General features: G+C 36.8%; 1 protein-coding gene across 8 annotated transcripts; it reads right to left on the minus strand.

The window, feature by feature from the left end:
- Nucleotides 1–34,092: 34,092 nt before the first annotated feature.
- Nucleotides 34,093–103,011, minus strand: LOC106887375 (U1 small nuclear ribonucleoprotein C-like). 8 transcript variants are annotated; one of them, XM_014940841.1, is made up of 5 exons: nt 102,431–102,987; nt 86,951–87,138; nt 75,812–75,859; nt 42,583–42,649; nt 40,373–40,404 (listed from the first exon to the last, which is right to left on the minus strand). In XM_014940841.1, the coding sequence occupies exons 2-5, from the start codon at nt 87,119–87,121 to the stop codon at nt 40,388–40,390; spliced, it is 303 nt and encodes a 100-aa protein (XP_014796327.1). In that variant the 5' UTR covers nt 87,122–87,138; nt 102,431–102,987; the 3' UTR covers nt 40,373–40,387. The 8 variants fall into 8 exon arrangements, with proteins under 8 accessions (XP_014796320.1, XP_014796323.1, XP_014796322.1 ...); XM_014940837.1 differs by lacking the exons at nt 42,583–42,649; nt 75,812–75,859 and adding an exon at nt 86,066–86,141 and having other exon boundaries at nt 39,761–40,404; nt 102,431–103,011; XM_014940836.1 differs by lacking the exon at nt 42,583–42,649 and having other exon boundaries at nt 40,299–40,404; nt 102,431–103,011.
- Nucleotides 103,012–144,179: the final 41,168 nt, after the last annotated feature.

The raw sequence follows: 144,179 nt of genomic DNA on the forward strand, positions 1-144,179 counted from the left end.
GTCCAAGGTTCATGCCATTAGCTTGGCTTTTTAGAGCTACATGTCAAAGATCTTAATAGACATTTCACAAGTTTTCAAATATTATTTAGTCTTTTTTTTCTTTTTTTTTTTTTATATCAAGAAACTTGTTCTCCATTTTTCCACACAGAATTCGTCCCAGATTTTTTTGGTATTGCCAAATTTATTTTCTTATTTTTAGTAGATGTATATTTAATTATTACTCACTGATATTTTTGTTCGATAGAAATTATCAAACATCTCTTCAGGAGACCCGTAAGCATTTCTTCTATATATATACACACATGATAACAACTTGATTTTGCTGAAAATTGTATTCGGCTTTGTAAAAACATAAAATATGCAAGATATGAACAATTAGAAGCTTTCTTCTCAAGTGGGAGAGCTTTTGAGAAAGGGTTGAATAATGCCTTTCATTTTCCCCATATTCTCTGCCATTCATTCCACCCCACACACGCACTTCAGATGACACCTTATCTATAAATAATGGGTTTCTGTTGTGATCTCTCCTAATACTGTCCTCACAGATGCAAAACTGTGCCAAGATTTAAATAATTCTCACTTCCTGGAAGTGATTAACATAAGTCAACTGATTTACTTCCATCTGTCAGGTGGCAAAAGATTAACCAACAGTGCTAAAGCATGTAATTTGTGGTGGTTCACTGTCATGAGAGACAAACAAGTCTCCTAATTGGAAATTGACAGCTCTGGCACTCATTTGAGCTAAGCTTTTGCTTGCATTAGCTCTTGAGTCACTTTGCTCAATCTATAGCTAGTCATTAAAACACCATGAAAGTTCTCTCTGCAGGTACGTAAAGCCAGATCCTTGCCTGTGGCAGACTTAATTAAGATAACAGCTGGATATTCAATCTTCACATAAAAAGAGGAAAATGCAAGTGATGTTAATGCTTCTCAAAGCACCATGAAAGGAAAGGATTGCATGAGCAGGGAATGATCTTGTCATGATGGTATTATCATATAAATAGTAAAAAAGAAAATTTACATTTTAGAGAAGTAAAAAAAGACTCATTTGTGTCAGACAACTCAAACAATGACTTAACTATAACGACATATGTAGACCGATCACACTATATGGGCAAATGGCTTCATTTCAAAGCTAAACATCTGCAGGCTTGAAATGTTAGGATATGGTTCTGAATTTAAATGAGCTAAAGATTTTTGTAATATAATTTCATTCTAGGAAATATTTATTTATGGAGATTCTTTTCTGCAAACAGAATTGCAAACAACAAACTTGCGACAGATCCACTGTGTATGTAGGATGTATATCCTACAATTTTTTACCATAATATGTTTAGAAGACTATGTGGATATGTAATCAGGACACGTTTCTTGAAGTGGAAATGGAAGAAGGAGAAAGGTATAGACATTTTTTGTTTATTTTGTATTTACTCGTTTTTGTACAATGACTGGGTATCATTGTTTTTCTGTTCAAGTGGCCTTTAAACAATACTGTTTGTGGTGTCCACACCATGGACCACACTCTTGCAACCATGTCTCAAAAACCTTTCCATTAAATGATCGAGCTCTGTTTCTGAAGTGGTGGTATGGTTCACAGCATCATAGAATCATTGAATACCAGGCTGGAAGAGACCCCAGGGACCTAGCCAACCTTTCTTGGCAAAAGCACAGTGAAGACAAGAAGGCCCAGCACCCTGTCCAACTGAATCTTAAAAGCGTCCAGTGATGGGGTATCCACAACTTCCCTGGGGAGATTATTCCAACATCTGATTGTTCTCATTATGAAAAATTTTCCTCTTGTGTCTCCAATCAGAATCTCCTCAGGAGTAGCTTGCACCCATTATCCCTTGTTTTTTCTGTGTGACTCCTTTTAAAAGGGAGTCTCTGTCTTCTTTGTAGCCACCCTTTAAATACTGGAACATGGTAATAAGGTCTCCCCTAAGCCTTCTTTTCTCAAGGCTGAACAAAGTGGTTCTCCCAGTCTTTCCTCATACTGCAGGCTTCCCAGTCCTTGGATCATCTTTGTGCCCCTTCTATGGAACCTTCCCAGCCTGTCCATATCTTTTATGTATAGTGGGGACAAAAACTGAACACAGTATTCCAGGTGTGGTCTGACAAGCACTGAGTAGAGTGGGATAATGACTTCTTTATCTCTGCTGTCAATGCCCTTGTTATGTTGCTTATTTTTACTTGCTATTCGAAGACTTTGGAATAATTCTATGTTTCCACTGGCTGGAAGCTTCTTTTTCATTGTTGGCTGAAACAGAAGAGCGGAATAGAGAACAGAAAGTTTTGTATTTATGCTTCAATTACATCGCTCATTTTCAGTTGTACCTGGAATATTATATTTAATTTTAGTAATCTTGTTATCAGTATTCTTTCTCTAATTGTGGAGAGTCAGAAAAAGGCAAAAGATTTTTGTCATGCAGTTATGAAAAGATAAATCGCTTCACTTATTTGGCTACTTTAACATAGCAACAAATGTGAAAAAGAAACTACTGAATTCGGGACAGCAGTGAGTTGTCTGTTTGGGGATGATTCATGCTGAAGCAGCATTGTGTAGTTGGATCACTGGTAGATTCCCATAAGGATTCATCTTTCAGGGCTAATAGTCACAGTAGGCTAAAGCATAATGACACACTTAAAAAACCAAATCTTTAAAAAGCAATAAAGGCGAGTTCTTTGTGTTACAATAGCTGAGTCTCTGATGTAACCTCAGTGAAGTTAATAAAGCTGCAGTAAAGATAAAGCTGTCCTAATCTCTGTCAGTCTTAAATATAAATTTTTCAAATCCATGTCATCAGCTTTTCTCCAGTCTTTACTTTGGTTTTACATGTTGTAATCTTTTATTGCATCCCACTCAGTGCCATAAAGGGACTTCTTTTCATCCTTATTAGGCTTACTTATTCAGAATCTCACAGCAGCTCTTCTGCTTGCATGAAAACAGTGGGAAAGATGTGAAAAAATATACAGGTGGAAGTATGGGACTGAGGTAAAGGAAGTTTGTGAAAGTGTGTGAGGCACCAAAATACTAACAGAAAATTCAGTTTTCAGGTGCACAGCTTGGAAGAAACAATATTATGACTTCCTCAGAAAGCCATTAACTCAGCGAGAACGCTATAGAATAGCGAGGACACAATTTCTCAGTTTTGAATTGCACAGCTTAATGTTTTACTTTCTCCTTTCTTATTTCTGGTGCTAATGTATAATCAAAACTGCAAGGAATTAAAATGTGAAATCTATGACCATTTAATACTCTTCAGCCTTTTTTTCCTGAAATGCATTTCAGTTGAGGTCTAATATTTGGCTAGTTAATATTTCAAATAGTTCAAGGTTCCTTTTTATCCGTTTCAAAACCTTTTAAAAATATATATTTTCATGATGATTTAAAAAAAATATTTCACTGAGATACTAGATTTCTAGTGACAAACTTCTGAGACATCTGAATGGGCTGTCAGATATGACAAACAGCTTGCAGCATTCTGGAATAACTGAAGGCCAGGTAGGTTATTCTGAAGCAGTGCAAGACACCTGTATTCAGGCAGCTGAATTTTACACAATCTTTTATTTATTTTTTTTTCTTTTTAAAGAAAAAGAAGATATTTCTTCTTGAAAATATAGTTCTTTTAAGTCCAATGTGAATATGTTAAATTACAATAGGGTGTTTAAAAACGCACTTAGGTATTACTTTTCAGGCAACTGAATCCCACCAGTGTTACCTCAAAAGAGAATGTCATCTGTTCAGCAGGTGCTGAAAATGCTCTTAAATTAATTGGGGTGATAGCTTTTTTTTTTGAGTGGCATATTTTGTTGTTATAAAAGTGCATTTTTTTTAATAAAATTTTATACCAGTTGCCATAACAGTTTGCTTCTGTTTGTGAGGCTCTTATCTCAAACTGCACGGTATCTGAAGCCACAGAAGAAGGAACAAGAAAGTTTATGTAAGACAGTGCTGGAACTTGGATGTTGGCTCTTGCCTTGAAACATGAATGACATCCAATGTATTTTTATAGTGAATTTTATTACGAGTGGAAATTACCTTTAATTTTCATGAGCAACAGGCACTTCAGAGGAACAATAAATCCACAAAATGGTTTAGTCTTGCATGGGCTATAAAGACTGTCATTACCAAAACAGTTGTAGAAAAATCTTATGCATGACCTTGGGGAAGGAAGACAAACTACTTCAGAAGAAATGCACCTTTTTCCTCTTCTGATTTTAGAAAGAGTGTCTAACATATTTGATATACCTTTAACTGAACTTCATTCACTTAATTGGTAACAACTTTAGAATGTATTAAGTATCTGGAACTCTTGGGTCAAATTCCTTAAATGGTATTTCCAAATAGATTTGATTCCAAATATTTAGTACTATGTGGAATGGCAGATGGTTGGTGGAAAATATTGTTGAGATATTTATTTTTGAAGAACGTCCAGAAATTTCCTCTTATTTTTTAAATTATTTTTCCCTTAAGAACAATTTCAGGTTATGTTTTTTTACTTTTCGGTCTTTTCAGTATGTGCTGCATTTACACACGCACATTTGGAAAAATAAATTATGGAAAAAGAAGCCCTATTTGTGTGTGTGCATGTAATAATTTCTTTACCTGCAGCGTACTCAAGAAGCCTTGAGAGTCTGTAGTACCAGTCTTGTAGATCCCTTCTTAATGTATCAGTTTTTTCATTAAACAGAATAACATGAATATAACATGAGACAATCTTGTTTCTCATTATGTTAGTTGGGATTGTTAAAGTTTCAACGTTATAGCTAGCTTCATCCATGTTAAATGAAGGCTAGAAACCATTCAGCTACCCAACTCTTTAGCGATTCAACCACCTCACTTATTAAGTGTGTTTTCTTCTGATCTTTTTAAAGATTTCTAAATTATAGGTTCATTTGCATTGCTTCTCATGAGTAGTTTTTTTTTTCTTTTTTTGCTGTCCAGGGTCAGTTGCATGTATTTTGTATTTATAAAGACAGTGATCAAAATAAATCAATGAATGACTCTGGTAAGAAAAAGCACAGTGGGGAAAAAGCTTTCATTAGTATAAGATAATAATATTTTCTATGCTCAATATTGCTGCTTGTGTGTAATGAAGACGTGGTGAAAATGTTGCTTTATTAGTGTTTTTAGAAAAAACGGAAACGTCAAAAATAAGTGAATAGCAATTAGTTAATTGATGATGGGTGAAGTTAAAAGCATTGAAAGATCTATTTTACCATTCAATGAAAAATCAGGTACCGTTGGCATTTTGACATTGTCTGTTCTCTGAGCACAATAACACTGAAAAAGGAAAAAGAAAGTGTGATGGAGATTATTTTGGTTTGGTCTAGTAGAAATGAAAAAGAAAACTAATACCAATAGATGGAAGTAAGGAAAAAAAAACCAAAACAAACAAAAAAAACCTTTAAGTTGCTTGGAACCTGATGGCCTGACATTCTTACACTACAACATTATGTTTGACACCTGAAATGATTGCCAGACACCAAAAATTACTGCCAAACAGTAGTCCATCTGCTGTATGTGACCAGGGAATTCTGCTGAGCAGGTTCTTGGGAATATGCATTTGCAATTTGCTTGTTCTTAAAAGGCTGATGAAGATGTGTTTTGTTACAGGTTCTCAGGGTTATTACCTTACATTAGGATTTTCAGGGAAATGAAAAGACTCTATTGACTTTTTATAGAGCCCTTTTTTTTCATGGTTTGAGGTAAAACAGAACCAATTTGCTGTTCAGTATTTTTACTTTTCAGTTAAGCTTCTTCTAACTCTCTGAAATTAATGGCATATTTTTAAGACAGTAGTCCACTTCCAGAGTGATAGGACTTGATGTTTATAATTTATGCCAAGGAATGGTATGCATAGAGGCTCTTGCTTATACTTATTAACCTACTTAACAACCAAGGTCAGTGAACTTTGTTATATGCCCTGTTGTAGGGGTGGGAGCAGAAAGATGTAGAGGGGTCACACCTGTGAAGGGGAGCAGACAGGACAGGTGACCCAAAACTGACCAATAGGATATTCCATCCCATGCTTAGTATAACAGCTGAGGGATGAAAGGGTCAGCCTTTTTTCTCCAGTGGCTGACATCTGAGTAGGACTCTGTTCATCTGCCTTTGATCCTGCTCTGTACATTCTGGAATCCAGATCTGGAATCCAGTTCCTGTCCTCCACTTAGTCCAATCTGGGATTTTCCCAGTGGCTGCCAATCATGTGATCATCATCCTGGGGGCTCGAAAACATTTTCTATATATTGTATGTATGCCATTATTTTTTATATTAATATTATTTTATTAATAGTATTTCATCAAAGTAGTTGAATTTCTTTTAAACTTATAATCGTTTTCTCTTGTTCTTCTCTCACTTGGGAAAGAAGTTAGAAAGCATCTGTCATTCGTTTTAGCGGCCAGCCCAGCCCAAACCACAACAAAATCTTTAATTAATATTCTGACACTGTGATATATGTCACATTCTTCTGTTGTGTTGAGTGCTACAGATTTCTTTGGTTCCAGGTCTGGCCTGTTTATTATTAATGATGTGTTATGTGGAGTTTAGTGTACAAAGATATTACCAATCAGGGCAGAGAAGGAAAAATTATTAAATGCAATGTGACTGATATGAAACTTCAGAAGAAACTCCAGAAATGTGAGCTGGGTTTCATAATACAGAATACATCACAACTTGATAAAAACTGAGAATAGATTTACTATTGGTAATTAAAAGAACAGTAATTTTCAACAAAATATGCAGTAATTAATTTTGTCCATGGAAGCAATTTTGTTCTGGGTGCTTTATGGGTTTACATGTTGTAGTATTATGTCTTTGCCTTCCTTCCTTGCAGCCTCTGGGCTGGAACTACGTTTCGTTGTTCTGTACCTGTATTTTTTTTGGTGAGAACAGTAACTACCTTTTTCTTGAACTTCAGGTGACAAGGTCAATGTCTGTTGTCCCACTCTGCATTGCTGATTGATTCATCATTCAAATAATTTGCTTTGCGCATGACAGCTGACCAACTTTTCAGGAAGCATCCAGGAATCTTCATGTAGCTGTGAGTTAATCAGATACTATGAAGTAAAGTAACTTTCTGGTATTTCTAGACTTAATCTCAGTGAAACAGTAGAATTACTTTCTTGAATTTTAATATACTAGAAGTTGATGGTGTGAGGATCCTGGGTAACCTTAAACCTGGGTTTAAGGTTACCTTTACTTATTTCCAGGTAACTTCCAGCAATCTCAAATGAAGTTGCTTATATGCATAAAGACGATTTTATTTCTACTGTGGCTTAATTTCTTTAATGACATGGGTTTTTTTAAGTAGTCCACACAGCTACCAAGTGATTAGTTGACTGGGATGGGTAGTAAACCTGGACTACTGGAGATATTTTATTTTTATTTTAAAAGTAAATTATAACAATTAAGCTAAAGTGAACAAGTGTAACCCTAACTTACTCTGATTAAAAGAGATGAGTGAGTAATATTGTGCATATTAGAGTAATATGTATGCATTATTAATATTGCATATATAATAAACTTACATATAATATACTAATGGTATATGGACCACACTAACAACATTCATATGATGAGAGTTCAAAACTATGAAATACAACTCAAAAGTAAAATAATGGTTTTAAAACAAACCCAAATAGTCCTTAATTTAAAATACTTCTTGGATCGAAAGACAAGTGAAATCAGAATATTTTTTACATGCTTTACCCAGTGCTCTTATGAACAGTTATTTGGTTATAATAGTGATTGATTACTGATTATTCTAATATTTGATTAAAAATGGTGAATCATAAAGCAGAAGATAAGTAGAAGATACAAAATTAGGGCAGCTTACGGTTTGGGTTTTTTTCATGAAAACTACCATAGTTATTATCCCTCCTTCCAAGTTTCCTATACTTGTCTCTAAAATTCTTTAAAGACTTGATCGGTTTGGGAGTATTCTTACTGTCTTTATCAGATGCTGAACTTGTGCTTGGTTCTCAATGTGTATCTTTGCCCTTGAACGATTTTTGGATGTGAGAGAGGAGGAAAAAGCGTTTTCAATGCAACTTGCTAACACAACACTTCCAAGCAACAGTTCCTGGAGGATCACAGAAAGGCTAGATCCAGAGATTAGCTGCATTTCCTCACCTCATGCATTAAGAGCAGCAGAAGTGAGTCAGCAAGAAAGCATACTGTCACAGAGTATGTTCAGCTTGGGGAAAGGAGAATCAATCATTGATTTGATTAATATATTGAGATTGTGAAAATGTGTTAATTGGTATTAAATATATGGGGGTTTTTCAGTGGTATGATATCTGGAGGTCTAGCAACAGTATAATTTTTCACTGGGGGACAACTACTGGACCGATAATTCATTTGATTGTGCTCCAGTTTACCTTATTTTCCTTTTCCTTTCTCCCTAACCTTTTTTCACCTTCTGATCATGAAGAGCAATTTGAATGAGCTGCTTTTTTAAAAAAATATATTATTATTTTAATAGTGTGAATCCTTGTAACATCACTGGCTGATCAAAGGCATTTTGGAGCTTGCTTCTGGCCAGCATCTCTTGCTGAGATATGCAGAATATATGGGGACTATTTGTTTCTAATTACATAAAGGATTCCTCCCTACAAGTCTTGACAGTCATTGCTGGCATTTCTTACTGTGTTTCAAATGTCAATTTGTTCAAATGTTAATTTGTGCCTCTAAATGCGCTGTACCGCTTGTTTTCTAGTCAAATGTTAATTTGTGCCTCTAAATGCGCTCCAACTCTGCATTTGCTTCTATGACATTGTGATTTTTCCGTTGTTCATATTATTACCCTAGGAGAGGTAATATGTATGGTTGAATGGAGGCATGATATTTAAATGATTTCAAGAGTATAACAGGACTCTTCCATCCTTATTACTATATTGGATGACTTGGAAAACAATCTCTTTGGAGACCTTTCCGTGTCCCTTATTTTCTGCTTCCCATCTGGAAAGTATTAAATGTAGACTGGGATTCTAATTCTACACACTTAGATATGGTGTGGTCTCCCTGGAAGGAATTTGTTCATAGTGACTGAAAATTAACAGTCTGAATTTAAAATTGAACCTAGTTGTCTAGGGTTCATTAAAAAAAAAAGATTTTATCTGTTTAAAACATAATAAGTGTTAGCAGTTAAGAAAATTTTACTTTATAAGCACTGAATCATGATTATTATCAGAACTGTTCTCAGACTTTTGAATGCTGACCTGTTTTCAAGAGGGCAAGATATGGTACACCTTCAGTCATTATCCCTGCCTTCTTAATACAAAAACATGCTGTATGATTTCACTTACACATGCCAGCAGTTGAGAAATTTTGCTTTAGAGTTTTTTGATATATTAATATCAATTTCAAGAATTTCAAGAATATAATGGTATGTTTTTATGCTCATTTGTAGTATTTTGTTGCTTATTCTGGATATGCTGGTTATAAGGGAAGAAAATAAGTTAAAATCTTGGTCTGAGAAACAAGGAGTGAGGGGCAGGACAATGTAAAGCGGGGGATGGCTTGTGTGTAATGGTCAAACAGAATTAGATAGCTTATCAGAACTGAGTAATGTATTCTAATGCTTATTTGCTTTTTACAGAAATCTCAGTTGGAACAGGCTTTACAGTAATATTATTGGTACTGCACAGTACACTGCAGAAGGGAAATATCGACAATCTACAGCTTTGAGCATTTGCCATAATACAATGGAGATAGATAATTTTTGTGGGCTTTGTTTTCATTTTTAATTATTATTCACTCTTCTTACCACTTACTTTAAAAGACTTCTTGTTGTCGTTTTTTCCTCTTTTTGCTGTAATTGCTTTAGAATTTTGACCTACAGCAACAGTCTCAGTAGAGTGGCAAAACAGTCAGCTGGGAATGGTTACCCTGATTTGATCTGCAGCTACTGCTCTGACTTAATCTTCTGTTGTGTATAGGCTGCAGTATTAATAATATAGTACTGGTATGTTCTGCTGTGTCACAATTAACAATAGGAAATTAATCTCCCACCTATCATTAATGTATTGTTAAGAGGAAAATACTTTCAGTTATCCATGAATATTGTGAAGTTTCACTCAAATCTGCATCAACTTGCATCAAATATTCATCAGTTTACAGGAGTGGACTCCCAAAATAATTATCTTGCCACAGGGTAAGCTATGTGCGGAGACAGAGATATATTTGATAATTTTTCTAAAGATAAGTTGCAAGAGTGTTCTCCTAATGGATGGCAAATATATGTGGGATACCAGTTTGATAAACACACTGCAAATAATATCTAGCAGCTGTCTACACTTTAATAAATGGTCTTTTTTTATTTTTTCTACATTTTAAAGGGTTTTTGTAATCCCCCGTAAACAAGAATATTGTTTATATAATGCAAGCAGGTTTTGTTAGATTATAAAAGCAAAAAATGAAAAATTGTTTCGTGGGTTTATTTTTTATGTTTTATATTGGTATGTAGGAATATTCAATGTCATTTTGAACTGTTTTTCTTGTCTCTTGTCAGTTTAACTCAGACCTTTAATCTTATTGAAATGTCTGCTTTGTGCTGCCTCCATTTCTGATCTGTAATAAAATTAATAGAAATGTCCCTATGTTGCTCTTGAGTAAGGAAGAACATCAACATTTTTGAAAACTATAAGCAAATAATTTTTTCTCCATGGAAGAGGCAAGGATTGATGACATTACTATGTGTACTTAGAACAATTTCTATATTATGGAAGAAAAATATTATTATTCTCTGATTAACTTTCATTTTCTACTTAGGATGCTAACATCACTGCATCCCTTGTGTGTTATTTCTCTTTGCACTGTTCAATCTAGGTCATACTTTCTCTACCTTTCTGCATGGCACAGTAAAAATTAGACAAGATTAGAATTAGTGATAGGCTAAAATACCTAGAAATAATGTTAATAGTTATTGAGCTTAAAGCCATGAATATCCCATAAGGCTTTACATTTGGACTCTGATGTCAGGCTCAGTTCTACAGCACATTAACTCATTTGCAACCCTTAATATTTTAATGTACTTTAATGCAATGTTTCTTTCCTGTGCTTAATAAAATTATATTAGATAATGTTTACATATAAGAATGACTGTGAGCTGTTGGGATTTCTTTTTCACTTGTTCCTAATCCCAAGCAACTAAAAGAATGGAAAATAAGATAAATTTCTGTACAGCTTATTTAAAAGGCCACAGTTTTGAAAAAAACTCAAGTAATATTTCATTAAAGTTTCCATTTGTTCACAGTTATATCAGAATGGAGAACCTTCATAAAGCACCTTTGACTGTCTACCTTATATGGAAATAAAACTAACAAGCAAATTCTGCTACAGGAAAACATCCCTTTGCAAGGTTCTAACATCAAAGACAAAAGGGTGAGTCAACAAAGAAATCCAATTATTGCATTGAACAATTACTAAATTTAGGGCAGAATTCCACAGCAGTACTTATGTGCTCAATTCCCAATGATTTCAGTGAATGTGTAGGGGGAGGAAAGCACTGAGCATCGTATCTTTTATAATAGCTGTCTCCATAGAGAGAATTGTGAGCTTTTTATTTTAAACATCTAGTTCCAGTACCCATCAGGAAAGGCAGAATGAAGGGGTTTTCTTAGCTTGAAGAGGAGACAGCGAGAGGATATTATAAAATGTATTTAAAACTGATTAAGAAAAAAAAGAGAATAATTGTGCCCACGGTTGATTGGAAAACAAATAATAGGCTTAAACTGCCATGAGAAAGCTTTAAGTTAGGCACAAGGAATACAACAGCTTCCTTACAGTCAAGGCATTGATCAAGTAAGGTTTTTGAGATTAAGTCATGATGCTTCTGATCATCAGTGTGATAACAGGTATAGTTGATGCTGCCTTAAAACAGGTTTGTGATCTAGATTACTTCTGAAGTTTTTTGTAGCCCTGGTGGTTTAGCTATTATTGAAAAGTCAAAACAAAAACCATCACCACAAAGAACGTAATTAACCAGGATGATAGCAAATGTTGCCTCTCAACATCACAAGGAGGTTTAGGCTGGAAGGGACTTCTGGAGATCATTTAGCATAATCTTCTGTTGAAAGCAGGACCTTAGATTAGGATATCCAGGGACTTGTCAAGCCAAGTCTTGAATATTTTCAGCAGGGAAGATTACATCACTCCTATAGGTTACACATCACAATGTTTAATTGTTCTTATGGTGAAGATTTTATTTTTTTATATGCAAACAGAGTCTGTCTCCCCTGAGTCAACCTGTACACATTGCCTCTTGTCCTGTCAGTGAATGTTCTTGTGGGAAGGGAATCTTCGTCTTCTCTATAACTACTTTTCACATTTTGGAAGTGGAGTGATGAGATTTCTGTTGATGTCAATGTTTGCACTTCTAGTGAAGAGAGAAAAACAACCAAAGTTATGACATGTATCTGACTTTTCCCTGAGATTTCTTGCCTTATTCTCAAAGCAAAAACAAACATACAAAGAAACCCAGAACTCCAAACAAACAAAGAAACCCAGAAAACCAAAACCACTTTGGAGGACAGGGGGCATGCATACAAGTGTGCCTGTTTCTATCTTCCCCAAAGGAGACTTATCTGCAAAACTGGGAGATGTTTTCAAGTTTTTCAATATGGTCAGAGTCTTGACTTTACGCTTCTGATTCTCTCCCCCATCCCACTGAGGGGGTAGTGAGCGAGGGGCTGTGTGGTCCTAGTTGCCAGCTGGGGCTTAGCCATGACAGATGCTATTATTAATAATGAGAGAGAGGTATTATAGCCTACGGTCAGGACTCCAAGCCAGCTTTCACAGAAGTGTGGCAGAGAGTAAGCTTCTAAGAGATTCAACTACTTTTAATAATTAAATAACAGTTTTAAATGTGGACAATATTATGCTTTGATATTCTGTTTTTTTTAATGTTCTATATTTGCTTATATGAAAACAAGAAAACAAGGGAGCAGAGAGAGAAGTCCTTATCCATGATTACTATTCACAGATCAAATGGAATACAGTAAAGCTATCCTAAATTACCTTTAAGATTTCTTAAAGCATGATTGTAATACAATAGTGTAGTCATAATTTCAATTGAATATCCTGCATTTTATGCCAATATCAGAGGGACTTGTAAAAACATTTTGGGGGTAGTATTCACTTATGTCATGGTTTTTGTAAGAATTGAAAAAACATAACAGACAATTTTTTACCAGATAATTTAAAATGCCTAAAACTAGTTGCTTGCTCCTGATATTTTTTTGCTCTAATATACCACTTCAGCACTTGAGAACTGAATTTCTCTCAGCTCTAATGTTACCATATGGTGTTGATATATAAACTGATTCTACAAAATGAATGTTTAAGAATAATTCCTAGCCTTCAATATTGAGAAATCAGTGAGCACAAGTGACTTGAAATCTGTTTTCATAAACTGTTGCAATTGTTTTCAACTTCTTGAAGGCTTTTTTAAACTATAATTAGGCAGGAGGAACTAGCTAAAATCTGTTCCGTAGCTGGAAAGCCAAACTTCCCTCATTTCACTTTAACTGTAGCTGAACTGCCACAACCCTTGACATTTCAAATGCATTGAATATTTTATCATTCCATTCCTATGGATATGCTTTGTTTAGACATAATCCAAAGCAGCAGATCCAGAAATAGAAGAGGTTTGTATTATTTTAAAGTTGACTTGCTGTGTCACACCTCATTTGTCATGCCATTCTGTGTCTTGTAAACAACCAAATACAATGATATGCTCCATAAAATATAGTTATACCTCCAAAATTCCACACAGGTTGTTTCCATTTCTAATGGAAATACATGTACATTGTCCTTTTTATATTCAGCTGTTGGATCTTTGCTTATCATTTCTGGAAAAAGGTAAGTGGTGAATGGTAATTAATATTTGTGACACGCATTCCATCTCTTGCAGAAATATATTGTAACTTGTCAGTTTAAACTCTTGAATTTTATTGCTTAGTTGGTTGATTTGTTTATTTGGGGGGTTTTGGTGACCAAATTGTAAGTCACTTTAAAACTACCATGATTTTCAGAATGTGGGTACTCAGCATTTCTAAAAGACAAGCTACTTGTATTACAAATACTTTACTCAAATTTGCTACTTACTTATGGTAATCTGGGGTGCTTGTACATGATACACAACTTTGACAGGATGCATCACATCATGAAACACACTGGTGAGTTGAAAACAAATTTTTGTCTTTGCAAACAAGTCATCTACAGCACAAATCCTTCTTTTCATGGAGTCTACTTTCAGTTGCATCAGAAATCAGTATAATAATGTGGTTTCAGAAATGCTGTCAGCTGCTTAGTCTTTGTGCTGACAGTATGGAGAATTGGAACCTATGAAGGAAGGAACTTACTGCTTTGAATAAAAAAAAAAAAAGTATTTTCTTAGGTACCAGAGCAGACTAAACAAGAAAAGAGTCTGAACCCAATTCGAAGTTCATTGATGCCGATGAATTTCTTCCCTGTACTCAAATACTATAGATTACATTATTGTCTGACATTCAAACCATAATTACATAAATATGCACCATGTATTTGCTGTCATTTTTATAGATATTTCATTCACTTAGAAAACAAACAAACCTACAGTGTTCTGTTTGCTTTAGCATGCAAGTGATTTCAGTGCTTAAGAAGTGTATTTACATTCATTATTGCCTCTAAAGATGCCATTTGTGTGAAAACTCGGTGAGAGGTATGATAAAGCCAACAAGTTCTCAGAAGATAAGAAAATATAATTCCTAAATCTTTTTCATGAGCTACTTTAAAATAAACAAACAAACAAACAAAAAAAACTGAGAAGTAAGGGAGGTGATGATACTAGGTTGCAGATTCCTGGAGGCAAAGTAATATATGGACTGAGCAAAGCCATGGGTAAGATAATTCCAATCAGACAGTTATAATGAGATAAACTGGATGGATATGATCAAAATCAGTTTTAGCTTTAGGAAATTCAAAAGAAAAAAGCACAAAATTAGGAAGGTGTTAGAAGTATATAATTTAAAGCCCTTACGAAAAAGAGAAGAGCTAGAAATAGGAGTAGCAACTGTTGGACAGTTAAGGAAAAGCAATGTTTCCTGTAGCTTTATTCCAGCAATCTATTTGACTCCTCCTGCAGCTTTTTCTATTTTTTTGTTTAAAACTGCATTTTTGTTTAAAAGACAGTTACAAAAAATCTAGAAAGTATAGTTCTCAATCACTCCAGGTTGCTGTTCAGTGTGTATTTTCATTTGACTGTTTGTTTTCTGAGCTGTGCATATGATAATTTGGCTCTGTGATGAAAAATTGATGGGTTTGGTTGGGCGGGTGGAAAAGGAGGGAGGAGCAGAGATACAGGATTCTCTTTCCGTGACACAAACAGAAAATGTAGATAAATTAATACCATTTTTGTGATGTTTGAGGATTTTTTAGTCATAAGGGATGTTTTCTATGGGTAAGAGACATTGTAATTCTCACTATGCATTTCTTGAGGTGACCAACAGGTTGAAGATCGTACCTAGCATCTCTGACTATACTGTATTCATAGCAAATTATATACTTGTAAAAGGGGTTTCCTTGTAACTGCAACTTGCTAGATTTTAGACGACTTCCCTTATTTCAAAACCTAACCTTGAAGTTGAGACAAAGGCATGTAATATGAAAGTTCAGAAGAAATCTTCTTGTTCATAACACTCATGTTTGGTCCCTAGCATTTCTGACTATGGAGCAGCACTACAACAGTCCAGATAAAAACAGTTTCAGAAAACCTTCAAACAAACAAATCTAAAGCAATGTAGATAAACTAATTTCTGCACAACCATATCCCAGTATCATTACTTTATCTAACCGCACCATCTCTCCCTTGGGTATTAGGGCCATCTGAAGGCAGTGAGGTGCCTGCACTTGTTCCTCCTCTTAGCCAGTTGCAGGAGCTCAGGTGCTAGAACTAGGCTGTGTGCAGGAGGCAGCTTTTTAATGAATGCCATGGATGACTTAAACATCTGCTCTCTGTGTTTCCTGAGGAGAAGGGAATGTACTTTAAGGAGAGAAAACTTCTCTGTCTGGATTTGATTTATAAGCCACCAGTTGTGCCCCACTGAACACTGTGGACTTCCTAAAAGAAGTAGAGACTATGTAGTGATTATTTCTTTCTCTGATCTTTAAGGGAACAAACATGAATTCTTCAGCTCTGCACTATGAGTTTGCAGTTTTGCTCTTTTCCCATATTACTTTGGCACTTTTATTGGCTATTTATAGGGAAGGGGTTTTGATACCTTTTTTTTTTTGTGGCTTTGGGAAGTATATGCAACTTGAGAAAACTTTGCTGTGTTTTTTGGTTTTAGGGTTGTTGGGGTTTTTTTCATGACTTTTTTGCAAGATGTTGTCTAGGCAAATCTCCAACTTCCCAGAAATTGTCCTGGTAGATCTCCTAACAGAGTCTTAAGGTCAGTAATAAAATGTTTTGGCAGCATTTTTATTGCATTTCTGATCAAAAAGTTATACTGTAGGTCCCTACTAACAACTTTGGCAATGGATCATTTCCTTGAACATTCTATTTATAATTTCAAAAACTGCAGCATGAGTTCAATCCTCTGCTTCTGTTGTTCGAAAGCCTTTGGGATTAACATTGTGAATAAAAAGTAAAAATTATCTTTTTTCCTTTTTCCCTGGTTTAACCTCAGATAAAGAAGAGATTTGTATAACAGCAGTATATGAAGGCGGATTTATAGAGTGAACTTCATTAAACTTTATTCCAAATGACATGTGTGCAATATTGTCACATAAGCGTAAGACCATCAAAAGATGTTCCAAAAATCAGTTTTAACAGTGTCACAAAAAAGACAGAATGATAAAATTTAACAGGAATCTCATACTACAAACACTTTGGCAGATACAACTTTTTACAGGTTCAGGATGTCAGTTGGGAACTGGTACTACACTGTGTGTACTAAATCTAAGCTTAGAATAATGATTCAAAATGAGCAAACCACTCACCTAAAAGGCGAGGTCACTCAGTAACTGGGGAGAAGTTACCTTGGGTGATGTCTCAACCCAAAGGGAGAGCTTCCAATCACAGACTTTCTTCTCTGAGGAGAACCACTCAAGAGGGGTCTTCAGCAGGAACCTTGTTTTATAGCCCAGTCGGATCTGAACTGTGGTCATCTGTTGGTTGTGGTCACATAGTTTTCATTAGTCTTGGGGGGTCTCATAGGTAGACTCTTTGGCTGAGCTGGTCTCTAGGGCCTGGGTGTCTGGGGTATGTGGCTGGGGATTGTTTGTGTGTGTGACTGGCTTCCCACCAAATGAGCCACAACACCATCAGACCCACAGGGGGAAGCAGGGGTGTGCTTCTGCCACAAATATTAAAAAAATAAATAAATATATGAGTAAAATACTCTGAATGAAATAATTATCTAGCTGTATCTAAAGAGTTATTATAAATGCAGGATTATTCTGCATATCTTAATGGTCATATTATCCTTCTGGGCAAAAAAAAAACCCACAAAAATTTATATTATGTTTGATAAAATAGAATCACTTTATCATTATGACTGACTTTATACCAGTGTATGTAAAATTAGCTGGGCAAAATTCAAAACCTAAGCATGGATATCATTACAAGTTAAATCTACAACTAACTTTGCTAAATGATCACTGGTACCTGCTCATATTAATTGCTACCTTTAGGTTTTGGGTTAGTTTGCGTGAGAATAGAAGTGGGCCTTCAAAGTATTGAACTACAGTGATTACAACTTCATCTCAAGAGGCAGTTACAAAAGACATGTACTCTTAGGGTAGGCAAGCAGTCTTAAGTTGTTGATCAGGAGAAGCAAGTGTCAGTGACCCATCCCAACACTAATGTGTACACCTCTGTTTGGCTCTACACTGAGCAGCATCTGCTAACACAAGCTTAGGTCTGCAAGTTGAAAATTGTAAAGTTTTTGACGAATTCAACTTAGCTTTCAAAATGATGGAAGAAGATTATATCCCAGCTAACTACAAAATTAGTATAAGGCTCCTTTTATTGCTTTTAAAAATGTCCCTCATTCTTGGTCTGTCACAGTAGACTAGCCTATCTCATCAAAAATTTCTCTGATGTTTACAAAAACCTGTAAAATGACTTACACGGCTAGAAAAAAGCAGCCAAAACTTCTCTTGCTGGTCATTATTAATCTACTATTTCTATATAAGTTACTGTCATTTCATGTGCTGACATTGTCTCTTGCCTTCTGTTTAAGTGCTAAATTGTGTGGGACGTGGGCCTTCCTTTTGGTCTCGGTACATATAGAGTCTGGTATAATGGAGTCTTTGACTGAAACTTGTTATCAGTAATGGAAATGTATCTTATAGGTGTATGGGAAGAATAGTTGCAATAGAGCATTTATGTATAGGATAACCTTCTCAAATATTTTCAGAACTAGAGATAAGCTATTTATGTCATTAAACAGAGATTAAAGTTGTCACATATGTGCCTCTGACTAGGAAAATCACTCTGATTCAATCCTAGCTCAGAGGTTAAACATAATATATATGAAAATTACAGAACTTAACTTTTCTTATTTTTATGAAAGCGTAAGAAAAATGGTACATTAAGACTCACTTCCACTTCAGTCTCAAAAGTTTACAGAGTATATGGACACATGGGTGAGAACTAGAGTGCATAAAATGCTCTCTGTGGACTTACAAATCTGTGCCATGTTTCATGGGGGGAAAAAAAAGTTATAATTCATATGTGCAAAGACAATTGATGATAAATCAAGTTTTTGTTAAGTTTTTCCTTAATTATGGGCAGAGAAGCTCCTGTATATTAAAAAACCTGTTTCAACTCTTGTTTACATGTATCATGCAACTGAATTTGGTGGACTTAAATTATGATTTATAATAGTAAAATACCATAATATTTAGAGAGTGTTAGTGCCCAAATCCTGCAGCCTTTATTGCATGAATATAGCATGATTCTTCCATGTGTATTAAATATTTCCATTAACAGAAGAAAAAATACTGCTTATGCTGTTACAATGAAATTAAAATTACCTGTTTAGCTGTACACAAAGCCAACTAAGTGAAACACTTAGCATTAAATGCTTCAGTTCTGTTGTTAACAATCTTATATGTTACATTTGCTAAAATGTGGCCATATGTGTGTCATTACTATACAAGTTAAAGAGCTATCTCATCTGAGTCTTGTAAAAGATAGCATTACTTAAGAACTAAGTATAACAGTATTAAATGAACAGGGTATCAATTTATAAGTGCAACCAGAAAAAAAGAGAATAATTTTTGCAGACTGCTTTGTTATAACACCTGACATCTACCATTTGTAACAAAGGATAAAAGGACTATTGGGAAGAAAACATGAATATAACAATAACTCAGTGTTAAAGGTTACGTGGAGATTTGTGGCAGTTTATGCAGGAAAAAAAATAATACCCAAAGGAAAAACAAACCTTGTTTTAGAAAAATACAGCTGGCATTTTTACAGATCTGTTTCTAACTCCTTGTGCAAAAACCTGACAATTGTGTGAGAAACACTTATAGCAAAATCATACTGAAACCTTCACTATCAGTGTGAAACATCTGAAGAGGAATAGCAACATATATTAGGGGAGAAAAAAAGTAATTTCAGCAGAATTTTAGGAAGATGGAATTGAAAGCCTTTAGAGAGCATAACAATGCTTAAATGAAATAACCTTTATGATGTAAATTACTTGATGTGAATGCACTTTTTGTCAGTTGGGATTTTTTTTAAGGTATAGAAATGTTATTTCAGCATGGGTTATCTGAGAAGAACAAATTTCCTGCTATAGTTTAGGTTTTTTACTTTGCAGTAGGTAACCTGATTGGGGACATACAAGAGAATGTAAGGCCGAGATTTTTGAGATAAGTCTGAGAGTACATTGTCATTGAAAATACCATTGGTGGAATGTTCAATGCATCTTTCTAAAAATGACAAAGTTGCACAAATGCAGTTTGTTTAAAAATCTTTTTTCACCAGGTCCAGATTTGTCCTTATGTAATTCCCTGTCTGTCCATACTCTGAACATATATTTTGCAGCATGAAAAAACCCTGCATTCTTACCATCCATTCAAAAATGGTTAACTAAAATAATTTGCCATATTTATGAAAGTTATTATCTTGCAATTAAAAAAAAGTTATTCCCCTGCTGAAAGGGCCACTAACTGTGTCCATACATTATATGTGCTTATTTATCATTTTGTAACACAGTTACCAACTTGGGGACATGGAAAAACTGTCTGTTGTTCTGTGATATTATTTTTCTAGAGGCTTTATGGGCTCTGATAATGCTATTTGTATTTTTTCTTCCTTTATTCTAAGCAATGTACTTTTGGGAACATGATCTATGTTTTGTAATAGAGAGATCACAAGGAGTGTTCAGTGCTTGAAAATTTCCTTTTGTCCAGAATCAAGCCAAACAGTTAAAATATTCACAAAATAGAAACAGTAATAAAAGATCCAATTAAGATATGTGAAAAGGCCAGCGCCATAAAGTTCATCTTTTACAAAGTTCCTGCACATTTTATTGATGAGAAAATATCTAATAATCCTATTTAAAAAAAAAAAAAATCATTAACATTCACTCTTTTATTCACATAAACGTTTGACCTGAAATTGAAGTCAAAATCCAGTGGAGTTAAAAAGATAAAAGAAGGTAGATCTTGAAGCACTGAAAAATCACAGTTTCCACCGAAGATTTTATTTTTTATAGCACTGTCTGTTCTGGTGAAAATTTGAACATTTTGATCATCTTTTAGTCATTGCTAGTTGCAGGTTTATTCAGTAAATGAGCAGTGCAAACAGATGTCACTGGCAGACATGGTGGTTTGCGCAGCAGTTTGTGGGCTCTGGGTGCATGTTGGTGCTGCTGGTGTGTACTGGTGCAGCTGCTGGTGCATGACTCCTAGAGGCTTTTGCTTCTGTTAGGAAAGTTGCAGTTTCTAATAATGTCTGTCAGCTATTGCTGATAAAAGACTACTTAAACCTTCTGTCTCCAGCTGACTTCTGAAGAAGCAATGATAGGCCCCATTCAGCTGGTGCTAGGGAGAAACCTCTACTGCCTCCCAGCCCAGAGGCCAGCTCCCAGGAGCAGATGACAGATGCGTTAGTTTATGCAGGAGTGTGTGTGGAAGAAGGTCAGAAACTGCTGCGTTCAACGTACAGGTGGTGATGGACCACTGCAGAGTGCTGTCCTCAGGACTTGCTGGAGCAGCACACCTGAGGTCTGGGCCTAGAGTGGATCTGGAGAGAGGCTGCAGCTCCCAGGGTCTGTGCAGGTGGAGGGAGCGCCCATGCAGGTGGAGGGGGTGTCCTTGCCTGTAGGAGATGTGTGCAGGCTGAAAGGCTATCACTAGGTTAAGGATCTGCAGGAGGAGGTGAACTCATTGAGCAGCTTCAGGGAATGTGAAAAGGAGATTGATGGAGTCTTCACAGAGACCCTGCAGAGACTGAACCCCCAACTACAATAGGAGGGTCAGCTACAGACTCTGATCAGTTAGGGGCCAATGGAGTCTGTCTGGCACAGCAGGATGCAATGTGCAGGTAGCAGCTCAGTAGGGAAAACAGGCAGGGAAGAAGAGGGGAGAGCTGCCCTCTGTGTGAAGGAGCAGCTCAGATGCATAGAGCTCTTTTGATGGTCTGATGAGCACTTGTGGGTCAGGATCTAAGAAGAGGCCACAGAGGGCAACAGCGTGAGGGAGATTGTTACAGACTGCTGGGTCAGGATGGGGAAGTGTGATAAACCTTCTTTAAATGATTCAAGGAAGTCTTGAGATCACAGATCTCAAGTGTTCATGGAGGACTCAGGCCTCCCTGATAACTGCTAGAGCAGCAGCTTGATGGGATATGAGCAGCCAGGGAGATGTCTGGAGGATGACTTCTTGATACAGCCCAACCAGAGGTGACACACAGCTGGATCTACTGTTCACTGTGAAAGAGACATGACTCAGTTACTGGAGGATTACCAAGGGATTGCAACATCTGACGTGAGGAGAGGCTGAGGGAGCTGCCATGGTTCAGCACAGAGAAGAGAAGGTAAGGGGGATGTGGGAAAGTAATGGAAGGTTGGCATGGAGGACTCTAAACACACTCAAGTGACTCGCGTGTGGGGTGCTGGAAACACATATCACACTGTGTTGTTTAGTTTTGTGTGCTCAACATCTGCACTTAGATAACGTAGGCCTAGGACGGACTCAGGAGCACATTATTGAACATGCTTGAGATTCTTGACCTGCTGTTAAAGAGATCAAAGCACAGCGGAAAACTCTGCCTGCCGGAATCCTTGAAATACAGGCCCAAACAGCAAATGGAAGCTCTCTCGCTCTCTCACTCTCTCACTCCCTTGCTCAAAAGGACTCTCTTGCTAATAAGGACTTTCTCTTGCTTCACAGTGCCTGCATCCCCTGCTTGCGTACCTCTGCCTGGGTGCTGCTTCAGAGATTCCCCAATCCATGAGGTATTGAGACTAAATTTGTTCTTTGCCTTTAATCTGTGGTTTTGTGGTTGTTCCTGTGTCATGCCTGCATGGGCTCACACGTGTATAAACACGTAATGGGAAGAGTAAAGAAAACAGAGCCACACTCCTTGCAGTGGTGCCCAGTGACAGGAAAAGAGTCAATAGCCACAAATTGAAATACAGGAAATTATATTTAAACATAAGAAAAAGGTATGGTGAGGATGGTCAAACATTGCAATGGGTTTCCTAGAGAAGTTGTGGTATTTGAATATGCATCCTTGCAGATGTTCAAAACACAACTGGACATTGTCCTGGGCAAACTTCTCTAGCTGGCCGTGCTTTGAGCAGAGGGGTTGGATTAGATGATCTCCAGAGGTGTCTTCCAACCACAGTGATTCTGTGACCTAGAGAATGATGTTCTGGTTGCATATAAGGAAAAGTTTTTTCTCCCTGGGGACAATCAGCAGTGAAGGCTTCACAAAGAGATTGTGCAATCTCCACTCCTTAACATGCTCAAGACCAGACTTGTTAAAGCCCTGAAAAATTAGTCTGATTTGACCTCACAGATAACATGCTTGGGCTAGAGGCCTCCTGAGTTCCATTCCAGCCTGAATTATCCTGTAATTATAATGCATTATATTGAAGTTATACATCATCAGCTGAACGGCCTGTTGGAAGAGAAGATTTGGAAGCTGGTGGCTGCAAATGGACAAGGTTTTAAGCAGTCTTTGCATCAGCACTGTTTCCATTTCCTAGACTGTGATACTGATTCCTCATCTGGCTCTTTGCTTATATGGCTTTAATTTAACCACCTGCAGAATTAGGATATTTTAGTGTTTATTTCCTTGCTTTCTGCTACTAATTTTGTTGTCTACTGAAGACATTAGAGGATTTGAGAACAGAGAACATTTAGAAGAGAAAAAACACAACTTCTCAGCTGCTATCTGCAGAGATCAGGTATCTGAAACTGTTATTCAACACTACATAAAATCTACTGCTAAGCTTCAGATTTCTGAGTTTAAAAACTCTAAGGACATGTTCTGAATACTGATTCCATATAAAATGATCCATCTGTTTTAAACATGTTTAAAAATATTCGTGGGTTCCTTTGTCAGGCTCTTTCTGGTGCTGTCAGCCTTCTTGCAGTACCAGAACAGCATCAATAAGCTCTTTATTTCATCTCAGGTTGTTCCAACCCAAATGGCACAAATGCTGGCAAACCATCAGTATCAATTTTGTATTGAAGATCTAGCAGAAGTAATCATGACACCGTGATCTGATTATATAGCTGTAAAAAGGATAAACAGGTTTTGTGGTGGTTTTGTGGGTTTTTTTTTTCCTTTTTGGATGTAGGGTTCTATAGAAATTCTGAAAGAGCAGATAACTGTGTAAATTTCGGACATACCAGAAATGTATGACAAAATCATGTAAAGAATAGTCAGAAATAATCTTAGTAAGTAATCATTTACTCTATTTATACTTATACATGGACATGAAGAATAAAATTGTATCTGAAAAATATGAAGTGGTTTTGTACCAGAAACTTAACCTAGAAATTCCTGCCTGTTTCACTATATTCATGTAGGAATTAAATTTGTCAACCTTGACTTCAGATTAACATGTTTTATTGTTTCTCTTTTAGAATTGTTTTAGGAAAAACCTCCTTTATTTTTAGATGTAAAACTACTAGTAATACAATGAACACAGTTACAGCTTAAGGCTTTCTTTCTTTAATTCTGTCAACTGGGAATTTTTAAATTTATCTTCATGTTAGAGATTGATTTGAGAATATCTTTTTGGTCTGTCTTAGGTCTTGTCCATCATCAGTTTCTATGGAGATTTTTATTTTCAAATAATCTTTTTCTTGCAGCCATAAATAACTTAGCAGAGAACAGTGTTGAAATTGTTTTTTTTCAAGTAGAGATTGAACACTAATACAAAGTATTAATGCTGACCTCATACGCTTACACCAAGAGATTGGCACCTCTGACTGTCACACAATCTAGGCAGTTGGGAATTGATTCTACTTTGACATTGCAAAGATTGCTATTAATACTGGAAAATGAGTTTGGAAGTTTGAGACTCTATTGCTTATTGGAATGGAACAGAAAAGCTTGCAACATCTTGCTGTATATCATTATTGACGCAGTTTACCACAAGAGAGTAGGTAAGAATACATGGACTTTTTTGTTGAAGTTGTTTCCATAATTCTAGGGCTTGAGTTTGTGAGAGCTTGAGACTGCCCTTACCAAGCTAAATGTTTCTAGTTTGTTATAAAATGCAGGTACTTAAGTTACAGTATGTCTCTTGCAGGTTGTCTCTTATGATGATCTATTTCCATTTAAATGCTACAACTATAATCCTGCATTATCCATTCCATAACAAGGGAAAAGGATAACAGGGGTGGTCATAAGGCAGTAAGGAAGAGATGCAGCAAGTAGCAGCCAGATGCCAAATGGCTGCTTCAGAAGTGCAGCTTTATATCTCTGCCAAGTTCAAATGGTAGCTTTTGTGAAGGAAAAAAATGAGAAGAAACATCCACACAAAAATACAACAGTCGGTAAGTTCAGCACCCTGCAGAGTTGGAGAGATTTTTTTCAGCTATCAGTGCAGTTATCCAAAAATGTATTTGTGATGATTAATGGGACAGCTTGAAAATTCAGTTTTACAGCAGTTAACACTAAAAACAAAACAAAAAATACATAGGAATGCCAAATCTACAAAAATATTTACGTTTTAAAATGTCAGGCTGAAAGACTTTGATGACGCTTTGAAGTAACATCTTGTAATGTGCCAGAATTTTTAGGGGTAAAACCAGTTTTAAAAAATACTAAGGAAAAGATGAAAGCATTCAATAATTAAAAAGAGAATTGAAGTGAGAAATGGAATAACATCATCAGTTATTTGGCTAATCAACTTCTGGTTTACCTGATGATGGTAAAGAATTGTTCATGCTTGATAAGCGGGTCAGGGCTACTTTATGTCCCAACAGCATTATAGGGACTACTAAGATTCTTAAAAACAAAGACTAGGGATTTAAGTTTACGAAGAAATAAGTCCTTTCATTTGTTTGGCTTCTAAGAAAGTTTAAGACATTTTTTGGAGCTGGGGAACTGTATAAACTCCTGCTTTATTCTGTTCTTACCAGAGTTAGACTGATTACTTCACCACCTGCTATACTGAGTTTCTTTTGTTTTTCTCATGTCCTGTTTTTCCCCACCACTGTACCAATGTTACTCTACCATTAGCATCAGCTGTCAGAAATTGTAGTTCAAGCCCTGATATAAAGCCAGCTCAGTCCAGATGGAAACCTCAGAGACAAATAACCAAAAGCAAGACTGCATAGAACATGTACAGATTAATTTTTATTTTTCTATTTATCAGAGCCTTTTATTTTCAACATTTTAGCCAAATTTTAATTTAAGTCACAATGTGAATTTTCTGTGACACGTTTAAAGTTCTGGAATATAAAACCATCTTTGTTGAAAGGATAAACTTTTCAATAGACTGTTGAGGGTTTTTTTATCATGAAGAAGAATGTGTATTCTAGACCAATCTTCTTTGCTGAGAGATTACATTGAGTTGAGGTTTTACTGTGTTTTGTTTTCTGAATACTTAAGTAGGAAAAAAGTTAACATATTTTCCCATGAGACAGAACATATTTGATCATATTTAATGTTTCTGAATTCTTAGATTAAACAAATTAATGCACCTAATTCTCTAAGACAAATTTCATATGAATTTTCAGGGACAGAAAATTATAAGACCATTCACATCTGTTCAAAGAAGTGATTTTTCTACTATATTTTTAAATATTATTAAAACATCAGTTAAAAGCAGCAGAAGCTGTGTGCATTCTTTTCCTCCATCACATATTCTGCAAATACACTCTTAAGTAGTAACAGTTTAGACCGGCCTTGTAGAGATAGAAAGAACTTACAAAGCAGCAAAGTAACAGAGCTATTGGCAAAGCACATTTGTGTGTATGTGTAATATTTGATGCAAATTATTCATGTAAAGGATAATCTTTGTTTTCGAAGTAATTTCAAATGCATGCTATAATTGCCTTAGGTATTTGATTAAAGTTAGCAATTGAATGGTATGCTATAGAAAAATAATGAAATTATAGAACAGTCTATTAAATTTCACCAACTTTACTGACTGTGCCAATGTTTGGGTTTTTTTTCTGGAGCATAGAAGTAGAGCACAATGTTTTATCTGCTTCAGATGAAACTACAAAAATAGAGAGTGTGAGGTAAATCTCCTGACAATAATGCCAGACAGGAAAAATGGTTCCTCTCCAAGAAATCCTACAGAAGTTAATAAGCTGTATATCAGATGTTGGTTGGCATATTCAGTGCTCATTGCCAAAAGAAAAACTTAAGTAAAGAACAGCAGCATTTCTTGTTATTTAGGAAGCAAACAAAAAGAACAAACAAACTATTTAACATATGCACAAAGTATTGTGTAGAGACATCTGGATTGTATTTGGATATGTAATTGAATAAGGATTTCAAATATAAACAAAGATTCTTCTTTATTGCTCATTACATTGAAGTAGATATGGCCAAACTATTCACTGAAAGAACACAAATGACACTTTCGTTCCTTTTTTTTTCTGTAAAGAGAATATGTTTTAATTAAATTCTTTGCCAACTGAAGTAGTAAGAATATGGTGAACAAATATTACCAAGTTGTTTATTAGAATCATAGAATCATAGAATTGTTTGCTAGGGGCCTTTCAGATCATCTAGTCCAACCATCAACCTAACACTGACAAAAAGTACCACTAAACCATATCGCTAAGCACTACATCTGCCCATCTTTTAAATACCTCCAGGGATGATGAATTCACCACATCCCTGAGCAGCCTGTTCCAATGCTTGATAACCCTTTCAGTGTGAATTTTTTCCTAATATCCAATCTAATATCTGGTGCAACTTGTGGCCATATTAGCGGCATTTGATTTTGAATGTTTGCATTCCTTGTTTCTCATTTGAAAAGTACTGTATCTACCTAGTTTACTGAATACAAAGTCTCATTATTTATTATGTGATGTAATAGTAATTGATGAGGAGGTCTCAATACATTACTTTTGTTTGGTCATGAAATTTCGCATGATGTGCAAAATACATTGTGCAGTGAGCAGCATTTAACTTGAAATGTCAACCTTTCTACTTTAGGGGATTAATCTCAAGTGAAATGTGATAACCAAATAGGTTGTATTGCAAATGCCACCAAAAATAGACAATTTAAGCAAATCCATTTGACTTTGAACCTGCAGTAGGTCATAAAAGATGCTTGTGGTCAGTTTCTAATCCTTACTGGGAATGATCTTTAGATGCAGTAGCACTGATTATTGCTAATGCAGTGTATGTAGGCTGAGGTCAATAATTTGCCATAGGGGTATATTTAACATAATCTTTCCTGTCTTGCTGTTGATAAGAACGAACATCTTATTCATCAGTGTGCATATCCCTTAGATTAGAAAATATAGGTTTTGCCTCCCGTCAGGCAAAAAGAAGAATTATTAGTTTGGAAATTCAATCCACCTTATCCCAGTTCTATCAAGGGCTGGTATCATTTCACAGAAAAGGATGACTCAAACTTTTGATAGCCTATAGAAACTCCAACAAACCAATTGCACTGAAGTATCACACGGTTTACATTTTGGGTTGTATGCTGAAGCTGCCTTTCAAGAAATTCCCAAATACAAAACACTGCCTGATGCATTGCTATTGGTAAGTACAGAGGTTCAGGACCATTGGAAGCTGTACAAAAGAACAGTGAGGTTGATGTTTAGTTAAGATTTTTCAGTGAGGTGCTGTATAGTTGCAATGCTTTTGTTATGTAGGATTTTAGCTAACATAACCCCAGCAGGTCTGGCCATAAACTGGAATTATCTGAGTTCCACCCAAGTCTCTGCCAGCAACCTGCTCTGCTGATCTGCTAAAGACCACTTACTCTCCTTTTTGTTTACATTTTTATACTACAGACTTTTCTCTCAAGGTTTGTTTGTACAGTTCCAAAGGTAATAGGAACTTGATCTTTATACGGCTTCTTATACAGTGCTGAAAGGAGGATATAGCATTTGACAGAGCATTGAGATGTTAATCTGCTTTGCAAAGATGTCCTAAGCATTCAGCAGTCCAATACCAGGCATACAGTTGTCTGCCTCACACAGAAGTGAGAGGAAAATTATATTTTACCTGGAGTATTATTTTAATGACTAAGTGTAATTTTAGAAGGCTGGCACAAAATTCTTCTGCTTGATCACGGTAATTAACATTACACATGATTTGGTAAGTTAAACAGCTTTTGCATTGTAGCATTCAGAGGAAGTGAATACTGCATTTAATTTTAAGAAGACACTCAAGCTATAAATTTCCGGTGCTGTTTTATGCCACTGAGCAAAGGAAGAAAAACAAAAATAAAACAGAGTTGTGAGTAACTTGTTCATTAACAGCTGTATATGGAAAACATGTCCTTTCTTGCAAAATGCTTGAAGAATTCTAAAAATTGCCAGGAAATAAAATAGTCAGTGCTCTCTTTTAGATCCACTGCTAAAACATGCATTTGCTAATTTAGGAAAAAAAGCTAAGTTTATTCAGTTTTGTCTAAAATATTGCCTGTTTCTGTGTACCCATGAAGTGCAGTATGTAGAAGGGAGCAAAGAAACAGTGACATGCAGTCATTTTAGTCACCAGGATGTTCTCCCTTTAGCCTGAACCTAGCAAAAGTGCTTTTTCTATTCTAAAACTCCATTTTCCATTTATAAACTTGTTCCAACGAATGCATAGTGTGGGATGAATTCTCTTCTTTCAGTGAACACATCTGTAATGTCTGTGAAATGGTATGAGCACAATGCTAAGAAGGGTTTGGCTTAGCTTTTACCTAGAAACTCACAATAGATATGCTTCCTAGGGTGCTCTCCTTCTCTCACCCCTGAATGACTGGTCTTCCAATTTTCTACATCAGGGGACCTTTTAGAGCAAGCCTACTGTATAAATTAGTATTTATGTATTTTTCATGAAATTTACATTTCAATACAGATACATTAGTCAGGTATATTTGAAATTGTGACTGAAAGTTTTCATACTTAGTGCTGCCTTAAAAATATGAATTTTTCAAGTTTATATGCACTTTTTGGCAAATGAAGTTCTGAAAATACATGAATAAAATAGTTATTCGTGCCCAGTTGGAAGGTGAAAGCCTTGGCACATTACAGGTTACAAGATAAAGAACAGAAATCCCTTGATTAGAGGTAGAGGACTCAAAATAGAGGGCATTCAAAAAATATCTAAATTTGACACATTTTCATAAATGCCCTGTCAAGAAGCATCACCCATCCCTCCTGATCCTGAGCTGTGGGATCTTAGACACCTACTTGGTGCCCCAGATCTTGCCATTAGGACATTAGGGAGTGTCAAGAAGGCCCTTACGGATGTGCATTTCACCAAGATTGTGCCCCCTCTTACTGCTATACTGCATAGTCAGTGAATCAGACTCCCTCTTACTGCTATACTGCATAGTCAGTGAATCAGACTGCAGGTGGAAAAAGTAGGAATCATCTTATGCTATAAGTTTTTTTGTTTTTTTCTTGTGCAAAGCAAACTCACCAATGATATTTTAAACATTCTCCCTGTTTTCTGTATCAGGAGTGGTACTAATATACATCTTCAGTTCAGGTAGTATTGTGTAACCTTGAGAAGCAATAATAAGGAAACTAATTTAAGACTGATGCTGAATATTTGATAATGTAGGATAACTAGCAATTTGTAAACATCTGTCCCGTTACATTTTAAGTTAACAAGGTGAAGGCGTTCAATTTGGTCCCATTTCATACATATTCCACAAACAATGCATATTAGATCTCTAGAATACAGCAAATACTCAACCTAATGCTGTGTTTTTCCTTTATTTTTCTTTGGAAGCATAAAGATATGGACAAGAAGGTGGTTGGATGTATAATCTTCTTTAAATAACTGAAGGGAATTACTCATAATCTTGTACGTAGTGGTGAAGTGGTATTTTTTTTCTTATGTTTGCTGACTTTTGGAGTGCAGCTTAAAGCATTTGTACTCAGACAGACTCTCAGCTGAATATTTGATGGCTGTACTGGCTAATACAGCCAGAAATTCAAAGTGATTGTCCTTGGATTACTTTATTTGGGGAACAGGAGAAGGGAGAACGTTTTGTTTTGTGTTGTTTAATTGCACGTTGTGAATTCATAGGACATAATATGTTCTTTAGTGAAAAATGTCAAACAGAAGTAGTTATTTGCTTAATTATGCTCCAAGGCCCTACATTTGTCCTCTTGGACAGTTTTACAGAAAGCTTCTGCCTTCTGGCTCCTGGAGTTCCCAGTATTCAGAGAGAATATGAACATTGCTGTATCCTTTGTTACCTCAGAGACTGCCAGTTTTGCCTCATTGTTCTATAAAGCTAACTCTCTATTGCGAGAGACTAACTCAACACCATACACAAAGATCATGGTACAGATTTTGTAAAAATCCAGTTTAATTTTTAGTTAGTTAGTTTGGGGGTTGTTGTTGGGGTTTAAAACTGTTTGTTTTTTACAATTTGTTTGTCAGGCCTGAAAATCTTCTACCCTTTTTTCATGGCAATAAGACCAAGAGCCACATCTAGTACTTAAATCTAGGTTTTATTTTAGAAACTCAAACCTCCAAAAATGACATAAACGTAAATGCATTCACTGCATGAGGTTTTTTTCAGTAGCAATGAGGGATTAATTGGTGGTGCTTCACAAGCTTGACAGGACAGTCACAGCTCAGCTTGGAAAATGGGATGAGCTATTCCATCTGATGACTGTGTCTGATCCTGTGACCTTCAGGAATTCCAGAACCTCCTTTGAGTCATATATCACTGTGTAGCTAGCGTTGGGTAGTAGATGAGAAAGTCAGTGTACTTCTTTACCAGACTTGTCCAGCAGCAAATATGCCAGTTGTTTGCAGTAAACCAGAAGAAGAAACCCATGTGAAGGTTCCTATCCCACACCTCAGCCTATGTAGCTTTGTGACTTTGCTTGATCCACCAGTAAAATGATGACTGCCTTTAGCAACACTGATACATGTTCTCTTTTTTCCTGGGATGGGGAGTAACCTTAGAAAAAGAGACAACTGTATTGATAACTTCCTAAATGTGTTTTGGGGATTGGTTGGGTTTTTGTTTTGTTCTTTTGGTAGAGTAGGCTGTGAACTAAAGCCAGTAGCTCCCTTCAAAGACAGAATGACTGTATGTGCCCAGTGGGACCAAGTTATCCAAAGAACTACATGTTATAGGTATATGTCCTGTCTTTCATGAATTGTGATTTTTAAGGATTTTTTAAATGGCAAATTTAATTCTTTTGAGTTTGTGTGTATGGGTGTTGTTAAGGTTTTTTTTAAGGGGAAAGTAATATTTTGGCATCATGGGATTTTCTATCTTTGGTTAGGTTTGCTTCTAGCACTTGGGAAGTATGATTTGTGACAATTGGTGGCAAGGCAGACAGCTCTCATCATGACTTTGAATTCAGTTCCTAGTATGCTTTGGTAAAGGTAAAAGATGTTGTGCAATTCTAAATGACAATGCTTATAATTATTTTGATTCAAAGTTGCTGACAATTTGTAGGAAAAGATTGTAGCTGTTGTGTATTGCCTGTTTCCAGAAATCCCAAAAATGTGATTATATTTAACATTGCCATAACCATGCCTGAGAGAGAACTATACTCTTCTCCTAAAGTTTTTCTCATATATATTTATATATGTTCAATACAAAGTGGTTTTTTTGTGATACAAAACATCTCAGTGGTGCTGTTTTACTACAACAGTATGAAGCTTGTTGGGCAAGTGATGTGAAAGGTTTTGCTGCTTGGTGGGTTTTTTAAAGCATCATTCTGTTGAGAATCTGCTTTCACACCATCACATTTCGCACTGGCTACCTTAACCCTGCTTTAATAGTTAAAGTCTGCTGGCAGGGGACAGCCCTAAGTAGATGTAACAGATCAAAGAATATGTCTCAAAACCATCTTCCATCTTTTTTTTAATGTCAAGAGATTCAGACACATGGACATATCTTCTGCAGCTCTGAAAGACCAGAATCCTGGACTAGTCACTGTAGAAACAAATTGATGAGTTTTGCTAGCAGCAGAAGGGCTGGTGTTGTAGAATCAGAGCAAGTTAAGGGTGAATAAAAGTAGTGTATATAGGCTCTCACATCCAAAACTAAGCAGAAAAAGCTAACAAGAAGGGCATAGACCAGTCTCTATCTCCCAGTCTTTTACCCTGATGGTAGATTTGAGCCTGCAAAACATCAACACTTTTGTATACAGGCACCCAGTGCACACAACTTATTTTTCATGTTCTTTTTTAGATTACTTAATCGTCACAATCAACTTCAGAATTAAAAAGTAAAAGAATGTAAGGGCTAAAAACTAAATAACCGTTCCTATAGTTTTTAAGCACATCATTTGAATCATCAGTTCTAGACATTTAAGCTGAGATACATTAAACTGGTTAATGTGCAGAATGATAACTAAACATCTGACCACCTGGTTGATTAGCATTTAGAAAGAAATTGTACAGTTGAGAAATAGAAACCAATTACAGACCTTAAGAAAGACTATGAAAGTCACATATCTTGTAAATATGAATCTGAGGAACTTAATAAAAATACATTTTTGCCAGCTGTTTCCAGATTTGCTAAATCAAAGTAAATGGGTTTTAAAAGCCATCTAGCAGATGGAAGGAAAATGTTCACATTTCCTAAAGTGTTAATGAAATTTAGTTATAGCAAAATTGGAAGAAACAAAGAATAGATACACAGATTATAATGGTTATGTGAAACCAACAGCTGTCACAGTAAGGTACTGAAATGTAAAAAAAAAAAAAAAAATTAGAAAAAAAAGAAAGAAAGAAACAAAACATAGGTTACCTCTCCCTTTTTGTTAACAAAAAGTGGCCAAAAAAAAGAAAAATGTTGATTTTTTTTTTTTTTTTTTTTTTTTTTTTTTTTTTTTTTTTTTTCAGGTCTGTGTTAACAAGTGCCTTTTTTTTATTATTAGGCAGTGGTTATAATGCAGTGCTACTAATTCATAAATACAGTACTACTGAGACTGGTAATGATTCAAATGATAGACATAAATCCATTCAAATTGATACTTAGGGCATTGATAAAGAAGGCCAACAGCCTGAAACATTTTAAGTGTTCGTTTCAAAAGTATTGGCACAAACAACTCTATTTCCCTACAGGGACCTTCATGTAATTCTTAGAAGTTTTATGTACTTACCTGTAAGACTCAGACAATGAGGCAAAGAGACAACAGCGCTTCTGAAGCATAGGAGCAGAATCTAAATAGTAGTTGAGCTGCTTATTATCCAGAGAAATAAACATACTAAAGATAAAATTGTTTTATTGTGCTAGGCAGGAGAAAAGTGGAATGATGAAAGGCTTCTGTATTGGCATGAGGGCACACTAAAGAGTCCTTACTGTGTGTTACCTGTTAGAAAAAGAACCACCACAGCCATAGCATTAAATTCAAAGGAAATGAAGTCCATACATCCTACAGGATAATAAAAGTTGTTTAAAATAGTTTAATTTAAAAATTTTTAAATAAATGAGGAAGTAGAGAGTTTTGATAATTTTTATTTCATCTTGTTTGCTTTGTTTGATCACCAGATATGTAACGCATGACAACGAATTTCTTCATTGCTTTGTGATCCTCTCCTTTACGTGTCCTTTGCCTTCCTATCTGACTTTCTACTTCAAATCTTCACATTATGCTAGTCCTTTTGACTTCTTGCACACATATTTCCTGTGATGCCACCAAATCTACCCAGCAAAGAGCAATTACTGTCTCCAAGAACACTCATCATTATCTTACCTATAAGATAATGATCCTTACCAAGGGAAAAGTGAAAGGATGAAGTATAAATAGACAGATATGAAAAGAATGTTTTAAAGCATTGGTGAAAAATTAAAAAATATAGGTCTCTAATTACAATACACAGACATCTAGCAAGTCTTCTTTGTACTTTCTTCTCATCACATCTCATGGTAAATACTGACTGTATATTCTCTGAGCTGAAATATTGCTCTCATGGAATTTGTAAAGGGCCATACATGTTTTTGAATAATGACACACTAGCATACTGGACAGTGTAGTAATTTAAAATGTAGGTTCAATTTCTAGAAACTTGGACTCAGCCATCTGTTACTTAGAAGATGTGTTGTAAGCACCAGTGTGTAAGCTGTTGGTATGTATTTCTCGTTTCTTCTGAAAAAAAAAAAACTTTGTAAGCTGTTAGTTACATCAGAAAGAGACAAGCAGAGTAGCTTTTGAAATCACAGACACTTCTGTCAGATGGATATTAAAGGACTTTTTGCCCAACCTCAGTTCTAAAGTATTTATGATTTGTTATTACCTCCATAGATAAATTTGTATCATTAAGGAACTCCTTAAACTTGTATATTTTTTTTTGTGTTAGTTTTGAACACAAATTCTGAGACGTCATGAGGTTTATTATTTAATTTCTTTATTTTAATTCATTAACACTAAGGAAAAGTGGCTTAGTATATAGACATAAAATACTGCTTCTCATCTAAATACTATGTTTTTCCCCATAAGTTTGTGGAGGTTGGAGAATTCCCCTGATAGGGTGGCCAACTGCACTAGTAAAGCATTGTCCTGAAGCATTAACAAAAAGTGCTATTCCTCTTGTTTTCTATTGGTAGCCACATTCCTGAAAGACTCAATTATCTTAGTACAACTTGCAATCTATACTCTGCCCAATATCCACGTATGTTTTGAAAAAGGAGATATTTTATGGCAGGAGTTGAAACAACTTTAGTGGAATCACTGATTCTAATTAACCAGGGAGAGTTTACTTTTATTATCAATTGAGATTTGAATGAAATAATCTGCATTTCTGTTTCTATTGGCCCTTTTTAATTCTGCCTTACCGTCAAAGTGTCCACAATGGTAAAATAGTAAAGGTTGTAATACCTTGTCCAGACTTCCTACTCTTTTACAGTTAAATTTATATTTTACATTTATATTTCCTTTCACCATACTGTTGGATTTTCCTCAGTGTTAAGACAGAGTTACGTAAAATTTTTGGTGCTGACAACATTTTATCACCCCCACCCTCAACTTCCTCTGCCCCCCCACTGCTTTCTTAAATAATTAAAAAAGAAAAAAAAAACACAATATCAGCTTTACATTTTCCCTTCAGCTGTTCTAGAATTAGATTATAGCAAGTATGGTTAGTTAGTGTTGGTGTAGCTAGTTATGGTGCAAATTAATGATAAAGTGAAGGAGCCCCTGAGTCTTGCACTACGCATTGGAACTATGAAGGTATAATGCAAAAAAGCTTTCAAGAACATTTCTTTGATGATAAAGGTTTCAGAGTATTTTATCCATTTTAATATAGATCTGGGAAAGTTAAAGAAATCAGTTCATTCCAATACGTTTAGTGCCATATAATGACAGGTATGTGCTATGAACATAATGTATGTGACTCTGGGGCAAGATTACTTCTTTTATGACTCTCACGAACCAATTTCATGTTGAGTGCTTGTTAGTCACCCAGGAAAGAGCTTTTCTCCGTGGAAGGCCTCAGAGCTGGACACTGCCTATGGGAAGGAGCTGAGCAATATGTTGCTTATGGTATTTTGCAGCTATTTATGTACTTGAATTAAATTAAATTAAATCAAACCCAAAAAATTATCATGTAAAGATTTAGGCCTCTGTGGGTCAGGGAAGAGTGAAGCAAACAAACTTACAAGTGTGCATAAGGTACTTCGTAATAAAATCTGTGATGTATTTCTGTACCGGGAGATGTGAATAAAGTGCATATGGACATAGGGTGGGTAGTATGGAAGTATTGTACCTAATGCAGTAGCAGTATTTCCAGGCTCATTTTGCATGGTGCTGCAAGTAGTTGTGTAGCCACTGTGGTATCATTTTCATAGTGCCTGTGTTTCTCTCAAAAAAATCCAAAATCACAAAGAAGTCCTAACAGAGTATTCATTCTGACTAGGCACAAAATATAATTTTTTTTCTTCTTCCAATCTTTTTGTTCAGCTGCAGAAACATAACTTCCGTGATTCACATAGTCCTGATGGCCACCCATACTAAAAGCATTTTTAGAAGAGGATCTGCAAAGCCGTACTTATTGTGCCTTTCAAGGTGAATTGTCTCAAAAACGGAATCAATGTAGGCATGTAGAAAAAGAAGTGTGAAAAGCATATTTTGTCTTCTAGAGGAGTATGTAAGTATTTACTTTGGTAAGCCCAGGGTCCTTTCTAGTTGTCTCTCCTTTGTTTCCTAGTAGCCACTGTTTTCACATTTAGCAGGTACTCCTTTTCCCAATATGTTTACATGAATGTTATAATATAGAAATGGTAGCAACAGGTGTTGTTTTGTGCAGGCATGCAATAGTTTTTTTTAAGGAACAGCTTTAAGAGAAGTACTGCCTCTTTTGATGCATAATTTAGTACCTTAAAAATCCTGTTCTTGTGTATGCATTTGTATAATTCTTCTAGAAACATCTACAAAATTTTTCCAACTCCATTGCAGGGACCCAACACACTTCAACTGATGAAAGTGAATGCGTTTCAGGTGGAGCCTCTTGGCAAAAGATCAAGGTTAAAAAGAATACAGTACCATAGCTGAGGTTAAGAACAATGATGTGAATGAGGAATGAAACGTTTCCAAGATAAAGCTAGTATTTCTCAAATCAGCATGTCTTTTGAAATTGAGGAAATGCTGGAAGTTCTTATGGAAGTTCATATGACTTTCTAGGAGGAAACATGCTTCTCCTATTCCAGAAAAAAATCCAATTTATGCTGCAGATTTCTTTCCTAGCCTTCAGAAATGTGTGCTAACAGGTCTACAGTTGATCAGGAATCATTTTGTAATTAAAAATATTCTTTGACTCTCTGTAATGTAGATGCTGTCTTTGAAGTACAGGAAATGTCTTTGTTTCTTCTGATGCATTCCTCTTGTATAACTTGACTTGCCTTTTCTCCAATTTTTAGAAGACTGTGGCTCACCTAATGTTCAATATTGTCATCTTAATCAGTGCACGTGGGCGTTCTTTGGCCATGGTAAAAATTTACTGCATACATCTAAAGAAAAGAGAAGTAATAGAAATATGGTAAGTACTCATCAATTGTAACTAAGTTCCAGAAAGCTTATGTGTTACCTGAATCAAAGTTTTCATTCTTGCAAGGCTTAATATAAAAAAGATCCTGATGGCTATCTTACTTATTTTCCAGAATTTGTTTGAATGTGATGATGAAATTATCATAAAAACTACTTTCTGGTGAATTTTTAATCAGCTTAACCTGTAGATTAAACCACTGCTTAATTGTCGAGTAGGTGTTTCTTGTATCTTTTGCTTTCTTTTTCTGAAACAGCTATGAAGATGTCATTTCTATTATGAGTATTTTATATTAATTACAGTCCTGCTGCAGGTTGGATGTCTGTACAGAATAGATTAACTTGGATTTAACTTGTTTTGTGCCAAAGGACAGCAAAGAAGAGCCAGCATAACTAACTTGTGTTTTACTTTTGTGGTTTTATATTTGGATGGCACTGAGTTACGCCATATTAACAAAAAATGAAAGGTAAAAGACAGAAACTCCAACAGAACTTTGGAAAGAAAAGAGAATAATGCATAGATTTTACTGCATTTATTTGAATTCTTTCGTGCTTATAGTTTATTCCATTCACACTGTTCCCATCTGCAGCACCAGCTTGCTTTTCTTCCCTTAGGACTGCAGGGTGTTTTAATAATAGGCCTTCAAGACCCCCATAGCAACAAGAAGTCTGATAAAATAAAGAGAAAAAGGAGCTGAAGTGATCCCTAGAGAAGGAAAACATATTTTCCACTTTTCGTTTCCATTTCACAACAAAATGATGGGCTGAACTAATAAAAGCCCATTGGCATTCCAACAAACCCAAACAGAGTTTGCCTGTTGGGTAGTAATTATATGTTCCAAGTGTTCACATACATAATTAAATAGTGTTCTGTTTCTTTAAATAAACATAATCACACAGAAGCCAAAACAGTCAAATGATCTTCTCATTCTTATTTGGACTGGAGAATAATAAGAAAAGTTTTCCAGTACAGTTTTCTCTCACTGCCTGCTCTCATCTCTAAGCTCAGTTGATTTACAGAAATTAATTCATTTGACATCAGTAATCCTAGGATATTTTTCAGTTCTGAAGCACACAGCTATCATTTGCCCATAGCTGAAAACCATGTCAGCTCCTACTAGCAGCCCAAATTCTAACCCTAACCAACTCTTCTGAGTTTTACTGCAATCTGTTTAGGTTTTGCTTGCCGTCAAATTGACAGATCAACTTGCAGTGATCAACTTGTAAGAAATGTCCTGCCTAACCCCCTGCCTCCCATCTGCCAGCTGTTCCAGGATTTCCAAATGCTTTCCCTTTCCTGAGCAAAGTTTCTCTGCCAGCCAGTGTTGGGTTGGTTTTTTTTAGGTCACCTGCGTAGCTCATTGCCTTTCCCATGACAACATGTTTTATGCACAGAAAAGGCTGAGTGTCTCTGGCTGCACTGATCCTGATGGTGAGCTACACCTCCACAGCTGCCAGACAGCATCATCACAACGAACAGGGGTGGGTAGAAGAGAAATTGCTCTGTAAACAGTCATGAATACCCTCACTCTCCCTTTCTTACAGACGTATTACTTCAGATAGATTTTAATGCAGGTAAAAAACAGGATAGGGGAAAAGTTCCTACCCATCCACCCCCACCCTCCTACCCTCATCAGTAATTCTGTATTCTGGGCATGTCGTCAATCTAATTATTGTCACTTTTTTTCTTGTACATCACTGCAAAGGTAGATTTACCAGTGTGTACAGGAAGTTCTTTCTGGGGCAGCATAAGAAAGCTACTGTTGGGTTTGGAAAGTGTCTGCTTAGAATACGACCACTTGGAAACTGTAGCTTGGATACTAAATGGGTGATAACATGGTTGCCAAGACACACACATTTATGGCTTTGGATGTGTATGTGTAAGGCTAATTTTATTTGTCAAAGCTCCAGCAGAGGACAGTACCTTAACTGAGAAATGGTATCACCATGACCTGTAAAGAAATCTGCCATGGTGAACAGGCAGTAAAGAGAGATCATGTCTCTAAGAGTTTTATGCCAAAAGATCTTCTGTTTCTACTCAGCATGTCTGCAGTGGTATGAGTTCACACATGTTAATAAGATAAGGCTGTCTTAGAATGTGAAGAGCTCCTCGGATGAGCTTGAGACAGCATAAAATAATCCCAGTAGTAATATAGAAGATAAAATAATCTTATGCCAGTGTTCCTGGGTGATTGCAGGGAGCTGTATGTAGCTTTTGGTTTGTGAAGAAATCCTATAATTAAAAACTATTCAGAAGCAGCACTGGGCCATGTTTTTAGCTAAGGAATTATCATCAGACAGACTTTTAAAAGATTTTAATTGTTACTCAGTGTACGTTGAGAAGCTTTTAATATGACTGTATTTCAGCAAAGGTGTTGTTTGTGAGTTGTTTATTAATGATATTGTGATTTCCGAGTGATTTCAAAGTTCTAATTAATCATCTGGGATTGGTCACCAAGACAATATAGTACTATGTCTTTCCCTGGCTATATGCCTTAAACAGGAAAGAGTAAAATAAAAAATTGAAGACAGTCAGAAAGTATGTTGTGTGTCTTTATGCAGAGCTGTAATTTTCCCCAAGGGCTTTAGTTTGTGTCTGAAAATACTACAAGGACAGCAGAATTCCTATAAATAATTCGTTGTTAATAGAAACAGAAATACTTTTGAAAATAAAATGCATTTCAGGGTTTTTTATTTTATTTTAACAAGTGGTTAAATACACTGTTCATGCTTCTCATGAAATCCTCTTCTAGTCGCCTCTAGATCCACAGCATTTCTGAAAATTTACAATTAACATTAACCCAAGTTAGAAGATCTGTAGTAAATATCCACTCCCCTTGTGCTCTTCAGAGGTTGTGTCTTTATCACTACCCATTTTGATCAGGAGGGTCTCAGTAGATACTCTTTCATGAGATCAAAAGATTATTCAATTTTGTCTTTGTTTTTTTCTTTCACAGTTAGAAGTATAACACAGATAACATGGAGAAGGGGAGAAGAAGGTTGTTTGCTGTCTTCAAAGCATAGCTTATTTCTCTCTGTGTGTTATGGGAAACTAAATTGCACATTTTTTAAAAAAAACAGTCTGTCAGCATTGCATGACAGTCACATTAAACATTACATACCTGAGAGAATATAAAGGACAACAGTCCTACAAATACTTTGGTTCCCTGTTTTCCACCAACTCATAATGCTATAGCTCCTTGTAGCTTCAACATTTTTATTTGTAATTATTTCTTTTAATAGAGTCAGGAACAATTCCAGCCAAGAACTCTGGCTAGAACGCTTCTAAGAGAATTTTCCCAGGAAAATTAACCCAGGCAGGGATGAAGACATCTTTAGGTGACCGTTTGAAAGAACTGCTGATGCACAGATGATCTTCAAGAATCAGTGACATTAAGTTCATTATTATAATTTACTGGGGTCACATGCTTGAAAGGGAACATAAGCTGAAGTTCTGAAACACTACTCTTGGTGCCTTTGTGAAAGGAGAGTGTTAATATTAGATTTTGGACAAATTCCAAGTGAGGTAATTACATTTTACCTCTCAAAAAATTGTAGGAAATTTTATTAGATACATTATTCCAGTTTTTAGAACTCAGCTGTTATATTGTGTTCCTGCAGAACTTAAAGGCAGTTATTAAAGTACAGCTTTGAAAAACAAAGTATTTTGTTCAGGGAAAGAAGTAACATTTTTCTGAAGAGATGAAATTGGTTATTATGAATACTTGTGATCCACTTGACATAAATTAGTGGACAAAATGGAAACCTCACAATTAAGCCTTGCCAAAATGAATGAAATTGGAGCTGATGGCATGCGAAACCTGTAAGAATTTTCATGGCACTTACAAGACCAGAGCCTAAAGAGCAACAAAGCATATGTGAAAACAACAGCCATTACAGGAGAACTATTAGTGTTATTGTGATACTTTCCTTTATTAATAAGAGAGATATATATTTTTTTACTATTTTAATGTATCTTCTGTTTTTCAATTTTTATTCCAAAACAGAAATAATAATTTTTCATGATAATTAAGACCTGATTTTGCAGACCTAGGAGATGCCATGGGAAATCATATAATTATCTCACCCAGTGGCCTATTACCTGGACTGTTACTACTATGTGTAAGTACTCACAGTTCTGGGCGTAGGGAGCCCTATACCTTCCTAAACATACAAAACCAGAGGAATTTAATAGGCATTCCTGTGTTTTTAATTTCTGTCTCTACACAGCAGTTGCATGTGAACACTGAAGTGGAAAGTATACTTCAGGAATAAATGACCCATTCAGTCCCTTGAATAGACCAGTGGTTAGAGCGTGAAGCTGAAAGCTAAGGAGCTTGGCTGCTATTTCCCATTGTGCCATTTACTCACTCACTGACACTGCATGGAAGATGGACTGCTCTGTTTCAGTTTTCACATTATCACAACAGGGCTTATGAACTCTCCTCTCAGATATGCCATGAAACTTAAGAATAGTAAAATGCACTGTATACAAGCCTCAGTACAAATGTAAAGCATGATTTTAAGATCATTTTGGTTTATAGCTGCATACCTATATTGTTAGGTTTTTATCATTGCTCTGATTACTCTTTCAGTGCTTTGAGAATGTATGAAGATGCTAACAATCTGCTGAGCTGTTCTGACAGTTCTTGTTACTCCATTCTAAAGAGCATCCTCTTGGCTCTATAATATGTAGTGGGGACAAACACCTCAAGCCAGCTAAACTGGAGCATTCAAACTGATATCCAGGAGGAGCATACAAAACCAGACAGCTGTTGCTAAAATATCTGCTGTTGCAGTTGGCGCTGCTTCTTCTCTCGCTGCTCCCAGTCTGTGGCCCCCAAGGTCTGAGCGACACTGATCAGGGTTTGCTGAGCCAGGAAGATGAAGCCAATTTTTGTAATGAGAAAATTGAAGTGCTAGTGCAGAAGATTAGTATCCCCCTGCTGCTTACTGTAGGATGATGGGACCTGGGTGAAGGAAAGCTTGGTACAACACAGTATCAGTAAACGCAGCAGCTTCTGTCTGCAAACAAAAACAATATTTTGGCATCTTGGCTGAGTGGCACCAGAATACTTTCAACATCTAATTAGATTACAGCTTAAATGCACACACATTAAATGTGTGATGTTTTTAATTCAGCATCAGAAAATATAAGCAAGAGTGACCAGATGTTCCATTTTGACAGATTAAACTTTTTTTTTTCTCCTTCCTAATAAAACGTCCTGCTGTCTCAGTGATTTTGCTGGCTGAAATGAGACATGCCTCAATAGCTGTTTATGTAAGAGCAGCGACCATGATCTACAGTTCTACTGCCCCAAGAGACTGCTCCCTTAGGCTAAAGAGTCATAATGTTTCTTATTGTAGCTTAGTCTCCCTCTTTCCCCCCAAACATCTAATTATTCCACAGAATGTGGACTGTTTTAATAAGAGTTAAATTGCTCCTTGACATCCTTTTTTTCTCAAACAGCACAGTCTATACTGTTGATTTAGGAACTTTCTTGAAAAGAGGAAATGGGGAATTAAACTCCCATTCCAGGAAATAGAAAGTGTGACTTCTAATACCTCATGTCTTGGTGGAGTATTGTAATCACTGAAGTATTAAATACAGGAGGGCAGCTACTCTTATGTTTTCTGTTTCAGATATATTTTGAAAGAAAAAAAAAACACAACCAAACATCTTCCTCACTTTTATGAGGGAAGACCTAGTTGTCAAATTTTTGAGGAGGATCCAGAATGTTTCCAGGAGTCAGTAGCTCTGGTCAGTCAGTCTCTGCAGCTCTGGTAAGTGCACTTGAGTTAAAAAAAGGGGTAAGATTCATTTCTTTCAGGTTCACAACTTTGTCTGAAGTGTTTCCTGTCCCTTGCTTTACCCACCTCTTTTTTTCAGCATTTGGGATGCTGTAAATCCCCACTCTGAAGCCATTCATTCCTTTGTGACGCTCTTACAGAACCTTTGTATTTTGCTGAAAACTCTTGAGCATGATGAGGTGCCCAGATGCCCAAAAGATTACCAACATGGTGCCTGAGTTTTAAGGCATAGATACAGCCAAGTACAACTGCTGTAAACTCTGTCTTTAGCCGATGGTTTGAGCCATGCTCCGGGAGCTCCTGTTTCTCCTTGTTGACACTAACAGCAGATCTCAGCTACAGAAACCCTCAGTTAGCAACTCAGAGTTAAATGGGGTTGAAGGTGGACCTTCACTGCTGTACAAGCTCTCTTAGGAAGTTTGTAGCTCAACTGGGATGCAGTCTCTGGTGTGCCAACAGTTTTTTGTTTTCTGCCAACTGATTCCATATACAAAATTTTCACAGCCCCTGAAGAGGAGTAGGACTGTACATCAAAATGTGGAAATACATTACAGAGTAACAGCACTGCAGCCAAGGATTCAGAAATGCCCTTGTGCTCTTGAGTGTCAGGCTTTACCTCTACCTGCAGCATACATCTGTGATTTTTTGGCATTGTGCTACATGTTTCATTGCAGGAGGCACATGGTGTTGTATCAAGGTTTACTTAATGTCTTCCCCTTTTCCACCTTGTTCAAGCTCTGCTGATAGCATACTGTCTTCTTATAATGTTATTTAATCTGTCAAAATTCTATTTTCCCCTATATTTGGTGTTGCTAAATGCAGAAATAAATACAATTTGGTAGATGAAAATGAGGGATTAGTATAAAAGAAAGGCTATGCTAAATACTGTCTAGTAATTGTCTAAGTTCTGCTGACATAATGTGGTCTATTTTACATTACAAAGGATTATATACTCTTCGTCAAATAAAAGATTAAAACAACTGTGATGGATTATATATCTGCCACATGGATGGAGAGTACCCAGTATTTTAAAGAACATGAAAATATAATTTGATTGAAAGGCTACATAATTCAAAGTATTGATTGGCAAGCACTGATCCTTTATCAGTAGAAAATTATCAAAGCCTGATTTCTACAGGCGTTAACTAGCAGTTTTATTTTTTAATCACAGTCTCAGCAGTGAAGTGGTTTGTTTTGCAAATCAACTCTGGAATGACACTAAGCCAGAGGTAAAAGTTGTGTACAATACTTCCAAAATGTATAAAGCAAAGAAAGCTGACTCAGATTCCAGATTTTGCACACTTGGGGATGTGACTGTCCACTGGATGTTTGTCTTGATGATGTAACACTTTTAACTTTGTGTTGAGTAGCTGAAAAGATTGTCCCATGATGAAGATTCATCCAACATAAAAAATAAGTCAAACAACTGCCCAGACTTGATACTTCTACAAATATGTTTCAGACTCTACAATAAAGCTGAATCTCTGGCAATATAAAAGAAAAAAAAGAAGCAGTGTGTAAAAATAATATTTTATTTGTTTCTTCTTACTCCACACACCTCTAATATTATATTCATCTAATGAGAGACAAAGGCTTTCCATCATTCTGACTGCTTACATGATGCATATGTTATACTGTCCCTTTGTCTGATGCATATGTTTGTCATGATGCATATGTTATACTGTCCCTTTGTAACAAAATTACCAGTCTGTCATTATCCATTTCAAGTAAGTATCATAGTAATTTGTCATTTTTTATGTGTTTCTTATACCCTTTGCATTTTATTTTCTTTTTAACAGTAAACACAGAGGTCCTCATTAAACACAGAGGACCAATCTCTGTCCTGCCATTTCATAACATTTTAAAAAACATGAATGAGCTCTCTTCAATGCAGCACGTGTCCTTGTTGGCATATGCAAATTTTTGTGTTTTGTTTAAAATGGTTAACAAGAGCAAAGGGGCAAAATATTTTCATTCTAAAACAAAATGAAAAAAAAAAAGCCTACATGGTTTTCATTGTCAAATATTTATCTATCTATTGATTGAAATATAATTTTCACACAGAGGGTGCAATAGGGAAAACACAGTGAAACTAGTCAAGAATATAGTCGACCTCATTTCATATAGGGAGAGGAAATTCCAAGATTATACGCCCAGGGCTGTTTGGCTGGAGTTCAAGAGTTCGGGTCTTGGAGTCCAGACTTTGTTCCCTGAAACACCACTACTTTACTTTTTATTAAAGCAAAGGTTCCTCGGAAATGAGGTTTCTGGGCAGAATGTGTGCCAGAAGCTAGCAAACTACAGTTTGTTCTAAGTCTTAATTGAAGGCTGCTTCATCATGTGAAAACAGACTGTAGAATGAAAGCAGAGTTCAGAAGCATGACATTATTAGTGCAGGCTTTCTTCTGATGAGCATAACCTGAGTTGATAACCTCAGAAGGCAGCACATCTAGTTGTTTATGGAAGGTACTTTTATTGTATTAATTCTTTTGAAAGCATCACATATGAAACAACCCTTGGACTACGTGCAATTCTGTCTTTTTTTTTTTTTTTGACTTCGTGTGGAAATTTTCAGGTTTGCAATATCTTTTTCTTCTTTTTTTCCTGAGCAAAGCACTCCATCTGCCCAAGTTATATAATAGTTTGCACTATGAACTGAACAACTTTGCCACCTTTACATATTTTGATATCTTTTTTTTTTTCCTTACTGACAAAAACAGGGCATTAACATCTGCAAAGCAGAGATTAGAGTCATACATCATATTGATTTTTTATTTTTTTTTGACTGCTGGTATTTCTTCAAAAATCTCTCCCTCGTGACACACTGCATGAAGAAACTAACAAGTCTGCAGGCAGCAAACAACCTTGAAGCACTTCCACTGCTGTTCAGAAGTAATTAATGAAAATGTCTTCTACTCTCATGCTGCACTTTCCACAGATGTACATTTTTGCTCTTGTGCCATGGAGACATGAAGTACTTGTTCTACATAGAAATAATCCAGAAGGACATTTTCATTGACAAGTGTTTACCTAAGCCTTACAGTCAGTATTGATCAAGACTGATGCTTCCATCAAATAAGCAGAGCAATAAAGCTTTTGCAATAGTCATTGCAACACTCATACGTTCTGAACCATCTTGAGCAAATCTATTAAGCAGTGATTATCTACAACTGGAATTTAGCATGATCTGCTGCTGTCTTATTCTAAACATTGGGAATTGGCTTGCTTCTTATATTTTAAATATTTTAGCAATATAATATACTGATATTTATCTGAACATAATTGTTTTTACTGAACATTGGAACTTATTTGATTCTTTGAAAATGAGTTGTCTGTCTTTTATGAGTTCTTTATACTTTTGTTGTGTAATAAAAAGAATACGCAGCAACAGTTTATGTTTTTTCAAAATATACTCATTTTTATGCTATGCTAAATGTATAAAAACAGCAACTCTTTTCAGGGAAGATGTACTATGTAGATGAAAAAATATATAGGTATCGTTTCAGAAGCTAGTACAGGAACAGGCTGTACATAAATTGTTAGAAACAGATTTAATCACTCATATAGAACATGAGTCAAAGCTGTCAATGATAGAAAGGATAGACAATGATTGTGTATCCTTCAAGAAAAGTATAATTAAATGCTGAGTATCCTAAACAAAAAAGTCCTAAGGCTAAACGCCAGTATTTCTTGATAGGTCACAGTAGTTTCTATATATGAATTGGACATTAAAAAGGGAGAAAAAAGTTAGCTTCATATCCCTGGGAGTTATATTATTTGGATTGATTCATGATTTTGCTGCTCTCTCAGGAGAATTAGCTTTGCTTATTGATTGATCTATTTTGTAGAAAAACTGGTTGTTTACTCCTGTGCAATAAAAGCTGAATTTTGAATCTTATTTTGATAATATTCTGTAAAACTGGAATCGACAAGTGACAGTTTGTGCTTTGCATAACTCTGGACAGCTGCTACCCTGTGTTACTTCCCAGATCCCATTCCCATCCAGTGGTGGCTTGGTTTTCCCTTTGGGAATGTTATTATTGTTGAAGCATTCAGGAGGCATGACTGAATTTAATGTTAGTCTGTATATTAACAATAGCGAAGTCACAACAGTCTCAAATCCAGTATTGTATGTACACACCCATTTGGGACATTCAGAACACAATGGATGAATTTGTTAACAGAATTATTTTATCTCTTGGTAAAGTAGCTAGGTGAAAGCAAGCTTAAGGGATACCTAGAAAAATCTAACTGTGGTGCAGGTATACTCAGTGGTGCAGATATCTGTGGTGCAGATATACTCTTATCTTATGTGTTGTATCATAATAATGGTTATATAACTCTGACTTTTCCAGAAATTAGAAGTCTTGAAGTGTCATTAAATCGAAGAGTGACATGTAATATGGATCGGATAGAATACTTGTTATGATTCCTTTTCAAAGAGCACAAGAACTTTGAGGAGGTTTTTCATATTTATTGGATGTTGACAATCGATGAAGTAATCAGCATACTCAGCTGTAGGCCAAGTCCAAAGTGAGTATGATCACTTTAAAGACCATTGATTTTTTAATGATTTTCAGATAAGTGGAAAAATGCCAAATGAAAGGTCATAATGGAGAGAGGTGTTAGTGTGTGGTCACAAGAATAGCTGAAAGGGGGAAGACCCTATGATCACTAGCAGTACTGATTAAAACAAAAGGGCTTCTGCATCATGAGGGAAATCAGAGACATGGCGGTGTGCTATAACTATCTGGATTTACCCTTACACACAGCGTATGCTATGTCTCTAAGTAACCTTTGTGAAACCAAAATTCCTTTAGAAAAACTGGGTATTACCTTTTTAGCTGTCAAAATCCCCTGTGTGCCAAATTAATTCACTGTATCCACAAATTCAGATAAATTCCCAAAGGGCTTGTGAAAGATAGGAGGCAATGAATAGGTAATTTGAGACTCAAGGCAGGAAACCAAATACCAAGGCCTAATACTTGACTTCCTTAGATCTGGGCCTAGAAGCCCAGGGGCTTAGACTAGCAAAATACAAGTTTTAATCAGAGAAATCCATTGGAATCTAAGTTTTGGAACCAGGGAGAGATTTGTAGTGCATTTTCAGAAGAGGAATATCAGCTATTATATCACCTTGTTTGATACAATCTTTTTTTTTTTTTAAGCTATTCTCAGGTAAGTGGGAGGTAGTTAAAATTTTCTCCATTAAAAAAATTATAGTGAGAAGTTAAGCCCCTGAAATAACTACTAATTGCTAATACTGTTTATCTGCTGTGTTAGTCTTTCCAGGAAACTGTATTAAACAAAACAAATAATGGTTGCAATTACAAGAATGAAAGATATTTTTTCTCATGTATTGATTCTGTCTTAGCAATTAATTTGGATATTGCCATTTTCTTGGGTATTTGAGGTTGTCCCTCCCCAAAATAAGAATGTGAGAGATCAACACTTGTTTCCTTCTGAACAACCCAGTGAGGCAAACAGTGGTGAAACGAAGGGGGTGCATTCATTCCCCACCAGCCATCTACCTATCACCAATTGCTTTGAATGGTTTACATAGTTCATACTACCCACACAAACTCTCTAGGTGACTTACTATAAGAACTTCTAAAAAATATTTTAAGAAACAACTAGCTTACACAACTAGAATCTACTTGCCTGTCCTGTCAAATTTGTATGTACAGTATGTTCCAACTGAAAATTAACTTTTTCCTCTATTTAGAGAGGAAGCACTGCATAGTACTTTCTGGATCTCTTTGAAAAGATAACGTGCAATGTAAGTGCAAAGAATCATTATCAAGGGAAAGCGGATTAGGTACTTAATGAGATAGGTATATGTTTTCCGTGATGATCCAGACCATGTGAATTCACAGGAGTAAATCACTTTGTATACTTTACTAATTTGGAATGAATGGCAGCTAGAAACATCTAATGGATACTTGGAGCTGAAGGTCAAGTCATATGTTATTGTAAAGCTGTGTTCCCCAAGATTTGCAATGAGACTTGATGCATGGCTTTGATTCTGTTTTAATATACCTGTTTCTTTAACGACTACCTGAATTAATTTACTTCATGAAAGGAAGAAATATATTCCAAGTGGTTTTGATGTGCTAATACTTAATCCTGCTAAACTGCCTTCAGCCATGGTCTATATTAAATGTGTGACTTTTTTGCTCAGTGATGCCAAGAAATTCTTGGATGTGAAACTGGCAACCTCCCATACAGAGAAAGGTGAAAGAGTACTTATCAATGGATGATGCTATAAAACCATACTTTTTTGCCAGGTCTCTAATTAAATTACCTTTTATTGCCTTTTTTTTTTTTTTTTTTGCCAAAGCTGATATTGAAAAACTTATAAACTAGGAATATTTACTCCTGCAAAGAAACAAGGTGCAGCTACTCCCCGCACAACACAGCACCACTGGAGAAGGGAGAGGGGATTTCCTTCTGGAATCTATTCCATAGACAGACACCCCCATCACCGGTTTTTTTTTTTTTTTGGATTTATTTCTCTTCTTTAAAGCTTTATCTTGCCTCATAAGCGAGATTTAAGATCTAAATGTAGCTGTCCTTCAACTGTTCTCCAGCTAAACACTCCCTACAATCACTACCCTTTTAAAGTTTGGAAAAATAAAACGGTGCTTAAATAGAATACAGAATTGCCTTGAAATAAAATGACACCATAGATTAAGATTTTCAAAATAGCATTGCTTAGAAGCTTAAATCCCTCCCAAAAATCAGATTTGGGGACAAACACAAAAGCTACTGATGTCTAAAGTATTACTTACATGCATGTGTCCAAGTGACACATAAGGCTGGCTCAAAATCTGCCTCACAGCTTAGTCTTCAGAGCACCCATACACATCAATACTTTAATCTTTTTAATTCTCTAGGCATTTATAATTCTTACAGAGTACATGTCCAGGTTGCTTGATCTGAGAAACAGTGTCTGACACAGCAGCTTGTGTGTGATCCACTTGTTATGACTGTCTCCCAGCTGCATTTTCTGTGACGCTCAATCTGATGTAAATTCACACCGTATTTTATGCAACCCAGCAACATTCAGATTAGCATAGGACATAGTTGCCATTATTGCTTTAATTTAAAAATATGGGGTGGTATCAGTCATGCTTTTTATCAACAGCTGCTAAACAATTACAGCAGTTTTCCATTGAGCAAAGAACTCATATTCAAAAGCCTTTCTCATCTTAGGAAGCTTCTGCTCGCTGCATCTAACCTGCGGGGGACTGCTGCATGAGCAAACTAGCATCCATTCCAGATGAAAATAGGGACAACCAGCAGTATTCATAAGAAGATAAGAAGAGAGGGAAAGCAGTAAGTAAGAGAATATTTGCCAAAAAGATGAGGGAGATGCTGCCTATTAAAATGTTAAAATCTCTTAAACAGAACTAATGTACAGTAGCTGAACATGTCTGACGGTGGTGGCTTTTTAAAGCAAATATTACCAACATTACTATGGGGGGGATGGGTTTAAACACTTCATAATGTAATAAGGAAAACATATTAAATTGTATCGAAGAACTGAGTAATGTCTGAGAAGCAAAGGGAAACTCCTAAAATAAGCTTAGCGTGTTTTCTGCTGGCTTGACAGAGAGGTTCATTTTGCTTCATTTAGTTCAGCAGTTCCCTGCACACCGCAAGGGCTCTACCATGATTGATGTTTTAATAATGTGAAGGTGGCACCTAGTGTAGGCCATCTAGTGAGGGACTTCAATATCTGTTAGAATCTGCTCTAATCACTGGCTGCCATGTGGGAGGATGGCAGCATGGGCGGTATTGTCAGCTTTGTGTAATGTCAAGACAAGAAGAAATTCAGAAATATACCAAATTCCTGGAAGGAAAATGGTTTAGGACGAGAAAATATTAATGAAGTGATACGTTCTAGTGGCTCAGGCTGACTAGTCACGGGCTAACCAAAATGGTGTGGATTCAAGTATCAGAAGCAGAAACATCTAACAAGCAAATATGCCCATTATAGGATTATAAAGTTCATGTTTTTTCTCTGTTTTCTATAAACTAGTGCACAGATTTAGGGTTTGAACCAAACACTGAATATATCTGGTTTCTACACTTTGTATTACCATATATTCTAGTGATCAGAAAGAGTGATGTTCGTGACTTATCACAGGTGTGGTGCTAAGATATTTACTAAGGTATTCTCATGTTGCCTAAATAGCTGCACTGTGCCAGTATTTGGGGGGTCACTAAACAATAAGTCTGCTGAAGTAAAAATCAGTACAGGAAATACTGATGCCTGAACTAAATACAAAAATACTGCTTAGTTTGGACTAGTAGAGGAATTGGTTGCAAGCAGTATTTTGTGCAATGAAAGTAAGAGCTGGATGTGGACTAATTAATACTTTTTGGGATAGTCAGGCTCATTTTAGAGGATTGAGCATTATAGTAAAGAAATAAAATGCTTCAAAAATTAAATCCATTTCATCTTTTGATATAAAATATACAGAGATTCAGTGAGCATGACCCTTTACAATAAAATACTGTAACACAGCAAAGAATAGCCAAACGCCGTGACACCTGGCTTATTAGCTTTAAAACATAAATTAATCGGCTGTAAAATCAGGAACATATTATGGGACATATGAGGTATTGCAAAAACCCAGAAGTTCCAAATACAAATCTAAAACCATTCAGGCTGGTGTGTTCCTAGCATCACTAAATCAGGGAAAATGAGTTTTATGAACAATCCACCAGATGGGAAAATGTTCAAATACCACAAAATGTTGATCAGATTTATTTGAAAAGCAAGCTGTAACCATATGCATATGAGAGGAAGTAAAATAGATTTTCAGATATGCAGTGACTGCTGTCAAGCTTGCAGCTGTATGAATTTAATGCTATATTGCCGTTTCTACAGTAGACTTCCTTGATTTCACTTACCTATTTGCCAGCTAGTATGATTAATACTGATTCAGTTTTACAAGCAATTAAATTGGAAAACATAAACAATCTTTCTACTGGCTTTTCACCAGACAGTACCACATATCTGAATTTTTGACAGTAAGGGTCTCTGAGACATACTAATACTGCAGCATCCAGAATCGTTGTACGCAACCAGATGACACAGATATCATGGCATCTTTACAAAACCGGGATTTCTCATTTATAAATATTCTGAGATTACAATAATTTACACGTGTTCTATACAGTGACTTCATCTGCTGGAGTTAGAAGAGGGTATACAAATAGTTATAGCTGCTTGATAATGGGTGTAACTTTCTATTTTAACTTTCTTAATGTTTTATTTGTTGAATTAAAAATGAAATCTGAAATGAATCTGAAAAAGAGAGGAAAGGGATTTGAATGTGTGGTTCACTCCTATTGAAACTAATTATGTCTAAGTGATTCCTTATATTTTTGTTTCATACACATTTTTGCCTTTATATCAAATCATCAGATGTAATGTAATTTTTATTTGTAACCTTTGGTAATTTTCTAATTGTATATTTACAGAAGCCACTGTTGATTTTAAGTTAGGTGATTAAACAGCCTTTTTCATAACTTATTTTTAGTGTTAGAAGTTCAGGCTATTCAAAAAAATCAAGTGATTTGAAAATATGTTCAATTGGGACCAAAATTGCCAGCCACTGAGGAAAAGCTGGATATCAAAAAGCATTTGTGCTCATGTAGGGAGTGCCATTTGAGTGCTCTCACAGCTTTGTCTCCTCTGTTTGACTAAGAGAAGGAAGTTTGTATTAGGTCCAGTGAGTATAGTGTGCAAAATCATTCTCCTGAGCTATTATACTACTAGATTTGTGTGTTTTATTAGACCCTCATCAAGTTGCTGTTATTTTCATGACAGCTGTTGTCAATGTTCTGCCTTTTTTCACTTTCAGTTAGCAGGAAGTTTATTACATTTTTAGAAGTTTCCTACATCCCAGATTGTTGAATCAAGGTTGTGTTGTTGCATTACACTGGACTGAGTTTTTAAAGAACAGCAAGTTGTATCTGATGGCTTATTAAAATCACAGTTCCTTGTAGGAAGTGATTTCTACATTGGATCTGCATCAGTTATGTGCTGATTTGTGGATGACGTTTCAATGTTGACCCGATGCAGGATCTTGACTCCTTCAGCAGCAATCTCAGCCTTCAGGTAAGTCTTCTGTTGCAGCTGTTACCAGCTCTTTTGTGTTATGCGAGGCAGGTGGCAACTGAATATATTTCATATTGGGTTCTCATCCACCATCCATCAGTAATGTCCAAGATAGAGTGCAACAACTATATTCCTCCTCCAGCTAATTAGTAGGGAAGTAAGTTTGATTAGTGATTTGAAACAGATATAAAGAAAGAAGAAACGTAAAAAAGACCAAGTAGCCATGTATGAGTGGCTGTTTTTTTCTACTTCTTTCTCACTTCCTTCCTATTTCTTTTCTCTTTTGTATTTCTATTTCTTATATCATTCTCTTTAGATTTAAGTTCATTGGAAAATGGCTATTGTTAAATGCTGTGCAGTGTCTAACAGAGGGTGACGTTTCAATTCATTGGAATATTTTGGAACTGCCAAAATAAACTTTAAATATGACCGTGCTAGATGGAACAGATCCTGGTGTTTTATCCATTGGGGTTTGAACTGAAATTTTCAAATGGTCACTGGATGGTGACATTACCTTTTTACGATGAAAAGTGCACAGAGTTTAATCAAGGCTGGAGCTATGAGAACAAATCAAAGAAAAAAGTGTCAGCTATGCCATTGGTATCTCTGTGATGGTCAAAAAAACCATTCAGGTAATCTAGTAAAATATGGGTTGTGATAAGTTTTGCTTTGCCTTAAAAGCAAAAACTTGAAATTTAAAACCAGAAGGTTTCTCTGATTTTTCTCAGGCCATGCTGGGAGCGTTACCAAAGAGCTGTATAGCAAGAACTGACCAGTTTTGCACATTTCCATTGATTCACAGCATTCTCTGTGCAGTCTCTGCTGCAATTACCACTCTGTTGATGAGCATAACTTGTCTGGCCATTCACTTTTGAGAATTGACTCCATGGCACAACAGAAACTCTGCTGTAAAGCTAGAAGAGCTTCAAGGTGATTTAGTTCCTTGTAGGCTCCCAGCTGGTTTTGGATGCATACTGATGAGTTATCACAGAGTACCTGAGGTCCTTGGGAAAACATTGCTTTATTTGATGTCAGTTTTTCACTGAGCGCTCATAACTAAGAGGCCCTGCTGCACCTTTCTGCTCAGACTCTGCTAAGAGAGTCAACTTCTTAAAAGTACATTTCATTTTCCAAGAAAAACACAAACCCTGGGTGCAATAACCTACACTTCAGGTTTTCAGAGCAGAGATACCTTATTTACTCTGTCAGGACTGCTTGTTACAATTTTATCTCAAGGATTAGTATATTTTCATGTTCTCATAAATAATACTTATAAGAAGGAATATTTTTTAGAATTAACTTTAAATTAGAATATGTTGATTAGAGAGAAAAAGTTGAAGGGTCTGTCTTTAACTTTCAAAATCTGAGGAGGAAAAATGCCTTCTCCACATTTTTGATATCTTTTGTTTAACATGAGCTTTAAAGATCTTGGAAATACCATCTCTATTCTCCTTTTTTAAAAAAAGAGGTATTTTTTACCTCAGAAGGCATAAACAAGAATGCATCTGAGTCTCTGGACTTCATTGGATGTTTCCATGATATGAGATGTGCTACAAAACCCAGAATGTTGTTAGTGTACACACATGGACACAATGCAAAGGAATGACAATGAAAGATTTACAGGTAAATTCTCCCAAAATGGGAAGGTCAGCAGGATAGAGAGAGTTTGCTTAAGATTAGAGTTGGCAGGAAGAATTGAAGAATTTAAATGGATCTCTGATAGGGTTTTTTTGTCACCAGATTTAAGCAGGATTTCAATACTGACTATTACCTCCTTGGTTTCTAGACTCCGTACAAGATTTTCTTCAGCATTAGGGAGGTAGCAAATACTAAGATCATTGTAAAATATGAGCCTCTGACTGTGATGTGAGTATTTCCTATGCAGTTTATTCCGTTTGATTCTACCTTATGCTAGGGATTTGGGGCATAGCACAGAGAGCCAATTTGTTACAGCGTATGTGAAACAGAAGAAGGGATAAGCATGAGAACCCAGCAGTCCAGATTATGCTCTGACTGCTTTTCTGTCACTGTTAAAAAAAGAAAAGGGACATACTGTCATTCTCCAGGTAGAAATTAATATAGCCTGTGACATGGACTTACCACTATTGAAGTGTATGTGAAACCTTGATAGGATTTTTTGGAAGGACGCAGCCATATGACGCTCTGGTCATACTGCCAGAAGCCAGAGATATTGAGGCACTTTTTTTTTTTTTTACTTTTTTTTCTTTTACCTTTTTCCTGTAAGGTCAGTCCTCCTGAAATTACTCTTCCATCTGGTCGTACGTCTGCCTCGTTCCCTGGCTGTGCACCAAGTCAGCTGTTGGCAACTCTTAACATGACGAAAACCCTCTTAAGTCATCAAAGCCCCAAACTTGCCTTCTGGTACATATAAAAAGCCAGAGATTAGCGGCAGCATCAGCTTCTGTTTTCCAAGGAGGAAAGTAGGTTGACAACAAAGCTCATTCATGTCTGCCTTTAAAGGTTTGAATATTCTTTGCCATTTCAAGCCTCTGAAATACCAAGCTGAAAGACCGATTAGATATTACCCTGACTGTGCTGTTTGCTCTAATTTAGATTTATGACTATGTCAGTTTAAGGAATGAATCTCTCATATCAAACACAGAAGTATTCGTTTCATTTTTCCTATGGAATAAAATGTTTCATTCACTGGCAATATTCCCAGACCTTCAATATGATGGGAATAAATTATGTACATTTACATGGCACTTTTGTGAATTCTTAATTAAGGAATGGTAACGGTGATCTGAAAAGAAGCATTTTATGCAGTGAGAAAAAGAATAAATCCATTAGCCACTATAAATTGCAAGATTTAGCAGGAATGATAGATTTATGTTTGCTTTTAATTTTCTTCCATTGTGTTAAAAAGCCCTTTAACCTTTGAGTATTGATTAGGAGTAAAAAGTGAATAAATTCTGCTTGCTATAGAGATAAACTTTTCATTTTGACAATTTTAGTGCAGCATATCTAAGCTTGTTAAAAACAAACAACCAAACAAAAAAAAAAAACCCACCCAAAAAGCTATACACATATATAACATTTCTTTACAGCAGCAGCATGGCATAGTTCTGGTCAGTGCAAATGTTAAATGTTTTATGGCCTTTTATTCCACTTACACTACACAGAGAATTAATTTTCCAAACTCTTCTTGTAGTTCTCTGAGTGTTATTTTTGATGTTTCTGAGAGAGAAAAATAATATTTCACTCTACTCTGCTAATACTACAGAGCATCGCTTAATTCTCCTATAAAATCCTGTTATATTTATCACCATCAAAAGAAAAAAAGTGCTTCTTGGTTGCAGCTCAGTGAATGCATCTGATCTGAGGTATGGAAAAAATTAAATACCTACTAGGCAGCTGTAATTTTAATGCATCTTAGCTGGTGCATATCTTGGCAGAAATTTTGGAAGTAGATGTGTGTGCATTCATGTGCATATATGCACTTAAATTATAAAGGAGATATAAAAGAATATAAAGACCAAGACAAATAGAAATTGTTCATAATCAGTTTACTACTAACTAGATGAAACTACCCAGTCACTATATGCTGAAAAACAGACTAAAACAATTTAAATAGTTATTACCTTTCAAAGGGCCCTGTCACTGCCATCTTGTGGCCCTTTTTCATGGTCAGCCACATGACTGAATCTGAGAGCTTCAGCGCATCAAGTAAAATCTGGGCTGAGCGCTCCTATGCAGGTGCGTGAACACATGAGATGTCTGCAATGTGTTTAGGTGTGAGTAAAAACCAACTAAATGGAAAGTTGTTACACAGTGTACCACGCTGTAACATTGCCAGTTATTGCCATCTCATTGTATGGCCGTTGCATATTGGGAGGGAGTTACAATGGAAGATATAAAAGAGATTATAAAATTTCTGGTGGGGATTGATCCCTTGATCCCCAAGGCAAGAGTCAAACCTGGAACTGATATCCCTCACCCAAGACATAAGCATCAAGTCTTCCAAAGTAATCTAAGGCTTCTCCTAGCCCCCTCCTACCATAGCTCCAGCCTCCCCGTCTCAGCCCTGGCCATAATGCTTGGCTGAGCAACAGGGCAAGGGACCTTGCTCTCTCCAGAGATTAAGAATTCCTCAGAGGAGAACCTGAATAGCAGTCTTGGTTGGCCTGGGAACATGCTTCCCAGACTTCCTATGATAACAGTGTGAAAATTTTATTTCTTTTAGCTTTAAGTCGAACACTTAGTGGATTCACAGGCAAGGCACCCCGGTCCTTCACCACTAAAAATCCTCAGTACAGAGAGTTTTTTACCCCTTAATTTCCCTTGACAGTCTGTTTCCAGCTCTACTCCAGATTTTGCCACGAGCTTTTTTGTCTCACAAATCTAGTCGGAGTTGAATCCATGGACAGAGGACTACTTATGTTTTAATTTTTGAAAAACAAATAAAATGGCCACTGCCTCATGGAGGACTTTATAACTATGTGTTATCTTTCCCTTTCCATCTTCATCCTAAATTACATCACAGTTTTTTTTCCTGCAAGACTGAGATTATTCAGTGAAAAACCCACTGCAGGCTACCCTGCAGGCCACAAATACACCACAGACCTACAGTTTGTTTAAGTGTTTGAAAAAAAAATGTACACAGAAACTTGCTACTTGTAAAAAATTTCCACAAGATTAAAGCTGTTGCACTGCATCTTATCACTAGCGTAGGTCTATGTCATTGTTAAGATGGAACAAAAAGAAAGATTTTTTTCAAAATGTAAATTGTTGAAATGAAGCCCACTGTCCCCAAGATACAAGCAAACTTTGTTGCTTCATATCTTACAGTACGAACAGGTTTCTTGGTAGGAAAAAGTGAGAAGTGATAAAATGTGTAGAGCAAATATTTGCCGAAGTGCATTTAGTAACTTCCTTTGCCTTTTAAAGTTCCCTTTCTACATTAGAATTCTAGTTATTATCCTTAAATTAATGGAGTGAAGGTGAGTGACAAGCAAAGTATATTGAGATAAATACATGCAGTTCAATACTATTCATGTGAATTACAGGGAAATTAAAGAACACCAAAAAACAACTGAGATGCTGTAAGGACAGACAATTAAGGTTCTTTAAGGGCACAGAACTGAAGAAAGAAAAAATACATGTAAGGCTTTGAAAAACAGTGATTTAGGCTGAAATATCATAACAGTTTATTTATTATGAGGCTGTAAATGTCAAATGAAAGCATGGATTTGTTTTAAGAATCACAAAAAAAGAGCATAATTAAGTGCTAGAACAGAAGTGGTATAAGTGAAGGGCCAAGTGATAGAAGTGAAATTAGGCTAAACATTCAAAGAAAATCTATAAAGCATAAGTCTTTAAAGAAGGCAATGAAACTTGTTCCTCAAGTTTGAAATTAGAGGAAAGATTGGAAGTTAAATTGTAGGGAACTCTCTCCTGTTGCAGGGGTCTGGGATTGGCTGAGATTACTGTTTTTCTAGAGTTTTTTAACTAAAAACTGTTACAGGAAATCTAAATGAGAACCAGGAATAAAAGAGGAATAGTAAAAAGAATTAAAAGGTCAAAGCAATGTTCATCTGCAAATTCATATGTGTTCAACAAGGTGGCATATAGAAGAAAATGCACAGAAAACAAAATATGCTGTGTTGTCAGCTTTTAGCTGTACTGATGAAATAGATGATGCACACTATATTAACACAGAAGTTTAATTTATTGGGGAAGTGTGTGGTGTATGGGGTAAATACATGCTGGAGTTGCTGTTAGCTCTGCACTATAACATTTCAGCTTGTGCTGGCCTTGGTCATTGGGGGAGGTTCATACAATGCCACATCCTCTGCAAGAGCTGCTCTCCCTTGGAAAACATAAAGCCTATTCCCTCCCCTTCCTACCTATCCCTTGAATCCACATTACATAGATACGTACTGTCTCAAAGCTGGTACCCTGCACAAACACATGACCAATGGCTCACTCTTTAGGCATATAAAAAACCTCCCATTGTTGTGTCCTTTTCTTCCCCTCCCCCAATAATTTCCATAAAAATAATACTAAAATTCTTTTTCTTTTGTTTTGATTTTCAGGTAAAGGGGGCAAGAGTGAACGCTATTTATCTAGATGCTACTTTGCAAAGGTAGACAAGCTAAGTAATCACATCACTGAAAATATAACAGTATACCAGAACACATCAGGGTGGTATTTATGAATTTTGTGACTCATGCAATATGTACCAGAAAAAAACCTCAACATTCACAGTATGACTGTTTCAATATTTGTCTTTCTGGTACTTAAAAATTCGTTACATGTTTGAAAGGAAGGTGAGGAACTGAATGAATTTTTTTTTTCCTTTTGGAAATGTTGGCTTACGTGTGCCGAACTTTCAGAGGCATTAGTTTTCTTTGTTTTAGGTCACAGAGCTCAGCTGTGGATGCTGCTTCTGCAAACAGAAGTGGGGCAGAGCTGAGAGGTGCAAATAAATGCCACAAGCTACCTTATCCTGGAGGCCCTGGGCACAACTTATGCTCATGGACAATGAGTTAGGTCTCACAGCTCATGAATTGCTGTTCCTTGCACATGAACCACAAGTCCAGTGATTCAGACATTTTGTGCCATGCTGTAGGTAAGAACCATCCCACTTTTGATGAATTGTCCATGTCTGCTATGGTTCTTTCAAGCTCTGAACTAGGTTGTGGATCCAGTGGGACCACTCTGTAGATAACACTGGTAAGAAACCAAGATATGTGGCAGGCAGTGGAAAGTATGCTAACCCTTTAAAAACCTAAAATACACACACACAAAGAATTTACCACAGTAATTTGGATATCAAGCTGTGTGGAAACAACTGTGCTAAATGATCTGCTGATTCTCCTGCATATTAACATCTCATGATTCATTTCTAGAATATATTCCAATGGCTTCCTGGGCTGCATCAAAAGAAGCATGGCCAGAAGATCGAGGGTTGTGTTTTTACCCCTCTACTCCATTCTGGTGAGACCACAGTGCTGGAGTCCTCAGCACAGGAAGGACGTGGACCTGTTGGAATGGGTCCAGAGGAGGGTCACGAATACCATCAGAGGGCTGGAACACCTCCTATGAGGACAGGTTGAGAGAGTTGGAGTTGTTCAACCTGGAGAAGTGGAGGCCCCAGGGATAATTTAAAAGGGGCTTCTAGTACCTGTAGGAAGCCTACAGGAGAGATGAGGAGGGTCTCTTTATCAGGGAGTGTAGTGACAGGAGAAGGGGTAATGGTTTTAAACTGAAAGAGGGGAGATTTAGATTAGATATTAGGAAGAAATTCTTTACTGTGAGGGTGATTAGACACTGGAACAGGTTGCCCAGGGAAGTTGCAATGCCCCTTCGCTGGAAGTGTTCAAGACCAGGCTGGATGGGGCTTTGAGAAACCTGGTCTAGTGGAAAGTGTTCCTGTCCATGGCAGGGGGTTGGAACCAGATGATCTTCAAAGTCCCTTCCAACCCAACCCATTCTATGATTCTGTAATATTCAGTTATTCTTAATTATTCAATTATACCTTACACCCAGGCTGGTATGGAAGAATCAGCACAAAATATGTATGTAAAGATTATCTTAATCCTGTGGTATTTACAGTTTCACATCTAGTACTTTATCAAATGATAAGAAAATGTATTTTTAATTTTTCCATTTTATTCATGTTATGTTTCATAGAAGTATCAAGTTCTCTTTCCTTTGAACCCTGAAAAATTTTGTCATTGATCTCAAGGAGGACTGACTAACCACGTGTATGGAAAAATCTTACATAATTGAAGAGAAGCCATATAAATGTCTTTAAATACTTACCAAATAGTTAAGGAGATCTTAGTTATAAATGTTTTGAGCATGCTATCAAGAAAATGTTCTAATTAATTCCTATTCAAAAGCTTTCTACAGTTCTCCTAGTTCCTTTTTTTTTTTTTTATTCCAGAAATTTTAAAATGTTGAAGTTCATCAATCCATTTGGTGCCTGATATTAATTATTATTGAATTACTTAGCACTCATTCTTCCATATTTCTTTGCAGCAGACACTTTGCCGGCTAGACATAAGGAATCCCAGAGGATGGCATATACAAGTGTTTTCAAAGGTATCTGGTAAAACCTGGCACATTTTAGTGTTTGTATATTTCCGGGGCTCAGAAATTTGTATTCTTGCAGTAGTCATTAGGAATGGGAAGGCTCATTTCATTGATTGCGCTGTAAGAAGGCTGTTCAGGTTCAGATGGAGCAGAAAGGTTAGTGGAATATCGGTTAAATGCTTCAGTGGTCTGTGACAAATCTCCAGTCATGCTCTTATCACAACTGATGAATTTAATCTTTAAAAGGTGTTAAAACTGAGTCCATCCTCATACTTTCCAAGGCTGTAGAAGCAACTGAATATACACAAAATGGTAATTCAGATAATGGCAATCTCCTTGCTTTTATGTGGAAATTACTATAATGTAGAATTAGTTGAATTCTCAGATTGTCCCACCAGAAAGTTTGTGATCAAGATTTTTTTGTTTGTTTTAATGGATGAAACTCTACCAATCTAACATCTACAGAATCTAACACTTCTGTATATATTACTGTGGTAGTCAAGCTAGACACTGTAAATGGCCATAGTAAAATGAGATATTAACATATGAAAACAAGGCAGCAGGTGCAAAACTACGGACAGGAATTCTTGGCCATTTTTATTTCAAATATTTGCACAATAGTTTAAAATCATCTTTTGCCCATACATTAGCACCATTATTTTCACTGGCTTTCAGGAAACAGCTCCTCATTTGCTAGTATCAGTTTTACTATCTTTATCTCTATGCAGCTCTTTTGCTTTACAACATCTGGTTCCAATGAGGAACACTTTCAGAATGCTGAAATGAACCTGTATGTGTATGAATGCATGAAAATGAACCTGTAAGTGGTCAAAAGTATCTCAATTAAAAAATCTGAATTTTGGAAAAAGCATTTCTGTAGTATTCCTTACTTTCTGTGAGGGACTATTACCAGTTGTATGCCCCTATGAGTTAAAAAAAAAAAATCCAAAACATGAAGGTCCAAATATTAAAGCCATATTATACATATACATATATATTATACTGCCTGAAGTCATTGCCTATTCTACTGCCTGCAGTAAGATATGGCACAAGTCATATCTCCAAACTGAAAACTGGGTAAGAAATAGGCTTTCTGATTTGCTAGCATTCAATATATTTTAGGGAAGGGATTGTTTAAAAATAATTTCAGTTTGTAGGCAAATAAGATACATTAAATAATAGTGACATTCTTTGTCTTTTAAAGTTAAAATAATTTGATGAAATATGAAATAGTTTGGTTGCTGCATTTTAATTAAAAGAAACGTCAATAGTGACTCACTGACTAAACAAACAAAAAATGACTAATTCTAGTATATTGAATTGAGCCATTTTGGGTTTTGAGGTTCATTTTTGTTTGACTAAGCTATCAAAATAAACAAATCATTGTATATAAACAAATTTATAAAATTGGGGAATGTTTGAAAATACTATACATGGTGGGTTTGCCTGCATTGATTAAATATTTTCACCAAGATCTAGTTCTGACTGTAAGTTTCATCCTGAAGGGACTGAAGTTTCAATATCCCTTAAATATCTAACTGGAATATGTGTTATAAGTGGATTTGAATTTAGTAGTGAGGAAAGAGCTTAAATACAATGTAAATCAAAAAGGTATTTCACTATTCCCTTTGCACCTCTGAAAGGAAATTAACAGAATGTTGTAAGCTTTATGAAGAGTTTTGTGTTTGTTTAAATGCCAGCGGGAAGCAGATGATTACAGGAGGATTCTATCAGTTTTAAGGTCATCTCAAAGTGTTATGTACAAATACAAAAGACAGAAAAATCTATAGAGCTTCTGTAAGATTAATCTAGACTGAATAAAGACTATTTATCTTCAGCATCCTACCAACAAAGTGCAAGTTTCTAGCTATGCAAAGATTTGAGCACACCTCAAATGTGACCTAACATGAAGGAAGACCTGTAAGCTCTGCTAGTGCCAATGAAATTATGACACAGTTGCAGAAACTACTGATCTCCCTGGCCTGTTTAAAGATATGCACATCTAAGTTCTCACCTGATCAGAAATTAAAATTGCAATTGAAGATTTGCTATCCAAAGTATTCTCATCTTGTTTAGCATCTCACTGCTTTCGATAACACAAAGTCTTTTTTAGGTACTAAGAGGTGCAATCAGTCTTTGTGTACCTCTGCATATTAGAATATAACACAAACAAAACTGTTCACTGATCTAGAGAGAAAGGAGAAGTATCTGCTTGGATGTAATGATTACATCTATGTAATATTAATCATGGCTAAAATGTTAAAAATTCTTTCATTTCTAATAACATTGAAGCACTATTTTTAACCTCAGAAAACTTTAATTTGAAGGAGCATTTTTAGTGGTGCCATAGGAAAGAATGTTTGATGGGAATACTCTTTACTGCATTTTATACAACATTGAGTTCTATAAAGTCTGATGAGCTATCATGAAACCTTTGTACTGGATTCTGGCATTGTGTGCTTGATGACAAATCAATAAAACCCCAAAACATTCAATTGACTAAGCAATTGACATTTTACAAAAGTTCAAACATATATTTGTTACAACTGTCATTAGTCTTTCATGATATTAAAAAAGTTAGAGACTGAGACCAAACTAGAACAAAATAAAACTTCATATCACACTTCATAAATAGACATAAATCAAATTTCTAAAGAGCAACATGAGAAGTGTTCTGTGATTGTGTAGCTTTGCAAAATGTAAGATCTGGAGACTTAATGTGACATGGAACAAACAGGGAAAAAAAATATCAGCTCCAAAACAAATTTAAAAATCCTCAGTAATGCAGGAAAGCATGCCACCAAAGCATTCCAGTTCTTTCCTTTAATGGAAGTTCTAGGAAATGATTAATTTCATCCAAAAGTTTGATTTAAATCAATGTTATTGTTTAGTTGTTTGGGGTTTTTGTTTCTGTCAAACATTTTTCCCATAATCTTAACAATAAACCTTATTGCTTTGTGAACATCTTCAGTTCTTTTTTTGATATACAGTAATGATGATTAAAGGAAACATTTGGCCAGATAATTTTCAGTAAATAAACTTTAATTTTGCACTTTAACTTGGCTTTAAAACTATGGATTTCCTATCTGAAATTTTCTGTACTAAATAATATATTTATATAAGTAAATTTATATAAGTATATAAATTATATATTTTCTATACTAAAAAATGAGTTTAGAAAAGCAGTAGAAAATTCTTGGGACACAAATAAAATGAAAAACAAATACATACAGACTGAGATAGAAGGATAGTACTTAACACTATAAACTCAGTCTGTCATGATGGTGGTTGATTGGTTATGGTGCTCTTTTCACTATGAAAATCTTCTCTGAACAAAAAACTAAATTAATTTATAATTATTCAAATTCATGCAAGTTTACAGGAACTTGAGTTTTAACAGCCAAAATATTTAGTAAGAATTTTAATATAGAGGGTTGAAATACATAATTTGAACTGATTTTCTGTTCACAAATACCTGATATATAATCAGGAAATAACATTCTGAAAAGGAAAATAAGTTAATTCTTTTAAAATTAAACAAAAACTGCCCAAACACTTTCTTACTTATTCTTAAAGAATAGATAAAATACAGGAGTGGGATGGGAGGGGAGGTAGTGTATCTTTAGGTAATCTTAGTGTACACATTTTAGTGTATTTTATGTAATCTGTAATTAGATCAGGTGTAATCTAGTTAATATCACAGAAGTACTGTATGCTTACCAACTCACTATCATTTTATTCTTAAGTTTCTGCTTAGAATTCCATAATGCATCAAGGACTGAATCATAAAGGGGTGACTGGTGAAATTCCCTTTTGTGTGGAAAATATGCAGCTTTGCAACATTTATAACCCTATTATTAATATTTTAAAATATATTTACATTTCCCAGAGAAGCAGACTGGCATGCAAATGGATTTCTGAAAGTTTCCGTATGAGTCAGGTATATTGATATCCTACCTGATATCTAATTTGCATCAGTAGTTACCTAAATACCTTTGAAAGTCTGTCCCAATTCCTTTACAGACCTATATTCTCAGCATGGAATTTAAATGAAAGTGAATGCTTTTCTCCAGTGGTGGCTGTTCCCAGAGAAGTTATTTTCATTTAAATTAATAAAATATATTAATTACTAATAAAACAACAGTTAGTATCTTTCAGAATTTCAAAGTTCAGATGTCAACACAGTGTATGTTTAAACTGAATTGACTTTAACAAAATTCCCGCTTTCTTAAAGCTTTTCTGCTTTATTTATGTCAGTGGCACTTATTTTAGCAGGGAACAGATTGCTATCCACTGCACATACTGCAGCCATTTCAATAGGTATTTTCCTGGCTAAAGCTTTTGACATGCATAACATGTATGTCATCCAAATATGCTTAGGGCTCTGGACTACAGGCAGGGGTTGCAAAGTCATCTTAGAAAAAAAAATGCAGAAAGTAATTATCTTGCTAGGGAATATTTGCACTGTTAACTTGTATTTACCACTAAATCAGCTTCTGCAATGCTTGGTCCAATGACTCAATGTATCATTTGGACAGAGCTCCCCAAAGCATGCTAAATATACCCAGCTCTTCAACAGGACTTTCTTCTGAAATACACTGTTCATCCAGCCAGCGCTGTAACAAATTGCCAGCAGTGAGAACAGCATGTGTTACTAGAAGGTTAGCCAGTCTTCGACTGCAGCCACTGCACTATGGGTGAGGTTGGCAAAGTGTGTTAAGGTCAAATGTCTTTCTTAAAACCATATTTAAAAATCTTTGCGATGGTACAGGTCTTTAAGGCATAGCTATACATCTGCGCACTTAGAGCCAGGCAGCATGTTAGCAAAACAGGAACTGAAGTGGCAAGAGAAGTGCTACAGCATAAAATAACTGTTAAAACAAGAATGAAAGTCCTCTGTTCGCTGTGTTTACTATAAATCTGCTGTGACATTCATGTTTGTGCTTTGAATGCGTTTGACCAAATCTCTTAGCATTTAAGTGTGTGTGATTTCTTTTTTTAATTTATGAAGAAATGGGGAGTACTATTGTTATTAATCAACTTGATCTGCTGGAGGAAGATTAATTTGTAAATAGGACCATTATGGCATATTTCTGTAGCTGGCACTGCAGAAAGGTAGTCTCATAAAGGTCTGGGACAATGTGCAAAGGCAGAAATATCCAAGTCAGTGGTCATCACAAGTGTCTAAATCTCTTCACTTACAGAAAAGGTGGGGCACTTGTGGCTGGTGGTGTTTTCTTTTTCTTACATATAGTGTGTCTCTTATCCAGGAAATACTTACAGACCACCCTTTGCTACATCTCTGTTTACTTTTGTTAAATTTCCTATCTGTGTCTCCAAAGTAAATTAACGTTTGGTTGTTGGTTGTTGAAACCTCAGGATTTGATCCATTCTTCCAGATCCAACATTAACTAAAATCATAGTAAAAGGCCTTCATATTTTAAGAAAAATCAAATCAAGACTGTACTGTTCAAAAGTCGTATTTCATTCATATGTAAAAAAAAAGGAAAAAAAGACAACAGTAACATATGAAATAGCATGTATTATGTCATTTGAGGGGTGTTGTTACTGTCAAAATTCTGAATTTATTACAATTCCTTCAACGATAATTTTAGCGTGCATTGTACATCCTACAAAAGAAATACTGAACAGTGTGTTTGCACTCACTAGATCATGAGAAAGTACCTCAAAATAGCTTGCTTCTGTCAGAGACTGTAATATTCAAGTTTTCATTTGTGAAGTAGTGTATGCAAGGGTACCGCAGAGGAATTAAATGCTGCAATGTCTGTGGGAAAGCTCTAAGTTTCTGGAAAACGTCCTTCTAAGCACACGGGACAGAATACAAACCACACTGCTCTCACCTTTACATGGAGTAACTGCATATAGCTCCTGAACACATGTATACATGCAACTGTTGACAACACAATGCAGTTATTCTGTCAGAGACAAGTTCAGGTCTCTGGGAGAGCCCGAACGTAGCCGATTCCATGCAAGGCATAATGTGCACTAAGTATTTCTTGCCTCCATTAGGCTGTGGGTACCAGTCCTGCTAGAGGGAACACTCTGCATTTGGAAGGATACATACTGGTATATCTCTTCTGTCCTTTATAATCAGAAAAGAGTTTGGTCTGCCCATATTCCAAGCTGACTGATAAGGTATATGGTTGTGCCTAACAATGACGCTTCTGAGAGCTACTGAGTTGCCACCAGCCCAGTCAAGTCACCTCTAAGGGTGGTTGGACATTTGTGGGTTGATCTGGTCTACATCAGCTGAGAAGTAATTGCAGAATTCAGCTGATTAATAAAGTTGTAAGAAAACTTAACTTCTAAAGGTCAAATTTCAACCTGCCATTACTATTTTGTATGTATATTATATTTCCTATTTTTAAATATTTGTAAAGTCCTATAGAAGTATAGAGCGTTGTTAGACTGGCATACATGGAGAAACAGTGTAACAACATCAATTCTTATACCTATGCACATGTCATTAGGTAGCAGAGCAGTGGCCTTTGCACACTGTGATAAGATGCACTGAATAATTACGTAGTTTCATTATAGCATGACTAGCTCAAATAGAATTGCAGCCAGAATATGGTATTAATTGCCTTCTATACCCCATTCTCCAAAACGCTGCTTTTGTCAACTGTACTTCTTCAGATACTGATAATTTAGCTGTTGGTCTTTGACTTTTGTTTTCATTGTAACCATATGAAAACCATAAGGACTTCATTTATTTTCTAGCAGTACAGAATAAACAGGAGACATCACAACTTTCTGACATGTAATTGCAGATTTGTAAGGAATGCATTCATAAGGAAACCACCATTTCCTTATTTACTTCTGTGAACCTTAGAGTATCACAGCCATCATACATTTTTGGTGAGGTTTTCCTGTCTTTTAAGTTCTTTGCAGGCTCAGATTCTGTAAAGCACTCCCTCACTCTTTCAGCATCTTCCAGAAGTTTAGGATTTTATTTGGAAGTTTTCTTTTCAAGTAGTAATTTGTCCCTGCCTACTCTGCGGTATAGAAGCTGACATTATCAGAGCCTAAGGTTGTATGACTGCAGGCAGCAGCTGTTTTATACTGAAGTCTGAAAGCAAAGATGCCTTTAGATCTTATATTGCTTCATATGTGACGAGGGATAAGGTATTTTTTAGCAGGGATTTGCATTAATAAAAATTAAAGCTTTAGGATTTCACTTCAAAGGGAAATGTCAATGAAAGCATATCCTCTCTTAGTTGCATTGGTAGCAGAATATTAACATCACTAATGTAAAAGTTTATATAGCTAGAGGCTGCACTCTCTCAGCAGAGAAAAAATAATTCTTAGAACACATCAGAAGACTGCAGCACTTAAAATAGAAAGATAAAGAAATGAGGGGTGTCTTTTTTCAGTAGCAGTAATCACACAGAGCACACTCATTTTCAAATTGGAATATCTATTATTAAAAAGGTTAATTTTTAATGTATGAATTCTAGACAGGCATTGACATAGAAATAAATATATTAGTCATTATGTGCTAGGTTTTGCAAGCTTTACTGGTGCTAAGTACTATTATGTGCTACAAATACAGTCATTGGTTTCAGCAAAACAATTCTACAGTGCAAGTTGCTGCTTGAGGGACGGAAAAATCTCTATGAAATATAACTTATCAAATACAATTACACAGTAAAATGGATTATTTCATTGATACTAGTCCATAGGAACATCCAATTTGCAAATAGTTAGTGAAGAGATTTTTGAATACAGAAAGTCCTTTTTAGTTGAAAGGATGAAAAACGGATTGTCAGTTTTTTTGGAACAAAGCACAGGGAGAAGATGTGTGTATTTGTTTTCTTACTGTTCCAAATATTCAAGGGATTTTAATTCTATCATTGTAAGCAATTCAAGCAAATATAAATAACATTCACTTACTCAATGGGAAGTTCAGTAACATAAATTCTCAGCCAGGCATTGCTCAAACATTTAAAGCATTAGTCTTCCCAAATCTTGAAAATTATTATTAAAAATCCTGATGTTTTAAAATTGTTATCTGGAGATCCTGTATGAGAGCTGGAGGATCTCAGCTTTCCTCTTACCTTAACCAGAACGCCCGCAACTCAGTCTTGAATACAGTCTCAGATTATTAGCTACTAACGTGCCAAGTTTTAGTACACAATGAATATGCCAAGTGCATTTCTATACTTGCGAGTGAGATTAATATTGTGAACACAACAGGAAGATATTGTTTAATTGTTTGGATTTTTTTTAATTTTGTTGAAATTGAGAAAAAAATACATGGCGTAGGAATCCAAAAAGTAATTTTTTCTAAAGTAGTATAAAACTGTTGTTCACTCTCTCTAGATTCCTCACATATCTAGTTTCCTCATCAGTCTGCATCAAGCAGAAAGAATAAAGATATAAATTTCTCTTGAATCCCCACAAATCCTATAAAAAGATTTCCTGAATCTGGGAACCATAGAGTTGATCAGTTTCCCCAGCAAAGAAAAAGTAGCTTTTTTACAACAGACTTCTGACAAGAGTCTTGAGAGACTAATGAAACCACTTTTCATCATAAATGCAGACCTTTTTACATGATTCCTGTAGTTAAATGAAAAGTATATTTGGAGTTGTTTTTTAGGAATATTTAATGAACAAATGATCATTGTAAAGAAGGCAAGTAACATATGCCTATTCAGTATGATGTGAAAGAGCTGCTGGTGTGCTTTTTCAGCATTAGCTGGCTTCTGTGCCTGGGTGGATTTGACTGTGATTAAGAACTGCATGAAGAATACATATTATTAAATGAGATGGAAATTGCAAGTTGATGCATTAATCCACTGACCCGTAGAAAGCACCATTTTCCAAAATATTTTTTACATCAGGCTTTCTAGCCTTCTAAGTGGTTTTAAAGAATCACTCCTACAGTTATATTTAAATTAACCAGGAGATGCAGTTGTCTAGTTGCATGACTTTCTTTCACAAAATCTAATGGCGAGACCCCCAAAAAGAATAAAGTTGGAAGAGGATTTTTAAAGGAATTCAGTCATTTGTGTCCAAATTGAGATTAAAAGGCCTTGCCCAACAACCACTGAGAAAGACCTACATTTTATTTCATTTTTATCACTAAAGTTTCCCAGGCTTCTATGGTCTTTTAGACTCCTGTTACCTTCCAGAATAATTCTTGTATTGAGTAGTTGAAGTATTGCCTCACGCCTAAAGTATGTCAGTGTTTAAATATTCCTGCAAAGAAGTGCAGAAATATGATGATACATTTCTGATTTCCCTTACCATCTTCTGTCATGTTTTAGTCACTCTCTCAACTGTTAGAAAAATCTGACTCAATTCTCTTTCTCCCCTGAGAGGATTTGGTCTAGTAATTACAGAATATGTGCAATATTTGAACTGGATTAAGGAGAGTGACTGACATTCAAACCTGACCACTTCTAAGAAAGTTCCTAACTAGCATGACAGATTTTCAGAGCCCCTTTTGCCCCTATTTTTTTTTTTTTTTTTTTAATTTGGCACAACTTCAGCAGGAGACACCCTGACTTCTGAGTAGATTGCTCACATTTTTTACTTATTGTAAAATTAATAAAATTTCTCTGACTTATAAATTACACCTATTTTGTTGTGAATAAAATCTCATTCTGTTTTCATTTGAGAGAATCTATGTGGGAGATTTGAGTCTTTCGCTTCTGCGTGTATATCATTCAATGCTGACCTCAGGTGTAATAACTAGATCCAACATATCTAGGTAAACTATGATGGAATAACAACTGCTTCTCAATAAAACCCTTCTTCTTAGTGTAGTTCAGCTCCAAGTCCTGATCAACGGAGACTAAAACTTAGGCCTTCCATGTACCTCTCTTTTAATGGCATCAAGTTGAAAGAATAAACTCACTGGAGAATTTGAATGTTCTGGTTCCACAAGTGAAACACAGTAAATGTCATGTATCCAATTGTGGATGTGGAATGAGTTTATTGAACTGACAGCCTTGCATTCCACTTAATTCCAAATTTATAAGGTGATGCTTTTCAGAGAGGATTTGATGCTACATGTTTGAATTACTGTACTGTTGTTACTGCTGGAGAAATTGTGATGGGGAAAAATCTGAGCTGCAATTTTCTCAATGACAAATGCAGGAGTTATTAATATGTTTCAGGCCAATACACAAAGTCTGAAGTAGAGCTCATTTAAAAAAAAAAACAGTGAAGACTTCATTTTTTGCTACCCTATTAAAGAAAAATGTGATTTATGAAAACTGAACTTTCCAGTTCAACTTAAGATTTTCTTCAGGCTCCTCTTCCATTGCCTTGAATACTTTTGATGCTCTAAATTCATGTTGTTTGAAAACCACTTTTCTACCTCAAATTTTTCAAAAATTCTGTTCCATAAACCTTTTTATTTTCTTTGTAATTCAGAGAGAAAAATAATTTAAAGATTAGAAATTATTTCAAAATTTACCATTCCATTCACCTTTGCTTTCAATGTATATATCACTTAAAGTAATGCACCAAAGAGCTAGCATATATTGACAAAATCTCACTGAGCAGCATTATCAGCCAGAACATATTATGTCTGTTCACATCATTCATTATGCCTACAAATCTATCAGTTATGTCTTAATTATGTATCACACAGTTTGGATGACAATTTCCACATTACAGGTAAATTGCAAATATCTTTGACAATTCAGTGCATGTGAATGGATACATGATAATGTTTCTGTTCCTCAGCTACATGACATTATTTTTAACTAATGAGTAATAATAGAATGCTAATATGAATTCATGACACTTAAAAATTACTGATATTTTCATGAATACTAGCAGCTGTTGAAATATTCCTAATTACAAATATCACTTATCAAGAGTAGCATATTGAAGTCAAGTGGTTTGTATGCAAGCACATTTGCAAAGCTGTTATGTTCTATTTTTTTCTTTTCACTCAAGCTAGGTTTACTTTTTCGTAATGCACATAATACTTGACTTGAAATAGTTTGAACTGAAACTAATGCGCAGTAATCTAATAAAATATATCTTTATTCCAGAGATTCAGAAGAGCAAAGAAGCTGTAGAATTAAACTTTTGCCTTTACCAAATTAGATACATTGTCTGTCACAGCAGGTATGTCATGTATTATGTGGGAGATACTGGATCAAATAAATGACTTACTACATCAAATAAATCATCTGGTAAAACATACTGTATTAATATTAAATCAAATATGTTTAAGAATTCTGCAGCCTACAGGTAGTTAGAAAGATATTATTTTCTAAGTCTTTATTTAAATTCAATTCACTAAACATGCAAGGTGTGCACCATCTGGTAAAAGGCTGAAATATTCCTTTGATAGCTTTCTTTTTCTTTGCTACATCAGAGTGCTTTATCAGCTCTGATACTGAAATAGCAGAATAGCGGTATATTCAGTACTAGTAAGTTTTCTGACGCTTTTTAATTGTGGATGAAGTGGTGCTTTGTTAATGAGGCATGTTGTGAGACAAACATTTATGTGATGACTATGATGTGGATCATTGCCGTGCCTGTTTATTATAACTTAATAAAACGCAGCTTCCTACTACATATGCGTGGAAGTCTGCTTTTTACTGTCACTGGCAATTTCCTCACTTAAAGCTGCATAATATCTGCTTAGAATTTACGCCGTTACAGACATAATGTCCAAATGTTAGCAGTCCCAGTCTTTTGCTGTGGCGTGTTTAAAACATTGCTCTTGTTTGCTTCTTCATGTAATAAAATGACTTCCCCCCCACCCCACCTTGTTTTATTTAACCTTTGGACAAGCTAGCATTTCTGGACATTGATCTTCCAGTAACTCACATTATTTTGCTTGCTAAAAAGTTACATAAAAGTATCTTAAGATAAATTTTAAATAAACTCAGTGACTCTTTTGTCAGTAAATATCCTTTGATAGGAATAAAAAATTAATAATTCAGTCTGTGGAGAATTCTGTGAAATTTATTATTTTTTTTGTACAATTATAGGAAGTTTTGAAGCTACAGCAGGGTGACTTACTCATAACATTTCTCTGTGGGTTGAATCTTCTCCTTCTCCTACATAATTCAGAGGCAAAAGAGCACCTCTGCATTGACACCGAAGTCAGTGGGATGCCTCTGATGCAAGAAGAACCCAGAAAAGCCTCGCTATTGAGCTGGCAGAGGTAAGCAGAAGCCCCACTCACACACATTTTTTCTGCCATATATCAAGGAGGAATATTTAACTGGGAGCTGTGCAGCCATATCAAGGTGGGAGGAAGGGGGAGAGCCCCTTTAAAAGTGCAGTTGAGTACAAAGTATGGGATCAAGTGTTAACAGTAGTTGCAGAGTATAGTACCAGGTGCTAGAAGTAAGTGGGGCCTCCAACAGCACTGCAAGCATCTGTATGTATGACTGCTGATGCCCAATTAATGGGTGGAGATTTGGCTTCAGTACAGGTAACTGAAAAGTTTTCAAGGTCATTTCTGCATTGACCAGGATGCCTTTATCAGCTGTCCTCAGCACCTGGAACTGCTTTGTCTTTCAGGTGACAGCCTTCAGGTTAATTTCCTACACTTGTGCAGCATTAGCAAGTAGTTTCAACACAAAGGTGTGTTTGTTTTGTCACTTTCTAGGCTGTCTCTCACAAAGCATCCCAGCTACATAAGGAAAACCCAAATAGAAACCATTTTATGTCAGATAACAGAACTAACTAGTCTAAGGTACAGCAGGCAGTACTTGAACAGCAATTGTAAGGTGTCTGACAGATATTATGGCAAGTCAGCCTCGCAAAAACAGGATCAATGCTCTGCTCACATGAATGCCAAGGTGAGTAAAGAACAGCAAAAGCGAAATACATGTTTTACAATAATGTTGAACAGTTTCTTTTCTTGTGCGAAATTTTGTTTGCTTGTTTGTTTGGTGTTGGTTGGTTCATTTTAGATCTAAATATTTTTACAATTTTTGAGAGACACAGTGAAAACCAAAAGATACATCATTTTATTACCTCCTCTTTAAAATGTAAAAACATACTTCTCCATGGGAAACTGTTCATCTGAATTCTTATGGAGATGTATTGCTAAGAGCATGTCAGGATATTTCTTCTGTGTCTTAAATAAATTAAAGTGGCAGCAAGTTGATTTTTCATTCCCTTCCTCAGCCACTGACAGAGAAACAAATCAGTATCACTTGAATTTATTTTCATTTTGTGGGGGAGAGGGGAGAGAAAGGCTTGATCTCTTAAGACCAATGAATTCAAAGATAATGTTGTCTTACTCAAGTAGCAGAACACCATGAAAAGCTAAGACTAATCTGAGAATAGGATTTGACAAAAACTTCATGTAAATCAAATCATAAGTATGGTTGGTACAAACACTCCATCTGTCTTAGCTCACTGTTAAACAGATATTGGCAGGAAACAAAGTGGTATCTTTATAAATTGTGAGACAAGAGATTTGTAGGAGGCAAGGGTTTCACTAATTTCAAATGCAATCAATGCCAGCCATAATTAACATAGTTCTCATTTTATTTTAAGAGCACATCCCCAAAATTATTTTTCAATGTTTTCATATTTTAAAATAATGGTGAAAATGGCTAATGGCTAATATTCATGGCATGATATGAAAATAAAATCCTATGCTTTTGTATAGAAAATGGGAAATTAATAAAAAAAAGGAACATCTGTTTCTGAACTTCCTTGTGCTAGACTGCTGACAAAATCAGTATTTGCTGTCCAAAATTTGAAACGTTTCTCTCCTCAAGTGCACTTTCATAAGCAGCAGCATACACCAATATCCACATGTAGTGATTCACGTAATCCTGAAAATTATTTGATTTGTTGAGTGCAAAATAATTAATCGTCATTTCTCTTGTTGTGCAGTTATCATGGTGGTAGTTACAAGGTAAAGCCTCAATAAAATAGATGCAAGAAATAGGCACTAGGAGGTAATCAGATATTTAGGCTCACACACTTGCCAGTTTTCCACAAATTCTGTGATGCAGTTCTGCTTTTTAGGGCCTGATACACATTCTCTTTTTTTCCCCATTTCCTGTACAAAAAAAAGTGGGTTCAACAGACTTCACAACATTTCAAAACTGTTGACTGATTAATATAAAAATGAAAATTAGCCAAATAGAGGAAAAAAAAAAAAATTCAAGGCACTCTTGAATTATAACCTAGAGTCCAAACTATAGAAACTCACTTTGTAGCTGGATGAAAGAAGCTCTTCTGGGAATTTACTATCTTCTCTCTAAATTAAGCAGAAAAGAAATTTCACCCTTAGCCTTCGATAATCCAGATGTACGTACCCCCTGCAGTGCTAGAAGTAGAAGCAGGTAAATAACATTGCCAAAACCATAGTTTATACATTTGATCTAATCAAGAGACCCCAAATAATTAATTTTAGGTTAAAATTTTCAAGTGACCAAAAATGATCATTCTCATTTTTAGTATGTGGGATTTTTTTTTTGTTTGCTTGGTTTTTTTTAAATTTAACTTTAACTAGCTGAGTTGCAACACCAGCTTTTGGGTGGCTAAACATTTCTGAGGTAAATCCCATCCTAACTAACGTATATTTGCCAAAAGTAGATCTGAGAATTACTTCATTGGGTTTTTAGAAACCTGTTTCAGAAACTCTTGGTTCTGAAGACAGTTCTTCGTATGAAGAGTTTGAAGAGTTCTCTTCATATGAAGAAAGGATTTAAATTTTAAGAATTTGACACTAGACATCTGAAACAAAACAAAACATTTTGATATGTCAAAGATAGACATGGATTAGGTCTTAGTGGTTATGCTGTAGCTACTTCATTTTCAGTGCCATTATAGAACTTTATATCTGCTGAGTAATTAATCTATCATTTTTCCAACAAATACTGTCTTTCAGTCATGGATAATAGGTGGTGTAATTGCTCTCTGATATTAATAGAAGAGATGTTGAAAACTTTCTGTATCTTTTACATCCTGAACAGTCTTTTATTAATGACTTAAAATAAAAACTCCTAGATCTGTCAGATCATGTTAGGCACTCCAGTGTACTGGATTTATTATGTGTGTAAATTAATTTACAGGCATTTTCATTTGTTTCACTGATACCAGTTTTAATAAATATTGTTCTGAAGGATTTAGCATGACACAATGGCTCTATCTGTTATCTTCATATTATATTTTAAGAATTAAATTAAGTATCTTTGATGATGAAATATACTCTAGGATCGTGGCACTTGGTATTTTCACTTTAATCAATCCCAGCAGACATATCTTACTATACTAGATCAAGCAAATTGCACTTTTGATTTAGTTTGAATCTAGTGAGGCTGAATAAACTACATTTTTCCCCTCACTGTATGGCTGATAATGAGCAAATGGGTAACCAGATGGCATAATTTCTGTGAAATTTCCAAGACGCATTCTGTAGCATGTAAAAAGACACATTCATAAAGTGTCCTATCTTCTGGCACGTATCTCAGTTCATTGAAGTAAAAATTGGCACAGAAGCTACTGTTTTTTCCATGTTACTGTTGACTCTCAAAACATATAAATGCTAAATCTCAGAATGAGAAATGGCACCTTTTAACTACAAATGCAACTAGTTTTGTCACGTTTTTTTCCTGTTCTTCCTAATTATTTTATAGCAGAAGGTTCTTGAGAAGACATAACAAAAATTAACCACTTCAAGATGTATAAGCTTACAAATGGACATTGTTAACTTCCATCAAAATAAATTAATTCTAAAACAAACACTTATTTCAAAGGAAATTCATGCTTCCACAGTAAGACAGTACAAGGCATGTAAATGATTTAAAACCTTCATAAGGCAGCCGTCAGATTTCAGCCAAGCCTTGTCTACACAGGTGAATGTTTAGTTTTGGTTATACATATCTTATATACTTGTAGCCCAGAAAGCTTTTTTTCCTTGGTGCTGGCAATGTTTTTTTTTCAGGCAGATAACCATGACATTTTGTTGTTGTTGTTGCTGAAAAAGATTAATTTATTTGGATCTTTGTTATTTGCACGGTAGGTCAGATTTCCTGAGCAGAATGGTCTGTCACTGCTGGATAATGTCAGGAGTCTCCCTTGAAGAGTCCTTGGAATATCTTCAGCTGGATCTGGTGAGACACCCTGAACTGCCATTCTAGTAATTTTTCATAATTCATCTGATCCATGGTCTTACATGTGCTCTTCAGCATATATATGATTTGTTTGCTATGTACAAAAGACTCACTGTCACATGATAATTTCTGCACCTGTAGGAACAGTTTCTTTGGAGTGTTTACAAGTATCTCACCTATGTACAGTTCGATAAAGTCTGTGCAAAGAGATGTCTAGGGGCGTCTCTAGGATGGCTGATTCTCCACCCAGGCTGGAAGTTGAAGCATTTGTTGCAACACGTAGGTTATGCATAACAGTTGGGTTGGAGCATGAGCTGCCTGGAGGAATCCCTGGGACTGCCTGAAATTTCCCCCTGGGGAGTTCTTCTAAAAATTTGTCAAATGTTTTTCTGCAGCCTTCTGGTTGAAGGCAACTGGAAGTTCAGTCAGTCACCCAAGGTATTAATGACTAAGGATGCTGTGCACGTACACAGGCACAGTATATGTTGTCTCAGACAATGAACAATCCTAGCAACTCAGGGTACCCAGAAATCAGACAGGACAGATCTGAAGAATATGGGTGTATGTGTGTGTGCATACATTTATTGTGTAATTTAAATGAGAGGTGAATAAAAGAGAATATTTTACAAACACCTTTCAGACATTTGCAATTTCTGCTCAGTTTTTATTGGCATTATAAAATGCAGGAGGAGAGGTGAAGTGAAAATACTCCTTTTCCTTGAATTCTCCATTCTTTAACTTTGATCTTCAGCTGATGGCCTGTTCCATATCTAAGCTCCTACATCAGCTGAGATCCTGTTATGAGACAGTGATACAAATATCAAGACCTATAGTTAGAAGAAAGATACCTCTTTACTTTCTCTGCTTTAGCATCAGCTGAGCAGAAGGCTGACACCAGCACCAGGGAACAGCAGGGAGAATAGGAACATTTCCATAAGCCAGAGGACTCAATAAGCAGCTGAAAGCCCTGTCTCATTGTGACCCACGCTGCAAGGTATCTTCAGGAGAAGCAGTGAGGTAAGCACACCGAATCTGTAATGTAGTCTCTGGCAATAAATCTTGCATGTATGCTGCTCTTTACCTGGGGGCCATGTCTGCAAACCCAATTATGTTTCTACACCGGAGCTTGACCGCTCCAGGCAGGAACCTGGAGGAAGTTGTGTCAATTTGCACTTGTCCCTGTACACAAAGATGGAGTACACTTATCACGTGGGATTTAGCTCCTCATTAACACACTTAGATGCAGGAAACTAAGCACCTATGACAGTCACTGGAGATCTAGTCAATCAGCGGAGTTTGGGAAGACATTCAGCTCATCTCAAAGTAGTCATATACGTTTGGATAACTGCTGTTTTCTAGACACCACTGGCTGTATTGGTTTTATCTCCACTGACTTAGAAATCTGCCTTAAAATAGACACTCACTTTTAGGTGGAGAGAGCTGGAACAAAACAACACTCATGTACCTTCATTTTCTGGCAATTTTCTTCAACATATTTGAAGACAAAATCATCAGTTTAAGTGTTCAACAACCAATAGCCATCTCTTGTAATCCCCAATCATAATATACAGTTTTTCAAGCTTTATCTACAAAAAAAAATCGCCATTGATTTAGGTGGTTTTATTCTCGAAATCCCCTAGAAGAAATTTAGATATTTGACTAAATATAGAAGAGGACAATTCTGTATTGCTTTCTTTACAAGTCTTTTATTTTTTTTTTTTTTTTCCAAGCAGAGTGAAACTCTATTATAAAAATATTTCTATTTCAATTGCTGCTGCAATGTGATGCCTTTTCTTTTTCCAAGCAGAGGGTGGGAAAAAGAAAATGTTAAGAATTCCTCATGGTCATTTTTCATTTAAACGACAAGCTTTCCACTAAAGAAAAATCTTTTTCTTTACAGAAAGGTCACCACAATCTAGGAGCTATGAACTATAAAGTTCCATGCGTATGTAACAGCTAAAAATATATTTTAAACTTTGCTTGAACTATTAATACTTATTCTTTAGTCTTTGAATCAGTACTGCACAGGTCTGATACTCCAAGTCACTGTGAAAACTACTTTATGATCCAGCATTCCACAAAATAACAGGGTTGCTTGGTCACATCTGTAGAAACAGGAAATCCAGCAGGATGGCCAAGGTTTCTTGGAAGTAATGCTCCAAACAGAATCACAGTCTCAGTGTGTGAAAGCATATGATACTGTTTCAGCACAACAAATTTGGTTGGAGCAAGAGTTAAGATAATATAACTAACCTTAGTCTCTAACTACCTCTATAATGTATACTTTTCCATTTTTTGGTAGATTTTCTCTGATTTGCACAATTGCTAATGAGCAATAAAGGGGCAGTTCCCTACCAAAATCTATTTGGTAGTATATACTGGGAAAACAGAGGATAGAACAAGATCCCCTTTTTTTTTTTTGGCCAATTCCTACAGAAACCTATTTTCACAACTGTTGAATTTCAGCATTATGCACAATGCATACACGTGTTTCTCTCACACTGCCCAACTTCAGGGTTTCCAGGTAATACTTTTCCAGTTCAGTTATAATTTCTCTTCCACTCCAGACATAGCAGATTGACCTACTGAGAAATTTAATCTAATGCATGGAGGAGCATATGTGCAGCATCTAGGAGAGAACGTAGTCTCCAGAGAGAACCTGGGCTCATGCCATGCCATGTTTCCTACCATGTGATCTGACCTGTGGGTGCCTCTGTATCATGCAGTCTGACCCGTGAATCATCCTTGTCACATGATCCAATGGGCAGCATCTCTTGTACTTGCTCAGAAGGTAAGATAACTGACTGATTTTATTACACTGTTTTCTTCAACTTGGTTTGAATTCAGTTTTCTGTACTGTCTTCCAATATAAAAGGGACAAAATTTTCTGCCATTTTCTGTCATTTCACTGCATTTGGTTTATTTCTCAGATGCTGAAAACTTTGTTCTGCCTGAAAGTAAAACTGCAATGGAATCTTTAAATGTGACTTTCACTTATCTGCTCCTGGTATTGCCAGAACTCAAATTCCTTATCTGGTAAAGCCAGAAGCATTTTAAAAGACTAGCAATTACAGTATTGTAAATATTTTTATTTCATATCTGATGTTCACATTCTTTCCTTGGTAGTCTAATTTACTTTCTGGCTCAAAGTGAGGTCATCAAAAGCAGATGTGTTTCCTCATGAGCCAGGTACCTATAGGATGTAATCGAACATGTCTTAACTTTCTGTTTGAAGAACTATGTAAACTAAAATTCTCCAGCTTCTTATGGCAGCACACTTTCCCCTCTCTGAATCCATTTTGGTTCCTCCTTGAACCTTCTCTGTTTTTAAGATAGCTTGTCTTTCAGTGAGATACAGATGTAATGATAACATGTTACTTCTAGTTGACTGCCATCACACGTGTCGCCAAAGATTCATGTCAGCATAGATATCCACAACAGCATCCTCCATGACCCGTTTGTTCTGACAAAGCTCCCACTGTGGATGTTCATTAGATTTATTCTCCTGAATCCCTATTATCAGACTGTGGGAGGAATCTGCATAAGCCTCAGGACTGGTTTTGGCCTCTTTGGCCAAAGATATATCCTACAAAGAGAACACGTCTCTGTTACCCTGTCAAGAAAAATCAGACCTTGTGGCCTAAGCAGTCTAGTGGCTTTGCCTTAGCTTTATTTTATTCCCCTCCACCCCTGCCCCCCATTCCCCTTACATAGGGAAGCTGGTCACTCTGGGAATATACAACAACAAAAGCAAATAACCATGCTCTTTTAAAATTGCTGTGCACTCAAAATGTCACCTTTGGCACAGCTCAGATATATGTAGTAAAAAATGGCATGTATATTTTCTTGCTTCACTGCTCTTCCTGCTCAGCAGGATCCTCTTGGCTCAGGTGGATCTCCCCAGGAGCCCAGGGCCCTGGGTCTCCATACAGGGATGCTCTTCTGGGAGGTCTCCCTCTCATGCCTCTGTAAACAGGTTCCTCCTATTGTTCTGCACCAGTGCCCCCTTAGCCTTTAGCAAAAAGCCCTCTGTTTACTGTAAAACTTCTGTTGGATGTTATCTTATGATTCATCGCCTTGAGGAGTGAAACTAGTCACCAGGTGAACTGTTGCCTATCTCCAAAAAGCAGCCCCAGAAGGAATTTTCTTCCTTGAGCCATACAGAAAATGTAATTTCACAAACACTTCTTCTGGCACTGAAATCTGGCTTAAGATATCCCTACCATCCTGATCACTCATCTTTGTTCTAATAACTTTTTTTTCATCACTCCTGTTCGAGTTCACCTCTTATGATAATTGAATTAGTTGTTGTACAGTTAAATTGCACTTTTTCATTTTAAACAATGCAATAAGATGGGGGATTTCAAAATTGATCTTAACATGTTAGAGAAAATCTAACTATACACTTATAGGTGGAACTATACACTTATTTGATGTCTTGCTTAGAAAAGGCTAGGTAGTTATCACTGAATTTTGATTGTTGATTATGCAAACACAAATATACCAGTATAACACATGCACCAGTATCCATTTCTTGTCTATTCCATGCTGAAAAGAGATCTTTTTTGAACAAAAGGAAACAATTAATTAAGCTACATTAAACAAGTCACAAGATTTAACAAAAGTAATGTAGAAATCTCTCTGTCCAGCTGATTTTTCCTGACTGCTTGAACCTATCTGACCAAAGAATGTTAGAATTTTTTTTGTGTCCTAAATGTATTCTGCAGCAAAAATACTTTTGAATGTTAAAATAATTTTGAATGAGCAAAGATTTCAAAGGATTTATACCAATCTGTTCCTGTGATGAAGAGTTAACATTGAATTTCTAATAATGACTTTGATATCAGTGTGGCAAGGCTGAATTTATTTTCTCCATTTCTGAGGACAGCATTGCAGGTCTGTCCTCCATCTGCCACTGACTGTGTGTAACTAATTTCACGTCAAAGACAAGAATTACTCGACTGGAATAACAATAGCTTACAATAGTGGGCCTAGCAAAGTTTTGGACCGTCATATATTCAGTTTTTATTTTAAATTTGATTGTTAATTGAAAACACCGTGTATTCTTTGCACAGCTGTGCTATTGTTATCCTTTACTTTCAAATATTATGACATTTCTCTGCTAAGACCTGACGTATTTTCACAAAAGGAAAACCAATGAAGTAGTTTGAGTTGAGCAAAATTATATTATCTCTCTTGTTGTTTACACAGACCTAAATAGGCTTTGGCTAAATATTCTGGTACCGGGCAATCATTTGCATTTGATTTAGTTTGCATTCAGAATATAAAGATGTTTTAGATGTTCTATATTTGGATAAATTGTATTAGATTATCTCAGTTCTACTTATCCCTACACAAAGTTTTACCTACCTTATCTGCTCTTGATTCCTTTGGCTACACACAACTATGCAGGGAACAATCATATCTCAAGTGTGAAGACTTTGCCCTGGCCAGGAAAGAGTTCTGCCTTCTCAATGTAACAACATAGTGCAGAGATCAAATTAGACTTTTAAATACTCATCAACAATTTTCACTTGATAGAACTCTTATGTCTAAATAAATGTATAGCAGTAGTACTGTTATCAGCTGCAGAGGATCAGTTCTTCATACAAGTTCAGCTATTATACACAAATATTTATCTACTGTCCTACTTACTTTTCTTCATACACCGAGCAATTATTTTTCAATACATTTCTTTTTAAGATTGTATTTCTTAGAAAACCTTCATAATTCCATGGTTCTAGGCAGACCTTAATTAGCCCAGCATATACTAAAATACCCATTGCTATATGTTGACTGAAATTCTTAAAACTGCTAGTTAAATCAAAGAAAGCAAACCAATCTGGATTTTTTTTCCATACAGTAGTAATAATATTTTCTGTGATATTTTAAAAAATAATTATCAAGTGTGTTAAACCTAAGCAATCCTTAGACCACAGCTTGAAATGAAATGCGAAGATTTATTAACAGTGTTTACATATTTATGCTCATGACATTTAATTTGAATATTAAATATTAATCTGACTTTGACCTTCTTGATTTCTAGGAGATAAATACGTGAGTCAGTAATCTCATTTCTTTAGGCGCTTTCATTTCAGTGTGAATTTTATACTACAAACAGTTGCATTTGGGTGCAATTGAAAAGATGCTAAAAGATGCTAAAAGAACTATGACAATCAATTTGTAGATACTGGTGGCAAAAGTGTTAGAACCTTATATAATAAATTGCTGAATGTTTTACCTAAGTTGAGGTTGTTATTCAATTGCAAGTGCTATATCTAGGAGTAAGTTAACTTCTGACTGAAAGGACAAGAATATTGCTTCTACCATAAGCAAGTTGTGCATTCATGACAAGGCTTTTCGTATTACCCCTGAATAATTTTATTCTAGTGCATCGGAGTCCAATACTGGGCTGAGTCAGTAATAACGCTTACATTCTTACTGCAGAATAGCAAAAAAAAGTTTTGAAAATCACTTACAGACTAGCCAAATACACTTTCTTATACCATGAAGGGCATTTCTAGGTTTTGCGATACAACAGGACAATGCTAAGGCTGGAGGTGTCTCGGTAAGTGTTCTGTCACATGCTGTTTCCTTCCTTCTCCCTCTTTCTTGTAACCTAACAACTTAATATTTGGGGGGGGTGTTAAGTTTCTGACTAAATTCTGTGGAGTGGAGCATTTGCTTTTTAAAGATGTTTCATAAAGCCACACGTAAACCTGCAGTGCAGCTTGGCAAATCATTACACTATAACCAGTGTTCCTTTTACAACACAGTATGTGCTGCCCTGCTTAAGTTCCAATGCTGGTAGCTGAGGCCAGTTTTACTGGCTATTTGACTGTTATTTAGGGATGTAAGAAGGGGCACTCCTGACATAAAATCGGTTACAAATACTGTTAGGAGTATTAGGAACCTATCATAGTGATGGACAACATGAAGTGCTACTCCTTAAAGTGCCACGTGTTGAATCTCTAGTATAAAGCAGTATAGGTCTGACAGAAGAGGCTGTGGTGGCAAGACATACAGTGGCTCAGCAGCTGGATATTAATTTTTTTAAAATGTTGCCTGCACTAAGTTACTCTGAGAACATACTTTTCTGAGACATATCTTTATATTTGCAGAAGAATAACCTTCCTCAGCCAGTTTACTATACAGCCCTACAGGTGTGTAACAGCCCAAACAGAGACAAAATTTAGAGGGTCAGGGTTGGATAGGTGTTACAGCTGCTTACATCCCTTTAGCCAGTAGCAACACCAGTTGCCCAGTTACAGCCTGATTGTGGTACCCATATGACACGAGTATCTTCCATTTACCACCTCTCTAGCAAAACCAAGCTATGATGGTAAAATTGTGGTTGTGGAAACAGAATGAAGATTGTGCACATAAAAAAAATCAAGCAATCACCTGTCTTGCAGTTTCTTGGAGGAGCCTGTAGCATCTCTCTATTTTTAGATTTGAAGTTCGTTTTTCATCAGTCCCTACTCAGTAAAGCACATGATCATACTCCGTTCTGTTTGAACAAGGCTAAATAAAGGTCTCCTTTCAGCTTGTAGAGGCAAAGCTATTTTAGTTCTACTGTAGATAGCCTAGGTGTCAGGAGCAGCCAAGATGTGGCTGACAGACTCCTGTAGGTAATGTTTGAAACCATTGATCTGAACTCAGAGACACAGGCAAAACATTTTTGTTAGTACTGTTGCTTAAGCAGATTGTGTCCTTGCTATAGCTTTCATACAGTAATCTTTTACATTTTAATCAGCAGCACTTGAGCAGATGCTGATTGTCAAGCATACACTTAACTGTTTTGCTAGAGTGTGGAGTTAGGACACAGAGCTGAACTGTGTCAGAATAAGCTCCACAGCTTGGAACAACTGCTGAGGAAAGCAGCTGCTACAGGCAACATTTGTCATTATGTTCCGGCATTAGCATATTATAACAGGGCTTCAAATTAAAAATAATAATAATAAAAGCGCCAACCACAAAACCCCATTCATATACATTAAACATATTAAGGGACTATCCTATAGGGTCTATAAATGCTGAATTTTATTCAGCTTGAACCATCATTACATTTCTGCAGTAGTACAGGTCTGGCAGTCTCACTTAGGCAGGATTGAAAAATTGGGATTTTTTCCAATAAGGTCAGAGCACTGAAAACGTGCAGACCATATACTTTATTTATAGCATTCAGACAGCTCCAGAATGCTTTCTCCCACAGTCTTTTTGTTGTTGTTCTTGTGTGGTTTCTTTTAGGGGTTTTGATGTGGTGTTGGGTTTTTTTTTTAATTTTTTTTTAATGGAGATTACAATAACTCACTATTTTTGCAAAAGCATTATGGAACCCAGCTTACCTGAAAGACTCCATCAAATGAGACTCTTGTTTTAGACTGAAGACATCTCACCCCACGATTGTTTCTTCTTCCCTATCTACAGAAAATGTCTCAAATGTGTTTTCTCTGTCTCTTTCTAAGAAATAACACATAAAGGGACACCTTACAAGAGAGGGAAAATTTTGAAGGATGAACAAAGAAAGACAAGCTGCAAGAACAGATGTTAATGAACCTGTCCAGTTCCATGCCATTATCATGTTTGATCTTCAACCAAGCACAATGACCTCCAGTACTTTAATTAGTTAGTATTCATCATAGAAACCTACTTTATTCCAGTTTTAAGCTAAACTTACATCAAATCAATTAAGTGAAATCTGACAAAATCAATTCTTAGATATTTTCTAGAGAAAGAATGGCTACATTTTATGGGTAATACACATAGTTTTAACTATTTTATTAACGAGTAACTCAAGATTATTTTTTTTTTAAAAAGAAGCTGAATCCAGGTGTTAGTTCTGAAGAGAATTTAGGCAGGGTGTGATCAGAAATGAACTTTAAAAAGTGATTTCTTTAACATATTATATTTTCATAGTGAAAGTGTTTCCTGATAAACTGGAGCCTGATTGTGGTGGATTGACCTTGGCTGTCTGCCAGACACCCCCCCAGCCACTCTCTCACTCCTCCTCCTCAGCAGAACAGGGGAGAAAATAAAATGGAAAAGCTTGTGGGTCAAGATAAAGACAGGGACATCATTTATCAATTACCATTATGGGCAAAACAGACCTGACTTGGGTAAAATTTATGTAACTTTTTTGTCAAATATAAGAAAAAGAAAAAAAAAAGTAGTATGTTGAGTGAAAAGAGAAAATCTAAAACACCCCCCCCCACCCCTCTTCCCAGGCTCACCTTCACTCCTCCGTTCCTGACTCCTTTACTTCCTCCGCCTAAAGAGACGCAGGAGGATGGGGAATGGTGGGCTGTGGTCAGTCCATAACAACTCCTCTCTGCCTCTCCTGCATCCTCATGCTGTTCCTCTTCTCCAGCCTGGAGGCCTTCAGTGTAGACCTGCTCCACCATGGGGTCCTCTCCAGGGCCTGAAAGAAAATACCTTCCCTGGGGTGTCTCCCAGGCTTTCCCCGCGGCGCCCGGCACGGGGCAGCCCCAGGCCCTCACGGCAGGCAGCGCCCCATGACCCGCACCCGGTACACGAGCAACATTGGTGTATTCATAAACATATTTTATAGCTTTTCTTTAAATGTTACTGCACCTAAATGCTGCCCAAATTAAAGTAGTACAGGTCTGGCAGTCTCACTTAGGCAGGATTGAAAAATTGAATGCAAAATAAAAAATCTGCAGAACACATTCACTCAGTTAGCTACATCCAAAACCACATCTGTGAACACAAAAATAATAACTGTCATCTTTAGGAAGTTTTATGCTGTTTTCCTGCTCTCCAAACATGCTGAATTAGGTTGCCGAGGCCACAGCTTCCCCTGCTACGCTGCATCTTGTCACATGAGGGATCATAAACAAGATAATCTAACTGAAAACGCTATCAATGTGATAAAGTACACCAAAACAAGTATTTCAAATTCCATATCTGCAGATAAGTGTAGGCCCCTTCCCACAGAGGCCTAATACTTACTGGCTCACTGACTTCTGGGAAGCTGATAGTTTGAATTTCCCTCAGATATTTTCTGTTTTATTTACATAGGTTGCTTCTAAATCAATCCTCACACATCCATGGTTTTAAGAGCCTACAGAGATGTTATTAAGTCTTTCTATTCCGGATAGTAGTCTGTGGGGTTTTGTTACATCTTATTCAGAGCTTGTTGATTGCTGGGGTGGAAGCGTCAAAAGTCTTGACTGCTGATGAACAGGCTTCCTTCCCAGCCTACAACAAAATAGGTAGAAATCACACCAGAACTCCTGCTACGCCGTTACAGCAATGATCATTGCCGCAAGAATGAAATAAACTCTCTACCATGTCTACCACTGGAACTCGATCAAAACATACAGAAAGGAGTAATCCCTTGCAACTGCCTCCGACAGGTAGTTAGTTATCTTTGTGCCAAAGCTTTTAAAAAACTGTCATGTCCCAGGTTTCACTATATTGAAACGCATATTGACTATGCATGAATTATACTAGTAAATCTCTACTTTTCTGGGAAGAACCCAGGTCTATGTACCTACTTCATTTGAAAGGCAGTGAAGCCGAATTTCAATAATGCAGTAAAAATGTGTTTAGTTTGCAGGCTGCTACAGAATGTTTTATCTAAGAAAATGGCCTTTGATGTTAAAACTTAAAAATATTTACAAATACTTTAAAAGATACTTGATTAAAGCCGTTTTGACAAAATATTTATTGCAAGTGATTAAAACTGGAAATAATGCAATTGCATTAATTATAGAAAAAAATTCTATTTTTTGTATTCGGTCCTCTGGATTTTTTTAAGTCTTACTATATACCTAAAATGCTACAAAATAAATAATTGTCACATGTCAGTAAAATAGGTACTATAAGTGGGCACAGTGATTAAAACTACTTTGCCCACTTGCATCAATTATAGTCTCTCAATCCTACAACCAAAGAGTTACCTACTTATAACATCTACATGCAAACAACATTATAGAAAAAATTGGTCTGTCAGTCCAGTCTGCAGTTGTTTCACCTTAGACACTGATTTGCAGTTTCAGTGAGTTGGATAGAGATGAGAAAGGTTATATTACTTCACTAAAACCTTTTGTCTTCACTCATATAACTAAACCTATTGTTCATACTGTTCCTTCTGATAGTATCTTGCTTTTTTACAACATGCTTTCTACAGTCCTAGCAAACAAATCTTTGTCCATGCACAGTCACTCAGAATGCTGCTGGAAAGATTCTTTTTCTTGAGCTTTGTGCATGTTTTCTTGAGTTACTTTGTGCATGTTAAAACTTTCTCGGGAGCTGTTCACTGATTTCTATAGTCAATAAAGCTTCAGCTTTATTCTTCCTCGCTCACTGCCATCTTTTTGCCCATCTCTTACTCCCCTTTCATTCATAGGAAGGAATCCTTTTCCAGTATGCCCACCTTTATAGCCAAGCAAATTCCTGCCTTTTACCATGCATGCCACCCTCCGCTTTTGAATAGAACTCCCCTTCTACGTATTTTTTCAATAATTCTTTTTCATATTATTTCCCAAAACCTTATCTTCCTATAAACAAACAAAATTTTGTAATGTTTCAGGCTGCTTTATGTGCTGCAATCAACATGTATTATGGTAAAGAATTTTTCTCTATTGTATCTTTATATTTCCCACCTATCTACATTCACATTGTCTTCTCTTAGATTAGTCTTTCAGCTTTGAACTTTTTATATGCACTGACTAGCATAATATCCAGAATTGGAATTCATGGTCATTATGTTAATAGGATATAATAATGAAAAATAATGATTCATTGCTCATTCATGTGGGCACCAATGCTGAGGAAGACCTTCATTGGACCAACACGAACATAGAGAAGAATAGGCAACACAAAAGCTGGAGGCTTTATGCATCATGGTCAGAGGGGAGGCCAAAATGGGTAATCGCAGTGGGCATTTGCTACAGACTGCCACAAGAACAACAGAGGGACAATGCCTCCTTTAAACAGCCTCATGATAACAGGTCCTGGATCTCATGGAGGACTTTAGTTACCCAACATTTGCTGAAAGGACAACTTGGAGAGGCTCAGAGTTCTGGCATCTGTCAGGGTCAATTTTTGATGCAGGTGTTGGATGGCCAAACTGGAGGAGATTGCTTTGCTGCATCTACTGCTCAAGCATAAGGAAAATGGTCATGGACTTGAAGACTGATGACAGCCTTGGTTGCTGTGACCATGTGATGGTGCAATTTTAAATTCTGAGGGAAAAAGAAAAAGTAAATAACAGAATAAAGACCCTTCAGGGGACTAGACTTGGCACTGCCCAGGGAAATGGCTAGCAGCTTCCCCAGAAAGGCTATCTCCTCCCAGGGAATCCGCAGAAAACTGTAGAAATACAGACTGGAAGGAGCTCGGAATTATGTCAAGGCTAAGTGAGTAAAGGGCACACTAAAAGTACCTTTTTTTGAAATGTGTGAAGGCCTAGCCAACTAGTAGCTGGAATAACGTTACAATAGCACGTAGTAATGCTCAGGAGAAGAGAAAAGATAAATTTAATCACCAAGTAGGATAAATATTTTGCTAGTTACTCTGGGAAATGATCAAATTCACCTTGAAGTAAGCATATATTGAAAATAAATGATTAATTGAATTTAAATACCTTTAAAAAAAATTAGTATTTTGAAAAAGTGAACATAACCTGAAAAAGGTACTAAGAACCTGTGAGCTAAACTGGGGATATATAGCATGCAGGGAGAAATAGTTGCAGAAGCACTTCAGAAAATTAATAATATAAAGTATCTGATGCAAATGAAATGCCAAAACCATATTTAAATAATGTGGGTTTTTTATTCCTTTAATCAGGCATTAAAGGAATCGAACAGTCTACAAGGCTATTTAGTAATACTCTTTGGTCAAATATTGGATGAATAACATAAAAGGTTTATTATTCTTATATTAAATATAGAGAAAATATTGAAATGCTTTTCAGTCATTGTAGAGTTACACTAACTCAGCTTCATCCAGAATGCCAATAACAAAATGGCCATAAATGTTAAACATAACTGAGTATACTATAGCAAATTCATGACAAATATTAAACTGCATCTGGTACTAGCCTTGAGTCCATTTATATCTGCAAGTGTAACCTTTCTGGTAAATGAGAATGCATGAAAGAAAACACTTTGAAATGCTGTGTTCTCTCATGATTCCATTATCTGCACAGAATAGTCATTCTTCAAGCCAGCTGTGACAGTGGCAACTTGAACAGGCTGGACTTTGAGTGTTAGTAAGACCAAGGACACGAGCAGTGAAGAAAAATCAGCATGCTTTGCTTCAAAACAGAAATTAAAACTGTAGCACAGTGGAATGACTGGAGGTTGGAGAAATGAAATGAGACATATACCTTCAATTTCTAGAGGGGAGGGGGAGAAAAAGGGGAGGGGAAGTGGGAGAGGACAGGAGGGAAGGGGAAGGGGGAGGAGGATATTTATTGATCATAAATATCAATTTACCTTTTGACAAAGAACAAGTATGAGAAAGACTGACAAGGATAGAAGCCAGAGCAGCTGAAGGAGTGAAAGTCTTGACAAAAGTAACATGCTTTTCTTCATTCTTTATGGTTGGTGGCTTTAAGCATGACTCAAGTGTCGTAAGTATACAGCACAAACAAGCCAAAGGTACTTTTGGCACCACTGAAAGTTTAAGCAATAAAAAGGATCTGCAAAGTCTTTGAATATGTCATTAACACTGCAGAATGATTAGGCGTAAAAAGGATACACGGCACTAAGTGTCCACTAAATGGTGGCAATAGTGGCAATCGTAAGTATTTGAAGACTCACCAAGAGTATTTCATGTACTGTCTTCTCTGCACTAATAGAAATGTTCAGCTATATTTTTCCCAATATGTGAGAAAAGTGTCACGAGAAGCCCTTAAGATTAGTGTAATTTAGATAATACCTTCTATTTAAATGATTAGTGTTAACAGCCGAAACAAAAATAATCCACCAACATCCTGAAGCTCTCTGTAAAAGTAACATATACATTCACATGAATGATAAAAAAGTATATAGTTTCCTGCGAAATGCAAAGTAAAAGAAAAGCACTTTCATTTCCCATTCTAGTAATGAGAGCTCCAGCCACCTAGATTATGACATACCTTCAAAATCAACGCAAAGACAAATATATTTTGGCCAAAGTGTAACTCTGTTCTCTAAGCTGAACAGCAAATGAAAAAACTTTTATAATACTAAGTTATTTTGTATTTCCTGAACTACTCATTGCAGTCCTTCATTCCGCATACATAGAGGCCTACTCCATCTAAAATTTACATGTATGCCAAATTTAATCCAATAAAATTCCTATGCTCCTAAATGCATGCATATTTCCTGGCACAGAAATTATTAGTTTACAATTAGTACTGCATGTAATTAGTACTGAAACTTTCATTCAAACATTAATTTTTCTAGCACAGTATAGTCAAGCTGTAACATCTTACAAGTGGAAGGAGAGAGCTTGTATTTTCTCAGTCCCTTTGAAATTACTTCTGTTCACTTTGCAAATGCAGCTGCAATGACTGAGAAGGAAACTTTTAAACATCTCAAAAAACCAAAACAATATCACACTCTTATAAAGCGTCCTTCAAACTGAACGATTCTGTTATGTTTTACGTACTCTGTACAAGCTCAGATAATGACCCTCACTGAACACTTCATGGGAAAATTAAGGGACTTATCTGTATCTCCTTGAACAAAGAGGAGGAAGCTTCTGTTGGCTTTTAAAACCATTTTTCTGTTTAGAAGAGGAAGAAAGCAAGTTTCAGTTTATTTTTTCCATGGAGCATGGAGGATGTGGGAACCATATTGTCTCTATTTGATTCCTATTTTTCCTTTGCACACAAGGGACATTACTACTATGTACTGTTTACCATTCACACCAACTTGGAGGCCAATAGTCTAGTTCATGACAGTATATTTAATGCACTTGTTTCTCAGGCTGAATATCACTACAACCATTTCTTTGCACGTAAAGGATTTAGAACACAGATCTACAATATTGTATAATACTATTTTATACAGGGCCTATACATTACTATAGCAATAAGGAATTATTCTATGGCTTTATTGGACTATCTAGAGAAGCAACATTTACAATGAGGTAAATAACCAAGGAGTTTGACCAAAACATGATATGTAAAGAAGTGCTCAAGAGGTCAGAGGTGGCTAAGGCCCAGTTTAAGGCCCACTTCAACTGAAAACTATGATTTCAACTCAACAGAATATGAAAATTTAAAATAGGCTTACTTATAAAGCTTATTCGGACTCAGAAAATATGTCTATTTTAGCGTAGTGCACGGATTATTTCTGTAAATAGATGAAGCTGGAATTAACATTTTAATTTCAACCATTATTGAAGATAAAAAATTTCAGAAACATGCTATGTCATCTTGATTTGTTTGGGGGGAAAGGAAAACTTCAGTACTTTCCTTTATTTAAACTATTATTTTATTAATGTACATGTTATGTTATTATTGTAGAATTATTAGTCATAGAGTTACATGAACTTTATGTTTAAAGTAGTGATAAATTTTTTTTATGTTATCTTCCTCAAAACTATATCATTTGAACACATGGAGCCTATTGTAAGAATTACCGTATGCATAAAATTAAGCTACTGTCCATCATATCAAATGTCCTATGGACAGTGCCTGACATGCTGTGCTAGCTGTGTTAGCTTTTAATAAGAATGTTGGGTGGAGACAGTGTGTTCAGCCCTGTTCGTAGTCACTGCACATCAGTCTGGGTGGATCTCACCTGAAGCTTGTTCTTTTTTATTTGACTCCTCTGAAATGAAAGATTTTTGGAGAAGATTAAAATGGTGAATAAAGCACATTTTATACTAGTTAAGTGTTCTTCATTAGAAAAAGACTTATGAAGCACGCTGAAAGATGCCCATTGAGATTTTGAGCATTATACTGATTTGACTGTAGAAACTAGCATGCATGTATTAAAGCACACAGAATTTTGAAGACATTGAGGATTCACAGTTAAACATTTTTTAATACCTTCTTATTAAACCTCAAAGAGCTAGAAATCCTACTCCTCATAAATTGTAAAGTCAAAAGAACCCTGCAAATGGTTACTACTTTGTTGATTTTAGACCAGGTAGGATGCAACGTCCATTAGCACATTCTGAACACCTAGAGGATGGACGATATTTAGTGACTTAGAGTGAAACTCAGGAGCTAAGAAAATTTAATTTTCAGTGGTAGGAGAAAGAAGCAGTTATTCTTTAGAAATCTGAGACCAGAAACTTGGTGAAGTCGGGTGAGGTAAGATTGCCCCCTGCCCTTCCTCGTTAGCTCAGGAGGTCAGCTGAGTTGCCAGGCCAGTGGTGGCAGGTGCAGCAGCAGAAGCATGGCAGAAATGTACCTGTCAGGAGCAGGGAGCAACAAGATCGAGAGGCTAAACCCAGAAATGCAGGCTCTGAGCTAAGTTATGGAAACCCAGATGGAGGCTTAGAGTACTGGTGTTAAAAAAATTAGACGATGCAATGTTGATAACATCTGTTTTGAAAATTATGTGTATCTGGGTTGTATTTGTGGTATGAAATGATGCCAGGTGTCTGAAGAGCCAACAAAGGACCGGAGGGACACTGATACTGTAGATACTCATGGATTGTTAGGGTAATTATCTAAGCATCACAGAAACAAATGCATTTTATCAAGTGATTCTTGTTTTGATCCTGTTTGTTCTGACTTAAAACATGATTTGGAGGTTAAAAAAAAATAAATCCATTTGTGTCTAAATTACATCCAAGAAGCTACTTTGTCCGCAGGTGAATTCCATTAATTTCTTAAATTCTCTGTTATTTTCTTTATGCAGTCCCGGCTAAAAAATTATTGAGGGTAGATTTAAATTTAAGTCTATGAGCAACAAACAGTTACAGCTCATATATAGAATTATGCTAGACATCAATATAGAAATTTTTTTTTTTTTCTTCCTAATGCATTGCATAGATTGTGCTTCAGTGGTCACATTATGAATATGACCACAGCTTTTTTTATTTACTAAATTGGTTTTACCTGTGATTTTACATACCTTCACATCCCTAAACTCTAGTTTCATACAAGTACTTTATAGTTTTATTAATCTTCACTATTTCTGACCACCAAGCTTTCCTTCTGTACATATTTTCCAACAATTTACGTGCTTTTTACTGCTGCCTACAGTATCTAATAACATGACTGGAACACTCTTATTTAAAGCTATGTGATATTCAGGAATGAATAACTAAAGCTGGGACAGTAGGATAGCATTGTTGGTTAATGAAGTGATCCATTGTAAAGAAATAAAATCAGGCAGCATGGAGCAAATAGAAACTTATTTTGATCAAAGTTACTTTGGAGAAAGGTGACAGAAGCAGTTTTATTTTGGTGGTCTTATAAATATTCTCCACAAGCTTCAAGGGTTGAACATACATAAAGACTTCTACAGAGATTAATGATATTAGAAATTGCAACATTTTTGATATTTCACCACTATATACTCGTGACAAAAAAGTGCTAGAAATAGTTTTGTCTGGATATTCTTGGTTTTCGTAACTGCTTAGTGGGTGAGGGAACGGCTGTGGATGTTGTTTACCTGGACTTTAGTAAAGCCTTTGACAGCATTTCTCACAGCATTCTCCTTGAGAAACCAGCTGTTCATGGCTTGGACAAGCATACTGTTTGCTGGGTGATAAAATGGCTGGATGTCCGGGCCCAAAGAGTGGTGGGGAATGGAGTTAAATCCAGTTGGTGACTGGTCACAAGTGGTGCTCCCCAGGGCTTAGTATTGGGGCCTGTTCTGCTTAATACCTGTATCAATTATCTGGATGAGGGAACCAAGATGACACCCTAAGTAAATTTGCAGACAACACTGTTAGGTGTGAGTGTTGATCTGCTGGGGAGTAGGAAGGCTCTGGAGAGGGACCTGGACAGGCTGAATTGATGGGCCAAGGCCAATTGTATGAGGTTCAACAAGGTCAAGTGCCGGGTCCTGAACTTGGGTCACAACAACCCCATGCAATGCTACAGTCTTGCAAAAGTGTGGCCGGAAAGATGCCTGGCAGAAAAGCACCTGTGTGTATTGGTCAACAGCTTTCTGAATATGAACCAGCAGTGTGACCAGGTGCCAAGAATACCAACAGCATCTTGGCTTGTGTCAGAAACAGTGTGGCCAGCAGGACTAGGGAAGTGATCACCCACCTGTACTCAGCACTCAAATACTGTGATCACCCACCTGTACTCAGCACTCAAATACTGTGATCAGTTTTGAGCCCCTCACTAGAAGACAGACATTGAGGTGCTGGAGTGTGTCCAAAGAAGGGCAACAAAGCTGGTGAGAAGTCTGGAGAACAAGTCTTATGAGGAGTGGCTGAAGGAAGTGGGTTTGTTTAGCCTGGAGGAAAAGAGGCTGAGAGGAGACATGATCACTCTCTGAGAGGAGGTTGTAGTGACGTGGGTGTTGCTCTCTTCTCCCAAGTAGTAAGACCAGAGGAAATGGCCTCAAGTTGCCCCAGGGGAGTTAGACTGGATAATATGAAAAATTTCTACACCCAAGGGATTATCAAGCATTGGAACAGGCTGCCTAGGGAAGCAGTTGAGTTACCACCCCCTGAAGGTGTTTAAAAGATGTGTAGATGTAGACTGGATAATATGAAAAATTTCTACACCCAAGGGATTATCAAGCATTGGAACAGGCTGCCTAGGGAAGCAGTTGAGTTACCACCCCCTGAAGGTGTTTAAAAGATGTGTAGATGTGGTGCTTAGGGACATGGCTTAGTGATGGACTTGGCAATGTTAGGGTTACAGTCAGACTCCATGATCTTAAAGGTTTTTTCCAACCTAAATGATTCTATTCTATCCTATCCTGTCTTTTAGGGAATTGTGATAATTTGTTATGTTATTATGACTCATTATGGAACAAATAGAGGCTTTAAGGGAAAAAAGATATAGTGATATTCAGTAATCGTATTGGTTGAAATGAAAGGAAAGAAAATTACTAAGGCAGCTACAGGACTTTCAGAATGACCTTGGCTATGCAATTAGAATAAATCTTAAAGGAAATAATTATTATAGAAATTGAGTCAAATAAAAAGCCTTGACGTGTGTGTGATACGCATTAGCAAAATAGTATTAGATTGACCTTACAGCTTTCTCAGATAAGATGGACTGTTTCACAGACATCTTATCTGTTAGAGCTTCCATGAAGTATTCAACATGATGATGACTAAGAAGTTATTTTTAAACAAGAAGAGGACTAGGAGAAGTTTATAAAGGAGACAGAGAAAATAAGGAAGATTGCAACAGGTTTTACTGAATCTGAGCATCTACTCGGAGTGATGCTGTTAATGGAGCAATCTTGAGGAGGTAAGTAATAGAAAAAAGAGACAAAATTCAACTGTACAAATGCAATGTCATGTACGTAACAGCAAAGGAAAAACGTTTTGTTAAAAGATAGCTATCCTCAGTTAATGTAGAGCAGGAACTGTATTATTAATTGACCATAAGATGATTATATGAAAATGCCAAAAGAATTAAGATATGATTCAAGAAAATCTAAGGCTAGTCGTTCTTTTAGAATGAGAAGAAATAGTTCTACTTAAGAAGTCATTAAGCTGATTTAATCTATAACATGTGTGATTCTTGTCACATGCATGTTTCTGCAGGTTACACTTGAAAAATCAATGTGGGACACACTGATCTGCATAGGCCTAGCACTCCACAAACAGAACATACAAACCACCCAGCAGGCTATCAAGGAGCAGGCTTTAGTTTAACAAATCTAAAACAATCCTAACAGAATGGTTCTGACTGTTCTTAATTAAAATAGCTCATTTCCCTACTTCATGCTTATCATTTCACCTTATTTACCAGTATACAATGTTGGGCAAGAGATCAATTGGTAAAAACTGTCTGTGAATTAAATAAGCATGAGAAATAAAAGATGATTTCTAACAAAAAGAACAGCAATAGCAGGATCAAGAGGCCTAAATACTTTTTAAATAGTGCTTGATAAGTTTATGAAAGGGATTATATGACATGGTTGTCTGTGATGGCAGGTGCTGCGTCCAGGCGGTTCATCATAGGAACAAAGGAAACAGGATTAGGAAGAAATTATTGCAATAATCTTATCTGCACTTCTCAGACATGTGTCCTATGGTTAGGAGGTATGGAGCAATGAAGCAGTCTGCTCAGTCTAGCGGCAAGAAGAAATCAGCTGTAGTCAGCTTCATTCCCTTTGTTATTATCCCTAGCTCTGCTGATTTGATTTGATGATTTGTTTGGATTTTGTCTGCCTTTAAGGACAAGGTTGACAGTTATTTGGAAGGTATTTAAGAAAAAATATCAATAGATTAGCAAAGACAGAGAACTGAGGGGTCAATATAACTGGAGCAGAAATAGTAAGGTGCTGATGAAGTTTGCCTGCAGGTAGAAAAAAAGACAAAGCTTAAAAAAAATTGAAATCCAAGAACAGTAACTCTTTGGAGGTCTCACATACCCATAGGTTCCAAATTTAATTTTTTGTGACTTGGAGGAGGAATAATCTCTGTTGTCCCATGCTGTCAAAATTTTATGTTTGAGTACTGCTACTGTTGATGTATCCCCTTTGCTCTAGTGTTTAAAAGATGCTTCTGGGCTGCAATACCAATCAGCAGTATTCTTTGAAATGTCAATAGCTGGCATATTAGCACTTCAAATCTATATCCCTTATAAATGGGGAGCACTTGACATTCATTCTGTACCACACAGCAATACTTAGATGGTGATACTATATAAAAGGGTGAAGAGAGAACAAGTATAAACTTTGAATTTTAGAAAGTGCAGAAGGACTTCAGGAGTCGATAGTTTCCAAAACTAAAGAGAAAATAGTGTCAGGACAAAGTTCTGGACCCAATGAAATCTGGAGCTTTGCTACTGAATTCAAAGGGATCCAGATTTAATAATTAACATGTATACTTAAGAAAGTGCTTGTTCTAGAGTATGTACTTCAGGAATATGAATTTTCCCGCAGCTGTGGTCTTTAAAGTAGGAATAAGTCACAAAATGTAAGGATAATATTTTTTCGTATTTAGACTGTAAATTCTTTGGATTAAAGATCTGTTACTGTGTTTGTACTCTGAAACAACAGGTTCCATCTTTTATTAGTTGCTTTAAGTGTTATTGTGTTATTGCCTCCGAACATTAATGATAACAGTAATTAAAGAATTGTTCCCTATAGTTAGTATTATATGGATACTGGTCAAGGCAATGTGGGTCCAACCTAGTAATAATACTGCTAGTAATATAATAAAGCACAATTTCTTGCCTCAAAGCAAGTACATTGCTTAAAACAATGGAACATTCCCCTGCATCTGTCAATCACAGTAATGAATCTCCCTTTGTTATTAGTTAGTATCTAACATCCATTAGTTAGTGTCTAACATCCATTTCACATCTTCTAACTATATCAAAGTCACTCCATGAGATAACACTCTTAAAGAAAACCCCATCAAAATACCAATAAACCGTGGAATGAAAAAAAAAAACCCACAAGAAAACCACCTCACAGTTCTTATAACAATAAATTTCCTCAGTAGTGTGATTGTGCAAGGAATTTTGCAAATACAACACACTTGCTACTGCTACCATCACTGGATAAATCAGGGTATGTCCACATCACAGTTCAAAGGTTTAATCTATATAAAAAGAGTTAAACTGCATTTATGCTAGCTAGATTACGTATGGATTAGTTTGCCCGTGTCAGTACCCTGATAGCACTGGAAGCAGTTCTGTCAGGCTTGGTAGATCTAGTTCAGCAAGAAGCATCTCAAGTAAGATATGCTTCCAAATAGTGCTGTTACTCTCAGGAGCTGTGTCCTCTGTGCTTATGTCATGAAGTGACTATGTCTTCTGTCACTCAGGCTCAGGTATGCAGAAAGACAGAGACATTGCTTAATGGTTTCATGCTCCCATCCCAAACTCCAGTATCCCTGGCTTTGTGCAGTGTGGCTGCATGCACTTGGTATCACTGTAGTTTAGCTACACGATTTTTAGTCAGTTGCTTCAATGACTTTGTGGTCCATCCCGAGCTAATATACAGGGATGTTTTCACTGGTATCCAAGCTACCTAAAGGCAATTTTCACAATGTCTTCATAAACTAGAGGCCAGACTGTAGGAAGTTAAAAAACAATTATTAGATTATCTCAGTACAGTGGTCTTACACGACCATTTAAAACCAATGGTCTTAAAACAGTCTCACTGCTTAAATTGACCTTTCACGTCAACTCTTATCTTACTCTTATTTCTTCAGTAGTTTTTATTATCAGTTTTGATTTGCCTATCTTACATATTTTCACCTATTTGACATCCTTAGCAAGATATCTAAATGAACTGCATTTTAATGAACCATGCTGGAAAATCCATTTGTCATCACTTCTGCCGTTTTTGCTCACATCTATTATCAGCTAATATAATTAAAAAGACTAGCCCAAGAATGAAGTGCTGCTTAATGTAATGGTTACCCTGATGGTCCCTAAGGAATGAAGCTGAAACTAACACAGTGATTCCACAACATGACCATCACTAGAGTTCAGGGAACCTGCCTCCCTGATTCAAACAAATAGACTTGGCTGTCTAGACTGTAGGAGAAGTTAAAATGGGTGGATTCATCAATGATTTCATTGGTGCACTGATGAAAACAAAGAAGGATGTGGATCTGTTACAAGATGGTCCAGAGGAGGGCCATGAAGATGAGCAGAGGGTGAAGATGAGAGCACCTCTCCCATGAAGATAAACTGAGAGCCTGGAGGAGACTCCGAGGAGACCTTATAGCAGCCTTCCAGAATCTGAAAGGAGCCTACAAGAAAACTGGAGAGGGACTTTTTACACAGGCATGTAGTGATAGGATAAGGGGTAATGGTTTCAAACTGGAAGAGGGCAGATTTAGATTAGGTACCAGGAAGAAGTTTTTCACTCTGAGAGTGGTGAGGTTGCCCAGGGAAGTCGTGGATACCCCATCCCTGGAAGCATTCAAGGCCAGGCTGAACAAGACAATCTTTAAAGTCCCTTCCAACCTAAACTGTTCTATGATTCTATGACTTTTTATTAACGGATTTGGGTGAAGGCATAATTGTTAAGACATCACAATCAATTAATAGACCACCCTCATGATTATAACTGACTTGATTATAATTCCTGTTCTCAGATGTTACCCTTTAATCCACAAGAAGAAAGCATTAATGTTCAAGGCCCTTAAATGTATTTTTAAGTTTCTCTAAACTCTATTCATCAGCTTGTGGATACAGGTCATACAAAACATGAAATGGAGATTGACGGAAGGACACAAGAAGCAGCAAATACAGAGAAAGATTCAGACAGTCTAAGGAAAAAACCAAAATGTTAACAGAATGAAGTAGGTAATGAAAGTAGATCAAGAGTAATTATTTATGAAATGCTGCAAGGAATATAGAAGACTCATGAAGGTAGAATTTCATGTCAGAGAGATGAAATTTTGAGGATTAACCCCTGTGACTGTTAGCAGAACTATGTGCCAATTTTCTCTCAACATGCATATGAGCTACTGTTGATCATTTCAAAGCACAAGTTCAGCTAAATGTTGCTAGTAGAAGAGAGCGCTCTTATTTTCAGAAACTGAGCATCCTTCTAATAAAACATACCTAATAATCAGACTTACTAAAAGATTGTATTTTGAAATATTAGTTTAGGGTTAATGACTCAGACAAATGAAACACACATGTTTAAAAGGGCCTCATTTACTAAATTAAGTACAAATCACATGTTCAAAATTTTGTTTTAATGGTGTGTTTTTTTTCTTTTGAGTGCCACTATTGTAAGTGTACTAGTGGACCTGGGCATAGATTGTACGTCCTCAGAAATATTGCTTCTGTTTGGCATGGTGTGTTGTTTCAAACGACCTGCAATCTTAGCTTTGCTGGAGGGCTGAAGCCAGGATCTCAAATTAACAAAACAAGCTGCCAGCATAGTTCTTTATGATAGTTCTTAACACAAGTATTGTTTCTGCCATTTTCAGCACGTTTCAAGGGGAAGGGGTGATGAGTTCTTTTTGAATTTCCTCTGTAGCATAGCATTTTTCATGGATTCCAGGTAAAGGAACTGTCTGCCACCAGTCCCAGGAGTGATATCTGACTTGGTTACTTGTTAAACTAGTTAGTGGCTAGCTAGAAATACAGACAGCGAGCATCAGAAAATCAGATTAAGGCAATTTTTCTCACAGGTAGTGGTGGTGGTGTGTTTTGGTCTACAGCTAAGCAGGCTAAGAAAATGTGCCTATGACAAGGGTTCTGTGGCTGGTTCAGTCTGGGAAGTAAAATGAGGACCCACAGACATCACAGGCACAAATGTATGGGATCTGTGTTCTGTGCTGAGATAAGCTGAAGCCAGTTCCTGTTATCAAACACATCCTAATGTTCAGAAGTTCTGCCAATTAAAGACTGTCAAGGGCACCACCTGTCTGAAATACCCAGAAACATTCATGAGTCTTGACTAAGATGAGATACATGTTTCTGCTTTTAAACCTGAATAAAAGCATTTCCACCGTGAGAAGTATTTCTCTGAACTTTCCATAAATAATTGTCCCAGGTCAACAACATATAAACGACTCATCTCCCAGTACAACAGCCCTCCTCTGCTTTTTAACTACCTCCATGGCGTACACCAAACCACCACATTAGCTACAGTCAACAATCATCCACATACCTCCTTTCGCTTTGCCAAAGAACGTCTGTTTTCATTTCGCCAGCGCTGAATCCTCCGGCCTCCCGTCCTCTGCAGACAGAGCGGGATGTCCCGCCTGCGGGCGCCCCGGTTGTGTGGGCGGGCGGTGTGGGGCGGCCCCTGCGGTGCGGGCCCGGGGCTGCCCCGTGCCGGACACAGCCGGTTCCAGCCGGCTCCAACGGCCCCACCGCAGGGCACAGCTGAGCCCCTCAGCCACGGGCGGGCGCCGCGGGGAAAGCCTGGCTCAGAAAGGGCAAAACGCTGCCCGGCAGCCAGGGCTGAGGGAAACCGGGTGAGAAACAGCCCTGCCAGCCCCGAGGGGAGAGCAGGAGGAGGGGAGGAGGGGCTCCAGGCGGCCCCGGGAGAGACCCCGCTGGGGCAGGGGTTTCCCGGCAGCCCCGGGGAAGGGCCCGGGCTGGAGCAGGGAGAAGGGTGAGGAGGCGGGAGCGGCAGAGAGGGGCTGGCCCGGACTCGACACAGAGCCCCGTCCCACATCCCCCTGCTCTCTCAGGGAGAAGAGATCGACGAGTCAGGGCTGGACGAGTGAAGGTGAACCTGTAAAAAAAGAGGTATGGGGACGAAGATGTTTTCGTTTTTGTCTTTTTTGTTTTTTTCTCACAATCCAGCTCTATTTTACTTGGCAATAGGTCAAATTAATTTTCCCCACATTGAGTCTTTTTTTTCCCATTATAGTAACTGATGAGTGTCTTTATCTTGACCCATGTGCTTTTCCATAATATTTTTCCCCTCCACCCTACTTGAGGAGGGGTGGGTGGCAGCAGGTGGGTGTCTGGCAGCCAGCCAACAAGGAGTTATTTTATCGGGCCTTGCTGCATTGTGTAAGGTGCAGGCCAATGGAAAACTTTTTTGTCTGTAAAGGTTTTGTGTTCATAAACTAGAAAAATTTGTTGGTACATTTTTCCACAGTGGTCCCCTTCTTTTCTTTCTTTTTCTCTTAGATTAGCATTGTCTAAACTGAGGTACAGCAGACACAGTTGAAAGCTTCCAGGCTTATCTTTGATCTGACACTAACATCATGGAGTTCGGTACGGTTTCTCCATGAAAAAGAGGTGGCTATAGGATACATTGCCCTTATTTTGGTGTTCTGAGTATCAGGCTGGAACATTTTCAATTAGATGTACAGCCTACCTGTATGAATGGGTATTTTATATAGAGTCAGTTGCTTAAAGTTGTTGCAATCTGGTAGCTGTGACCTTGGGAAGAGACAGCTGGGCTTGCCTTGGCCAAAGAAGATATAAATTCGAGGACCTTGCATATTTTAGCTCTCTACAAGGATGTCAGGCATCTTTCAAACCATACTTTAAAGAGATTGGAATCAGGTTTGTGAATTGGTGTCATTTTAGTTGATCTAAAGGTGAATCTGTAAGCTAAGCCAAATCAAACTTAATTGACCTTAGGTTTTGTGCTGCCTTTCCTGAGAGGCAAGTTCTGCAATCCAGCACCTAATTTGCTACAGAGCTGAAAGGAACTTTACAGTGTAGGTACTTAAGCACTCTATAAGGACAGGGTAATAAACCTTGCTGCTGGAATTAATTGAAGGTGGGCATCTGGATATGCACACATCTCCGAAGAAGGTTTCTGATTTTATCTGTCAGGAATTACCCAGCTCATCTGAGACCAGAATAACAATTTCCTCTTGGCTGGTGAATAAATACCCTATAAAATGACTAATGGTCTATTTAATTGTCCTATCGAAAAGAGCATGGTTGTGACTAATGTGCAAAATAAACCAACTTTGGAAACCTCATACAATACTTGCTATCCTTAAAGTAATGATGCATGATGATGAGATCTGTACTTGATCCTAACTACACTCTGTCATTCATGTCAAAGTTTTCTTCTCCAGAAATTAAATGCTCTTGCAAGAATTTTCAGAACTCGAATGAACTTGACTCTTTCAATACAAATCACTGATTTTGCCCTGAATCATGAAGTTATTTGTTTGAGTCTTAAATACTATCATTTCCCAATGTGTCAGCAGTGAGGGAAATACAGCTGCAGAATGACATATTTAATTCCAGCATTAGAAAGCCTAAGGTAAATAATAATTCTTTGTTTGTGTTTCAATGGTGCATAAAATTGCAGAGTTCAGATGTTTTTGGTTTCCTTTGCTTGTTCATGTATCTGTTAAAATCAGTCTCTGCTAATGGAGAAATATATAGCTTAGCTGTCAGTTCAAATCCAGCCCATTGATTGGAGACTGTTTAATGCAAAACAGTAAGCGCATTACTGGCAATATTTGTGAAAGTGCAGAATCAGGCTACAGGGCAAAAGAAACTGAAAGTTATTGCTGCCTGGTGTCTGTCTGGCATCCTAAGAGTATGTGAGTTAAGAAGCAGTTTTCAGGAACTACATTGCCAAAATTAGAACTAATTGATACTTTTATTAGCAGCTGTATTAGTAAGACTGTTCTTTTAGGTCCTAATTTAAGGAAACTTTAAAAGGTATGTTAAAATTTCATCCGAGGATATTTACAATGGAGTAAGATGTTAGTATTTGCTTAGCTACTCACTGCTTTTCTCTGTATCTGCTAAATTCAGGAGCAGGATCTGCAGTACAGGGAAGACATATGATGCTGAAATCTGTCCTCTGTGTGCTCTGTGAGCAAAAGCTCATGTGCAGGGTTTTACAGCTCTTAGGGAGCCTGAATTCAAATGAAACACTTGAAGGAGAAAGAATAAAAAAATCCGGTATCAAGAAATATGGTCAGTAAACATTAGTTATCACAATGTTCAAAAACATACAATGTCATCTACAAAAAAATTCTTCATTTCCCAGAAAAAAAACCAAACCAACCAAGCAAAAAAAAAAAAAACCCACCCAAACAACAAAGAACAAAAATCATAAATGTGATTGCGGTAAGTTTTTAGATACTGGAAAACATAAAGTGAAAACATAATTTTTAATTTAATCTTGTAGTGAGCCATTTTTTGCACACACATAAAATTGTTTGAGCTGTTTTGACTAGTTGTTATTTGCTCTAATAATCAGCAAATAGAAGAATAGACAGACATCTAATCAAATTGTTTTAGTCTCTTTTATCAGGTATGGTATTCTGAATACACTTCCCCACATACTCTTCAGGTATCAAAGTACTTTGGCAATTTGGATGCTATCCTGTCACCCCTAAGGAATGTGGTTAAAGTTCACAGCTATGGCAGCTGACAGGGCCATATCTGTTGTGTACAGTAATAGCAGATTGATAGCCCTGGCAACATTAATCTATCACTTTTCATAGGTGTGAAACTGACTGAAAATCATTTTCAAAAAGTGGCAAATAGAAAAAAGTTTTATTTTAAACAAAATTCAAACATTTGCGTGTTCGGTGTTGTTATGCGGTGCCATCAATGTCACTGTTAACTGCAGAATATCAATCACCACCCTCAGAAAGTGCCATATGCTGTAGTAGTTCCGAATATTTTGCTCATGGTTTGTGGTGTCTGAGGAAAAGACTAAATTATAGAGGAGAACAAATCATGACTTTCACGGAAGGGCTCTAGTAATCAAATTCAGTTTAGGTAATGATATATCATTTCTTGCTTTCTGGCTTGGATTCTTTAAGCTTCTGACATTGGTTCCAGCAATTTGATTTCTTTTCTATTTATCTCTACCTCTTCTGTGATATATAGAAGCCTTCGTTCAAACAGGTGCTATACACTTTTCAATCTTTCCCTCCCACCTCCACCTACCTGCAGCCATCACCCCCATCAGATTTACAGGTTAAGCCTTTAAACTTTCATGCATCCAGCCACAGCAGAGATGCAGTGTGACCATCACACAACAGTTTCTTTCATAACACTGCTAGCAAAATGTATGCTTTGGCAGTGGGGATCATAAGTTTAATTCAGATATCATGATTGTTAATCTCCCTTCAAACCACAAGAAGGTGGTCAGTCTTCAGAGAGCTTATATCAAGGAGAAGCAGACAGAGGAGATCCCAAGGCCTGTAAAGAGAGTTGAGGAGGAGACAGGGAAGAATTTAGAGAGACTTTGCTCAGTAAGGTAGGGCACATTTCTGGATTAATGGTCATAGGAAAGGCTTAGCAGTAGGGATATCTCATATCTGTTCTCCTCCTTCTTGCCAGATGTATTTCCTCAAGGCTTCCAAATGCATTACAGTTGCACAGAAAGCTTGACCAACATATTCATCATCATTGATCAAACTGACTTTGAGGGTGTCCTTCAGGTGCTTCTGACAGTGATTTGAAACAAGTGCCACTTCCTGGCTGTCTTGTGTTTTTTATGGCTCCTGGTGAACATCAATAATATGAATTTCATTTTAATTCTTCTGTAAGGGATCTTATTTATAGAGCAATTTCTTGTGCAGTGTCTTGTCTCTATGAAATGATTACCAACTCAGGCAGCCGTTAAAGTTTACAGCTTAGGCCTTCCTTCAAGGTACAATATGGATATTACTTTCTAAAAGTAATTTAGACTACAAAGCACTAAGAACATGTTAACTCCTTGCAAGCTGCACATCCCGTATTGGAATGTTGGATGATTTTATGAACTGATCTAATTTAATTCAACAGTCCAACCACTTTTCGATTCTCCTCCCTCTTCAAACATATGGCTAAAAATTAACTCTGATCATTAAAATAGTGTCAAGTTCTATTTAGCATCAACATTTTTGTAACTTGAACTATGATATGTTTTGCCAGTATGTTCCAAACCTACAATTCGGTGTTCGTGCACAAAGTTATGCTTTTCTGTCCTATTGATGGAATATTTTGCATTTGCCAGTGTTTTGCTGGAGCAGAGAAAGTTCAGAATAAAAGGAAAGTTAGTTATGCAGGCAAGTAAATTAAATTGAGGAAATCTTGCTGATGCTATCATGTGAATGTACATTTGCCCCTGATTGCAGCATGCATTGATGGTTGGGGCTGGGAGGAAAGCAAGGAAAGTAAGCCTTAGAACTTTTCTTGGCAAACCTCTTATAAAATACAGGAATGCATTTAAAGGATGTTACCTCATGGAGAAGCAGACTAATGTTCTCAAGAACAAATTAAGAGTATGGTACAGGCTTGGGAACAAGGTCCAACTTTAGCATGTTTGCACATAATCTGTTCACAGACAATAACGGAGGGCTGATGTTTGTGTTTCAGTAGGAAAAAATGCTATCTATATAAAATCTAGAAACTCTGCATGCTGCTTTCCTAGTGTGTCTACTTCAAAGCTTTTTACCTAAACAAGTGAAGGATTCTTTTTTTCTCATTTTCCTCGTGTTTCCTTACATCTTTATGTATGCTTTGCAAAGTAGTCAGTGGGTAATGGATACAGATCCTGAGCTTTCAAGATTCTTGAGTAGTGGGTTATAATCTGCCCTGTATCTGTTATAGACCTCCAGGTAAATTACTTTCATTTTAAGTCCCCTATGTGCTCCTGGCATGGTATAAAGGAAGATGTGTAAACAGTTTCTTGAAAAACTAACATGCTTGAGGGAAACTTCTGACCAACTGTATAAAACAGTTTTCAAAAAACGAAAGCCTCTCAAAGCCAGTGGGTTTTTTTAAGTCACAAATAGTTCTAATAACACAGTGTCAAATTCAGTCCCCAGAAAACTCACAGGAATCTGTAGTATTCTGTTAATTCCTTTCCTTTTACTCTTGGATATGAGAACAAAACAAAATGAAATCACCATTTTTCCTCTTTTTTTTTTTTTTCTTCCAGTATAATTCAATAAATTAAGTAGAGGAGAGAGGTAAAGGTTTTCAGACACATTATACTCAGTACCTTGTATCAACAAGATGCATTTATGAAATATCTAACACTTTCCATGATAAGTCTCCTTCTATGGAGTAAGCCAGTTGCCTTTTCATTGCTTATTGCTGTTGTTCTGGATAAAAACCAAGATTAGAGATTTATTTTTTTTTCCCCCCAATTGTCAAATAGGTTATTTTGCAGTGATGAACCTCTAGGTCAGCTTGCTGTCACTCTGCCATTTTGTGACTTTCTTCCCTCCTGCTGCTTGGAAAAAGGAGATTTAGGTAGTTTCTACTGTGCATATAAACAAGTGATTTACATCAATTTACATATAATTTCTGTGTTTGTAAACATTATATGAAAGTTTAGAATCCTTTACGATTGATTTTACATAATTCGCAGAAACACGCTAAAAAAGGCACTAAAAAGTACTCCAGGTTCAGTAGGGCAGAGCCAAGACAATACAATGAAGTTTTTTGCAGAACATGAAAATGGTACCACATTATGGTCCGAGTTCTCATTTGCACTCAAAAAGGACCAGGTTTTGCCACCTTCATCTTGGAAAGAATACTCTGCATTGAAGTTGTTGAAACTGCCCATAGTGCAAAATATTGCTTAATACGAATTTCCAAATTATAAAAAGACGTTTGTTACCATGCAGATTATAATGTTTAAATGCCAGTCGTAGAGATGTGCAGACAAGAAGAACTCCATGTGATTTTGGCACTTAATTTAATGAGGTTTCAACGTCAGTTAATGAATAGACCCATCATACATATTCTTTTTTTGGGGAATGTAATACATGATTTCTGGTTAGGGCACCTTCATAGTACCTTGGGCAGGCTTTATAGTGGTAGATCTGAAACCAGAGTGTAGCATCTTTCCTCCCCTGCCATCAAGATAATCCGAGGTGCAGTTTTCCTGCAGGGAACTTAGTGGGAATTTTGCCATTTGCTGTGTTTTTTGGCAAGTTAAGGTTATCATCAAAGGAAGACCAATAGTCTCCAGCAGATCATTGTGTTCAGTTGTCAGGTGATCCAGAAACCTATATTTGCCTGAAAACATACTTAAAATACTTCTCCTGAAATTATCTGTTTAACCAGTGAATAGAATAAAAGCAGTTTGTGTAAGGTATATGATATGAAGGTCTTTTGTATTAGAAAAGAATTATTGGTTAAAGAATACTGAATTAGGTAATGATTTAATTCACAGGAAAGATAAAATTATAAACTTTAAATGGTTTAATAAAAAAATTAGTGGAAAAAATGAACCTCAAGAACGTTTTAGATTATTAAATTGTGATTTATTTCCTTTTAAAGACATCATTTTAATACATTTGTGAGGAGAGTGCATCTCAAAAACATGTGATTTTTAATGTATTGTCTGATTTTCTAATTGTTAGTAGTCTGTTTTGTGGGAAAAAATATAAATGCACAGACCTTGTTTGTAGTTCTCATTAAATATTTTGCTAACTTTCTGGAGAATTTGCTGATAAACGTTGGAGATTGTCGTCGGTTTCTGTGGCAAGGTTTTGGTAGCAGGGAGTTACAGGTGTGGCTTCGGTGTGAAGATGCCAGAAGCTTCCTCTATGCCAGCCAGCTCCAAGACAGACCCGCTGCTGGCCAAAGCTGAGCCAATCAGCAACAGTGGTAGCACCTCTGTGATAATAGAAGGGGGAAAAAACTGCTGCACAACAGCAGCTGGAGGAGAGGAGTGAGAACAGGTGAGAGAAACAACTCTACAGACACCAAGGTCAGTGAAGAAGGAAGGGGAGAAGGTGCTCCAGGCACCAGAGCAGAGATTCCCCTGCAGCCTGTGGAGGTTCATGGTGGAGCAGATATCCACCTGCAGCCTATGGAGGACCCCATGGTGGAGCAGGTGTATGCACCTGAAGGAGGCTGTGGCCCAGTGGACAAGAGCCCATGCTGGAGTAGGTCTTCTGGCAGGACTTTCCTGAAGGACTGCACCCTGTGGAAAAGACCCATGCTAGAACAGTTCATAAAGAATTGCAGCACATGGGAAGGACCTGTGCTGAAGAAGCTGATGGAGGACTGTCTCCTGTGAGCTGAATCCCACTCTGGAGCAGGGGAAGAGTGTGAGGAGGAAAGAGCAACAGAGACAGTGTGTGATAAACAGACCACAACACCTATTCCCAGTCCCCCTGTGTTGTGCCGGGGAAGGAGATAGAGAATTTGAGAGTGAATTGAGCCTGGGAAGAAGGGAGGGTGTGGGGGAAGGTGCTTTAAGATTTGTTTTTATTTCTCATTATGCTACTCTGACATTTGATTGGCAATAAATTAAATTAATTTCCCCAAGTCAAGTCTGTTTTGCCTGTGACGGTAATTGGTGAATGATCTCCCTGTCCTTATCTCGACCCACAAGCCTTTTGTGATATTTTCTCTCCTCTGTCCTGCTGAGAAGGGGCCTGATAGCATGGCTTGGTGGGCACCTGGAGGCCATCCAAGGTCAAGCCACCACAGACATCTTTTCCATTCTTTTCTTAAGTAAAATGGATTACCGTAGAGTAAGAGTCAGGTCTGAACTTGGCCTTCTTGAAACAATCAAGGTGAAAAGTAAGACCTTGAAACAAAAGTTTACAGAGAAATGCATTACTGAATCTAGGAAAATTTAGATGTTTAATTATTAATGAAATACAAATACTCATTATCTTCTGAATCGAATTGTGCTGTACTGTGTATTTTAAGACAGAACTGAATTGTAACTGAAACCAACTGGAGATAGATTTTTAGGTTTTTTTTTTTAAACAAAATGACAGTTTTTAGGATACTTTAACAGTCTATATCTCAAAATGGTTGTTTGGAAATATACAAATCTTTGCAGCCTAGCGGTGCTTCCTTTGCATTTTACTTACCTGACTTCTCCCACATATTTTTCAAGAGAAGTATTCTACACACCATAAGTATAAAACAAATGTTGCTGTTACCTTCTAATGGAAAACTTTGTGCTTATTGCAAGAATATGACACTTTCAGAACACAGCCATATCTTTCTGGTATGGTATCAGAATTAGTGATGTGCTCATTGCATGTAACAGTGGAGTAACTTTAGGATGATCCATCCTAAAGCTTTCCCTTTGAAAAGGAAATGAGAAAGGATGGTGTGTTGCGTCTGTTCCTCTCCTCCTTGCAAAAGTCATGTCCATTATGACCTCCACCAAAAGATGGCAATCCAAGTCCACAAAAGATTTTGTTTTCTGTATGGATGGTAGCATCTTGGATGCTACACATTTCCTTTAATCACTTCATTGTTTTGGTATCTTTTTGGCCAGGCTTTTATTGGTGGACAGTTGATGAAAATTTTCATCAGTGGATCTGATAGCCAAGGATGGCAGTAATGAATTTGTTCGGCTTTGACTTCAGTACCACTTGTTACTACCATAGAAATTTTTATAAATATGAAAAGGAGAGCCTTTACATTCTTGCCAAAGTCAAGTATGACTCTGCTCTAAACGGATTTCCTCAGTCTCTCTCTCCCTCTTTTATAGTTGCATCTGCCTTTTCCTTTAATCATCTCTAATGGAGTCTCTGTAGGAGATGCTCTTGGTGGAGGAGGAGGGAGTTGTTTAGGCAGATACATAAATATTGATTTGCCTCAGCTAAAGCAGGAGGTGTGTGCTCAACAAGAATGTCAGTCTGGTTCCTATTAATTACCTTATTCTAGATTACCCATCTTCTTCCTCTCTTTGGAGATTTGTCCCATTAGTAACCATTTCTGATACACATTACACGATGCTATCTGTGTCCTCTTTCTCCTCTCATTTAGGTTTGACTATTTTTTTCTAGCTATTGACTGCTATAGTAAATATTTTCTCTGAAACATTTTTCTCCTCGTATCACTAGCATTGGCCAGCAAAGTGTCGGTTTTAATCTCGTTTGTCGTAACAATTGAACAAATATTGAACAAATATTGAGTGGTGTTTCAGTCACGTTCTATGCCTCTAGCCTTCAAACTTCATTCTCATTCCTCCTTCTGTTTTTATCTTTACCTAGTTCTTATTAAATCAGGTGTCTGGGAACATCCTGGCCAGCTGTATTGCAATTGACACCCTAAAGGTTGAGTTTATCCCCAGTGCAATAAGTGCCTAAAAACAGACACCACCATAAACCTTCCCAAAACTTACTGGCATGTTGCTGTTCTCAACTATTTGTGCCTTGTCTATTCCCCATTAACTCTCTGAAAAAGCCATACAACAATATGGTAGAAAGTTTTTCTGTGGTAGAAATTATTGCATTGAGAAGTTAGGTTCAAACACATTTTTCCAAAATATAGTAGCATGTACTTTCTTTTCTCACCAAGTGAATGTTTTATTTATGCATACAAAATCCTACATATTTGAAACTATATATTTTTAACTTCATTTTTGCATTACTGAATCTTACTTTGTAGACCAAAATAATATGCAGATGTTTCACATATTGCCTGAAATATAAATAATGAACACTCCTGGCAGTATTTTAATTCAAAAAGAGAAAAGGTGTCATTTTTGGATAAAAATGTCATGTAATCTATGTTTAATGAAAATCTTCCTTTACTGATGTTTTAGTGAACTTTTAAAATAAATTAACTCAGTTTTTTTTTTTACTAGATTATATTTCTATTTTAAATTTGAGTCTTTTTTTTTTTTTTAAGAAGTTCTTTCTTTAACAGATATTCTGAAACATTTAACATGTGTTCCAATTTTGAGTTAGATAAATGAAAGCCACAATTTTCACCGGCCTTACTGTGTTTCAATTCACAGTGAATACACAGACCCTTATATCTGTGAATATCGTCTTTAACTGGCTAGTCCTAAACCTACTTAATAAATTCTTATAATAAAAACAGTTTACTGTTTTTCTGTTTAGTACATGCTTCAATATAAAGCCTAGAATATAGTTCAGAATACATGGACTAACACATCTAAAACTGTAGGAGTGAAAGTTTATATGAGTTACCCACAGCCCTGAGTTAGCCTTGGTAAGTTCCTTCTCAATAAAAGAATTGTCACCAGACAATTGATTCTATACAAGAATCAATATGATTCTTGTATAATGCTTAGCAGTGACAATCCTTCATTTCCATTGCCTGTCTCTGCACCATGTAAACTCAGACTCTTCATAAAGTATGTCCTGAGTTTATAGCTCGGTAATATTTTCCCTTTCACATTCCAATTGCTGTTCTGCATGTACAAACCAATCCTCTTATGAGCATCAGTTGTTTGGCGAAGTCAACATGAGCAAAAGTTTCCTGATCACGCCTTTACCTCTTTGGGGTGTCGTACAATCTATTTGCACAGGCAGCTCACCTTTGGTAATAGCAAAAGCTCTGTGCTGGGGGATGTTACAAGTTCAGTCCTCTCATCTCCTTGCTCTTTTACCAGTATCTTTTCTTTGTCCCTTCAGTTAGATAGGCAATAGCCTGCCTTCTGTGTTTTGAGATGCCACATCCTCTGCAATTAATACCTCCAAGCTCCATTTCTCTGTTTATCTCTAAGTCCTGTTGTCTGCCCTGATTCAGTTCACTGTTACTATCCTAACCATTTTCTCTGTATTGAATGTAAATCAAAGGGAGTTTACAGAATCTCAGTAGTAAGAGGATTTTTTTTGTTAGTTTTATATACTTACTGTATTATCTAAATATAAAAAACTATAAATTGGAAGTCCAAATTGTGCTCAAGACTTGTGTCTTCCTCCACAGAGAAGACTTATAATGAACGAGAAGTGAGCGGGCGTGCAGCTTTCCCCTGTATATGGAGGTGATTTACTCTGGGACAGAGAAGGACTGATCTGCATTGTAGAGAAAATATATGATTCCCAAACAGGAATTATGAAGCTTTTTGAGGAATGTCATTTTGGTACTACTGTCGAAGAGCTCCAGAGGAGAAGCATTAGGAGACTGACATGGCAGCAGGGAGATGATTTATTTTCATTTATTCAGGGATAATTTATTTTCTTTACAAGAAGGAATGAAGACTCGTGTCATTACTTGACTAAGAGGCTCCATCCACCAGCTGAGCATCTTGGAACTTCAAATGAATAATTAAAGAAGCTGGCAATATTGAAGGAAGAAGCATAGGAGAAGGAAGAAAAACTGCTTAACCTTTAAAGTTAGCCTCAGGGCTTTTTTTGTTTTGTTTAAATGGAACGGTTCCATATCTCTCATGGTCCATTTTTCAATTCCAGTCAGTTTAATAGATGTTCAGCATTCAGTGAAAAACTATGAAAGCACAATTTTCACAAGTTCATCCATGGTAAATCTTCACTTGGTCTTTCCCCTTGATCCTCCCCTAAAATAGTTTCCAATTTCTCTGAAAATTTTGAATGTGATTTTAAGAAATCTGAGTTGAGTTACTAATATCCTTTCAAAATAGTCCCTCCATTGAGCTTTGCTTCTAAGATGGATTTGGGAAAAGAGAAAAAAAAAAGAGAGGGAGGAAGAAAACATACTTTTAGCTTGTGCACTCATTTGCAGGGTTTATACACCAGGTTTAGATACCTCTTCTCATACGTGTAGCAATCAATGACAACAATGATGATTACATCTGCAGATTTTGAAATTCCACATAAAAGTTTTTGAGAAAGCTGCAAGGTAGCAATATGCTTTATAATTCCACTCTAAGAATGTGAAGAGAATAAAAATGAAAACTCTTGACACTCTGGAGAAAAATCTTCTGATTACTGGCTACAGCACTTCTAGTTCAAGGTTTTTCCTCTCAGGGTATTTATACAATAAATTTGGGTCATTTCAAGTTGCAGCTCTGACAGTTTTCTAGTAAGAAGCATAGGTTTGGATAAAAGAAAGAACCATAAGAAGTCATATCACAAAGGTAATGCGGCACTGAACTTCTTCACTGGCTATGGAGTCATAAATGCCAGAGCTATCAGATAGATTAGCAGCAAAATCCAGCAAACAAATAACTAGATAAAATAATCTGATTAAAATAACAGTGCTAGCAAAAACTTTATGCAGAAGTTGTAGCAGGTGAACCGAAAAGGAAGATAAGGCAGGTCAGAAGATCTCTCTGTCACAATGTCAGCATTTGAATAATCCTTCATTAGTACCGTAATTAGAAAATTCATGGCATGACTAGCTTTCAAAATTTATCTCATTCTCCTCTATAGTTTCCCTTCACATTTTCTTCTGGAATTATGGAATTTATAGAACCAAATAATCTTGTTATACACTTAGATCATAAAACCCAGAAAATACTCTTTAAAATGTTATAAAATGAGATACTTTCTAAATGATAAAAATGGAAATCACCTTTTTTTAATAACCTTTGTAGTTCACTGGTATACTACAAACAGGAACATGAAGGGGTTCATTTATTATATTTTTTTTTTCTGAAGCAGTGCAATTAACATTTTTCTCTTCACTTTGATTGTGTTCAGCATTAATTAAAATGTTTTGCATAGTTTCTCTTAGAAGTGACACTCAGAAAATTGGACAAAAGGCACAGCGTCTGATAGTGAATAATGTCTTTGCAACCATCAAGGTGAGACAAAAGCAATATCAACTATAAATCATCATAATTAAATAAATTAACATGGAGAGATAATGTTATATTGAAACAAATGCTACTTCCTAACCAGACAGCTTATTGTGAGCATGAAGCGGGCTCAGTCTTCATAGCTATACTAGAATCCATTTTGCTGTTGATAGAAACACAGAATATGAATTTAAGTCTGTTCGTAGAGTCTTTCTTCTTTTGGGGTTACAGTACCTCTGAGATTACTGCCCACGCTGCTATTGAAAGTATTTGTGAAATACTAACATTTTTAACATGAATTGCAGTTCCCCCCAGAAGCAGAACCCGTGTAGTGCTGTAACAGTAGCTGAACAAGAACAGAAATAGCAAAACAACCGGTTACGTGGCTGTTGTATGAGCAGCTTGTCTGACTGTCTTCGCATCCTTATGGAAACAGAGATGACTTTGAATTCACTTTTAAACTTCACAGGCTGCTGGATGAGGGGTTTTTGACTGGACTGGAGTAGGATAGATACATGTTCTGCACAAAACCAAATTTGATTTCCTTTTCCTTTCAAAATTGAAGCTTTTTATATGCTCATAAAGGGAAAGAATTATAATGGAAATATAAGGGGGTGGGGTGGGGTTGTGTGTCTGTGTGCACACATGTATGTATCCATAGTGAAGTGAGAAACATAATTCTCCTTTTTGCCATTTGTGTGTCAAGCATGCATGCCTGGTGTTTGAGAATAAACAAAATTATACATAATAAAATACAAATTGTTCAAGTATCTCCAACTCCAAATCAAGAGTATGGAGTCAATTTTTACCTTTACTTGTTCTGTAACAAAAACAAAACTGTAGGTATAATAAAATACATTTCTGCTTACTAACTTCAGCAGGGTATTTGTGCATAGCAAGTAATAGGAAAAATTCAGTCTTAAGGACTTGTATACATTGCCATCAAAAGACATTTCATTTGTGGCTGTGTATTTTTCAGCGTGTGTTTCTGTTCCAGATTAAAAAGGTGAAATATTTATTGGAGTGTACAAGATTATAACAAATTGATTCTACTCCACTTTGCAACAAAACTTCCAAACGCTGTAATTCTTTGTGAGGGAGAATTAATCACGCTGTATCGCTTTTTCCCAGGAGCCAGGGTCTGTGGTAATCTCTGGAAGCCCAGACAGCTGAGAAACTGCAGGGCAGGGAGGGAGGGAGAGGACGGATGCTCCTGGCTCCCGGGCAGTGGGTCTCCTGAGCAGCTCACAGCAGAGCCAGCAACCCAGGGCCTCACATGGTACCTTGAAAGGTGGCCTCCCCCATGTCCAGTACAACCCATCCTATCGGGGTCTGTTTTCCAGCAGAGGGCTGCTAAGAGATACATGGCCCCACAGAAGGCTTTTATAATTATAAAAGCAAATTATAAAATTCAGGAAAGGAACTGTTTCATATGAAGTATTCCTTTCTTCTGACTTTCTGTTGGTGTCTTGGCATACGTACGCATATTCTCACACCTCCAGATTTCTACTAAATCCAGCAACTGAAGTTAAACTTTGAGATAACAATGTGACTTTGGCGGTAACTATCAATATCATAAATTCTGTCTTTCATTTGCACAGTTGGCCTAGCATTGTTTAAATATGCATGAAATCTCAAGGGAAGTTAAATCATTAAGGATTTCCTAGCATTTTAGTAATAAGAATATTGCTCTAAGTCCTTAATGTTGTTAAATGTTTTTATTAATAGTCATTGAAACTAGAGATAATGATGATTCCTGTAGTTTCAGTTGTAAGACAAAATCCAGTCTTGTGCTGAAAGCTGTCTGCCTACTCTGCTTTCCTGCATACTGGGAAAAAGTAGCCTGTACAAAGCGAAGGCAAAACTCTTCTCTTGTCGTCAAGAGACAGGCAAGAGGTTGGGAAGAAGTTAGCTTTCTCATGGCAAGTGTAGAGGAAGGAGTGGGAATAACCCTGTGCTGCTGGATGTGCTGCAGGTGGGAGGGTGGTGCTCTTACCTGCCTGCACCAGCATTCTGGGATCAGAATTTGACATGCAGATGTCTTGGACTTCTGGAGAGAAGGTCATTGAAAGTCCGTATGAGAGAAATGGACTAACCTGACATTTTGCAGAACTGCGATCCTCAGATTACTGTTCCACATTTGCAACTGAAGTCATTGCCGTAATGATGCTACAGAATTGCAAATAAGAAGCAAAGTCCATGTGGTCATGAATAAGAAAAAAGATCAGTTCATGAAGTTATTTCCTGTATAATGTGGTCTACTGTCCCAAAATGTAGATTTTTTTAATGCAGAATTTTCCTAAAGCAAGTTATGTTGTTAAGATGTTTTACTGAGCTCTAGCGGCAAATGATTTCTGCTTGAGATGATTTTACCTGAGTTCTTGCTTTGCAGAGACTATTGTATGGAAAGGCCAATAAGCAGAACATCGATCTCAGAAGTCTGTCAAAGGCAGATGTTTAAATTAATGTACAATTCATTTTACTGCATATCTAATTTCTTACAAATCATGAAAAATCTCTTCTCTATGCAGGCATTTATACAGACTATTAGAGCTAGTTCTAAATCATTAACCCCTCCAAGTTGCAGTTATTCATAATGCATAATGCAGCTTCCTTCTACATTTCCCTTTCATGGTGGGTTCATAAATGTTCATTTTACTTTTTAAAAATTCAGTAAAATAAAACAGAAGTCATTAGTACACCCCACACCTCAGGTCATGCATTTACATATGCAGGAGAACTTGTCTTTTAGTGTACTACCTCTTATAACAGTCTTTTTCAGAGTTCATTCAATATAAGCTGAACGAAATAAAGAAATTCTCAATTGCCTTTTGTAAGTCAATCAATGACCTTTTGCAGACAATAGGCCAATCTTCAGGCGACTCAAGTATTTTCCTATGTACATAACTTACTGTGTTACAGAGAAACTCAAACTTGCATTTTACCTGAAAGACTGCTTTACTTTGTGTTATTGCCACCAGCTGTGAAGCATCATGCAGTACGGAGTTGAAAATGAGATATTGCATATATTTTGTACATGTGTATTTACATGTATTTGGTATTCGTCATACAACTAGCCATGTTAATCGAATTATTTTTTTATTGAAGAGTAACCTCATATTTTTTTTTATTTCCTTAAGACATCACCTAAGTCCTCAATCCTCTCTGTTCCCTAAAATGTAACTAGCATGCTATGCAGTTGCAAACCAATTTATTGATTCCATAGCCCTTCAATAAGCATCTCCTGCACCTCCCCTCATGAGAGACGCATGACCCCTTTTTGAGAAATTCGTAAGGGCAAAATCTTTGTAATTACTATCATTGCAGCCTTAAGCACAACCTCAAGGATAAAGCACAAAGTAACACTCTAGCTGGGAAAGCACTGTCACTGATTTGCTTCAGATCTTTGTGATAAAGGACATCTTAGAGAATGATCTTCAAGCTCACTGTTTTTCTTGTTTATTTCCATACCGAGTTAGAAAAAAGGAAACTGATTTGGAAATCCTGCTGTGATCCTGGGGAGTGTCAGACGCGTAATCCTGCCATTCATGTCAGTGAAGCGCTAGAAATACAGCCCCAGCTGTATACTGTGACTTTTCTGAGCTGTTGGCATGGACAGGGAGACTGAGATGGCTGCATTGGATACGGGATGCTGTTATAGGTCAATGCAAATTTCACTACAGGTTAATACGATAGCGTAATGTGGCTGTAATGTGTGCAAGAACATGTTTCTTTCTGTTTTATCTAACAATAATTAACAATATGAAACATTCACAGAACTGCAGTGCTTTAAGAAACTTGCCAGTGAAACTCTAGATTTTGTGTCATTAACATCTTGTGCCCTATAATGTTTATGTTTCTATAAAGGAGGAGGATGAGGAACTGTTGTGTTGTGTGCTGCTGACAGCAAGGTTTTAGTAATTCATCTTTTTCACCAATATGGAGATAAAATAAGCCAGAAAAGACTCCTTTTGTTCAAAGGATAAAAATATGGGAATGATGTCATTATTACATCATACCTCTAAACAATGGGAAACCTTGGCTCAGTGTGAGCTCTGCCTTGTAGTTTTCTTTACAGTTTTAAACACCTTGCATCTGCGTCCCTCATTTTTTCTCCAGTGAAAGGCAAATTATAGTTATAGCCTACTTCTTTTTAATGAATTTGGATTTTATAGTTGTTTAGGGCACTGACTGAATCCTTGTTTTCTTTTTCAGCAAGAACTGATAAATTGATAAATGAGACCTTGGTTTACCTGTCATTTTATGAGTTTTCATATGCTCTTCCAGATCTGCTGAAGCTAGTTCCTATTTTCATTATTTCCCTCTACCCCTCTTTTATCTGCATTGGTCGAAACTTCAGAATGAAGGCTTATAGCCTCCTGAAATTTCTTCACAGTAAATAGATTTTAAGTGCATAACAGCCCCCACCAGCCAGAGCCCATCCCGCTACCCCAGCCAGTAGCAGGGGCAGCAAGGGGGAACCAAGGCAGCCCCAGCCACGGGCACTGGGCATCCCCCTGGAGACATCAGCCCGCAGGTGGGTAGGCAGACACAGTCTTGTGTTAGGAGCATGCCACACAGAGACGACCCAATGGCTCACTGAAGGGAGAAGAGGAGCTTCACCCTTCCATTGGGACAAGGAGCGGGTAGTCAAGTAGAGGAAAGAACACTTAGCTGTGCTAATTTTAAGCCAGAGGTGGCTGTGGGGTCACCCTTTTTTGGGTATTACCAAACTGTGAGCCCAAGCTATAAATAACATGAAACAGCACCCTTAGGATGCAGTTCTTCACTACAGTTTGAGGGGAATTAGAGCTGCATGTGCTGACTGCCCACCTTTAACAGCAGCCTTCATGAGCTGCAGCTTTAACTCACTCTTTTAGCGAGAAAGTAATTTGAACAGGGAGTGAACTACTTGCCTCCTCTAGCAGTGGCCTGTTATGTTGTTCATTTAACCATAGAACAAGGTCTCAGCCTTGAAAGGGCGAGTTCTTGCTTTCATTACTTGACAAACATCATATTTTGAATTGCAGGAATACTATAACCCAGCTTGAGTTAAGTGTGATTCTTAAGGAAACTGGAAAGGAATACAACAGTCCCTGTACAAAGGTGCAGCACATTTATACCGCTTTCAGGATAGAAGAATATAATAATAATGACTCTTACTCCCCTGTGCATTCTCTACAGTGTTCAAAGGGTGAAAGAGCGTGGCTTCCTGTAATCTCTATAAAGCAAGGAAAGACTTTTCCCTCTCTGTGATTCTGGCCCTTCACCCGGCTTTTGATACTTAAACTGAGCTACATTTGAATGCTGTGGGTAAATATAGACACGCTTTTGTGGTTAAGGGTTTTTTTTTTTAGGGGTAGAGGGAGTTAGTACCATCTCTTTACAGCATACTAAATAACTCACTGAAGTAGAACTGTAGGTCTCAAATACTACTTTTGTTTTCTCTGAGATAGTATATATGCCATCTTGGAAATTTAAGAATGGATGGACTGAAAGAAAAAAGTTGGTAGGCAACAGGTATGTTTTATTGCAGCATAGTAAGAATGCTCATGAGAACCACATGAAACTTGGAGTTAAGCTCCAGTACCAGAATATACTCAAAACCAATGGCACTGTAGGATCCGTTCTTCAAGCAAACCTTCTTAATAACAATAAAGATTGCCAAAGTCATCAAGTCCAGATGCCGCCTGAGCAAACCTGAAACCTCTCAGCTGACTCAAACCACACTGGGAATTGTATCTCAAGGTAAATAACATGTACAGCTTAAATAAGCTGTAATTGGGTAATTAAATAATTTGAAAAACATTTCAAAGGCTAAGGCTACATTATTTAATTTTACCTACTGAATCTAAATTCTCCCTGCAGTATCAAATAATGTCATATTCTAATTAAATTCCTCCCCTGAACTAATAGAAATCATTAAAAATTATGATGATAAAAACAGTTAGCTAATTAGAACTAGCAAATATCATTCAAAAAATTTAATAAACTAAAAATGCCCCTCATTAATATTAGTGATGGCATCTGTCTTCTAATACTTAAACTAAAATGCCCTGCTCAAAATAAATAAATAAATAAGGTTACATTATCAGCTTTCTTGAGTAGCATATTATAGTAATTGGCTCCACGCAGATGATTGCTGCATTACAATCCTAGCTATGAACGCATGCAGAGAGACAGATAAATGGTTATCATTCAAATGCTCAATGGACAGTCAAAGGAGCAGACATTGACATTTTGTACGTGGAGGAGGATGTGATGCTCCTGGTGACTGAAGAAAAATAACAAAACCAAAAGATCATCAGAAGTGGATTTAAGTCACTGGTAAATTCATTGTTTTGCAATAAGGAAGTGTTTCTGTCACTTTCTGCCCTCCTCTTTTCAAAACCTGTAACACTGTATTGAATCTCTACCTCAATTCTTCAAAAGCAGACAGAGCACAGGCTGTTTTAGGCAAGGCATGCAACTCAAAGACAAATAATCTTTTTAACTATACTTAAGGGCCAACCCAGTGTCCACCAAAATAAATGAAAACTTTCCTAGTATCAGTGGATAAAAGTAAAAATTGTCACAGCTAAGTGTATATGATGTAGTTCTTTCTCCCAGCTGAATCAGTTATTCTGGATGCAAAAGAGCCAAGTTCAGTCTTAACATTTCGCTGTTCACCTGTTCCAAGGAGGTGATTATGTATGTAGCCAGATACGGCTCAAGATGTCTCTGTGCTAAAAGCAAAATTGATTGACGCTACTACAAATGTGAAGGGTGCAGATTGGGTTGCCCTGATATCAGAAAGTTGGAGAAACAAAAGTGTGTAAAAGTGAGTCAGAGAATTTTGAAGAAACGGATTTGTCTTAACCCAGTAGTAGCATCTGCTTCTTCTGGCTGCTTCCAAGTCATCCTGCCCCTAACAAAAGTTTTTTCTGTTTCTTTTTTTCCCCAATGCTCCCTGGTTTCTGTCTGCGTGGTAAAAGTAACCCTGGCTTTACAGACCTCTGATACATACAAATCAGGCAGCAGGACCATAGCTATCGTGTCACTTGGCTCAATCTAGTGTTTGGGACCCTTAAGTGGAAAAGCTAATAACCCCTTCCCTCCCTCCTGGCTGTTTTCATCTGATGTGACAGTTACTCTGCCAGAGCTGACCTGAAGGCAGTTTTGCTTGTTTGTAGACCCTGCCCCAGGCTGTCCACGTAGAACTGGTGCCTGTATGCTTCAGAAAGTATTTAGTCCAAACTACATGTTGGCTGGTACCATATCTTGGTTGGTTACCTTCAAAGCAAGAAAGGGTTTTAACTACTATCTTTGGTGGACACTGAACAGTTTTGATGAACTCACAGATTCATATTTTACTTTTGGTCTGTGTATAATTTAGAATTAATGAGAATTTTACATATATTTTCTGTTGTACTTTGATTTGACTGGCACTGGTCCCTCAGTTTCTATCCTGTATTATTACAACATACTTCAGTGTGAGATGATAAAGTAAAACTAGCTCTGAGCTGGAAAATTGTAAAAGTAATTATAGGCTAATACTGGAAAGTTTTGATGGCCCTAGCTTAGGATGTTTTTGGAAGCTTAGTTTGTTTTAAAATGGAAAATTATTTTTCAACTGGTGTACTGGTTTAAGCTGGGATAGAGCTAATTTTCTTCCTAGTAGCTGCTGTGTTTTGGACTTAGTATGAGCATAATGATGGTAAATAATGCTTATATTAAGGCAAGAACTTTTTCCACGGAAGTTGAGAGGCAGCATAGATGGAACAAACAGTCCAAAGGAATATTCCGTAACATAGACATCATGCTCAGTATATAAATAGGGGTTGGCCAGGGGGCAGGAATCTGCAATCACTGCTCAGAAAGGGCTGTGCAATTGATCATCAGGTGGTGAGCAATTATATTGCATCACTCATTTTGTATTTTCTTTTATTGTTATTATTATCTTCTCTTCCATTACTGTTCTGTTAAACTGTCTTTCTCTCAACCCACGAGATTTCCTTTTTTTCCCGATTCTCGCCCCCTGTCCCACTTGCTTTTAACCATGTGTGCTTTTAACTGTCTTCTACTGGACTGTTTCTGAATCAATGTGATAGGACTGATGAATCTAGCAAACAATTCCTATCATCTACTGAATAAAATATAACCTTCGGTTGAAAGTGAATTGTGTTGGGTGCGCAGTCATGAGAAATAAAATACATTTACTTAAAAAAAATCCATGTAACTCCACATGCACAGAAGTAATACATGTGTTTTGAGCAAGAAGTAATTTTCCACAGAAGACTTATCTTTTACAACATAATAAATAATTGCCGGTGATTATATAAAGCAATATTTTACAAACCATAAAATACCAAGGCAAAGTATCACCGAGGAACTCTATGATGATAATTTTTTTCAGAGCTGGCAAGACAAACTTTTTGTACAACGATGTAAACACGACTGTTTCAGAGCAATGTCTACGCTTAGTATTTTATCACTTTAAAGATTACTTTCTTATGGATTTTTTCACATTTAGTCAAATTATTTATCAGTTTACCCAAATCAGTTTGAAGTAACTTCAGCAAAATAATCCTACATTGGAAGCAAAATTCTGAAATATATGTTCATCCTTTTTCAGAGCTTATTTATTGCAGTTTATATGAATTGAGCAAGAATGCAAGTTGGGCAAAAACTGAATAAATGCTGTTGGGTTTGGTTCCATAATAAAAATAAGACTGATAGAACCTTGTTTTTCCATTTTTAACAGACTGAAAGCAGATTGCAAAAAAAGGAATAAACAAAATTATTTGTTTAATAAACATCACAAAAAGCTATTAGCAGGAATAAACATGAAAAATCAATGGGAGTTAGGAGGATTTAAGACTCCAGCCAGCAAAGGTCATGCATTTATGCCAATTTGGTGGATCTTGTGTTCCACCAAAGGAGTTTTTTAATTCAGTTGCCTCTACAAGTCATCCCTGCTAGTTTTGCAAAGCGCTACAATTCAAGTGCTACAATTAAAAAATGCTGATTTGCCTTGCTCACTGCCATAGTTTAGCTTTTCAGTTTAACAAAAATACTTTAAAAACATTCATTTGAAAATGATGAATTCTACAAATATTTTTTCTCAGCTCTTAATTAGTCTTCTGTTTTCCTCAACAAACCCAGCTGCTGGAATGTGAATACAATATAAAGAACTGAAATAATAAGTATGACAATACCTATTATTTTAAGGCCAGAAAGCACCATCTTATCTAATTTCATTGTATGAGGGTATGCTGTGTGAGTCTCCCTGCTTAGTTAACGGGCACTAATTTGGATGTGAAGGGTAATATTTAAAATGTCGCTATTAATATTTACCAATTCGTTGAAGTTTGAAAGAAGTATGCTATACAAGCACTGGCTGAAATAACGATGGTGTTGAGGGAGGATGAATGCAGAAGGCATAAATGCAAAGGGATAGGTCTTCACAGAGATAGAACGATGACATGATTGATGTAACTCCCCTCCAGAGGTTGGACTCAGCCTTTATAAGTTTGAGACACTTGTCTAGACTGTAAAATACATCACCGGTAAAGTTCATCAGGGCCATGACTGAATTCTGCCATCAAACAGTACTGATATTTGTTGTTAGGTCTAAGGGCATTTTATAGTTCCCTGCTTTAACATTTACCCAGTGAACCTCCAGCTGAACATCTATATTACTAAACTTTACTGTGTGTCCAGATGAAAGGAAGAATCACATGCTCATTTCTTTGGGCAGGTGAAATCCCACTGAAGCATATTTTGTCTTTAAGACAACACTCCCTTCTGCTCTGGAGAATTCTGAAGACACATCAGTCAAGAAACTTGCCAAAACATTATTACTTTGAAAGGCTTTCTGAGCCAGCCAAGTATCCCTGTCTGCGTGCATGTGTATTTTAAAGAAAACAGCTCTAAAACTGAACAATGTTATGGTTGATCCACATCACTGCAGAGGTTTGTCTAGTCTTCGAAGTGAGAAGGGTCTGCTTATAAACCTGCTTCTTCTGTGATGAATCATTCCTGTCAAAAAAAAAGTATCTGTTGACAATACTGTATGTGTAGCTATGAAGTTGTCAGTTTTGCCCTCAAAAGTTACAGTGGTTACTCCTGTGGTATTTAAGAAGGTAGAACATTGCACACAGAGTAATTTCATTGCTACAGCTTTTATTTCTGTGGTGTTGGGAAATACTTTTGTTTTTTCAGGAGCTGCAGTCTGTAGGAGTGCTTAGAAATGTAATGTTCCAGTGCATGTTGGATGTCTACAGGAAGTTGTTATGGACAAAATCCATGGCTGTACTTTCCACTTCTCAATGCTTGCCCATTGTTATTTTCATTGCTCAGTTTTTATTTAACAGATTTATTTGCTTTGTACATCTTAATCTGGAGACTAAAAATAAGAGGTTTTAAAGAGAATAGCTGCGGGGTTTTTTGTTTCCATTCCCTCTGCTTACCCCACTTACTTTTTTTCTTTTGCTTCTTTTCATCTTTCTTTTTGTTTTCTGCCCAGAAGAATTCAAATAATGGTACAGGATTATAGTTAATAATGATATTCTTAATAAAAAGTAAATTTTAAAGTGAAGTTAATTTTAAATTGCTTCAATAATAAATAGTATATCACAATCTATAAAGTAGCTACATTTCATTAGGATGCAATTAGGTTTTTACACCATTAAAGATGCTAATGGCAAAACTTCATTGAGAACCTTTAAAGAAACAAAAAACTGTCTAAGCCATAGTTTACAGGAGAGGTTCACCTAATTTGAAAAGGCATTTAGCAGTTCTTCCTTGGAGAAATAAGGAGGATATACATTGAAACATTTTATTGTTGTGTAATAATAGCCACATTCAATTTTTTGGCATGAAAAAACACAAGTCTGAACAAAAGGAAAGGAGGATTTTGCTTAACTTAGTGAGCTCAAGGTAGATCAAGACCCTGATGTATTTGGACAGTAGAGGCTGCATAAATCTCTTGCAGCATGAGCATCTAGAGGTAGCTGTATATTTTACAATGTTAATAATTATCTCAAGCAGTAAATAAAGAATTTCAGGAGTGGTACTTTAATCATTGTGCTGCCTGGCTTATGATGCCAGTACTGTCTCTCTATGGTCTTTAAAGGCAGGTTTGTATGGAAAAGGAGAGAAAAATACTGGAAAATCAGGTCTTTGAAGTGGACTATATGGCAAAAGAGAAGGAGAAAAACAGAAAGTTTGATCAAACCAGTACAAAATACACTGGCAGTTCTTGCCCAAAAATCTTCACAGAGCAATTAGGATTTCATTTACCTGGGAAATAGTTGGGTGGATTCTGTTGACAAACTGAGAATGGTAATTCATAAAAAGCTGAGGGGATGTTTTTAAAAAGGCAGAAGATCAAGGGTAGAAGCCATCAGTCCCGTCATTGCAACCATTGAAGTACTTACACCTACAGAAAAAGTCTGATTTGAACTCATTTGTGTTTTAGATTTTTTTTTTCTTTATGTGAGTGATACTTTAGAAAACAAGGGGATTTTTTCTTCTGCCTATCTTGAGAGACAATGGTTCAGAATGAATTTAGAGAGCCACAAGTTAGGATATGTTTTAATTGCACTGAAGGGAAAACTAGACACAATTTAAAATCTTTTGTTTGATTTCTTAATAACTTATAAACTGGATTTATTTGTATAAATCTTCTCTCCTAAACCTACAAAAAAGTATATATGTGTTAATAGCTGGTAATTACTACCGTCTTTCTCCTGTACTCAGTAAGTTAATTTACAGGGAAACATTACATTTTTGGTTTGTTTTTTTTTACTTACCCTTCCAAATGTTACACCACAGTTGCTTAACTCAACATTATCTCTGCATCCATAATCTGGATTGCTCTTTAGAAACCCATCTGAAGAGATAAGAACATGGAAAAATGTTACAGAAAGCGTCCCTTAGCATGGGTGTCTAAATGCTTTAATACACCTGAAAAAACAGTAGCCCCCTGATAAGGTATAGAATATAGTTTATTTATTTATTTAGCTACTTTATGCAAATCCTTCAGCAGTTTTTGCCAAAGTACATAGCTGGCAATGATAGTGTGTTCTGTTCAAAGGGAAGATTCTCTTTCTAATTCTACACAAACATGTGACATCTTCCTCAGCTGATTGTTTGTAGGAGAAAAATGTTGTAGGCTTTGTTACAATTCAGTTCCTTTGCAAAATCTTTTTTTTTTTTTTAATTAATTGAAATTTAATTTGTTTGCAATTATGATTGTTCTAGTTGTGACGGTCTTGTTGAGAGACTGTGCCAATGCTTCAGAGACCCTATTTCTGTGAATGTCCTCTGGGTGACTTTGGAAAAATAATTTTGGTCAGTGTTTTCAAAAGCATCTACATCCCTTCCCAGAAGTCAATGGAAACTCAGACTCCTTTTCTACCTAATTACAGTTGTACTTTTGTCCACAATGTTTTCTTTATTCTGAGAATAAAACAGTACTAAAAAAGTAAAAATACAAACTTTTTTCCAGAAATTTCAGGATGTTTAAGTTGGCTGAAATAAATGCTGCAGTAGCCATGACATATGAAGGTAATTTTTACCCTTTAGTGGACCCTTTAGAGAATAACTAGAAGTGGGACAACTATTGTCATTCTTTTCTAACTTTGGAAAAGTCCTTGTTTTACTGTAGCACCACATTCAATTTTTGGAGTTAGTAGGTAGTTTACATGACTGGTAGTAATGTGGGTCTCTACATATGGTAGTACTAATGGTAGGAAAGTTTACAGGACAGGGACAGATGAAAGTAACTGTTTGATTTTGGAACCTGGGAAATAAACTCAAATACAAACATGGAGCATTCTGTATGAAAAAGGATCACAGCAAAGTGAAAAGCTCTCTGACATGCCTGCCCAAGGGACATGCAAGTTTGCTAGATACTGCTTTTTTCACTACCCTCTTGTCCCTATTCTCAGCAGATGAATGGCTGCCGCTGAATTAAGTGCGTGCCTCCTTTGCCACTAGGGGATGTGCCCCACTAACCTCTTTGCCACAGGGATTTTACTCTGAAGGCAAGTTGACAGGTAAAAGAGCTACTCTTCCTTGCCTTCACAGAAAAGCAAAGTGACATAGTGCCTTGCCCCTCCAAACCACAGTCATTTACCCTGCAGAAATTTAGGTCATGTGGGAAACAGCCAGCTGGTTAAGACCATGAAACATGCATGATCATAAGAAAAATGTTTACAAATATGAACTGTAACTTCTTGATTCTATAGCATTGTTTAGTTCTGTTCTTTAAAAAGTGGAAAAAACAATGAATTTCAGAGTTCCTTATACTAGAACAAGAAGTAGCAATATATGCAGCATGGCAATGCCCTGAAAGGAGCATGCATTGCAAATTTCTAAATTAAGGAAGGACTAAATGGAAGATTTTAATTCTTGGACAAGCACAGATCAGTGTTGCAGGTGATAATAAAGTGTAATGTCGTATTAGAGATAGCACTGTTCCATATACATTAGTTTCTAGTGGCTACAGTGATAGAAGGAGGAAAATTGTCACAAAAGGGATGTGTGCAATCCCAGGATGAGACAACACAAATCTGTCTATGCTTCTGTAATTGTTTGTATCAGTGATGTAATTCAGGAACATATGTATTCAAACCAAGTTTGCCTGTTTGTTATACACAGGCAGGGAAGTTTACTCGTTCTTCACCAAGGTATCTCCGATTTTATGTTTTACTTTCTGCATGAGTTAAAGTATTCTAAATATTGTAAACCCCTTTTCTCTCCGGGTGCTGCAGCACAAATTTTGATCACATAGTATAGTCATTGCTGTTAATTAAAAAAAAGTTTATTAGGGAAATAGAGAATTAAAAGCTTTTTTCTTCTTCATATTGTCTAGTGCAGTAGGGCCTTGATCCTTTACTCATATCAATTACAGCAAAAATAACGAATACCCAAACTCCCTATAGATATAAGAAATATTTTAGATCACAGTCCGTTGTAGGTGATCTACAATTCTAACCACTGGATGCAAGTAAAATGCACAATTTGAAGTGTGTGTATGATTTTTAAAACTGGAGGAGCTGTAACTAAGATCGTACTCCTAGAATCGTGCCCTGATCATGTGGCTATCTCGTGTGTTCAAAGAGTGGAGCTGCCTGGCGAATGTCACAGAGTGTATTTAGCCTCTTATTGTCAGTAGGAGGACATGAGGAGAGACAGGGTCACGGCTGGACTCTGCCTCCAAGCCAGGCAGCCTGGTGAATGTGTCCTGCATACATTCACAGCCTACCAGGTTGACTGGATCGGGTTTTATATTCAGCAGAAGCACTCGCTCTTAAAAAGTGAGGACCTTTCTAGCTCTAATTGCAATATGGTCCTCCCCACTTCATTGCGCTACACTGAAATGTTGCAATGTTGCAGCTTTGACAGGTTCAATGTCCAGCTCTGTTCTGTTTTTGTGACACAGCAGCTAAAATTAATAATTATCAGAGTTCAGAGATTTAGAGCTAAAAAAATAGAAATATTCATGGATACAGAATTTGTATTTTACTGGATGTAGTCTATTGATTTCACTATCTAAATCTTCTTCTTGTCCAAAGCAATTGAATTTTTGCTCACTATCCTCCTGTTATGATTTTTTTCCCCCAATAAATTGTATCAGGGAGGGGGGAGACAGACTAGTCTCTGAGATCTGTGGTCAATTGCTTATATTCATATGTCAGTCATAAAAATTGGGTAACCCCATGCAATGATACCAAAGCAGCTGTAATAAAAATTCAGGGAAACTGTCCACAGTCAGCTACTTTTTCACCTCAGGAGCACAGAAGTTGAATATATGTTGAACAGCTGTGACCTAATGGACGCAGGGACATTAATTTACATACAAACATATTAATTGGCCTGTGACAGCTGGCAATGAAGATGCTCTCCAAAACACACCTGTTTCTCCCATTATCCCCCAAAGTATTTCTTCAGTATTTTTATATATTTGTGTTAAGTATTGTGCTCTGCTTTAGCAAAAAAACAGATATAATATTGAATCTGTTAAGATACAAAAATTACGCTAGATGGTATCTCCTAGATAGTAGATCTCCCCTATACGTTCTCTAAAAGTATTTGTTAAGCAGGTGTCTAAATAACTCTCCAAAAAAGAAAATACTTCTAGCATTGTTGTATGAAGTGTTGTTTATATTTATAGCTATGTTATATAGCTTTGTGCCTTATTATTTTATAAATATTAAGTTGCCGGTCCAATGTAACTTAAACATTTAAGTTTTTCTATAATTGATACTGTTATTGCAAACACAGCAATGAACTAACTTTCTTATTCCTCAATCAAAAGTCTGTAACTTTCATTTAATGTAACTCTTTGGAATGAGAAACACGTAGCTGCTGTTCTTTTCTTTGAAAGCAGAAGCTTATATTCCTCTCTTTCTTACATTCTTTTTCAATAAAAAATTAACATTTTTAATGAAGAAGTCATGCTTGTCGTTTTGTTGCTTTGCGAGGCTTTGCTTTTCTTGAACCTGGTTTAGGCCCAATTGGCAGATGCTCTCCTCCACCTCTTGCTCCAAGGAGAGGAGGAGGAAAGATAAAGAGACTTACAAGTTTAGAAGCAACTAAACTACTTTAATGAGAAATTTAAAATAAAATTAAAAAAGGAATAAAGATACAATATATAAAAAACCATATCAAGCTCCCAGGATGACGTCACTGGCAGGCACTGGGGAAGCCCCAGACTGGACTCGGCAACAGATGGGAACTGGATTCTGTCTCTGGAGTCAGAAACACATGGACCAGGATCAATGGCAGACAAACAAACAGGGTCCTCCTCGGACATCAGCCATTGAAGAAAAAGGGCCGACCCTTTGATCCCTCAGTTTATATACTGAGCATGGGGCAGATGGGATGGAACAACCTGTTGGTCAGTTTTGGGTCACCTGTCCTGTCTTACAAGTTTAGAAGCAACTAAACTACTTTAATGAGAAATTTAAAATAAAATTAAAAAAGGAATAAAGATACAATATATAAAAAACCATATCAAGCTCCCAGGATGACGTCACTGGCAGGCACTGGGGAAGCCCCAGACTGGACTCGGCAACAGATGGGAACTGGATTCTGTCTCTGGAGTCAGAAACACATGGACCAGGATCAATGGCAGACAAACAAACAGGGTCCTCCTCGGACATCAGCCATTGAAGAAAAAGGGCCGACCCTTTGATCCCTCAGTTTATATACTGAGCATGGGGCAGATGGGATGGAACAACCTGTTGGTCAGTTTTGGGTCACCTGTCCTGTCCGCTCCTCCCTGCAGGTGGGACCCCTCTACACTTTTCTGTTCCCAACCCTCCAACAGGGCAAATAACAAAAGTAGCTAACCTTGATTGCTATAGCAAAAAGTATAACCAAGAGCATCTCTCATTTATAGTTGGCATTAACTTATTTCTTGGCATTAACTATAAACATGCGTCTTACTACTCTGAGAACAAACAGTTTTCTGCACAAAATGCTGTTAATTTCAGAGAGTTGGGAGAGGCTTAGCTAAGAAGTAAAATTACTGAACAGAAATCTGGTTCTGTTCAACCTCCAACCAGGACAACCTTTACTTAGTTGTGGGTATGGGAATTGTAAGGTTACAGTGCCATGGTATTGTTACAGGCTTCACGTGCTGCACTTTATGCTTGAGAGAATTTAAAGGTAACATTTGCACAACAGTAAAATTGCAACCACATCAGAAACTAGAGCGGAATGAATGCAGGAAGGAGACCCTAATATCCCAGAGACTGTCTTAGTATAAGGGAAATTGAGATTGTACTGTCAAAGACATCAGGAAAGGAATATCAAATGTGTTTTTTTGGCTTGGCAAGTGCTCATCAGATGATTAAATTGTCTGAGTGAAGTGAGTTTACAGAAATCTGTAGGTAACCTTCAGTTTTAGGTAAGTGTTCTTTAGTTCCCACAGAAAACACAATATTCTAAACCCCCTGTTTTTTTTTTACTCTATAATTTCTGCTCTCGATATCTTAGGTTAAATGGTTCTTGTCACTGCCAGGCAGATAAAAAATAATTCTTTGTGTCTCATGTAACACCAGCAAAAAGCTTTGTGAAAACAGAAGGTGAAGTGGGTATCGCTGATACGATATGATGTTTTAGAGCTTATGCTGAAACTGATGGAAAAGAAATACCTGCTCAGAAGGAAACTCACGAGTCTGTTGTTTCTCTTTTCCTCCTTTGGTAAGTGTATTACTTGAGTCAGTTAAAAGCAATACTAAGCTTCCAGTGTCTTCAGCTCTCACAATTTTTCTAGGAGCTTCGTGATGTTATAGGTTTATCTTAAATTCACAAGTACTGTGATGTGGAATAATCTTAACCTCTTCTTACTTTGTTTTTTCCTTTAATTCTTAATGAAAGCTTTTAGGCCTAATATCTAATATCAAAAGCAAAGTTTGACCTCTATGTGCACTGAATCCTGAGAATGTGAAATCTTCAGGGAAAAGAAGGAGGGGGGGGAGAAGCAGAAGGAAACCCAAAACTATCGTACTGTATTAGAATCACATGGTTTGTAAGATGATGAAACAACTTTTGAGGAGGCTGCCACTAATGGTGTTTGAACATCAGGGTCTGATTTCTTACAATTTCAGTCTGAATTTATACATGTAAGGATCAGGAATCAAGAGGCAAACATGGATCCCGCATACACCCTGCTGTAATTTCATAATGCCCCTGTAATGGAAGTGGTCAGTGTAATGCTGGGCCTCATCATGTAGGGCTTTTAAGTATTCTGCTCAACACATTATTGCTGATTGGGCACAGAAATTGCATTTATATATTGATTGCAGGTGGTAGTATCACTGTTCCTAATACATCTATTGTTGCTGTTGATGGTTATATAATTTTCAAGCAGAGATTATTTTCCCCACAACGTTGTTTATTTACAAATTTTATGATGAGTCTGTTTTATTGATCTCCTCTTTCATGTGGACTCTGCATTGCCTTTGTTATCTTACAGTGAAAATACGGTAATATAAGGAGACAATAGTAATAAATAAGAAAAATTATTACCTATAAAAGAAGGAAGGAATGACTAGAGCTATGTAATCCTGAATGCAGCAAGTTTGTTTACAGATTTTATCAACAGGTCTCAGATGTTACTTCTTCTGAGGATCTGGACACCAGAGTCACCCTCTACCTACCTCCCGAGACACCCGCCTCCCGCACACCACAATAATGAATGTGTCCTTATTTCTTGCTTTTGTACCTGTCCCGGGTGCGGGTGCCTCGGACTCGGTCCCGGGGTGGTGTGGGGCGGCCCCTGCGGTGCGGGCCCGGGGCTGCCCCGTGCCGGACACAGCCGGTTCCAGCCGGCTCCAACGGCCCCACCGCAGGGCACAGCTGAGCCCCTCAGCCACGGGCGGGCGCCGCGGGGAAAGCCTGGCTCAGAAAGGGCAAAACGCTGCCCGGCAGCCAGGGCTGAGGGAAACCGGGTGAGAAACAGCCCTGCCAGCCCCGAGGGGAGAGCAGGAGGAGGGGAGGAGGGGCTCCAGGCGGCCCCGGGAGAGACCCCGCTGGGGCAGGGGTTTCCCGGCAGCCCCGGGGAAGGGCCCGGGCTGGAGCAGGGAGAAGGGTGAGGAGGCGGCGAAGGATTCCAGCTCGGTGGAAGGCCCCGTGGTGGAGCAGGGAAACGGGTGAGGAGGCGGGAGCGGCAGAGAGGAGCTGGCGGGGACTCACCACGGACCCCGTTTCACCATCCCCTTTCACTGCTTGCAAGGAGGAGGTCGAGGAGTCGGGAGTGAAGGAGTGAAGGTGAGCCTGGGAAGAAGGATGGGTGGAAGTTGAGGAGGGGGAGTGAGAGAGCAGCTGGGTATGACAGCCAGCCACAGTTAGAATTCTCAGGATGATGGTGAGGGTTACCCTTGTGAGAGCACAAAGGTAAGGCAAGACAGCAATACGGTTTCAAATGACATAATGGCTTAAGGACTCCACAATGAAAACACATTTTCTTCCATGAGTGTTGAGCTTTGCCAATTTGCTGTTCATGAGTTAGCAGTTAATATTTCAGGAACTTAATGAAGACTAGAGTATATAAATACTCCTGAAATTTTCTCTTGAGATACGCAACACAGCAGCAGGCACAGAAACCTCTGGAAATGTAAAAACTGTCTTGTGAAAGGTGGCTATCCCTTCAGGCTACAGGGCTCCAATATATTCATTTTTATCTGTGGCAATAGTGCTTTCCACTTGTTCTTTGCCTCAGGTATACAGACTTGAGACACAACAGAGTTTGTGACGTGCTGTTTGCAGACCAGCACCATTGGTCTGTGCTTCCCATCCCTTCCCATCCCATGTTTTTCAGACCAGAACTTTCAGGGCAGTCCTGCAGGTTCTCCTGGAGGACTCAAAGCTGCTTCCCGCTTGTGAGGAAGCATCATCATCCTACTGTCAGAAAGGGTACGCAGGTGTCATTTGCCAGCTGGTTTTAATCCTTTTTTGGATTGTTCTTCTCCAATATTCAGCTCACATTAATTAAATGCTGCTTATATATTTGGGTCAAAATCTTCCTTTAACCTTGAATTCTTTGCCATGTATCAGTTCGGTATATTTTCTTTATGTTCTGCCAAGTACTTTCTTGTATTTTCTGCAGATACAATCCTTACACATGTAAGTGCAAGGCATAGCCTGATAGGTGCTATGTCTCTGCATACACAACTATTTTGCAGTACTCTACAATGTTATGGTTGAACATGTCCTTCAAAAACTTGCAGAAAGCTCTGCCACTCCAGGGCAACCTCTTGTCCTGATGATGTTGGCTGGGGAGCTATTTGCTCCCAGGGCTTGGAGAGGAAAATCTGTGAGGATAGGATTACACTTTTTTTTTTTTTTCTTGCTGTGTATTCATATAACCACTATATACTTTCTAAATTTTTTCACAGGGGCAGGGGGTGAACTGGCTCTGTTTTGAGGATTCATTTCAGCACAATAGTTGATGTTCCTTAATTTAAAAAGAAAAACAAAACAAAACACCTTTCTATACGATTTATGGAAAATCGTTACAATAAAAAAGTTCCTTAGGGTATCGGAAACACTGCAATCCAAGCTTCTAAGAGAAAAGGAAGACAATTTTATTTATTATAGAATAAAAATTATGCAGAGGTTTGCATGTAAGTTACTTCTGCATAACCACCTCAGACTAGCATTTCACTTGTTGTTTTGTTTTGGTTTAACATATGAGAAAAAGTAAAAAAACTTTCTTAGTCCTGCTGCTGGCTGAAATGACCACTGTGGGTCAGATGTGGCCAGAGGTTTCATTCAGGTTGCTGTTTAAGCCACTTATTAAGGTTTTTCACAGGTAAAATGAAATTCTGTTGAACGTGATCACTAGCAGTGTTCAATCCTAAAGTGTTTTAACAGTGAGGGATTTTCTGCATTGATTTTCTGTACAAGTCCTGTTTCTCCACGCTCTCACATGATCACTTTCTAAAGAAAAGCAATCTGCTTCATATATTCCTTGCTGATATTTTTGTACAAAATAAATCATCAAATCTTGGGGAACTTAATTTTACCTTACTTCGTATTTTCCATAATAGGATGCCAACATGCTACCAAACAATGCACTAAAGCAGATGGCCCATGTGTAAGGTACTTGCTATGCCACTGTGATCATTTTTGAAAAGCAGTAAACATTTCATGAAAGATTGGTTGCTCTTGCAGGGAAATTGTAACAAGGATTTTCAGGACCAATACCAGTAGCATTCAGAGGGACTTTAATGACGTATTGCTCCCAGCTATCTTTTTTATAGGTCTCCAAATCAACCTGTTGAGAGGGAAAAGCAACATTTTTGTTTTGTATTTGTTAGATGAAACAAGTAGGATTCCATCTGGAAAAAGACTAAAAGGGAAAACACGTAGAAGACTGGAAATGGTGGCACTTATGATATTTTCAAGTAGAAAAGTTGTGCTTTGAGTAGAACAGCTTAGAGTTTCTTAGCATGTGATTTCCAAAATCAACCAAGAGGCTTTCAAACGATAAAGAAAAAAATTAAATTTAAACTGGAGTATTTACATTCTAAATAGCAAAGTCAGAAGAGAAATACAAAGGGTTTCTGTTAACTCTTTCGTTGCCCACTATGTCCGTTCTCTGTAACTTGGGGTCAGTCAGCCCAGTGGCTTCCTGAGTTGCAGCCAGCGGTGCTCAGTGGACTCTGGCCTCAGGAAGTTTTCTTTTCTGTTCCCCCTGAAGCCAAATTGCCTGTTTCTGCACTTTTCTGTCATCTTTCAATCTGTCCTTAAGCTGCAGGTTGCCAGCATGGGGTCATAGCTCTCTTCCCCTCTGCCACAGTCTTCCCAGTACAGGTGTCCTGCAAGCAAGGAGAAAGTAGTGGGACAGGCCTCCATCAAAGGAGCCTTCCTTGCCTCCCCTAAATCATGCCCTTCTTCTTTAGGGACATCCTATCTTTAATTATAATCATATAAAAGTACAAATGTTGTGTCTCAGTGTGGAAGGATGAGAAGGAATCAAAGAAACATATTGTTTGGTGAAAGAAGAGAATGCTTGAATGAAGAAAGTAGGATTTTCTTAAGAGACAAAAAAGGTGGCACAGAAAATTCTTTGATTTGAGTCCTTGAACATCTACACCTGAAAGCCTTTGCAATGTCGCTTTGGTGTAACAAAGCAGGAGAACTCAGGAGGAAGGTATTGTTTTGGTTTTGGGTTTGTGTGCTTGTTTCTTCCCTCTGAAGCAATGGTGACTGCTATGGGTACAGATAGAGTGCTGAAATTAGATGGGTACTTCCAGATTTCTGTTTATAATCATTGCTTGCCATGCATATGTTTACAACTTCTGGCATGTCATGGTAAATATGGTTGCTTCCCTGCCAGTGGTCCTTTCCAATCGGAGCTTAAGACTCTTCTTAGAATAAGGAAGAATTTCTGTTTCTAGTATATTTGGCACTATTTGTATAAAACATGCATCCTTTTATGAAATGCAAGGTATTATTCCAAGTGTAGTTATAGGCACTTTATTTAAAATTCTGCCATGTTGGAAGATGTGATGTAATCCTAAATAGAAATGAACTGGAGAAAACTCAGTCCTCTAGCTATAAAGGAGCTTTTCCCCTTTCACATGATTTTTAAAAATTAAATATGATGAATGATTTTTTTTTTTCCCTGTTTCAGTCTTGGGACTGTTAGGTGCTGTAGTAGTTATCAGGAGACTGAAAACAATCATCAGCTTTCTGTACTCATTTTCTTTGATGTAGATCATCACACACATCATAGTGTGATGTTCAATGTGAAGGGCAAAGGTACTTTTTCCCAGTATTGCTCTGAGGATCTCAGGTTCATCTAAGTCTGCAAACTCACACTCAGATTCTTTTCTTGACTATTAATATTTTCTACCTGGATAATATTTTATCATAGATTAAAAATCTACTACAGGGTTGAATTTGAATCATAATGTTAGAGAAAAAAATATCAGAGAGATATTTAGTAGTATATATTTTGGAATAACAAAAGAAATGAGCAAAAAGTCTAAAAATACAAGTGAAAGGATTTCTAATGAAACTGTATGATCTATGTCATAGGAGATACATAAACTCTCCTTAACATTAAATCCACAGGAATTTACTCAGGAATGATACAGACTTCCTTTAAAATCTGGACAATATATGTCACATTAACTGCATTTTGATGTCACATTTTATTGACATCAACTGAGGGGAAAAGTGCATATACTAGGTAGAATAAATGAATGCTTAATTGCAAGGGACCTAATGCTGCTGCAGCTGCTTCTTCATGATTGTCATCATCATCATTAAGTTTTATTGTTGTTGTTGTAACTATTAGTATTATTACTACTACTATTATTATTCCAAGTTTTGGCAAGCATCTTAGTTTACTCATGATCTGTGGTGCACTCTCTTTTCTTTCTCTTTTCTTCAGTGGTAAGGAGGACATATATAATATAGGAGGCTATTACTAGAATTTTATACTGATAGCATATCACGAATGGCAGATGCAACATTGGCAGATAATTACCATTGCTACAATGTTGATTTCCATATTTTAGGATTACAGATATGAACATTCAAGTTACTGCATACTATGCTCTTAATCTTTTAACAAACCTCCTACACATACTTTTTAAAATAAAAAATATGTTGTGGCTGATCAAGTTGTTTTGATTCTCTATAGCCAAACATTGTTGCTGGTTTATAGCTAGATTGTATAGAAGATAGGATATTTTATTTGGTATACAGTCTCAAACTACACTCATCAGATAGATAGCACCGTTGTTAGGTTTCCCTCTCATAAAAAGTTACTTCCTTTTAGTGCTATCCCCTGAGTATTCTGGTTTTGGAGAAGCTTCCAAAGGGGACCTCAGGGATCATCTTCTCTACTATTAACCATTGTGGAATAGCTTCAACATCCAAGTTTGCATTGCATCCATCTTCATTAGCCTTTCATGTTAACATAGTTTCACAAATCTCTGTGGAGCTACTCCAGGTCTGCCCCAATATGCTTAAAGAAAAATGGGTCAGCTACTTCATACGTGTTTTTGTTTATTTAAAGGTATCTGATAAGCCTAGGATAATCATGCTTATTTCTGACTGTAAGGTGATCTCAGTCTGCAGTATTACAAACAGAAATGAAACAAAGAAAATCCTTAATTTGTACTACGCTGTAAAAATGGCAGGTGCTAGGAAACTGCAGTTAAAGTTGAGGAGAGAGGCCAGTTGCTTTTAATATGTGTTTGTAGGAAGAAGCCAATGAATAAAATATATCTACAGTTCAACTTAAGAAGGGATGTCAAAGACATTCCTACAAAAACATGTCAAGGAGCCTACTGAAATGAAGTTTTTTTATTAAAAATAGGGTGGCAGAAAGAAGCGGTCCTAAAGTCACAGAAAACATAACTTCATTGAGGCTTAAGATTGCCCTAAAAGCCAATGTACAGCATCTGATGAATAAAATAAAATCTGATTCAAAGAGCTGTTTATGTGGCTTATTCTCAGCAGTTGTCAGTCCTAAATAATGCCAGTAATTTTTCTGGAATGTAATAATGACACAGGTTTTCCACATGACAGTGTGATAAGAGTTAAGATGCCTGTTTATTCTCTCAGTGCTTGTTCTTCCACAGTTGTAGTCAACAGCAGATCAGACATGTTTGCTATAGCCATGTCAATTTAAGTGGCAGTAGTGGATATTTAAAATCTCAAGAGAGTGTCTTCTTGTTTTGAGGATTTCTTGCGTTTTCAGCACCTGTTGTGTATTTGGCAAAAGTAAGCCAAGGCTCTTTGTAAGCAAAAAAAGGGACATGAAGGTAGAGAGTATTGCTGTAACTTGGGCTGTTCTTGCCTCTCCCAGTCCGTGGTGATGTCACACTCAGCATCCCTTCTGCATGTTTTTAAAAGGAGTATCTTTCTGCGACACTGATTTTCCAAATAATTGATTTTCCAAAATTCATCCAAACTCTGAAATTTTGAGCTTGTCATTAAACTCCTTTTAACTAATTCTGTATTGTCAAAAAGCATGTGCCAATAATGTTCTCATCATGCAATATAAACATATATCAGCTAAAATGGATTTAGCTGCTAAACTCCTGTGGGATGCACAGCCTAATGAAGTATTCTTGACCTGTTGTCACTTCAGTGCTTCCTGGCTCAGGTTACCCACTTATAGAATAGGAAAAATGATAGTGATATTGTGAAACATACATAAGAACAGGTTACTATTATTGTTATTTTCCATAAGGCCCTGGATCACATAATATGATATGTGATCATATTTGTATAAGACCGTCTTCCTTGCTGGTGTTTTTTTACCCATTGTGTCACATTCAACATACACTTTGGAAGCCTAGGATCACCCAGCATGGCATAATATTTAATGGCAAATAGGCAATACCAATGTTACTTTACTGCTTCTATTGCTTACTGTCTGCCATCATACTCTTTATATGACTTAACAAAGCAAGTACATTTAATTTATGGTATACTGAAGACATGCAACGGTTTTGTTTATTTCTTACATACACTGAATACAAGCTGTATGCCATCAATAATGTTTTTTGCAGACACTCTAAATTCCCTCTTTATTTGCACTACCCAAGCTGCTTAGTAGAGTTTTAACCAGCCAGCAGATGGAGAGATAACAAACTATGTCATATGATGCCTCTGCATATGAAGAGTTTGCTGATTCACAGGCTTAATTGATTTCATCCCAGTCAGGTGCAAGAACAGCTGAAATGTTTCTATTGCAGAAAGTTTCAGTCTTGCAACATATTATCTAGAAGTAATAATATTTTTTTTTCTGGATATGGGATTTGTTTGTTTTAAAAATAAAGTTGCTGACAGCTTTTGATGTCCACAGATCAGTATACTGAGGCAAAAAAGAAACCCAAACCTCTCTACCCATCTTAACCCATAGTAATCTGGTTATCTAAAGCAATTGGGAGACAATTAAAAAATAAACAAGCAAATAAAACGTTTTACCTTTTTTCCTATATGTAAGTACTCTCATACTTTTAAGAATCAAATCAAGAATCTACTGAGGGAGTTTAGGGAGTCTGCCATTTACTCAGGGAATTTTTCTGACAGGACTTATTGCCCACATCCCTCATCAGCTAGAAACAGAAATGTATGATTTGTCTATTATACCAGACTTCAGTGCATCAAGAATACAATTTAATTTCTGACAGGAATTAGTGCTAGATAATCCTGAAAGCTTCTTCCCTCTTGGTCAATACCCCTTTTTGTAAATCAATAGTACATGAATTAATAGTACATGAATTAATAACCTAAAATAATTCTTTAAGTAGCGCTTGGAGTGAAGTCTAACCTCACTCTTGAAGTGTAAGACTGGGTTACATTTGGAAGCAGGGAAATTACTTATTTCCAGAATGTCAATTATAAACCAATAATATAAACCCATAAACCAATTCATTGTAATTGAAAGCAAGAGCATGTTGTCTGTTTTTGTATAAATTTTAGTGTAGAAGCCAAGCCAAGTAAAAAGCTAGCTGTCAAAAATATATATGTTCATCCCTGTTCTCTAAAACACAGCCAAGAAAAATGTTTTTCATTGGTACAACAGCATGGAAGGGTACTTGGTGTGCCCGAATGGGCTGGCTGGGCTCGGGGCCGGGATAGCCACTGGCCACACTAGCAGCATCTCTAATATAGGGGAGCACCTTGCACCCTCCCAGCCATAGGCTGTCGTGCTGGGGCTTACAAACCTAAGAAACTGGAAAGGTCCCTACTCCTGCAGCATTCTAAAACCAGCAGGTGCTCGCAGCCTGCTAATGAAAAAGAGGAGACAGGACCATTTAGCTCTTAAAAATGTTTTATTTATAGGGAAACTGGAAAGCACAAGTTAACTGCCTCTCAACTTGGCTGTAAAGAGCACATCAGAGTTTACTCTCTGAGATGTCTACTGAGCAGCCAGCAGCAATGATGGCTTTTAATGAAACTGTAAAGCAATTTAAGTTAGTGGCATCTGAAAATAAGTGACATTTCCACATAAAAGTGTTCCCTAAGACAACATACGGGAATGAATAATGGTGATAATAAATCTGCTTCAGAGGAGGAGAGGCAGAGGTAGTTATTTCTGGCAAAGTAAGCAGCACTTAATTTTCTTTCCGATACAAACCATCTTCCATTCATATGTATGACCAACCCTCTATTCTGAGTGATACATTATTGAAAATTATTAATTCAGGGAGGTAGTTTTTAAAGAGAAGGAGAGGCCTGGCTACAAGCCAGAAATGTCTGTGGAGCATTTGGAAGTTACTAGTATCAAACCAATTGATTTTCTGATTAGAATTAATTTTTTATCAGCTTAACTTAAATACATGCTACTGGGAAACTTATGCCAAACCTTCTTTTTTTTTTTTTTATGTTTGTTCAGTCACAACCTATGTAGAAGCTGTCTGAGGAAAGTGGAAAATTAAAGCACAAAAGATTTTCTTCTTTCTCTTTTCCTTTTCAGAGCACCAAAATAGGTTGCTCTTAACTTCTAACTCTCCCACCAAACTATTTTTGCAAGTGTGTTCTCCAGCATGTGAATTTACTGAGTTCTGTAAAAAGGGAGGGAGCAGTTAATTATTTTCTAAGATGCATTAACTGAGGAAGAGTTTTAAATTACGTACAAATCAAAAAATAATATGTCACGTAGAGCAAAGTATTTAATTTATGGTTTGTAATATTTTTATTTATTAGGGAGAAGGTAAAAAATATTTCGAAACATGTATGAAGACTGGACAATATCCATCAGAAATATGTAACTGTAGTTAACCGTTCTTTGGGGACACGGAGAAGCTAGGTAACTTTTTAGTTCCACCCTGTTTCTCTGTGATTTTAGGAACCTGGAATCAAGCTTCAAGGGCTGTGGCATTGTGTCACTTCTCCGTTATTTGCCCTTCTAAGTTTTGTGGAACTAAGTGGATGATGCCTGTGTTACCTAGTCCTTATGTCTATAAAGACAGAGAGTAGACAGGAAAAGTTATAGCAGGTCACAAAAATACTGCCATAATCTATTTTAATCATTCAAAACACTGAAGCTTGCAGGGAAATAGCTGCAGCATTTTAAACTACTCTGGTAGAATAGTGTATGCTTTCTAAATAAAGTGATACAAACCACAACCAATATCTTTCCCTAGAGTAGATTTTCCAGTGCTTTGCCCAATCTTGTTTTAATGACTAACGTTAATGAGAATACCAAAGGGAAATGTTAAAATTGACAGGAAGGATTCATTAAACACTACAGAGAAAATGAGATGAGAGCTTACAAGCAACAACAGTCTTGGTTTATTACTATTAAACAATTCAAAAACTTTGGGTGAGTTTTTGACTTCTGAAGACCAAAAAGTCTTCAAAAAACTCACTCCTTTAAGTGACAAAAGACTCACTCTTTGGGTGAGTTTGGACTTTTGAAGACCAAAGTACTTCCAAGATCACTTTCCTGAGAATAATATTTAGAGTTAAATAGTTTGGGAATTTTATGGAGATATTTTGGGGGCAGGGGAAATTGACATGAAACCTCACCCTGTATACATATGAAGTCTAGCTCTCTGTGTATTTCTTGACTGAGAAGATGAAGCCACATTTTTAGGAGGATCGTAATCATTTCATGCTAATAAGTCACAATTCTGAGTCCTTATGTTCATAATTGAAGCCAATAGTTTAATGGCCATATGTTGGCTTACACATCAAAGCTAGTTGTTGCATGGTGTAGTGGTGGTGCTGGGATAGAGAAGAAAGCTGAAGCAAAAATTGATGCTAAGTAGCCAACATTTCCCTAGACAGAACACCAAATGGCAGGGTGATCCAGATGTAATTATAATAAATGAGCCCTACTCAAGCATAGTTTCTTTGACCAGAATGTGCAAGTCATGTTCCTCCTACTACTTTTACAGTTACACAAGTGGAGATCTATAAAATAAATTAGTAAACTGGGATGAAAATATAATGTAATGCCTACATACAGAATTCTGGCATCCTTTTCCAGCTTCTCAAATCCCCATTCACATACTCAGCATCATCCTATAGATGTGTGAAA

This window comes from Calidris pugnax, unplaced genomic scaffold, assembly GCF_001431845.1.
Source record: "Calidris pugnax isolate Ruff unplaced genomic scaffold, ASM143184v1 scaffold8, whole genome shotgun sequence".
In the NCBI taxonomy this organism is placed as follows: domain Eukaryota; kingdom Metazoa; phylum Chordata; class Aves; order Charadriiformes; family Scolopacidae; genus Calidris; species Calidris pugnax.

What these genes read in the sequence shown, in the direction of transcription:
- LOC106887375 (XM_014940834.1), bottom strand. Translation starts at nt 102,943, where the DNA reads ATGTGGGACGGGGCTCTGTGTCGAGTCCGGGCCAGCCCCTCTCTGCCG. An exon ending in CTTTGGCAAAGCGAAAGGAG is followed by an intron (nt 87,139 to 102,430) that starts GTATGTGGATGA and finishes ATTTTCTTTCAG; the next exon opens with GCCCTGGAGAGGACCCCATG.